We start from the raw sequence: 144,179 nt of genomic DNA on the forward strand, positions 1-144,179 counted from the left end.
AGATCCATAGCAGCAGTATTATCTGGCATTTCCTTGATCTGATTTGGAGTAAGAGTCCCTGAAGGTTCATTGTACTTTGTGATCACATGATTCCAGTAGTGTTCTCCTAGAGATCTTAGATAGAGTTTCATTCTTCCACACCATAAGGTGTAATTATCCTTAGAGAACTTAGGACTCTCCTTTCGCATCATCTTGGATCTTTCTTTAAGCTGATGAAGCTTCTTTTGATTCAAAGGACCTGATGCTCTGATACCAATTGTTCGTCTGAACCGGTGCTGAGAGGGGAGGGGTGAATTAACACTTGATCAAATTTTCACAATTAAAACTTTTAACTCTAATATGCACTTATCTAATATTCATCAATATACTAAATCACTGAAGTAAAATATGCAAGCATGAGAGCTTGACAATGCCACCAAGATTTATCTCGTGGAAACCCAAATGGGAGAAAACCACGGTGTGAGTAGAAACTCGCAAAATTTGTACTCTTCTAGAGTACGCCCTATGAGGAGCCATCCCTATTAGGAGATTACAAAGACATTGTTAGGTGCCACCCGCTTAAGGGATTTTGTTCAAGGTCGGTTAGTGCCTTTACCATGTTAAAGGTAGCCTGATTAAAGGAATTAAGAACATCAATTAATATGTCACCCGGTTAAGGGATTTTACAAAAAGGACCTATCAAAGTCCACCTGGTTAAGGGATTTAAGTTGCAATGGTCAGAAAGCAACAATTGGATGATTTGTTGAATTAGCTAGTGATAGCTTGATCATATCTCAATATGAATCACACACTATTCGCACCGGTTGTGTCTGCTCTGCACAACACTGGTTTTCTTCTTCCACCTTCTGCTCTTCACTCAGCCGGTCCTTTGTCCCTCGACTCTGCACTCTGCCAATCCTTTGACCTTCGAATTTGCACTCTGCCGATCCTCTGACCTTCAGCTTTGCACTTTGTCGATTCTCTGTCTCTCGGCTCTGCACTTTGTCGGTCTACCTCAAACACCCTCTACTTTGCTAAATCCTTTTAGCACTACCTCTCTCTGTGCTCTTCACTTTGGATCGCCTTCAACAAGATCTTCTTATTGCAAATTTCACGATCAAATCTTTCTGAATGAACTCAAAAACACTTTATACATTTTCTACCGACACTTTCAGGCGTTCCCTCAATCAAAGAAATCATGGATTTTGGAAGATTTCAAATTCAAAATTTCCCACTCTTTCTTTGCGCACCTTACAATAATTTCGCCAAGTGTTCAACAAATTCTGCCATTGCATCTCCCAAAGATAGTAACTTCTGGGTCGTGTTCAGTCAATTAAGTGCAAACTAGAAAATCTGCAGGTCATCATGCTTGATTGCACGGTAAGTGAAGTTGACCTCACCAACATGTGATTTGGCGTAGATACAAGCTCACCAACTCATCTTTTGACACCGCAACTGAATAACTGATCACCACTTTGAGATTTATGGTGATCACATGTCTTCCTTTTGTCATACCAGTGTACTGGTATGCCACTGCACTTTTATATTATCAGTGTACCGGTATGCCACTGCACTTCTATATTACTGGTCCATCCTTTGATTGCCGATTTTTCGTGCTAGCATCAAGTCTCTTCCCCTGTTTGCCAATGAGGTTCCGGTTTGCATACAACTTCAAGTTTTCTTGCCTGAGTCACCTTTTGTGATTTCATCATAATCAGAGTGACCGATCTTCCTTAATGACAAACCGGTTGGCTTAGTCTATCTTTCCTTGAGCGAATTGAACTTTTGGTCATTTGTTACAAATATTGTTTCCATGTGTTTGTAAGTCATCACCTTTTCTTACTGAGAAAACATCACTCTACCGATACCACTACACTGATTAGTGTCTTCACCGGTTAGTGTTAGACATCAATGAAAAATCTTAGCGCATATGCCGGTTTTGTCAATGCCAACAATCCAACAGTCTGGTGTCGGAGGAAATTGCTAAGTACATCCTTGAGGATCAGAATTCTCATTACATGCTGGCTGGTGATTTCAACACCCCTCTCTACCCCTCTGAGAAATGTGGGGGACTTGTAGATATTTTTGATAGCATGGGAGATCTTGCTAATCTTATATATGCTACTAGCCTCTTTGATCTCGATCTTTAAGGTTTCCCCTTCACCTGGTCGAATAATAGGAAAGGGAACCATCTAATTCAAGTAAAATTGGATAGATTTCTAGTTTCTGCTAAATGGGATATTGGTCACAACTCCTATCTAAGGACCCTCCCAAGGACCGCTTCTAATCATAGCCCTCTCCTCCTCCACTAGGATGATAGACCCCCCTTGAGTCCTCCCCCTTTCCGATATGAGATCATGTGGGAATCCTACCCGGATTTCAAAGATCTGGTCAGGGGTTGGTGAACCACCCCGGTCCAAGAGACTACGATGTTCAGAATAGCTGAGAAACTGAACCTCATCTGAAGGGAAGTGAAATGACAGAATAAAGCGACCTTTCGTGACATATTCAAAAAGAAGAAGGATTTGTGCTCTAGATTGGAATAGTTCCAAAGCATCATGGCCTCTGGTGACCCCCTTCACTCTCTCCTTAATGAGGAAGAATGTAGAAAAAATTGGAAGGAAATTCTTTCTAAGGAGGAAATCTATTTGAAGCAAAGATCAAGAATTCAGTGGCTGAAGGAGGGTGATAGAAACTCAACTTTCTTTCACTGCTCAGCTAGCATTCACAAAAAGAGAAACTTGATCAAATGCCTAAAAGATGACATTGGTCAAGAGATCACCGATGAAGCCCAAATTGGTCAAACTTCTACCGACTTCTTCATCCGTATGTATACTGAGTCCGGAAGAGGAAATGAGGCCCTACAGGACAGGCTCCTAAGTAAACTTCCTAATACCATTGAGGAGGAGGATAACTGTCAACTTCTTTCTCCCATTTCCTTGGAGGAGGTCTGTTTGGTTGTCTTTGAGATGGGTGCTTACAAGACCCCGAGACCAGATGGCTTCCCCTTGACTTACTTCCAGGAATTATGGGATATTGTCAGTTGTGATGTCACTAAAGCAGTGAAGGACTTCTTTAGGACTGGTAAATTACTGAAAAAGATGAACAACACCGACATTGTTCTCATTCCCAAGTCTTCGGACCCTAATTGTATGAGGAATTTTTGTCCTATAAGCTTCTGCAATTCTATTTACAAGATCATCTCCAAGGTCTTGGTGAATAGAATTAAGCTGCTACTATCTAAGTTTATCAAACCCTCCCAAAAAGGCTTTGTCCCAGGTCATCAAATTTTGGATGCGGCCATTGCCACTCATGAAAATATTCATTCCATGCACAGAAGCAGAACTCTAGGTATGACCTTTAAACTCGACATCTCAAAAGCTTATGATATAGTCAATTGGTGCTTCCTATTCAAAACCCTCTCAAAATTGGGCTTTAATCAAAAAATTGTTGATATGATACGGGAATGTGTTTATATGGTTCAGTTTTCGGTCTTGATCAATGGGATTCCTATGGGCCACTTTAAAGCTAGAAAATGTATATGACAAGGAGATCCCTTGTTCCCTTATATTTTTATTATGATTGCTGGAGTTTTGGGTAGAAATGTTATGGATTTGATGGTCAATGGAAGATTGTAGGGTTTCAAAGCAACTTCTACTATTCCCCCCTCTATGATTCAACAATTTGTGGATGATACCTTTCTTTTTGGTAAATCCTCTATGATTGAGGCTAAATACTGGAAGAATTTTCTTGTTGACTATGCCTCTGCTTTAGGGCAATGTATCAACTACAATAAAAGTAATCTCTTCTTTTTCAACACCCCTTTGGACCTTTAGCCTAAATTCCTTGATATACTTGGGTGTAAGTACTCTATTTTTCCTAGGACTTACCTGGGTCTCCCCCTCACTGTCAAAGAGGTTACCCCTGCATTCTAGAATACTATCCTTGAAAGAATACAAAAGAAACTTGCTGGATGGAAGGGCAAATTCCTTAGTAGTGCAGGGAAGCTTCAACTCCTTGATGCCTCCCTCTAAGGCATCCCTGTTCAAAATATCTGGTGCTATGGGGGACAAGCTTGAGAAGATCCAAAGAACTTTCCTTTGGACGGGCATGGAGGAAAAGAAACGCCTCTCTTTGGTTAACTGGGATATTGTTTGCTTACCCAAGACCATGGATGGTCTTGGTATCAGAAAGATAAATGCCTTGAACAAGGCCTTAATTACCAAAGTGGGTTGGATCCTTGCTAAAGGTGAGGCGGATTGGTGTAACATTATCAGGGATAAGTATTTGGAAAGGGAACAATTTTGCTTTAATTTGAGCTCCGGTGACTTACCTCCTGGGTCAAAATTATGGAACAACATCTTGAAGCTTATACCTGTTATCAGAGAGGGACTGAAGTAGCAAATTGGAAATGGAAGAAAGATTGGGTTCTGGGAGGACTCTTGGTTGGATGATAAACCTCTGGCTGAAACTCAATTCTGCCAACTAATGAACTCCCTAAAGGTTCACTTTGGTGGTTATATTGCTGACTACATTGTGTTGGGAAGAGGAAGGTGGAAGAATATATCCTTGGTCTTTATTGATTGACCTAACATGTTGCCTACTACCCTTGAACTCTAGGATCTCATGCTTGCATGCAAGATACCTCTATCTCCCCATGAGGACAAATTCATTTGGAAAGGGACCTAGTCAGAGGAGTTCTCGGTCAAGTCTGCTTACAGACAGCTCTTGAGACCCATTGATGATGTTGAATGCTGGAAAAAGATATGGAACCCGCAACTTATTCTTAAAATTAATTTCTTTTGGTGGTCCCTTATGCATGAATATTTTTTTTGACTCAGGACAATTTGAGGAGGAGGGGATTCCAACTTCCTAACATATGTGTCTTATGTAAATTTGAGGAGGAATCTATCTGTCATCTTTTTATCCACTGCACTTTTGCTAGGCACATGTGGACCATTACCCTTGAAAAATGTGGTATACAATGGGTTTTCCATGATAATGTTCACCATTTTGTTAATGGATGGTCACCTCCTAACCACCACCCCCTGGTTATTCAACTATGGAGGCAAATCCCTCCTCATATTTGCTGGTGTGTTTGGAAAGAAAGAAATAACAGAATCTTCAAAGATGCTGAAACCTCCCTAGATAATGTTTTTACTAACTATTTCAAAATGCTTATGGACAACCCCCTCCAATCCTCCTAACCCAACTGATCAGAGAATTGTAGAACATTGGAATCTCCCCTCAGAGTTTAAGATCTTCAACAACACTTCAAAGATCAATAGAAAAGGACCAAATGGTTAGCCCCAAGACCCTCTTGGCATAAACTAAATTTTGATGGGTCAGCACAAAATTTTTGGCAAGCGGGAGGTGGAGTTATTCGTGATCATTAGGGGACTACTATTGCTGCCTATGTGGGTAGCCTGAAGAATCATACTATCACTCAAGTTGAGGGAATGGACCTCCTATGGGGTCTGAAGTTAGCCACTGCTATAGGTATTAGAGAACTAGAAATTGAAGATGGTTCAAAAGTTATTGTGGAAGTTGTCAGTGGTAGATCTGTAGTGGGATGGAAAGGAATCTATTTTGAAGGATGCAAGAATGTTTCTGGCTAACCTTGACAGTTTCACTATCTGCCACATTTTTAGAGAAGGGAATGTGACTGCTGACTCTATGGTTGTTGTTGGTAGGCTACAAGATGGCTTATAGTGTTGGAGGAACATTGATATGCTGCCAGTGATCACCAAGGAGTTCTTGGAGAAAGAAAAAAACTAAGTCTTAATGATGAGTCTTACTAATTGTAATCTGATGAAGAGCATTAATTATCAAATTTTGAATTTGGAATGGGAACCCGCCCATTATGGGATGGGTATGCCACGTAGCTTCATATGGCCTTATCATCAGTCTCAAGGGGGTTTAAATAATGATGATACCTATTGGCGAAGTATCGATATCGAGAAAGACATTTTTTTATTAATCATCCAGACGAATGTCATTGGCGGTGATGAAGACAATAGCCGGTCTTGACTATATCTCATTGGGCGGATTAATGACTCACACGAGCGAAATAGATTTTGTGATGGGGAAATCTGTTTAAACATGACTTGCAATAATCGCGGTGATTATTGCATGATTTTATTTTAGAATTTGTTGAGCTTGCTTCTCGACTCTGCTTCTGCTCTTGAACGACTCTATATTCTCTCTGCCCTATTTTTCATTACTACTTCTAAGCTGGAGGAAACGATCATGGGGGGTGACAGATTGAGGCTTGAACCTGATAAAACAGATGAATTTAAAGCTAGATTGACGGTTTGGTTTGTGTGCAGGAAAGGAGTCATCGATAAATTCATGGAGAGCATGAAAGGAAATGACGAGAGACTGTCGAAGCAGTTTGTGGCTTCCTGGGAGGACAAAAGGGTCACTATGGGTGGAATATCGTTCAAAGTTAACGAATATGTGATTGCTCAGTCGACGGGCTTGTCCATGGAGGGTAGAAAATGGAAGAAACAAAGCCGCATATCGAACACCACCAGCCTAAACCAGTTTTTCTGTGACGGGGAGAATCCTGTGAAGCGGGCCGACGATTTCAACTGTGAAGAGCTTCCGTTGCCTTGTGATGAGGTCTGCTACATCATCATGAAGTATTTCACTCTGGATGCACGGTATGGGGTTTTCTATTACTATCACCTCCCTTTTCTTAACCATCTTAGGAATAATGATCTTATTTCCATCCCTTTTTATCTGTTGCATCCTATGGATTCTAATGTGAGAGATATTCTTAAGCCAAGAAGAAAGGCAAGGACTTTATTATTCTCCACCAAGGCCCTATCCTCCGCTTTTACAATTTCCACTTGGCCCTCTGTCCTCCCCTCACAATTTCGGTCCAACATGTGCTTGAAAGCCACTCTCCGGCTATAGCCGCTGTCAACTTTGACATAAGCCCTCCTTGTTTTCTTGAACCTGGCTCCTCCAGTAAGAAAAATAAAAAGTGTGCTTGCCACTTAGAGGATTTAAAACCCCCCAAGAAAGTGAGAATTCAAGAAATTGACTCCGATGTGGAGATTACTAATGAAGCTAACACTCCCCGTCGCTCTGTGGGATTGACGTCTAAACCCCAAGAGAAACCCTTAAATGACTCCTCCTCATCCCATGATTCTAGGAATTCCATCCCCTTTGGTAATATGACCCCGTTTCATTCCACCTCGACCCCTCATTCTGCGAGCTCCACCCATGTGTCTGAGAGCCCTAAAAATTCCATGTGCCCATATGGTGGTCCCAAATCCCGGGAAAACTCTCCGTCCCCTACTCTCAAGTTTGAAAAGATGGTGGTGGTGGAGGAAGCGAGCAACATCAAGGAGGAAGCAAAAGACAAATTGACGAATTTGGAGAAGAAAGTGAACGACATGATCGAGAAATTACAGGAAATTGCCAGCAGAACGGATGCCATTGAGAATAAGCTGCATGATGTCTCCAAGTTTGCGCTGAATGTCATGCACAACTCTGCGACTACTCTCTGTCTCTTGCAGGAAAGCACCCTCAAAGGAAAAGGAAAGGAGGATGAGGACTACAAAGACCTCTTCAAATTCCTCACCAAAGAATGGGTTAGGAAGCTCCTCCCCAAGAGGAGCCATGACAAAAAGAAGTAACTTTGTTTGCTATGGAGTGGTTTTCTAAATGACCCTAATGGACTTACGACTTATAGTTATGGTTGCTGGTTAATCCCGGACTTAACTATCTTTTGCCCTGCGTGACATATTTTAACTAAGATTTTTATATACTTTGTTAATATGCGTAGTATATTTAAAGTTTTTGATAGAGGAAAGTTTAGGAGGTTGTGAATTTGCTATTTCTCTGCTATTGTCTTGACTGTATCCGAGTCAGCCCCCTAGTTTTGGCTGCTTTTAATATAAAAAACATTCAACCTTGGATATTATATTTGAACCTTATAAAATAATAAATTTTAAAAAAATTCAAATAAAAATAAATTACGATCATATCGCATCACTCCATTATATTATAGTTTGATATTAAAATTACAAAAAAAAATATTTTCATTAAAAAATTGTTATTATGGGCATGGGATTGGCATGTTAAAAAGAGAGATGTGGAGTTGAATAAATGATGATGTTGGAACTAAGGGTTGAAGAGGAAAAATAAAGCAAAGCATAGTTGGCGCGCACGCAAGGGAGAAGAAGAAAAGGCGCGATGGCGCATTCGAACATATTAGCCGCTTCTACTCGTTAATTAAAAATACAATAAAAAAGAAGAGTAGCTACTAGTACTAGTAATAATCCACAAATTGTTTGTCTTCCCTACCCCTTCCGCTTTCCCTCCACACGAACTCAATTCTCCCTTCCCTCCTTTTTATGTATTTTCCCTCATCGGATCCCCATTTTTTCTTCTTCCTGGAACTGCTGCAACACCATTCTTTTGCCTTGCCCCAACTTTTGTTCGCACCTTTCTCTTGTCCTTAGCACCGGACAAATTACCGCCAAATCTGTATTGTTTTTACCTGTAAAATTTACAGGAATAAGAAGAATGTCCGGGGGAGGAGGAGAGGCGTTGATTCGACCTTGCTCATCGTCGTCTGTGGGGAAGGAAAGAGGAGGACAAGTGCAAGTGCAAGTGCACAAACCATTCGCATCCAGCAAGCCAGCCTTTGCCCCTTGTCAAGATTACCATCATTTTCTCGACCCCTGTCACTTGACGGACAAAGTCTCCTTTAGTGCCGTGAACGATAACACTGACATGTTTGGCATCACTTTGCCGGTGAGTCCTCCACAAATCCTACTATGAACGGTGTGTTTTATTTACGAGCTCCGTTACTAATTCCATCAAGGGTATTTTTTTTGAATGTATAATTGCCATTTCTGCTTATTTCGATCCGGACTCTACTAGGGAATCCATAATTCTATTCTTAAAATACGCGATTGTGAGAAATTTATAGAGTTTTATGTTGTTGAAATCCGTCTGCCTGATTTTGGTTTTAAATCTGCGAATTTTATGCTCATTAGTACAGGAGGTTTTCACTGTCCATTAGATTGACAGTATTCAAATTTGTTCTTTCCTGTGATGATGGATCGCAGAGTGTTATCCGAAGCTTTGATGTGAACAAATTGTACTCAGTTTTTCTAGAAGCTCTTGCTATCAATTTTATGCTTGTCAGAAAATCTCTACTTGCACAAGATCGGAACTGTTTGTTTGAATGCATTAGCTTAAAAACAATTTAGTCATTGAGTAATAGAAAATCTTCAATTTAGTGTAGCATGCTATTGTGATGATTCATTGAGTAATAGTCATTGAGCGACGAAACATGAATGCCATCAATATTTATGATAAGGCAGTTACGGATAGTTTCGACGTTTAAAACAAACTGGAAATGTGTTTTTGCAGGTAAAATAAAAATTAGGAGACAGAGAAAGGATACATCAGAAGATCTCAAGGGTTATATTTGTATTTAAACAAGATTTGCGTGTGGGAGTCCTCGTTCAGTCCTTTCTATGTATATATGCATAGCCTCACCTTCCTGGAAAGGATATAATTATCCCCAGAATTCCTCAAACAAATCTTTAAGAATTATACTATCCATAAAACAATTGCCACATAACAGTTTCGCTTTTAAAGAAATATTCCTTTTTATGGGATTCTAAATAAAACCTTTGTTAGGTGCCTACGTGCATTCAAGCCGAGGTATTTTATTTTCTGTATTACATTGATTTTTTATGTTAGCTTCATCCAACATTCTAGCCGTAACTGCATATTTATCTAGTTTCTGCTGTATGTGTAAATATGGTCTATACTATTATAAACATATTAAACTAAAACATGATCTGATGTGATACAGTACATATTTTTGAGCAATGCAATGATGATATTATTGTTTCATCAAATTTCTTTTAATATTATTTATGTTTTACTCTTTAGACTTACGATGGACTTCAGAAACACTCACATTTGTTGCAGGTTTGCAGCATCCCTAGACACTAATGGATAAGCTCTACAACTGTTGAAAAATTCAATGAGCCTTTATAATGGTTTGGTGTCTCTTTTGGAATCCTTTTCAGTGTTTGCAATTTCTAGATAAATCATCCTTATGACTGAAGGCATTGCGATTCTTACTTCTCTATTGCCTTTTCATGGATTAAGTCTGACTCAAAAGCTTTCTTGTTGCTCTTTCACGTGTGAGAATAGTATAATTTTTCTCTTCTGCTAAAATAACTTACCTGCTAGAAGCATCAATATCACCAAATCATTTTGCTTTTTTTTTTCGGTTAGCGCTTCTTATTTTAAAATTTCTGTGAATACCTTCTCTGTCTTCTGTTTGCTTCACTCAGTATCTTCTGACTTATTTTGTAAGATTCTCTAGGCTGGGATATCTCTCGAGGAAACTTTTAAACGAAGTGATTCTACACATGCCACACACAACATTTGAACAGGAGACTCTCATATTACAATTGCTGCTATGATCAAATCTTCCCTATCTGACAGGGGTTCTTCCCTTGGAGAGTATTTCTGGTATCATTTTTAACAAATAAATGAACATATGTAGCATACAACCACCGGCTGCTTATAGCAACTGTAGTGGCCCACTTATAGATCTCTTCTTTCCAAATCTACAGAGGTTGCAAGCAAATCCAGATCAATATTGGTAGACATTGAAACTTGTTATTTTCTGGGTTAACCCCTGACTACCAGAATTTATTATATTTGCCTACATTATTAAACGGAAAGGGCCCTTCTTTAAAGATATGCTGTGGTAAAATGGACAATGGATAAAAATTTAGCCTCAACGTTCAAATCTTATTCTACCTAGGGTTGTCAAACCTTATGTTTTCAGTATGCCAATGTCTTAATTGTACGGATCAACAATTGGATCTTCATGGTGACACATAGTCAACGTGATACATCACATCCTCTACTATTTAGCCACATTTTACCACAATGTTTGGATTAAGTGCGGTAACAGGCATATAATCATTGAGGTGGAGTACATTGTAATACAATACATCCTCTGCCATTTAGCCATGTTGCACTGCAATATTTGGATTAAATGCAGTCATGGGTAATGAATCATTGAAGTGGGGAGGAATTTCTTTTTTCCCTGGGTGATTAAAGGAAGAGATAGGAATCCAAAATATTACTCAATGCTAATCTACAAAGGGACAGGAGATCCTATCTAGACGAGCCTTCCTTGTGTATCATCACAAAAGCAATAACTAATGCTAATAAGACGAGATCTAATGCCAACCCTTGCAAATCTTCTTCTCCGTTTTACCATTCTGCAGATAATTTTGAATATTTAAACCTCGCTTGCCAAAAATATTTTAGTACTTTATTATAAAAACTAAAAGCTTTTTCATGCTTAGCTGCATTTTGGTTTTCGACCTTTTGCAAGAATTTGTCATTGTCAATTTATCTACGGTGTTGATTTTGATACTTTATAAATTTGAATTGAAAGTGCTTCTGAGTATAGCTCCGTGTATCATTTTTTGCATCACTATTTTGATCACATTCCATTTTAACATCCTCATCCTGATGATGGATCACATGGTCTGATCTGAAATGTTGATTTAAAAAATCATATACACAATAATACCCAGAAGCACTTTAAATTCACTTTCATGAACTATGGAAATTTAATGCCTCTGAATTTATGGCTTTCTATTTCTTTGTTCTGTATTGGTTTTGAGCCGACCTCTGTTTGTGTCCTTAGAATTTTCAAATGATGGCTCATACCATGCAATATCATCAATCTCTTTCCTGACCTATCCTCCCTGTTTGCCTTCCTTGTGTTTGCTGGTATTTGAACGTGTGTCACACTACACACCATTATATAACAAGAGCCGGATGTCAATGGAGATAAGTCCTTTTAGTTGTTTTTAACATAATACATAACTGCCAAATTATTATATAAATGCCTCATGTTACTCTTTTTATGCGTGGGTTTGATTTAAAAACATTTTAGAAATTGATCTTAACCAAGGTTGCATTTTTCAGCAGAGTAGTGCTTGCTTTTTTAAACTCTACTTGTATCGCCAAAAGGTATGGTTGTCTTATGGGAATAAATGTTTTATCTATTTTTGGATGCCATTGATAATTGGACAGAGTGAAGGAAAAGATTGCATCTGAAAGGTAGTGTATAATATAATTAGTTTGAGTTCTAGATCCTTGGATGAGAGTTGACTACCTAGTTTTATTATGTCTTGGTTTTATTGTGGTTGTAATACCATAGAGGTTTTTAGTTGCTTGTCCTTTGCCTTTATGTTGTAAGCATCTTATGTCTTACAATTAACAAAAGATTGTGGTTATTCTCTGTCATAATTCTCTTATTGTAACTGTAATCTCCATTAAGGTAAATATGTTACCTATACCACGTCTCTTCCATTGGGTGTGGAGGGTCTTGTATTGTTTAAAACTTTAATGATTCATTACTTTTCCTTCCAACTGTTGTCTTTCTTGTAATTATTGCATGGTTTTCTCTGGTTAATCCACGCCCATTAATCTTTAGGGAGCAAGTTTTGCTCCCTCTTTACATAGAATATTTTGCCTAGCTGAGTAGCAAGGAGTTCTACACCCACTTTAGCCACCTTCACTTGAGCACAGGAAGTTTTTGTTTTTTTAATTTCTGGTCAAATGGCAGAAGAATGCATTGATCTTAGAGAATCACAAACTTAGATAACTATCCACATTAAAAGAACGTAGATGTTTGTATTTTGCTTAAGTGGCAAGAAGAAATTGGTTAGCATCACAAACAACTGCAAACATGTTCGTTCATTAGTTTGAGGAGAATGTTTTACATGGAGAGTGTCAAAGAAATGGTGGTAGACAATATTTAATATTGTAAAGTGTGAGAACTCAATTACATGACTAGTCAAGGGAAATCCACTTGCTTGATGTGTTTTGTGATTAACCTCACAATATGTGTCTTTTGCATAGTGTGTTGGTCGATAATGATGTTCTTGTATTCTGTCTTTCCTTCAATTATCTTGTTTTATGCTTGTGTCTTGGCTTCACATATGCTGCTACATGTTCTTTTGCTGGCCTGCAAAATATTTCTTTGTATGATAATATATCGCAAGATAATATGAATAATCAGAATTTGAGTTTCTTGTTGTATAGGGCTTGAATTTGAAAGCAGTTAACTCCGAATTTAGTGAGCTTCCTTATGATTGGATCTTCTGAAACCTCACGCTTTCTTGTCTTTTGGAAATTTAGTGAGCTTCCTTATGATTGGATCTTCTGAAACCTCATGCTTTCTTGTCTTTTGGAAAAAAGTAATCACTGATTTTGGAGGTGATTATGCATTTCAATGTATAGTTATACTTTATTTGCCATTGGCATTAGGTATATAGCTTCATCTCTTAGCTTTTGGCTTCTTAACTAATCAGTGGCCTTGTATATGACTTGTTTTATACTCTATTGTATGTTTGTTATTAAATGTTATTATACTTCACTATGTTTATATTCAGAATTGTTTTTCTTCTAATAATGGTTTTTAGCATAGATGGAATACTCGCAGAGTACTCGACGAGGGCAAGTTTTTTGAGTTTTTCATAAAAACTCGGCGAGTCTTTGGAAAAACTCGGCTGCATAAAAAATAAAGGCCCAAACATGTCAAAAATTATCTAATTTTTTTATCAAGTCACTCTCATTCTCTTCATTAGAATATATACATGAAATATAACATTTAAGTATCACTTATACTTTTAAGTTATATTTCATGTATATATGGCAGGATGTTTGAGAGTGGTTTCAGATCTGTAGGAGTTATAATGCAAATTCTAGGTTTTAGAAGATTTTTTAAATTTCTAGACTTAGTCAAATTTTAGTAACCAGTAGGCTATTATCAACATAAGTCACATTTCAATGTCTTTTTCCTTTCTTATACTTTAAGTTATATTTCATGTATATATTGGCAGGATGTTTGAGAGTGGTTTCAGATCTGTAGGAGTTATAATGCAAATTCTAGGTTTTAGAAGATCTTTTAAATTTTCAGACAGTCAAATTTCAGTTTCTAGTAAGTAGGCTATTACCAACATAAGACACATTTCAATATGTCTTTTTCCTTTCTTATACTTTTAAGTTATATTTCATGTATATATTGGTAGGATGTTTGAGAGTGGTTTCAGATCTATAGGAGTTATAATGGAAATTCTAGGTTTTTGAAGATCTTTTAAATTTCCAAACAGTCAAATTTCAATAACCAGTAGGCTCCTATCAGCATAAGTCACATTTCAATATGTCTTTTTCCTTCCTTATACTTTAAGTTATATTTCATGTATATATTGGTAGGATGTTTGAGAGTGGTTTCAAATCTGTAGGAGTTATAATGCAAATTCTAGGTTTTAGAAGATCTTTTAATTTTCAAACAGTCAAATTTCAGTAATCAGTAGGCTCCTATCAACATTCTCTTGCTCTCTCTACCTCACTCACTTTATCTATCCCGAATTCTAGACCTATCTATCTTCCTATCACTCTTTCTCCATCTCCTCTCTCTACCACTCTCTATCTCACTCTCTCCTCTCTCCCCCAAGATCTAGACCTATCTCTCTACCTCTCTCTCACCCTCAACATTCCTCATGAGGATGCGATTTTGTAGACACTTTGCATTTAAATATGTCTAGAATCAACTTGTTTTTTTAGTGTTCTCATTTATTGACTCATTGGATGCATCTTTTCATTAAATTTTGCAAAAAAAAATGCATTTTTAATTAAATTTAAGCGTGTTTTGAAGTTGCCGAGTTTTTCGCCAAGTTTATGTTGAGTTTTTCCCGAGTTTTTTTTAGGTCTTGGCGAGTTTTGCCGAGTGGCGAGTAGTTCATCTATGGTTTTTAGTCTGTCATAGTTGTTTGGTACTGATGTTATATATATCTTTCTTATATATTGGAATAATGCTTTTGCTTCCACTCTTGACTTCATTGTGCATTGTACTGATGCCATATATCTTTCTTACTTTTGTTGATATAAGCAACACCCTTCGTGGAAATTGGAACAATATTTTTGCTGCCACTCTTGACATCATTGTGCATCGCTTATGTCTTAATCTCGTTAGTGTTTTGTAGTGGTGGGAGGTATTTTTTCTTAAGAATAATTTATTAAAGGCAAGTCGGCCTTTCTATTATAAAAGAAATAATATTTTTTCTAGGTCAGCTCAAGAGGAGAGCTTGTCAAGTTTGGTATATAATGGAGATAGAGTCTCCACATTAGGCAATCAATTAATTCCATTTCTAAATTCGATTTCCTTCAGCAGCAGACTCGCATTCAAGAGGAGCAAATTCGTTTCAAGGAGAAGAGTTGATATTTTGTATATCTAAGGAATTTGCACTATCTTTAAGTGCTGATCTATTGTATGAGATTCGGCTTTTCTAGGGCCTGATTCTGAGTGCTATTTTTGCACTTTTATTTCTGATTTATAAGAGAATAATTTGCTGCTGGGTTTTTCCCTTGTGTAGAAGGGTTATACCAGGATAAATTGCTGTGTTGTCTTCGCTGTAGTATTTTTTTTTACTGTTTAATAACATTTCTGATCTGAAAATTAACATGGTATTGGAGCCAGGTTTAGGAAAGATGTGATTAGATTTGGCTAAGCAGTATAAGACAACTCATTATTTAGGGCAGTCTCTCAAAGAAAAGAAGATGGTGACCGGTGTCAAGGTAGAAGATAGGCTTGATGGAGCATCAAACTTCAACTTTTGGAAATTCAGGGTTCTCATTGCCTTAGAAGAGAATGATCTTCTAGATTTCATAGAAAATGATATGCTCGAGGCATCCGATGACACGTTAAATTCAGTGGTAGAAAAATGGCACGAAGGCTAGAAAGATCATGATAGACTCCGTGAAGGATCACCTTGTATCGATCATCTCCAAGATGAAAACAGCTAAAGAAATGTTTGAGGCTCTAAAAGGATTGTATGAGATCAACAATACCAGCAGAGCCCTTGCTTTGAGACAACTCCATCATGTAAAAATGACTAAGGGAGATTCAGTCATTTCTTTCTTTATGAAGATTTTTGATTTGAGAGATCAGTTATGTACTATTGGAGATATAGTTGTAGACAAAGATCTTGTTATGTAGGCACTAAATGGTCTTCCGCAATCTTGGGAGCCTTTTATTCAGAGCATTAGTGGGAGATCTAAGTTGCCCAATTTTGATCGTCTTCGAGCTGACTGTATTCAAGAAGAAACCAGATTGGCAACTGTTGGCGGCAATATTGTACATGAAAATAAAACTAGTTAATTAAGTTGTAATTGTCTTGGTTAGTTGGCAACCGTGGGGTGGTAGTTGCGGTGTGACAGTTGGCGCTCGCACCCCCTCGGTACCTTTAAATACTTCCGAATGTAACTTGGGAGGAAAACGAATTATGAATGGAATAACATCTCTTATAATTGACCTGATATCTATGGCATTATTATTCTGCATTACGTGCTTTATCTGTGTACTTTAAGTTATTCACCCGAGAGGGTAAACATTTGGCGTCGTTGCCTAGACGTACTCGGGAACGGAAGACGCGGATGGCGCATGGACACGATGGGCCTACCCGTCGGTGAGATGAACCCAGAGGCTGACGACGCTCACACGGAACAATCGGCGAAGGGGAAATTGAACCCTGTAATAATCCCAGCACAATGTTGAGATAAATTGTGGCCGAAAGGAAAAATAATAAAAGTTTTTTTTGTGTACATGGCGTGTGCTTGCTATGTACGGAAGTGATTTATGCCCAATGTATTAAATAAAGATAGAAATAAAAAAGCAAAAACAGACGAGTGGGAGGCCGCGCAAAGGGCCTTGATTCTGGAGCAGCAAGTAGAACGTAGACGGAGGCTGAGGCAACTTGCCGAAGGACGACTTGCCGAAGGGTGGCCCGAGGGGAACCAAGGAGGTGTCATGGAGGGTGCAGAAGTCGACGGAAATTTCTACGCGTCGCCAGAACACCGTAGGGTGCGGAGCCACGAAGAGTTTCTGGAGGAAACAAGATTAAGGAGAGATCTAGTCGAAGAGACCCGGGATCGGTTCAGAAACTTATCCCTTACACCACAACGTTAGGATCACCAAAGGGAGCCAGGAGTGGGCGCGGGTGACAACGAAGGGGAGGATAACTGTACGGTAGGTGCCACACTCAGCAGGCAAAACACCGTACCTCCAGTCACCCACGCAAGACACACCATCGGCACCGGAGGGAGCGGCGTAGGGGCACAGACACAGCCACAACCACCTCCAGGAAGATGACCCCCATCGATGGGGAGTAAACAGAAACTGCCGAAGTTCAATGGCGACGGGAAGGAAGATCCCGTTCGCCATTGTCGAACGTGCGAAACCATATGGTCAGCAAACGGTGTTACCAATCAAGATGAATGGGTAACACAATTCCCAACAACCTTGAGAGGAGTGGCCATAGATTGGTACTCAGATATGGACAAGGCCAAAGTCGCCACATGGCCCGACGTGAAGGAGTTTGGGATAGAGTTCCGCCTCCTGAGAGATGACAACGAAATAGTCGCTGAGATCTATGGAACGAAGCAGAACAAGAACGAGACTGTCCGAGCCTATAGTCGGCGGCTGAAGGAACTATTGAGAAAAATGGAGAGTCAACCAGCAGATGGGTTGAAAAAGCGATGGTTCGTGGAGGGACTAAAGCATTCCCTCCGAAAGAAGATGAAAATAGTTCCACCTACATCGTACGAAGACGCATACAATAGAGCGATGGATCTCGAGAGCGAGACCAAGACATCGAAGAAAAAGAAGGATAGCTCGTTTGAGGAGGATGACTCGTCATAGGAAAGCAACAGCGACAGCGAGGCTGGCAAATGGGTGCAAGCGCTCCAGAAAGACATGGAGCGAATGAGGAGGGAGTTCAAAACAATGAGAAGCACTGGTCGGACTGAAGGGGACATATGGTGCACTGAGTGCAAAGAGGAGAGGCATACAAAGGGTACTTGCCTGAAGAAAGCATTCTGCGAGATTTGCCAAGTGATGGGACACTCCACCAAGGAGTGCCCATACAACATGAAAACCCGAAGTACACAAATGAACTAGGTGCTGTTCACGGAGCAGGCCACGACATCCGCACCAGCGAGTATGGGCCAACAAACTAACACAACGACATCATCTGGAGGATATCGGGATAACAGACGTGACAGCGGAAGAAACAACAACAATAACAACACAAGGAGTTGGATCCAATACGACTCCAAAGGTCGACCGATGGTACAATGCAGAGCGTGCAGCCAGTGGGGGCACTTCGCCAGAGACTGCCCGAAGGGAGAGGCCACACAATATTTGTGCAAATGGTGCGGGCCGAGAGACCACGAAGACGCCACCTACTTGAAGTCCAGCATCAACTTGCTCGTCGAGGAAACCAAAGAAGAGGAAGTGCTGGCCGTAACTCGCGCCCAAGCCAGACACGCAATGTGCCCGAACCCGGAGATGGAGAAGCGAAGGGCACGGGAAGCACGGGAAGAAATTGAGAAAGAGATACGAGAAAGGGCGAAGGCGAAGGGTACGACGAGTACTTCCAGGGCACCGGAGGTGGAGCATGCTATACTAAATCAAAATTTAAAATTAAAACTGGAGGTGCCTATGAAGGTACACGACCTCCTCTAGACGATGCCTCAATTACGAACGGCGTTGCTGAATAGTCTCTCCCAACCACGCACCAATACCAACCACCGCACAGATGTTCCTGGGGGGTCTGCAATAGACCCCATGTTGCTGGCAGTTAACACTGGAAGGAACCCGACCATTGTGGAGATGGGTATCTTTGGCACCATTCTAACCGATACCATCGTCAATGGTGGATCAGGAGTGAATGTTCTTTCAGAAGAAACCTGGCGGAAGCTGGGGAAGCCGACGCTGTGGCCATCTATATTCAATCTGCTCCGAGCAGATCAGCATGGAATCAAACCCATTGGGACAATGATGGGCCAACAAGTTACCATCGGGACGCAACCCTTCATACTAGACTTCGTGGTAATCCCACTAAAGAAAAAAGGGTATGATGCGATCTTAGGGAGAGGGTGGTTGGTGGCAGCCAAGGCCACCCACAACTGGAAGAAGAACACTCTGTCTATGGAGAATGGAGGAAGGAAGTTTATCATAGACCTCGGGACACAGTTGGTTAGTGAGGAACTGGCATCATCTTCGGAATCGGAGGGTGAAGGAGAAGGCAACCTGAGGAACGAAGGACGAGGCTGCAAGGAGCCCAACGACGAAGGGATTCTCAAACTAGGAGAGTGCTCCGAGGATGAGACAGGGTCATTGAACGGTCTCTTCCATTGGTAGATGGAGGATTATGAAATGTTCCAGAGCTACAGGCTCGAAGTAGAGGAACCAGAGCAAGTAATAGAGGAGGTGTACCTGCCAGAATGCATAGAATATTGGAAGGGAGACGCCCCAAACCTCGGTGACGTAGATAATCCGAAGATCAATTGTGTCGGCAACGATTGGAACCCTGTGTGGAAGGCCGCAACTTTTAAAATCTTTATAATTCTTCTTCTTCTTATGTACGGGAAGGAGACTATGGTCCTTGTAGAATTTATGGTTCCAAGTCTTCGGACGGCCATTGAAAATAGACTTGCCACCAACGGATCCAAATTGAAACCCTACCACGCGAAGTGCGCAGGGGACCCGAGAGGCCGGAGGGGGACTCGAGAGGATGGAAGGGGACTTGAGAGGCACGAGACCAACGCAGGAGACTCTTGGGCGAGGAAAATCGAGGATGAAGGGCGATCCCAGAGACAGGGGACTCGAGCCGACGACTCTCTAGACAACTAAATTAAGAAATTGGAAAAAAAAAAAAAACAAAAAAAAATGAACGGGTCCGTACGGAAATATATATATATATATATAAACCGTGCGGTTCGTACGATGACTGTACGAGAAAAAAAAAAGAAGGCGCACGATGGTGAGGGCCACCGTACGGTGGACCATCGAATAGTGGGACCACCGTACGGTGGCAACACCGACGGTGGGCACTGCCGCGGGTTAAAGTCGTGCAAACTAAAAGGAAGAAATAAAAATCCCGCACGAAGAAAGACACGCAGCCCACACCAAACAAAAAACAGACGAAGAGAAAAAAAGGAGAGACGTGCACAACAACGTAGCCATAAAGGCAGCACCGCACAAACAAACACAGCCGTACGGTGGAGGGGTGTTGACTGCACAGGACGGTGGCCGTACGATTGGAGGTGTCAGTGCTGTTGTTGACTGTACGGGGGCAGGTTGTATGGCCGGGGTGCCATCAAGGACATTACAAAGGAAAAAAATTAAAAAAAAAAACGACGACGACGACGACCAGATTGAAAAATCATTTGATGACATCTGGAGCCAGGACGTTGAAAATATTAGAGTGGAGAAGAAGGGTTTTTGCATCTTAAAATATCACATAAATGATGTGCGCCATGGACTTTCGTATGGTTTTGAGGGTTGTAAATTGGTGTTGGTGTTGTTGGCGGCAGGAGCGCACCTGGGGCGTTGCCCCTCGACCCCGCTGGGGTGCTGCCCCATGACCCCCAGTTTATTTTTGAGCTACAGTACACTTGTTGGAGTTGGGCGAAGGGCATTAGAGATGTCACGGTAAGTGTTGTGGTTGTCCGTACTGTGAGAAGGAAGCCTGAAGCTAAGCATTGGGGAGGGAAGACATTGCAGGTCCGCGCAGTTGTATGACACCAAGGAGTTATTCAGTTCAATTATTAGCCTTTGGGGAGTGTGATGGAGGATTTGAGGTGTCTCCTAGTCTTTGTGCTAGCGGGTTGTGGCCACCTCCAGGCAGGAATGGTACGCTTTGAGGAACTTGGAGTAGGTCTCGGCTGGACGTGAGGTTGCCTTGGTGGATGCAGAGAGGGCTCGGGAGGAGCTGACCACCAGGTTGGAGGCAGTACTAGCGTGAGACTTAGCTCGGTGTACCCAAGAGTTGGATGCTGAGAGGGCAGCACGGGTGGCTATCGAGGACAAATTGGCTAGGGAGACAGTATCATTTGAGTAGCAGTTGGTGGAGGTTGAGACTGAAACTAGCGTGAGACTTAGCTCGGTGTACCCAAGAGTTGGATGCTGAGAGGGCAGCACGGGTGGCTATCGAGGACAAATTGGCTAGGGAGACAGTATCATTTGAGTAGCAGTTGGTGGAGGTTGAGACTGAAACACGTGTTTTGCAGACAAGTTTGGTTTAGGCACAGGAGGACTGTGATGTCGAAGGAAGCAATCATGGTGAAATCCACACTTGAGCATTGGATGGTAGCAGAAAAGGGTTCTTAGGTGAGGACGCAACAGGTGTATAAGTTTCGGGCTCGACTGGCGTCAGCAGTTCTGTTAATGTCATCTCTATTTTGTATTAAGTCGTCCGGAGACGACTTCTTTTCTTTTGGGGGGGATGATGTTGGCGGCAATATTGTACATGAAAATAAAACTAGTTAATTAAGTTGTAATTGTCTTGGTTAGTTGGCAACTGCGGGGTGGTAGTTGCGGTGCGACAGTTGGCGCTTGCACCCCCTCGATACCTTTAAATACTTCCGAATGTAACTTGGGAGGAAAACGAATTATGAATGGAATAACATCTCTTATAATCGACCTGATATCTATGGCATTATTATTCTACATTACGTGCTTTATCTGTGTACTTTAAGTTATTCACCCGAGAGGGTAAACAACAACAAGAGGAAATGGGCAAATCTCTCATAATGAAGAAAGTCATGTCCTTGTTGCACATGCTACTAGAGGCAAAGGAAGTGAAGGAAAAAGAGGCATCTTTAAAAGGAATAGAGACAAAAAATCAGATTTTGTTCCAGAACCGAAGAAGAAGGATCTCTCTAACATTCAATGTTACAGGTGTGACAAGTATGGACACTTTGTTCGAGATTGCAAATTAAAGTTAAAGTAGCATGTTTTTATTGTAGACATTGATGAAGGGTCACCTCAGAAGGAATCTAGACATTCAAAAGACAATTCAGAGGGATTTCTATTCATCTTTGCTCTTTCAAGTAATGTTCCAACTAATTGTGACACGTGGTTGATAGATAGCGGTGATTCACGCCACATTACAAGCTATAGAGAGTATCTCACAAACTCTGTAGAGAAAGAGTCTAACTTACAAGTGATACTTGGAGATGATGCTTGTTATGCTGTAAAGGGAGTCGGGGTCTTTCTAGCTAGATTCAGGTATTCCTCTTCATTTGAGTGATGTCTTGTTTGTACCGGGGATCAAAAGGAACCTTGTCTCCATTTCAGCCTTGGAGGACAAAGGGTTCAAGGTTGCTTTTTCTAAAGGAAAAGTCCTTGCATGGCCCAAGAACTCTAGCATAAAATCAACTTGTGTGATTGGCATTCGTCAAGAGAGCCTATCCAAATTATCAATTATTACATGACTATCAGTTTGGGTGAGCTATGGCACAAGAGACTTGCTCACTTACATTTCAGAGCTCTTCCCTCTATGGAGAAGGTGGTTATTGGTCTTCCAAAACTTAGTTTAGAGCACGATGGCATCTGCAGGGGATGTGCACTTGGTAAGAATATCAAGAATCCCTTTCATAGTAGTGATAGTAGATCAAACAATATTTTAGATCTTGTTCATTTTGATTTAAGTGGACCAATGCCTGTGACATCTTTGAGTGGTTTCTAGTACTATGTGACTTTCTTTTATGATTATTCTCGAAAGACTTGGATTTACTTCTTGAAATCCAAGGAGTCTAAGGAAGTCCTTGATAGATTCCGAGAATTCAAGGCTCAAGTTGAAAACATGTCTGGGAAGAGGATTAAAATTCTTAGATCGGATAAAATAGAGGGGAGTACACATCTGGAGGATTTCGTAATTTTTGCATTGAGGCAGGGATCAAGAGGGAGTTTTGTATTCCGTACAACCCTTAGCAAAATGGAGTTGCCGAAAGAAAGAACAGATCCATGATAGAGACAACCAAGGCTATGATTCGTGATCAAAGTTTATAGAGTTTTCTATGGGTAGAAGCTTCCAGAACCGCAGTATATGTTCAGAACAGAAGCCCTCATCGGATATTGGGAAACATGACTCTTGAGGAGGCCTTCACATGTGTGAACCCTGAGGTTAGTCACTTAAGAATATTTGGTTGTCCTTGTGTACATTCATGTGCCCAAGGACAAAAGATCAAAACTAGAACCTTCAGGCAAGAAGGGTATATTTGTGGGATACAACGAGTCTTCAAAGGCTTACAGAGTTTATATTTCAGGGCAAAAACAGATTGAGATCAACAGGGATGTCTCCTTTGAAGAGGAAGTAGCCTTCAAAAGATCTAAAGGGTCTTACATGGAGATAGACAGTGAGGAGCAGGAGACTTCATAAGATATAGATTTATCTTTTGATCATACTCTTGACATTCAGAAGGAGTTGACTGAACTTGTCGAGACTAGTGATCTTGTTGATCCTATAGAACCAACTGATGGGTCTAGAGACATTGCTGTAGGTCAGAAGAGGCCCCAATGTGTTTGACAAACCATGCAAGAGGCAGAAAAATATGCAGCTCCTCGAGGCACTTTTAGGGAAAGCAAGAGACCTTAGAAGTTCCCAGGTTATGTGGCATTGATGAGTCACTTCATTGATTCCGAGCCTTCCAATTTTGAGGAATCATCCTACCAACATGTATGGAGAGATGCAATGACAAAAGAGTGTTAGTCCATCATTAAAAATGATGTATGGCTTGTTGTTTCGAGACTTGAAGGGAAATCAGCAGTGTCTTCCAAATGGCTCTACAAAATCAAGCATGCAACTGATACAACATTGAGAAACACAAGGCTAGATTTGTGGCAAGAGGATTCTCTTAGAAAGAGGGAATAGATTATGAGGAGACATTTGCTCTTGTTGTTCGATACACTTCCATTAGGACAATTATTGCTATTGCCTCTGCAAAAGGCTAGAAGTTACATCAAATGGACGTAAAGATTGCATTTCTTAATGGTGTGATTGAGGAAGAAGTATACATCGAGCAACTAGACGGTTTTGTGATTCTGGGAAGGAGTCTCATGTCTGCAGGTTGAAGGCCTTGTACGGTCTTAAACAAGCACCTCGTGCATGGTATGAAAAGATTGACAAATATTTGATGAGTTAGCCTTCGATTTTGAGATGAAGGACCTTGGTCTTATGCATTACTTCTTGGGACTGGAAGTGTGGCAAAGACTTGATGAGATCTTCCTAAGTCAAGGGAAATACACTATAGATATATTGAGGAGATTTGGGATGATGGACTGTAAGTCCATGTCTACACCTATGGAGACAAATTTGAAGAAGTTAAATGACTCAACATCCGATTCAGAATTGGTAGATCCCACCATGTATAGACAATTGATTGGATCATTGATGTACCTAGTCAACACCAGACCATACATTTGTCATGCAGTGATTGCTCTCCGCCAGTTCATGTGTGAACCAAGACAAATACATCTAGTTGCAGCAAAGCATATACTGAGATACTTGCGTGGTATTGTGGGTTATGGTTTGAGATATACTTCCAGTGGAGATATGAGATTACAAGGCTATTCTGATTCTGATTGGGTCGGGAGTGTAACTGATAGGAAAAGCACCTCTAGATGTTGCTTCAGTTTGGGGTTTACCATGATTTTTTCTAGGTCGGCTCAAGAGGAGAGCTTGCTTAGTTTTGTATATAATGGAGATATAGTCTCCACATTAGGCAATCAATTAATTCCATTTCTAAATTCGATTTCCTTTAGCAGCAGACTCATATTCAAGAGGAGCAGATTCGCTTCAAGGAGAAGAGTTGATATTTTGTATATCTAAGGAATTTGCACTATCTTAAGTGCTGATCTATTGTATGAGATTCGGCTTTTCTAGGGCTTGATTCTGAGTGCTATTTCTGTACATCTATTTCTGATTTATAAGAGAATAATTTGCTGCTGGGTTTTTCCCTTGTGTAGAAGGGTTTTCCCAAGATAAATTGCTGTGTTGTCTTCTTTGTACTGTGTTTTCTGCTTAATAACATTTCTGATCTGAAAATTAACAAATCTCATGCATGTTCTGATAAGAATCACAATTTTAAATAATGATAGGTACTCAGCCAATGAGATTGACATAACCATACACTATTTTTGGTTTTTCCCATATTTTGTACATATAAGTTACAAGGAATGTACAAAGAAGCTTCTAGAGGAAAGAAGCTTACAAGAGAAGCATGTTAATAGAGACATGTACATTATTTAAGAAAATACAATAGTATATTTGGCTATATCTCATTGTTTAATAAATTACATTAGCTACTGTGACTGATGATTGCATTGAAAGACATTGAAAGGCTGAGATTTATTTTTGTCCAAGTTACCGGATTCGGAGCCAATACCCCTTTGGGTTTGGTCAATCAGTCAATCCAGCATTGAAATTTCTCTTGCTCTGCCACAGCTTGGAAAAGCTTATGTTTTTTATAGTTTCCATTTTAACGTTTTTCTTGCATTTTACCGCTGAATGCTTGCTATTTTCTGCTGTTTCATTAGTTGCAAGCTAGGTCAAATCTTGCCAGAATATTTTGTGGGCAAGCTTTTCAATTAATACATCAAGATGATATTACTTATGTGAAGGCTGGAACAAAAGATAACCGGTTGGGTTTGACTAAGGGTTTGAGATTAGGCAGTCAGTCGATTAGAACCAAGTAGGCAGCAACTCGTGCGTCATGAGCTTTCTATTCATTGTAATAGATGCGGGTTTTCAATAATAGAAAGAGAGAGATCTCACTAGCTTTAGACGAGCCAAACGGATGCTTGAACCTACCAACTGTCTTCTCAGTGTGGGATTGATTCATTCTGACTGAGATGATATAAAAAATTCATTCCCTTCATAGCTACATCCACCGCACTCCCAACTCTATAGAGTCCTCCATACCGCTGCTTCCAACCCAAATGAGCCCATCACTTAGCCCCAAAAGGATTGTGTTGGATGGATATCTATCGGAGTCAATGGCTCATGCTTTCCAATCTGGTCACCGTCTGAAGTTAATATTTTTTATATTTCAGATGGTATATGCGAGAATGCCAAACATTTATGAATTAATTTTTTATATTTCATATAGTATATTCATATATTTTATATTAATAACTTTATTTTTTATATATTATATTGAATATTCATATATTTAATTCATATAAATATATATTATAGTATTATGTTATAATATATATTATAACATGATATTGTAATATATATTATTATAATGTAATATATATTTTATTATTATATATTATTTATTAATATAATATTATATATAATATATAATTTTATATATTTTTTTTACTAACGAACCCAAAATGAACTCAAACCCCTTTTCAAAATTTTGTCGAACCAGCTATTCGGGTTCTCAAACCCGAACTGGTGCCCGAACCTAAACCGACAACTTAGACTTTTGTTAATGGTCGATATTATAAAAAACAAGATTCTCTAAATTCCCAAACTATTAATGAAGTAAAGTGAAAAGCAATGCTTGCCTATAGCATGACTATGAATAAAAAATAAAACAGAAGTTTGGTTAACCTCAATTGGAAAAAACTAAGGATGATGGGAGTCCTTAGGAATTTTTTCTGAACAGAAGCTTGATGCTGTGATTGATTGGCTTTCTGCTGCATCTTTACTGGCTTTATGTACAAACTATTGTAGTCACTACACACTGATTTACAATTTTTTGTAGCAAAAAGAACCGTGACTAATAAATTCTATATAATTTAAACAATTGAAACTACTAAAGTTTTTGCTAAAACTTTCTCCATTACTTTTTTCTTCTAGACTATTATTGGCAGAACAGTAGCCAAAAAGGTTAGTTGAAATTGCATATCTTTCATCAAGTATTCCATAAGGTTATGTTACGATCCTCTAGGTGCCTTGTGAATGTATAGTCTGTTTTGAGGAACAAAAAGTCCCCATTGCATCAGCCATCTCTTGACATTTGTATATGACATCCTAGGGATGTTTTGATCCATCGAGCAGCTCATTTATGTATGCTTCCTTAATTATAATTAAGGGATATGTAGGTGTCTTAGGGACACTTACAGAGTGACTTGGATTGTTGTACATCCTAAATATTTGAATATTTCTCACATACATTTTTATTTTGTGTTTAATATTGAAATTTCAAGTACACTAATGTTCCATTTATTATTCAGTTGTTATGTTTCATCGAAATGCACTTCCTCTTGTTTGAATTTTCCTTTTACTACATTTCAGGCAACCTTTGAGTCTCTATGCCATCTGTCTTTGATAGGTAAGGTAGCTTTTGGATCATAATTGATACCTCTAATCGAAGTGTGCTTGTTTGTATTAAATCATATCTCATATGGAACCAATCTTTTGATTTTAAGATCACTTGTGACTAATGCTTATGGATTCTATCTCCTTGTCTCCATTTCCAATTCCAATGTATTGCTGTCTTAAATTTCACTTGTACAAAGTGCCTTCTGCATGAAAAAAAACTCAAATATGGTTTTTTATAGTTTTCCAATCCCACATTTTTTGGCATTCCTACATATTTTTTTGGAGTGAGTATAATGTCTTCCATCCTTCACATATGCTTTTTGTCTTGCATATCACCTAACTAAGCTTGGTGTGGAAATAATGACCAAGGTACTTGCATTATTGCACTACATCTAATAATCTCTCTAAAAAAAGGAGAATTATTTCATTACTTTTTCTTTTAAAGGAAAAGATCATGAGATTATTTTTCTATTATTTCATTTGCATTCCACTTAAAAAAAGAGCTTTAGGGCCTTCAAGTGTTCTCTCAAGTTGTGGCTTGTTTTTGCAATTAAGATAAGGTTATGTGTGTAAATAAGTAATTTTACCACATAACTAGCTAAAATACAAACTTTTACCTCCATGTATTGCTCAAACAATGTGGAAGATATTGGATGCTCTTATTTGATGCCAATGTTTCTTTTAGAGCATTTTGATAGTCCTATACATGTTTTGATTTTGGCTCATATTTGGTCGTAAGGGGTGTGTAATGTCACCATTTTAAGCATCAACTATTCCTAGAGGTTAGCCTATGACTTTGGTCCTTGTAGGCTAACATGGTGATTAAGGGACCCTTCTGAGGTTGTTCTATGGCTCTTTAGTTGACCTTTTGGTGCTTATCTCAATATTCTTCAACACATTGTCCCATTTTATTTGTGGTGTGCCTTTTGAAGATCATTCGGGACACTTTGATTTGCACTTGCTATTTTTAGTAACTCACTTGGACTTTTGGATCATACTTACTATTTATAGTAAGTCATAGGATGGTCAATGGGCATCATGGCTATATTTGAAAAGTTGGCAGGATTAGTCTCATGAATTGTCATTGGCATTTATCAGAGTTTAATAATTTAATTTAATTTATTAAAGTCTTATCAAGTATTGACTTTAATATTATTAATTATATTAAATGACTTTATGAGAAAGGGGCTATAAGGGGTTAAAAGAGTTAAATCTATTAATCTCATAAAGGGATTAATTAAAAGTCATAAAGGGGGTGCCAACTATGGAGTTTTTGTCGGTTGAAAATTTGTACACTTGGGGAAATATACAAAATTGTGGTTTCAACCACAACGTGTGAGTAAAACTCTCCTAATTAAGGGAAGGCTCCCCCTATCTAACTACAACTTTGAAAATAAAATAGGATGAGACAACAATCTTTCTTTTTCTTTCAAGAAAGACAATATCCTTTTCTCTTCACAGAAAAGTGATAGCGATTTGATATAAAACAACACTAACAACTTTCGAAATGAAATGAGAGAAAAGAAATGAAGTTTCCTGAAAGCTCAAAGACTTCCATCACTTCCTTCGGGATAGGACAGCAATATCAAGCTCAAAGACTTGATTATATGAAGTCCTATCTACCTTTTTCTATACTAATTCTATCAAGAACAAATTATAACAGTTCAAAGACTGGAATATCTTATTCTTTTCTACTTAAAACAATGGGAAGTAGTATAAGTTCAAAGACTCTCAGCTATTTCTCACAAAATCTTCCCCTAAATTCTCTTAAGAACAAGTGAAAGCACAAAGACTTATAGCTTCTCTCAACGGAATATTTATTTTAATCTATATTAACCTCAAATACTTGCAGCACAAAGACTTCAAATCAAATGTGATTATGCTCTTTAAGAAACACTTGCAAGAAAGATAATATAGAACACAAACTCAAGTATGTAGCACAAAGACTCAAAACTTGAGCAATTTCCTTCTATTCTTTTCAATTCTTGAATTTACACATGAAAGCTCAAAGACTTTTTTGCTGTAAATTTAGCAGAGTTTTTCCTTCTTTCCAAAAGATAAAGATTACAATAGACCCCTCAAGTATTTATAGGAGAGGAGTTATGTGAAAAAGGTGGAAGGATCCCAACTAACTTGAGAAATTCTCTTAACCACCAAGACTTATTCAATAACTAACTAAGACTTATTCCAACTACAGTCCTAACTGAACACAACTTGTAGTTGTCTTACATGTAATTACAGAAGTGCAAGTAATGACTTTACTTGCATTTTACAAAAAGGCTTTTACATGTAACTAGTCAAAAGAAAAACTACAACTAAAGATTACAAATGTGGAAAAATACAACTAAGTGTTGAAAAACACTTAAGCTGTAGCACGTGAAGACATGAATCCTTCAAACTTCTGGATGATCATTCGTAGTTCATCAAGATCCGGTTCATGGGTGTTCTTGGCAACAACCATGGTCTTCACAATGGTATCATGGCATCGGAGGAGCGTAGAGTTGTCCTTCTCCAAGATGGACTGAATTTCATGCAAAAAGATTTGGTGTTTCATCAATATTTGAATTGAAGCAGCTGAGAATTGATCGCTCCTCCATTCATTATGAATCCTTATTTGTAAATCTGCAAGAACTTCTTCTTCTGGTATTAGCTCTCCAGCCTGACTTATTATGTTGTAAGAGGCCTTTTCACAATGAGACAATATCTTGGAAAACTTCACCCCGTAATCTCATTGCATCACCAATCTTCTCAATGAGGGATTTAAGAACAAGGGCCTTATTTTCCAGAAGCTCTTCAAATTCCAAGTACATGACCCTGGAAGAGATGATGGCATGCTCCTATAGAACACTCAACTGTTGTTGGGGCATGGTATGCCAGATTGTCAAACTATCTTCAACACTTTCCAGATTCTTTTTGAAAGTATCGAAAGTTTGATCCAGTTTCTCTTCAACGGTTTCCAACCTAGACATCATCTGAAAAATGTCTTTCATCACTTGTGCACATAGATCATGAAGCTGATCAACCCAGGAATGCAATGCTTGTACCTTTTGAGCAGCCCTTTCAACTCCACGAATTGATTCTTGGGAACCAGAAGAACTTGTGGGATTACTCCCTTCAGCAACAGGTTTTGTAATTTTATGAACAATTGCTATAAGTTGTCGGTTTTCCTCTTCTAGCTTGTCTTTCTTTGCTAGAAGTTGATCACATCGCTGTACCAGTGAAGCTACAGAAAACTGGGCATCATGTTTAATCACCTCATGCGTTTGCTTACCCAATTCTATCCTTGTAACTTTGTAATCAGCAACTGACATTTCTTCAAGTGGCTTATCTGCAATGGGTTCAACAATTTCAGCTACCTTCATCTTGCTGCTGTCAACAGTTACTCTGGAGATAGTCTTGGCCTTTTTAGCAACCTTGAGTCTAGACTGTTTAAGTTGTTGATAATCAAAGGCATCAGGTGAGATTTCTTGCTTTTTCTTTTTTAGAGTAAAAGAACTAAGCCATGAAGGTAAAGCCATCAACTCTCCTTCAGTAGCAGCTATAGGCAAAGGAGAAGCAATTTCTGTTTGAATAACCGTGGTCATCCTGGGAGGAGTGTCTGTTTGGATGGTGACCATGGTTTGTTTAGTAACCAATGGGCATGAAGATTGCCTCATAAATTCTTCAAAACCAGAAGTGGAGGTATCAATCTTTGATAGCTGGATACATGCAGGAGTATCTTCAGGAACTTCCAGCACACTCTTGTTGATGATTAGGAGGCGACTCGTATGCTGAAATAGGAACGACATTCTGAGGAGATTCTTCCACCATTAAGTCAAGAGGAGAAAGGGGCGTCTCAATGGAAACTGAGGAAGGGATCTCATGAGGCGAATCCGAAGCTGGAGACTTAGGAGCATCATCAGATTTTTGCCCTTCTTCTGGATTGTCAAGATCAATCACTTGAACATGGAAACGTGACTTTTCCTTCCCACGAACTGTCGCCTCCTCAGGAGGAAGCACTACTGCCCGACTAACTCGCAATTTGATCCTCGTGCCCGAAGATGATACACCTTCCTTATTGTCAACCTGAATCTCAGACTTACGTCCAAGAGGCCTAGTAGAATCATCTTCCTTTCCAACCTTGATGAGTCTAACACCATTACTTTTCAGCCAAGCGTTGGTGTTAGCCAAGATAGGTTGAAATCTCTCAAGGATGGATGTGCACTCCTTGTGTGACCATTGGATTAAAGGAAGTGGAGCTTCCTCAACCCTTCGTGAAATGTATTCAGGATCAAGTACATGCCCATCATCAATCATCCGTTGTGGAATATCCACTAAGTTCAAATCAACAACTTGCTCAACAGTGAGCTTGCAGTAATCCATCTTCAGAATTTCGACCTCTGTACGGAGATCTACCCAGATATCCTCAATACGATGCATGTGCACGAAGGATTTTTTGATCTTCTCCTTCATACCCCGGTAATCAAAATCAGCTCTGGACTTAAACCTTTTGAGCTTAATTTCCTGCATCTCAGTCTCCATAGCTTTGGCTTTGATGGATGTGACAAGAGAATACCGGCCAATTTTTAATGGGTTTGTTGTAGAGATCCCCATTCCAACCTTATGTCTGACAGACTGATGAGTGTGGACAGCTATGATTTGTCTTCCCAACTCCATAAGAATGATCTTATCAGTTGGGTATCTAGGGAGCATGTATGGCTGCCCACTATAACATTCGACTCTCATATAATTAAAGGTTGGGAATTGAAGAAACAAGCATCCATACTCATTCACTCTTTTCCATGCCTCATCGGATACTCTTTTGTTCTTCAGATTCGTGTCAAACTCGCACATAAAATAATCGAAGAATGCATCTTGAATCCTTCTGAAATGCAATCTGCTGGGTCTCAAAAGTAGCTGATCATAATATTCCCATACCGGTATAAGCGAGCGATCACCCTTGGTAGAAAGACTAGGGAAATGTTTGAGTGATGCTGCCAAGTACAACGAATACAAGTTCATGTAGAAAGTCATGGTAGAAGGGACTGCTGCAAGCTGTTCACACAAGGCATCACTGATGACTTCTCCCCATAAAATGTGATGAGATTGCCTTATGAACATGATAAACTGGTACATCCATGGCTCAAAAACATTAGAATATTCAAGGCCCATTATCCTGTTGAGGAGAGTTATGATGTCCCCAATCTCCACTTGAAGTCACAACGGTACAACTTGGCCCACCTTGAGAAGGCGGCTCGTGGTTCATGGATCCACCTGTTGATATGACGTTTGCAGTCCTTCTCCCTTTTCACATAGTACTCAGCTGCACTATCTTTGGAGATTTCCATATAAACAGGTGCAAGAGGTATTTTGAAGACTTTCTCAATCGTGTTTGCATCAAGGCGGATTATTGCTTCACCATCATCATTTTTAATAGTTCTTGTTTCCTTGTCAAAGTGATGGGCGCAAGTGAGAACAAATTCAGGTTCTAGGGCAGCCATTGGGAAAGAAGATGCGTGATGGATATGGCTGTCCAACAGTCGCTACATATTGTTATCTTGCGGATCCTCAACCCTCTTGACAAATTCTGACATTTCCACATGCCCTATCTCTGTATCTCTTATGTGATCCAAAGGAGAGGAAACTTGGGAAGGTGCAACTTCGTTTTGGTACTTGTCATATTTATACTTCCTCTTTTTTGGAATTGGAGATGACGACAAATCTGACATTGAAGGACAACTTGGAATACTGTGATGAAGACTTAAAAGTGTTAAGGCAACATCATAATCAGTTGCAACTAACATTTTTCCTTCTTCAAATGGGAAGAACTTCAACTCTTGCGCTTCGCGACTTTTGTGAGAGAAAAATGGGAAATAAATGGGAATGGGGGAATCTTGACTTTGACCAATTTCGGATCTTGGGGAAAATTTTGCAAGTATACAAGTTGGAAAGAGCATACATGCAATCGGATTTTTAAAACCTGAATGCAAATACACTTGTAAATTTTCAAATGGAGAAATGGGTGAAAAATGAGAATTAGAGTTGCGGAAAATGACGAAAATGGAAAGTACGGATATGGGTGACATGAATAGATAAAAATGGGAAGATTTAGGAATGTCATTTTCATGAAAATGGGAAGAACTTTCAACATGTAATCCAGTTCTTAAAACTCGATTTTGAAAGGATGGGTATTTCTCATTTTTGCAACTTGGAATTTTAACAAAAAATGGTTAAATTCTTTTAACCGTAAGGGAAGAACAAAGATTTTCATCCAACTTGTAATCAAGATTTAAAATCCCGAATACAAGTAAAGAGGGAAAATGGGGAAGATCAATGCAATTCAAAAATTGCTCATCAAGGGGGAAAATCTCTCTCACAAAACCAATTTTTGGGGCAAGAACAACATATTTACAAATTTACAACTAGAAAGGAAAATAAGAAAACAAGAAAACAAGAAAATGAAACAAGAAAAGAAAAAAAATCATACCTTGATAAAATCTGAAAATGCCTCACCAAAAGATGATCAGTCTTTGGAAGAAAGAAGAATATCTCTTAAATAGAGATAAACCATAATCCCAAACCCTAGCCACGTTTAGAAAAAAATGTTATTTGCAGCAAGTTGTGGCACCAAATGCAAGTAAAAAGGCTCAAGAAGGGGGCAAATCTACTTTAAACTTCAACGCCTTACCTCAACAAGTAAAAACGACTTAGGAGGTTGGAGATTCGTGGCGACTTAGGAGAGAAAAACGTGGTTTTGGGAAAAACGTGTTTGAATATTTGACACCAAGAAACCAGCAATCCAAAACCCTAGAATGACGTGATATGTGTGGGCAAATGCATGAGAATAGGCGAAGAATCCTAAATGCCTTCCATCTCCAACAAATCTCCACAAAAATTGCTTTGAAATCTTCAACAAATCCGTTTTTCTTGCTGGTCGGGTTTTTGAAAAAGATGAGCAAGTTCGATTTTGCATGTATTGGAGAAAATCGGGTTTTTTGGATGAAATAGCAAGTTTAAAAATGCACTTTTTCATCAATAAAGCAAAATTGGGTTTTAAAAATGAAATTACAAGTTTAAAGTTCACCAAAATGCACTTCAGAGAGAAAATCGCATTTTTTGGGCAATATAACAAGTTTTATATGTCACTTTATTTCAATTCTAGGCAAAATCGGGTTTTAGAGAGAGACGTGCAAGTTACATTTAACTTGTAAAGGGAAAATAAAATCCCTACAACAAGTTTTAATAACTTGCACATATGTAATAGGGGTTTAAAAACCCTATTACATGCAAAAACCATTAAAGTAGGGGTTTTAGAAGAGAATTACAAGTTTATTTGTAACTTAACCAAAAAATCCCTATTTTAACTGAAAAAGCCAAAAAGCATCAAGGGGGAAATAAAAAGCAAATTACAAGTTTTTATTTTTCAATAAAGTGCACTTGTAATTAGTCAAAAATTTCCCTACAAAGGCCAAAACAATGGAAATCATTAAAACTTGCAATTCAAGAGAAATTTCCCACCTGAAGTCAGGGAGAAAAAAACCCGAAATTGAAGGAAAGACATAGCAAACGAATCCAGAATTCGACGAAATTTGAAATGTAGTTTGAGGATAGATTGAGGATTAAGTCAGTCCAATGATTAGTCAAAATTCTGCCTAGGGAAGCGTGCCAGAGTAAAATTTTCATTTTTTCACAAAAATTTCATGTAATGGTCCTTCATTTTTGAAAACAATTATGAGGACAACAGTTTTTAAACATTAAAAAGCAAACAATTTAAAATGATTAAAAAGTAGTGTTTTGAGGGGATGCGTTCCCCCCCGTCCCCGAAACTTAAGCCCTTTGTCCCCCCGTCTCCTATGCCCGTGGAACATTGTTAAAAAGGCAAGTGGGATGTGGGTTTTGGGAGAGATATAAAAAGCTCATTGGAGGGTCTTTTCACATATTTGTTTGTGCAAATTTAATGTGGAGAGCTGAAGCAAGGATTTTAGCTTTATGCAGACGAAATTCCTCAAAGAGAACAGTTTTTACAGGTGTGGAAGATCACCCAAGAGCACTCAATTTGATAATCTCATTCAGAGGTTATAATTGTGCTTCATTGGATTCAATTCATCAATGTTTGATCAGATTTTCGAGAGATTGAAAGAGAGCAGATTGAAAGGTTTAAATTGCAAATTGGAAGTGTTGAAGGTTCACCATTGCTGGCTGTCCATCTCCAAATCAGACTGTACCTTTCCTAGGGCCAATGTAGGCTTTGGGGATGCCATTTTAGATTAGATTCGGACCCTAATCAGGTTGTACCAGTCTTGATCAGTAGTCGTCCATCTTTGATCAACAAATTTATCTTTTCTAGTTGGACATTTGTGTGTGTTGTGTTTCTTGGCAACCCTAGGTGTTTGGATTGATGTATGTTTAGTATTTGAAGTTGATGCAAATAATAAATGTGAGTTTGATGAAGTTATTTAATTTTAGTATTAGGAGTTGTTTAATTTCAATTTCCAGCATTCATTTCCATTATATGCAAAAAGATATAAAAAATCAGAAAGACAATCTCCAAATAAGATATCCAAATTAGGGTGGGATATTTCAATGGTATTAGAGTTTAAGAACCTGCCATCCCCTGGAGTTTAAGGAGTTGCATAACTGAGTTGGAAAGATATTTGTAACTAATAAGTCAACATCTGAGACGATGCAAGAAGGATCTAGACATTAAAGGGTACCTTAAAACAGTTACAAATTCCAAACTTAAGGAAGGGTCTGAAATTAAGATGATAGCACCAAAGACAAATGATGGAGAAGCTGCTTTGCTACAAAAGGACTATGTGGTAGAGCCTCAAGATGATTCATTTGACTTATATGCAGCTACCATGGATAAGGTTGTGTATGATGAAAATGACATAACAACAGCCTTGAATACGCCTTTAGAGCTATGGAACGAAGTTGGTTAAACTATTACAAAGGTTTCCATAGTTAAGTTCCTTAACACATTTTCAGATGATGGGCATCTTGAAGGAAGTAAGGGTGAAGTCTTCAAAATAGCTAACAATGATGATAGTTTATCTCATTATAGTGATTGTGTCACAGATGGATTCTGTCTTGACTACTAGACCAAGCTTATGGAGGATGGTATTGTTGGCATTGATTTAATTCATTAGAACAAATTTGATTTGTTGTCACATGAAGCTGATTTTAAGCATAAAGACTTTCAGATTGGTCCAGTTGAGATTTCAAAAAGAGAGTATGTTGAAATTGAGGAAGATCCACCTACATATTTTTTTATGAAGATAATGGCATTAATCATGAGGAATGTATGGCAGAGTTTCAGAATGATTTATTTGAAGGAAAAACAACAATTAATGGGGAGCTTGATGAGCCTATTTGTTTAAAACAAATCAAGAAATCCATAAGGCCTTGGGATTTGGGTGTTTTGACACCGAAATGCTTAGAGGGACGAGCAATGGAATCTTTTGATGATTCATCAGTTGACTTTGTTGCTGACAAGCCTTTTATTCAGGAGTAAAGCATTGGACGGGTTAGAGAGGAAGCTGATTTTGAAAATTGTGCCACTGAAGACAAATAAAAAAACATTATCTTTAATGAGCACAGTCACCTTGCTGATTTTAATCAAGGACCTAAAGAGCTGCAAGTCTTGAAGGAGACATAGAGACTTCTTTTTCAGCACAAACAAAGGTTAGCTTGTAGTATGCAGCAACATAAAGATTCCCTATCAAGACAATTCACATCTACATCACAAAGCAAGAATGAAAGAGAATCACTTGATACATTTGCAAATGAAGTATCCAAAATCTCTATGATGACTTTGACAGGTATGCTGAATCTGAATTCGATGCTGAGAAGATGGAATCTTGTGATGATCATAATGCTGTCCCACCATGCCTACAAGAAGATTGTAAGTTTTCAAGTGATGAGGTTATCGATGGAGATAATGTTCATTCAAATGAAGAGGAATTAGAAAATTCTTTAGGTGGCAGCTCAAGTCACTTAAATGAATTTGATCATGAACTTATGGCATTGAAAGACATTGAAAATCAATATGTGGTTTCAAATGACAACGTAATACAAGCATTGACAAGGATTGATAACACTCACATAGCCATTGAAGACCTCATAGGTAAGACCCAAATGGAGAAAGACAAAAGGTCTTCAAAGTGGGATCTCTCATGTACAATTGCAACCTATCAAAGAGGCAATTGAAATGATAAAGGCTGATTACTTACACTTGTTCAAGGATAGAGATCAAGCTACCAAGATGGTTGAAAAAAAGGATAGGGAAATTGATGTCTTTATTTACAATTGAGTTTGGCACATGTTTCATCATCCAAGATGGACATCAAAAGTGTAATTTGCCGTCATCTATTACAGCCACTCTTTTGGAAAAAAATAAATAATGCTAGATCGATAGAAATCGCACAAATAGTCAAAGGGATGGATGAGCTCCATAGAGATGAAATCAAAAGTGTAATTTGCAGCCATGAGGTAGAGGACATAACGGAAAATACTCTTAATGATTTAACATTGAATGATAAAGGATTAAAACCTGAAAAAGATGTCATTAAGGAAGAGGGATTGGATAGGCATCATGTGGAAAAGCCATTGGTTATTAATGAGGACTTCACTTGCAGCCATGTGACAACATTCATGATGGATGATATGCTTGAGTTTCAGCTGGAAATATCTCATGAATCAGCACTTGTTGATGGTCAACCTCACATGGAGGGAGAGGTGCTTGAGGTTGTTGACTCTATGCTAAGGTATAAAACATATTCTATTTCTAGTCATAACAGCTGTCACTTGTCTCCTTGCAATCATGAGATGGTGGTCTCAAAATATGGAGATGTAATAAGGGTTATTCAGTCTCTTAATGAGGGCTCTCAAGATTCAAGAGTTAGTCATGATGTTTTTGATGAAGATCCAATCTACACGAGGTCTGATTTTATCTATCATAGCATGGAAGATGTGTTGAAGACCCAAAGTTTATGTGATGGATGGATAAAAAGAGCTAAGGAGGATAAGTTAGTGGCTGCACATGCAACACAGCACTTTCAAAATGACAAAGAACAACCACATGGATCAAGCAAGACAACAAAGGGAAGCTTGCGTTGGATCACTATTTCTTGAAAGGAGAGAATGTGTAATGGTTGAATATCCAACCATGGATAAGCCACTTGAATATTTGAAGGAGTCTATATATGTTTCAACATGACATCATTTGATGGAACAATCTTCACACAAAGAGATGGTTTGCAGCTATGGGGTTGATGAAATTAATTTAGGGATATCAATTCACGATGACATCAATGAAAGAAAACTTGGAAGGCATGAAACAAAGGGTAGTTCTATGATAATGAACAGCAATCTCTTATCCACATTTGATTTCATTTATCTTGTTGTCATGAAGTATGGGCAAATGTATGAGAAACTAAGTATGTCATTGTCTAATATTTGCATAGGATTCATGACAATCTCATCTCTTGATTTTACTTTGGGAATACATATGACATATGGGCATTTTGACATCATCGCCCTCTTGAGGTTACTTTCAAATTCAGATTGTGTATGGTGGAATAAAAACATTGCTAGTTTGAGTTGGTTGAGCCTTGAACAAGTTGATGAAAAAGTATATTGCATGAAGCAGCTAATTGAAAAAGGAATTTCAGACTCGGTACATTGGGTCTCAGTTTATATCTTGATGGTTGATGTCTGTTCTTTTTTGCTGCTCATCTAATTTTCAGATTATACCTTGTTGTTGGCATTTGTTTAGATGAAGTTGGAAGCATGGCCTTGTCACTTCAGCCCATGGTGGGTGAATGGTGAGGAGATTCTACCATGTTATGATAGCAGCAATGTTCCCATAAGCCTGATTTTCAGTTGCTTGAATGCTGACCTGAGCTATACCAGCTGCCTAGAGTGGATGGATTTTATACAAATGATGGACACTTGTCAAGACCATTTGGCATATTCCGTTTTGGATGGTTATCCGACGAGGTTAGCTTGAGGAGGGATACTTGTACACTCAGATTCATGTTGCATGATGCTATATTTTGGTATCCATATGTGATATATCTCATCATGATGTGGGGAATGATATTTCTAACAGAGTGAAGCAGCAGAAGTCAGCAGGAATTGAGAATGTTGGACTTCCAAGTTAGCCGTGGGAACCAGGAATTCATCTGGTTTGTAGATTGCTACATATTTTATTAGTGATTATCAGAGTTGTTGAGTTCAGTCTCATCCAGTTATCATCACTGGATTATCACTGTTATAATCATGATTGAACATTTCTAGCTGACATATACAATGTGTGTGAATTCTTTGGGTGTTACTTTCTTTTCAATAATAACTGAACTGCATGTGTGCATGTGGAATGGAAGCATTTAATATGAAATGCCACGCTTTAACCACTGTTATAATCATGATCGAACATTTCTGGCTTACATATAGAATGTGTGTGAGTTCTTTGGGTGTTACTTTCTTTTCAATAATAAATGGAGTAAGGGTTACTGGCATTTTAAAAACAGATTGTGCAATTTTCATGTCTTTTAGATGGTCTCTTTTTCAAGTTGAAGGAATATGCCTTAGAAGATTTATTTGAGCCATAGAATCTTTCTTATCGGGCTCCAAAACTTTAATCAAGTAAGAAGGGCTGACCATATAAATGGTGCTCTTTTTTTGAACCGTAAAAAATAATTCATTTTAATAGATGTAGTAAGATTGAAAACTGGTCAGTGCTACAATTTATGTTCCATAAAAAGCATGTCAATTTATTATACATCATCTCAAGCCTTTCAAGCGGGTAGGAGTTTTGATTTTATTTTTCCAGACATGTAATGTACAATTTTTTTGTAAAGATATTTGTGAATATTTGATTTCTTATCCAAGAATCACTCTGCAGGCAAAGAGAAGGGCTGAAACAGAAGAGGAGCATGAAATAGATTCCAATGAATGGGCAAGAAGCCCCGGATATGCAGAGGCAGTAAATAGTCCCATACTTACACCTGTTTCAGGCACAGGTGGCAGACGATATAGCCGGTCAAAGCTTGCTAAGAGTATGAAAACTGGTCCTCAGACACCTAGGTCAAACATTGGTAATACTCTAATTTTGAAATCTCACTTCTTGCAATGATTCACTTGATGTTAGGGGTTCCAATTGTTGAGAATCAAATGCCCAATTGTCCGCCATGTTATACTGCTTCCTTTAGATCTGAAATGATGTGCTCAATATTAGTATTCCTGATGCTATTATTTTTTGTTTCCTTAGGTTCTCCTTCTAGCAATGTGCACACTCCGGTCAGTACCTGTCGCTATGACAGTTCTCTTGGTAAAGTATTTTATGAGATAAGCAGTTTGAAAGTGTCAGTTGCTTATTGAACTTAAAGCTCTATTTGAGACCCTGCTTATTCAGTTATTTGATTTTGAGAGAACGATGATTGTTGCATACAACCAGGATTATTGACAAAGAAATTCATTAGTTTGATCAAGAAGGCAGATGATGGTGTGCTTGATCTCAACAAAGCTGCAGATACTTTGGATGTAAGGATTTTTATATTGAATTAATTTATCTTTGTTTGCAAGATCTACTGTTTGTTATAATTTTATTCTTAGATCATCTAGTGCTTTACACACCCAATTTTTGATATCAAACTGTGATGCTGAATGTTGTGATTATTATTTCTGTTTTCAGGTTCAAAAAAGAAGAATATATGACATAACAAATGTTCTTGAGGGAATTGGACTTATTGAGAAAAAGCTGAAGAATAGAATACGATGGAAGTAAGTCTGGTCTCTTCCTTCTTAATGGTATACTATTAGTTAAAACTCCGCAGCTAGTGTCCAACTAAGATGTCTTTAAATGCTTATGTCAGGGGCCTTGGTGTTTCAAGACCTGGAGATATTAATGACGAAGTGACATCCCTTAAGGTATTTTATTGTTTTATAATAGCTTTGATTTAATTCAAATATAATTTCTGTTTTTCTTCTGATTAATATCATAGAATCCTAGACTGTACCGGCTTGATATGAAAACTCAACATCTAGTTCAGCTTTCTGTTTCTTTAGTGTGATTTTATTGATTGATCTATGATCTCTCTTACAAAAGCTTATAGTTTGTAGAACAAATCTTCCTTTGTTGAATGTTCTTTCATGAGAATTCATATTTGCTAATCTTTTTATTTAAATTGTCTGGCCCAGAAGAACAGTCCAATTTGTGGCTTCTGTCATATCAGTGTAAGGACTATAAGAAAACATTGACCAATCTTTGTGGGATTCAGCAAGAGCAGTCTGAGCTGGATGGTCCACTGCTAATCTTTCTAACCTTTCATTACTTGATGTTGATGAGCATTTTCACGCATACATCTAGTTGTAATGACTACGAAGATGATGTAGACTTTGCCTCTCTAGAGTGTGTGACAACCTCATATTTTGGGTTGTATATCGAACCTGTAAGCTATGATTGATTTCAAAACCCTTAAAAACAATTCTTTAAAACACCTCATTTGATATGTGTCTAACAATAGTCCTTTCATGCAAAAAATAAAGAGACAATATTTTACCTGTTTAATGTTCATTATGTATTTTAAAGATTCTAAACTTCCACGGTGTTGGTTTCCTTTCCAACTGCTTCCCTGAGGTTGTCTAAAGTAAGCTACTTCTTATAGTCAAGAAGGTCAAGTTAGTGGCCAACTTAACGGAAAATTTTCTACAAATTCTCTCTGCGCTTTAGGCTTTGCAAAACCAGGGTGGGTTTCTCTTTACATGACATCATTTTTAGATACTTTAAATTACAAATGATGCAAGAGCAGATAACAATTTCACACAATAAGGTGAGGATTGATAATATATAGCTTGATTTCCTCACAACCCTCTAAGATCCTTTTTAAATCTTGGTGTGAAATGCAAAAGAAACTAAACAGTTAACAATAAAATAATTTTTGGATTTTTAATTTGTTGATTCTTTTCCGAGTTTGAACAGAAAACACAATTAGACCGGTGTCATATCCATTACAGGGTGATGAATTTCACAACCCCGTTTGGTAACTATCTAAATACTAATTCAAAGGTTAAATTAAGCATTGTTACATTACAATAATGTAACCTACTATTAGCCAACAATGTCATTCTACTTACACTTCCTTGAAATAAGTATATTATCAAAAACATTTAATTGAAAGCAAATTTATCCCATTAATTGAACAAAGGCTATTAATTACACATCCATCACAACAAATGTGCAATGAAGACCTCAATAGTTCTTGATTATATTTAAAAAAAAATCCTCCAATACATAAAAGGAGACTACAACACTGTGACATGCTGTTCATGCCACAATTCAATTGTATGTTATTATTCTAGATAAGATTACAACATTCTGTTTTTGAACTTAAGCACTACCAAAACAACTGACCTGATTGTCCAAAATTACAATTCGGATTCAGAACCCTAAAAAAGGAAACAAAAGTACCTTACATAGAAAGTGAGCACACAGGCTCCAAACAGCTTGTTTACGTTTACATTTACATTTAACTTCTCACTTTCAGTTAAAAAACAAGTGGGACTGAGCCTGTTACAAAATATGATTTTATTTTCAGAATAGACTTGCTGAGGCTGTTAAAACCATGGGAGTTGGCTGAAGTTGATGTTGACTGTGTCACAAAAGCCAAAAACAGGCTAAAAATTGTTATACTGTTGGAATTCTACTGGAAATTCCAAAATCCTGTCATCTGTTGAATAGGATGCTGATTGTCGAAGCTTCATGACCAATTGAAATGCAAATACACATTTTTCATGATATTTTTTTTTTCCATGTTTCATACATTTTCTCTGAAGGCCATTGGAAAGAGAGTAATTGGGCTGCTCTATCATTGTGCATAGTGTATTTTGCATCCAAAATTGGCTTTGTTTGCCAGGACCTGTTTCTAGTTAGAATACTTCATCCAATGTGTTATTTAGTAGATTTGTGTCAAGTTCTTCATTGGCACGTATGAATGAAGAGAAAGTGGGCGCCACTGAATTGAATTCACCCTTCCATTGGTCTAGTGGCCTGGTTATCCCACCATCGTCCAGAATACCAGGCATAACTCTCTTCTCAATCTTCTCCAACATTTGTAATTTGTCTTTTATCTGTTTGTCCAACTTAGATAGGTATGCAATGACCTCCCCCAGCACAATCACCTTTTCATTAGTTGTGGCAAGGTCATCAGGGATACAAAGATCAAGTTTTGCGTATTTGTAAGTTTGCTTCATACGGACAACTCTAGGAGCCTATTTATCAATTATCCATTTTAGATTTTCACAATCTTGCTTGTGTTTTATATATGAAGACCTTTAAGTCAGAGTAAGCTTTCTATGTGCCCCTCGTGATCTTGGACAATTTGTAACCTATAAGGTCATCAACTATGTTACTAAGTCCCTTCATCCTCTGCTCCTTAGCCCGTTGCACTTGTTCTTCCAATTCTTAAACTTTTGAAGACAAGGCTTCCTTATTATGTATTGACAATTCAACTTGCAAGTGGTGGCAAAAGTTACTTTACTTGATTCATCTCAACCAAAGTTTAAAAACTCGGACTCGCCACGGACTCGGCAAACCAAAAATTTGGACTCGGACTCGGACTCGTGAAAGACTCGGCAAAAAAAAAAAAACTGTAGTTTTACAAAAAAACATAAAGAAACTAATGCATTTAGAGAACATAAGAGCCATAGTTGAAACATTACACATGTCACATACTCATAGTTTCGAAATTTCAACTCTAAAATGTATAATACCAAGATTTCTTCAATGCTAATTATGCTGTTATATGGAGCCTAATCAGACTCGGAGGTTAAATTTTCCCTACTTCCATCGGTGCAGTTTCCCCCTGTAGTTTTCGACTGGGGTTTGGGGGCAGCGCCCCCAAGTTGGGGTCAAGGGGCAGCGCCTTTATTATTTTATAAAGGCGTCGGGTGTTATTTTTCTTTTATTTTTCACTCCCTCAGCTATGCCAAATGAAGGCAATTTTTTTTTAAAAAAACTCAATTTTAAAGCTTGCATGACTTTTTTTCTGGGTCGCGCGAGTCCATCTGAAAGACTTGCGAGTCTTTCAGATGGACTCGCTAGGACTCGCCTCGTGAGTCCTTGGCGAGTCGACTCGTGGCTCCCCTGGACTCGCGAGCCTGTGGCGAGTCCACGAGTTTTAAAACTATGATCTCAACTATTACCTTCATAATATACTCTTGCAGTTTTTTAGTAGCTGCCTCATTGAACAATGCCGTATTCACTGCAAGAGATGCTGTTTGTAGGGTGGTGGTGTCTGCTAATCTCTCGACTATGTGATATCCTGTCACATCTTGTATTCTGTCTACAACCTTAGGCCTGTTAGTATTTGGGGCCATTGCTCAGATTTGTAGGGTCTCAAATTTAGTACTTGTTCTTTTGAAGAAAAAACTTCTTCATCTTGCTTTCTTATTGTGTCCAATGCAATCGCAGAAGCAATATCCCAATCTCAGAGTAACAATAACCCATTGCTTTGCACCAATTTCCTCTCTATCTTTAGAGGAATTGTGCCAATGTTAAAGTTCACTTCTCTCATCACTTGTTGGGTTATTTCCCCATGCTTAGAGGGGTCTGATTCTCCTTTGGCTGTATTAAGCCTCTGTTGCAATTCTTTATTTTAACCCTCAAAACAAAATCCGAATTCTTGGGTTTTAATGAAATCATCATCTAAGATGAGCTGTGAACAAGTCAAAGCCTTGTTATCATTTTTGTCTTTTTCTTTGTTTTCTCCCCTCATTGTAACAACCCACTTGGCTCTTTCAACAGACACTCATTGTCTGTTAAACAATTTCCGATTACATCCTTTGCATGCACAATTTCATGGAGGAAAACATACCTTTTTGTGCTCAATCTGATTTGGTTTGTAAATCCTTCTGGATCAAAGATCCTTGTGGGTTCTAACACTATTATAAGATTGTAGAATAAGGTAGGCCTATTCTAACCCTTTCTTGTTTGTAGCAGTGAAATCATAAAATTTAGTAGACAGAAAGAATAATCTGTTCTTTTTATTCCTTAAATGAACTTTATCCGATTCACTCAATGGCCAAATGATTTCCAAATATGCTAATCTTTTGGGAACATGTCTTGACAATAAATGAGGGTTCACCCTACAACCATATATTTTGATTGCGTAGTACTGGCATGGAGATATCAATCTCCCCAAATATGTCAGATCCCCTTCTCAGGTACTCTATCTTTTGATCTTAGGATATCCATTATTTCCTATGCAATCGGACCTCTTCCTCTCCCAAGAAATATAGGATTTTCTTGACAAAGCACTCTTCAAAGATTACATAGTTAGCATTGCCACAACGTCTATCTCAAATATATGTCCGACATTGGACAGGAAGAGGAGGAGCTGACTTGTCAATATCCTTATTCCAAGGCCTCATCCCAAACCTTTCTTCCTCCATACAGAAACATATGGCAAAGCACAAAATATCATTTGAAGTTAACCACCTTACTATTTGCCTTAATAACTACCAACTATTTATGCATATTATCTGTTATGAATGTGGTATAATCAAATTCACTACTAACCATAGGATCTTGTTCATTTGCTGCTATGTGTTGAGACATGGACCAGCAAGGACTCGAACCTAGGACCTTCCATACGCTGCTGGAGTGCTCTACCACCGAGCTACTGGCCCCTCTTGGACCAATCCATCGTCGGCCCGGGTGTGGCTTATTTCCAACACCAACACCCCCCTTAAGCCACACCTCTCGTGTGCTTGGGGCTCCTAGCTTGGACCTGGCTCTGATACCATGTTGAGACATGGACCAGCTAGGACTCGAACCTAGGACCTTCCATACGCTGTTGGAGTGCTCTACCACTGAGCTACTAGCCCCTCTTGGACCAGTCCATCGTCGGCCCGGGTGTGGCTTATTTCCAACACCAACACTATGTACATGAGGGGAATTTGCATCTTTGTTCTAACATCTACACCCAATACCTGACATAGTGTATGGTAGGTTTTAATAAAATAGTCCTTAAATGGTTTGATGTTCAAGGGCTCAACTTTATTTTGGGGAATTTTGATAGGCTTCCTATCAGGGCCTCTTAACCTATGCTTTGGAAGCAACAAGGCTCTATAACTACTTTTGTTCTATTTATAGTTTTCTTTGAAGAACTTAAAATCAACAACCTTATTAGCAGCCATGGTTAAACCAAATACCTCAAAAATACACTCCTTGGTAACGCTTCTCACCACCGTTTTGGGTTCAGATTGCCCTACTTTGTTCATAATGAATTGTTCAAATAAAATCCACATTGATGAACACATTGAGCATCAACTATCTTTTCCAAGTTTAGAGTCCATGTATTTGAAATAGGATTATGCGATTGCCTCTTTTTATACCAATGCTCAAAAAGCGATCAACTAGGGGCAAAAATGTTCACATTTCTACATTCTCCAGCGTTGTCAATCAACTTATTAGTCGCACTTCCTGGGCTATTAACATGCGTCACTCTCTTGAAAGTTAGTTGTACTAAGAGGTCTTCATCTAGTGGTCTCTTAAAAAAGACGGTTGACTCATTTTATAGATTTCGAAACTAGGTTTTATAAAATATGCTAGAGTTTGATAATTTTGAGCTTTGTCACATTTTTCCATTCTTATAATTATTACTATAGAAACCCTAGAAGTACAAGGAAGCAAAAATTCATAATAAAATTATGAACCAGAGGATGAAAGACACACTTGCTTGCACACAAACCCTAAGTCTCCAAATAACACACTAGGAAGCTTGAATTTTGCTCAAATTTGTCATGCAATGCTAGATAGATGTTATGGCAATAGCGTAGCATTATTTATTTGATTTAATCAATGAAACTTCAAACATATAGCAATCAATTCCACCATTATTGCTCGTTCATAGCTTATTGTTCTTGTCTTTGAATATCGATTGTTGATTTGAATTGGGGTGGGCTAGGTCAACTTGTCATCACAAGATTTGACTTGATTTGAATATCTTTGGTTTGGAGGATGTGATGCATTAAGAGCTATCGACCAATCACAAGTCATCGGGCAACATACCACTTTACAAGTCATCATTATGGGGCCACCCAATAGGCAAATTCTTGTGAGCATGAGGGACACATGTCATCTTATCGTGCCATTGTTGTCATAGCTGGGCCCATCTTTTTTATATCTTGCGATAAGCCTAGAGTTAGATAAATCACCACGTGGACCACACTATTGGAAGCTTTTGTTAGAACACGCTTAAGCATATTGGTGGGCCCAAGACATGTGTCCAAATTTTGCATCATCATAGCTTTGGAATGGATATTTTGGTTGGTAATGCTAAAAAATTGGGCCCACATTGACAAATAGACACGTAGCAACATTTGGTAGCTTTGTAAGCATTTCCCTTTAGCGTGGATTGAGAACTTGTGATAAGCCTATAGTGCACGATGCAATCAAAATTCAACACGTGGAGCCAACTCAACATAAAGTGGAGACCTCCTTTTGGATGCTATCAACATGACCTAAAGTACTTGAAACGCATGTGCAAATGTCGGTAAACAGATATGATTGGAAAAAGGGGGCTCGTGACAAGGACATAACATGCCTTAGGTCATAACTTAAATGACCAGGAACAAGTGACAGCAAGTCAACTTTTAATCAAAACACAAAGCAATCAGAGCACAAATAACTTAGGGTTTTTGGACTAAGTTAAGAAAAGACCTTATCAGGTATGCATGATAATCCCTGATTTTGCAAGAGTTCTACCACACGGTTCATAATGTTTATAAAAGAGGTTTTGGAGTCAGCCATGGAATGAGAGAAACAGTCTTTTGGCCTTTTGGATCTCCTTTGAGATGCATCACTAAGAGGGAAGTGGTGGAAGACTAAAGATCCATTGCTCTTTATATCTCCAACTCTGTTACAAGTGATTTTTGTCTGAGTTCTTGGTATCCAAAATTTGTTGGGATTTTGGGATGGCAGGAGGATGGGGCAGGGAACATAAATTTCCATGCACATGTATAGTAAAAAAATAAAAATAAATACAAATTTCACAGCCTTTCATTTGCATAATTAAGCATCATAAACATGCAAAGAGCTGCATTTAAAATATAAGCATAACATCCTCGAAATTGGACATTAATGATCAGACTGCAAATAGATTTCGAAAAATACAAATAGGTATATATGGTTGTAAATTTATCACAAAAATATTCATAATACAATTCTTTGCTGAACTAGCAGCCTTGCTGAAACCAGAATGATAAAATATATCCTGAAACTATATCAGCAAGGAACTAGTGAGAAAAATCACTGGGGACAGATCCTACATTGTATCTGGCAATGACCCACTGAGGAAACATAAGCAGATTTGTATTACTCTAGGATATTGATCATGATTACTTCTGACAACTTATCTTGGCTGTCATTAATGGGATAATTGATGGCCATTCATCTTCTAAACCTTTTAAAATTCTTCAAGGATTTATATGCACCTATGTCAATGAAATTAGCATGGGGATACCTAATTCTCAAGTCAATTCAGCACAAGTCATTAAACTCAAACATCTTCAAGACCCTGTGGTTCATCTAAAGCAATAAAATATTAAGTGCAGCTATCTGGAGTAGTCAAGCATGATTAAAAATGTATGGAAAAAAAATTGTCCACTTTATAATTAGGAAAATTTGAATAGTAATGAACATACTTTTTTTAGAAGAAAGTTGGAACTTAAATCCTCCCGTTGTTTGCTCTGAGGGCCACCCTCTTCAACATAATCTACAAACATTAAAATTGCTGTCTACGTAGCCAAAGACTAGGACAGAAAATGATATAATCTCTAACTATACCAGCATCAATTGAAATGCCTACAAGGGCATGCCCGAACCAGAAAAATCTCTGCTGGAAATGAAAATACAAGTCTCCAATATGTAGGATATCTCAGTTTGGAAATCAGCAATAGGTGGAGAATGCTTGCCATTTTGTCATATCAAGAGATAACAATGGTTAACCAAAACCAACTTACAAAAAACAAAACTGGCTTTGGTTAGCATGCTATTGAAAAATCCTCACCATGGACTGTGATGAGCCTTAAGCATGCTTTTTTGTATCACAAAAACTTTCCTTATAAACCCGTTCCCACCAATCTTACACATTTATACATATGAAGTGATTTTTGTTTTTCATTATGATTAATATGGATGAATTGATTTCTTTTTAAGTATAATAGGATGGATTGACTAAGAATCTGAAATTTGTTTGCTTAAGCTGTTTTGTATAATTGCTTTTGTGTGCTTCTAAATGTTTTATAAGGGATGAAAGCTACTGCACAAGTCATGGATATCCTGTTACAACAAGTCATGGATATCCTGTTACATCAGTTTTTATTGCTGCATAAGATGTTGGCTTTGCTATGCAAGATGTCAACCTTGCTGCATAAGGTAGCTGCTGAGCTGTCCAACACAACCAATCTGCTGCACAAGAGTGATCATGCTATCTATAGCAACAACCGTCCAAAATGGTTTGCACTCCAAAACAAGATGGCAAAGAGGTTAAATTTGTTGCACAACATGCCAACGATAATTAGTATAGTTGTTGGGTAGCAAAGAGGAAAACCGCGTAGCTAAAGAGAAACGACAAATTTGTTTCTACAAGTTGCTATGAAGTTGTATAGGTGGCATTCAGTTTTAGACTATTGTTACAACAAGATGTGTTTGTATTGTTTCCAGAAGTAGTTATAGCAAAGAGGAAAACTGTATAGCTAAAGACAAAGGATCCATTTGCTTCTACAAGTTGTTATGAAGTTGTATAGGTGGCATTCTGTTTCAGATTATTGCTACAGCAAGATGTGATTGCATCATTTTTAGAAAACTTATAGTAGCAATCTTTATTTGCTGCTGATTTATATATGATTCATTGATGACTATGAGACTTTTATCTGTGTGAGGAGTAAGATTTGGTTTCTGTGCATCAGTCTGATCCGGAAAAGGGCCTTCTTGACAGGATTGGTGATTGGTGAAGGTTTTTTTTTTCTATTTGTGTGTTATATAATTTAGTTTGAATAATTAATGATCAGACTGTTGTGAGCATTATTGATCAAATTATTTATGTTACAATTCTGTGTTCCAATTGTAATCTGAAGTAATTTCCTTTCCTGTTTGTAAAATAGACTTAGCATTTCTCTTAATCTTTCTTAGTTTCTTTCAAAGAAGCGAAAAATGTGAAAACTTCGTGAATGAACACTATTAATTCGGAGTCAAACCCAACCTCGATTTTTTCCCCAAAAATCGGATTAAAGTTGTTTACAAATTGTAATCATTTATATCATGTTTAAATTGCGATTAAATCGTGAAAAAATCAGCATAAAATTGTGTTTTATTACTGAAAACCCTACAAATTTTAATCATTTATATCGTGTTTAAATTGCGATTAAATCATGAAAAAATCAGCATAAAATTGTGTTTTATTACTGAAAACCCTAAATTGTGTGCAAAAATGCGAAAGAAAGCCTCGAATATGCTATAAATCGTGTCTCATGACAGTAGTACCTTCATCCGACATGACCAGCAGCCAGACGCAGCTCATTGCAGAGGAAAACGATTAGTGTGACAGCAAAGCAGTAGCCAGACACCAGCATGAGTGGCAGAGCAGAAATCATTTTTTGTTCACGCAATTGAAGGGCGTGAGTGAAACCATCGTAAACAGTACACCATGCCATTTCTAATGTTGGCAAGAGACACTGTTCCAGTGAAGATTGATGCATGAGTAATGCTTAGGAGTTGTCATTGATGGCAACTCAGTTCAGAAATCATATCTAGTGCATGAAGATTTGGTTTACCGGAAGTTGCATAGTTCATAAGGTAGAAGTCTGGAAGGTGGAATACAGTAACCGGTAGAGCATGAGTACAATGTGCATATCTTGATTTTGGTTGTGGTGATAGAGGCAGATTATTCAAGGTTCAAGGCAGATTATTCCGTAATCCTGATATCCGGTGTTGATTCATGAGCGAGATTGAAGGTCCGATATCCAGTAATTCAGGTAGAACAGAGCTATTTTGATGTAACGTGTGGTGCAGAATCTTTGGGTTGAATTTGGTGATTTGTTATGTGTTCAAGGAGATTGGGCCGACATATTTGAATCTTATTATCATCTTGTGTAGGTCCGCATATGGTTTTGTGGACGAATTGAGCCGACTTGTTGGTGCACGTTTCATGTTGCGTGTTATGTGGTTTTTGGGAAGCTGACATGGTAATTGATCTATTTTGGCGGTGCAGATATATAAGATCGATTTGGTTGAGTATTTTGGTGAATGTTACGAGTGTAAGAAGTTTGTATGAGCGAATTTGCAAAGTTTGGTGAATGTGATTGAAGGTTTTGGTGCTCTGGTGTATGACAATGCAACAGAACAGAGCAGACAAGTAGAATAATGGTAAAAGTCAAATTGAGCTTAATCGGAACTGCTATTTGGCATATGCAGATGCTATTCTTCAGTTCATTCATTATTGTAATCAATTGTAATCGTTTGTAGGGCAGTGAGCCTTCCTCTGGGTTGTAGCCCTCTTCTAATTGAGCAGTGAGGTCCAGGCAGTGTGCCTGAATGCAAGTGCATTCCCCTTCATGTAATATTATCATACTCCTGATCAATGTATAGTAATATTGTGGGTTCAAATCCCATCGTGGTTTTTCCCTTTCCGGGTTTCCATGTAAAAATTATGGTGTTATGGTATTGTGGTTGATTGGTTTATGTTTCTGCACTTTACTTTCATTCTTATGCATCCGGTGGTTGAAGAATTAGTTTAATAAATTTGCTCATTGCAGAACATTGATTCACCCGCCCCCCTCTCAGTGTTCATTGATTCCAACAATGAAAATTATGGAATTGCATTTGTGATTTTACTAAGGTTCACGTTTATGTTTTACAATTGCTCAACATCTGATGTGCCCAACAATAGTTGAAAAATATAGTTAACACGAGTCTATATTCAACATCACAGTTTGAAATAAGGTGACAAAATAAGGTCAATGTATTATCACATATAGATTCATAGAAACATGAGCATAAAATATCAACATTTAATGACATGACATTTCGACATATGAATTGATTGTAATTATATATTATTTTTCATTGTTATATATGTTTTTTTGGAGCAAGAAAATCTTTCACCATTACAACCAGAAACATTTATTCATATATAGAGGAATTTGATAGATATTAAGCTTAGGGTAATGAGATTGGTCTATTTCAAGCGTCAAATGAAAATGAAAGATCACAATCACACATGCATTGATAATCGAAATGATGATACAACCCACTTTGTGTAGAATTAGAGGAGTGTGCCATGGCATTTGCATTAGATAACAATTTAGTTCACAACCTTCCACATTGTACACTTTCTTTCTTTTTCTCTACCTTTGATTGCAAATTCCAACTCCTCTGCTCCTCCATTTTGGACTGATGTTGTTTGAAACACCTTGCCAAGGAACCCTCGAGGTTAAGAGTTAATTACACATGAAATGCATGGAAATATATATTTTTTGAAGCAATAAAGTGTCATCATGCATAACATAAGCAAGTATAATGCTCTAACTTCAAGAAAGGACCAAGCTATTGATAACCAACAACCAAGCGGAAGACTAAACATATGAAGCTGCAAATAAACAAGGGGGAAGCTATACCAATCCTTAGAACAAGGTCTGAGAGGTGTTTAGAATCATTCATGACCCTCCTCAAATTTGCTATGTCCTAGGTGTGACGGATGGGCTTTGACAAAACCCTAACAGCAATCAGATGCCCATGACACCATCCAAACTCACTCAAAGCCTACTCAAGAACTCTTTGAGGGTTCCTTGATGTCCCTACCTTTACAATGCATTCGAAATTGGGTCAAACTTGTTAGTTTTTAGTGATCAGACTGAATGCAAATAATTGAAACTGAAAATGCAACACATAACAATACAAAACAACACAAGAACAACACATCAGTACCTTGGGAAAACCTCCCTCTTGGAGGAAAACCCAGCAACAAGATTCAGATCAGATTATATTTATGTCAAGGGATAGCCAAGTACAAATTCGCCCACTTAGGGCATGAACAAACTGACTTATCTGAATCTTGAATTCAGATCCAAATTTGACTTGTCCTTCAATCCGATGATAATCTCCACCCTTGATTGGATTCACACAACTAGAATGAATTCGCTATTCTCCAAGGTGAGTTTGTCGACCCCAGAGTATAATGGCAGGCCCTCAATGTATATTCCCTGTGTCTTGAATTGCTTGTAGATCAGTTCGCTAGATTGAATGAAATGCATAAGTGTGTTTAGAATGGATTACATCGCTTTGTTTATATAGGAGATACAAGTAACTTATTTGCCTTAGTCGGCTATAATAAAGTTGGCGCCAAAATACAATAAATTCAAATTCTGTTTACAAGTTACATGAATAGGTCTTGACCTATCATGTCATCACAAGTTACATGATGCCTTAGCACGTTACACCCAAATAGGACCAGTCTCATATTGTAATCGCTTTAAGTTATTAAAATTTAATTGGCACTAGGCAACATGAAAATTTAATCAAGTATAATCCGAATTGGCTATTTATTTTCAACACTCCCTCTTAGCTAGAGAGGATTATCATATTGTAATAACACAGTATCCATCTTGCATTGCCCGCAGAGGATGGGTCCACCTTGCATTGCCCGCAGAGAGTGGAGGAGGTCTTTCACCTCAACCTTCTCTTGAGAAGTATTCAATGTCACCTTGCATTGCCCGCAGAGGGTGGGAGATGCAACTTAGTGCATCACTGGGACGAGACTCTCTCTCAACCAAAGTTGTGTTCTCAACAACTCCAAGTCTCTCTTTGAAGTATTCAAACTTCACACGAGCTAGAGGCTTGGTGAGAACATTTGCAATCGGCTCATCAGTTCTGACATATTTCAGCTGAATGGCATCTCTTTGTACCATATCACGAATATCGTGATAATGAGTTTCTACATGTTTTGACCTGTCATGAAACACGGGATTAGCAGACATCTTAATAGAACTCTGATTGTCACAATGAATGACAGTGGGTTCCCAAGGTTATCTGAACAATCCAGCAAGAAGCTTGCGAAGCCACACTGCTTCTCTTGACGCCACACTTGACACAATGTACTCAGCTTCTGCAGTACTTAATGCAACTGAGGACTGTTTCCTGTTGGCCCAAGAGATAACAACAGATCCCAGACTGAAACAAATTCCTGAAGTGCTCGTCCTATCGGTTACACTTCCTGCCAAATCAGAATCAGAGTAGCCTTCCAAGGTGATGACAGTGTTGATTGGATACTTCAACCCGTAGCCAACTGTGCCTCGCAAATATCTCAGAATATGCTTGGCTGCAACAAGATGAACATGCTTCGGTTTGTTCATGAACTGGTTGAAGGCACTCACTGCATAACGAATATCCGGTCTAGTGTTAACTAGATACATTAAGGATCCAATCAACTGTCTGTACTTCGATGGATCTACAAAATCAGGGTTAGCTGCAGATAAACTTAATTTCTTCAAATTAGTTTCCATAGGAGTAGACACAGGTTTGTAGTCCATCATTCCAAACCTTTTCAATATATCAATAGTATATTTTCCTTGACTAAAGATGATTTCATTAGATCTTTGCCATACTTCTAAACCTAGAAAGTAATGCATTAGGCCTAGATCCTTCATTTCAAATTCTGTAGCTAATTCTTTCTTACATCTAATGATGAGACTATCTTCCCCGGTTAGAAATAAGTCATCCACCTACAAAACCAGAATTAGCATTTTACCATCAAATAATTTAAAGTAAAGGTTAGAATCAACATCATTCTTACAAAATCCTAGACTACCAAATACTTATCAATTCTTTCATACCAAGCTCGAGGAGCTTGCTTGAGGCCGTAAAGAGCTTTCTTCAATCTACATACATGAGATTCTCTATTAGGAATCTCATATCCTTCTGGTTGCTGAATATATACTTCTTCCTCAATGACACCATTAAGGAAAACAGTCTTTACATCCATTTGATGTAACTTCTTGCCCTTAGCTGCAATAATAGCTATAATAGTTCTAATAGAAGTAAATCGAGCAACAGGTGCAAATGTTTCCTCATAATCTATGCCTTCCTTTTGAGAGAAACCACGAGCTACAAATCTAGCTTTATATTTCTCAATACTTCCATCAGCAGTATGTTTAATTTTAAACAACCATTAGAGGATACAACAAACTTACCTTTAGGTCTAGGCACAATATCTTAGACATCATTCTTGATGATGGATTGGTATTCTTCGTCCATGGCCAACTTTCGCGTTTGTTGGTTCATGGCTTCTTCTACATTTGATGGTTTGGTCTCAATAATGTTGCACATCATTTCAACATAGTTGGAGAGCTTTTGAGGTCTCTTGCTTTCTCTGAATGTTCCTTGGGGAGCAGCAAACTTTTCGGCTTCTTGGATGGTGTTCCTAACCCAAAGTGGTCTCTTCTTACTAACTGCAATGTCTCTGGGTCAATCAGTTGGATGCAGAGGCTCAGAAGGATCACAAGGCTCAATATATTCAGAGGGCTCAATGGACTCCCTCTGAATCTCAGGGTTAGTATGAACATCCATATTTTGATTTCCATTAAGTTCTTTATCATCATCAACCAAAGAATCTTTAGATTTCTTAAGAGCAATATTTTCTTCAAAAGTTACATCTCTACTTACCTCAATGTACCTTTGTCCTGGGATGTAGACTCAGAATGCTTTGGAGGATTCAGTGTATCCAACAAGGATGCCCTTCTTCTCGAATGGCTATAGCTTAGTTCTCTTCTCCTTTGGTATATGAACATAGACAAGGCTTTCGAAGATCCTTAGGTGGCTGATATCAGGTTTGACTCCAGTGAAAGCTTCTTCAGGAGTCATGTTCTTCAACACACGATGAGGGCATCTATTCTGAATATATACTGCAGTCTTAGATGCCTCAGCCCACAAGAAGGTTTGTAGATCCTGATCATGAATCATTCCTTTAGTTGCTTCAACAATGGATCTATTCTTTCTTTCAGCCTCCCCATTTTGCTGAGGATTGTAGGGGACACAAAACTCCCTCTTAATTCTTGTTTTTACACAAAAGTCATGAAAGCTACTTGAGGTGTATTCACCTCCATTATCAGATCTTAACACTTCAATTATTTTTCCAGATAGATTTTCAACTAAAGCCTTAAATTCTTTGAACCTACTTAATACTTCATCAGATTCTTTAGTTTTCAGAAAGTAAATCCAAGTCTTTCTAGAGAAATCATCTATGAATATAGCATAGTATAGGCATCCACTAGGTGAAGCAACAAACATAGGTCCACATAAATCAGAATGAACAAGTGCTTATTTTTCTTTAGCTCTACTTTCACTTTTATAAAATGGACTTTTAGTGTTCTTACTTAAAGCACATCCTTTGCAAGTATCATCATGAAATTGACTAAGTTTAGGCATACCTTTGACCATCTTCTCAAGTGAGGTAAGTGCTTGGAAGTGTAAATGACCAAGCCTCTTGTGCCATAGTTCGTTGATTTCAGGATCCTCATGAATGAGAGCTTGAACAGGTTTGGCTGAAAGCTTGTATAAGCTATCATATCTATTACCAATGACACGAGTAGATTTAAAACTAGATTTCTTAGGCCACACAAGTACTCTACCCTCAGAAAATGCTAATTGATAACCCTTATCTTCTAGTGTAGAAATGGGGATAAGATTCTTTTTAATTCCATGCACAAATAAAATATCATTGAGATGTAGAGAGATACCAGAATCTAAATTTAATGAAGTAGTATCGAAACCTCTTATTGAATATCGAGCATCATCACCAATTACCACATGAAGATTGGATTCTTTCTCTATCAAGTTTGAAAGATGCTCTCGGTAGCCTGTGATGTGTCTAGATGCACCACTGTCGATCAACCATGTGTTGCAGTCGGTAGGTACATTGCTTGACAAGGCAGAGATGAAGATGAAGTCTTCATTGTTCTTCTGTTTTGCAACCTCATTGAGATTCACTTCTCCTTGCTTGAGCTGATTTTGACATTCCTTCGCATAGTGACCAAACTTGTCACACCTGAAGCGACAAATGCGTGAGAGATCTCTTGGCTTCTTCCTTGAATCATGACTTGCTGAAGGTCTGAAATCTCTATCTTTTTTGAAGTTGCCCTTCTTCCAATTTCCACCTTTCTTCTTGACTGATTGGGCTGCAAGCATGTGATGATCTCCTCCATGAGAGTTCCTAATTGCCCACTTGGCAGCCAACTGAGATTCTTCTTGGATGCAATCTCCTCTCAACCGTTCAAACTTGGGAAGCTCAATCCTCGCACTGATTCCTTGAATGAATGGTTCCCAAGTTGGAGGAAGACCATTGAGGGCAGTCAAGGTAAGATCACTGTCTTCAACTTCCTTCCCTACTGCTGAAAGTTGATCCTTAAATCAATCATTCTCATGAAGTAGGAAGTGATTGGTTCCCCTTTCTCCAATCGGATGTGGGAGAGCTGATTCCTTGAGGCAAGAATGCAACTAGTGTTGTTGACTTCATACATCTTCTCCAATGTGCTGAACATTTCTCTAGCAGACTTCATCTTGGAGATAGATGACACATGATGATGTGTTTTTCAGCTCAATGGTGGGATTTTTTGGTCACACAAGCAAAAATCTTAGGTAGATGGTGATACACATTTTGACTCAGCCATGCAACTCATACACTCGTGAGCGTAATTGGAGTGTTTTTGAAAATATACATTTTAGGAAACACAACCGCTAAACACAATGACAGATGAATGACTTGGTGTTTGTTTACCACAACCTTCGCTTGAAGCCAAAGAAAGATAAAGGTGAGATTTTTATTATAATTTCAGTCAGTCGAAATTGTATTCATTGTGTTTTTCACTTGTAAGGCAAAGACTAATTTCTACATGGGTAAAAACAAGAACTATTGAGGAAGACGAGTCAATTGATCTTGACGAGATTGATCCAAAGTTTGATTGGATTGTTATTGTTCATGATGATGTTCTTGGATGGTGATATGCATTTTGACCCAGCCATGCAACTCATCCGCTTGTGAGCATAATTGGAGTGTTTTTGAATATATACATTTCAAGAAATGCAGTTGCCTAACACAACAACGGATGAATGACTTGGTGTTTGTTCACCACAACCTTTGCTTGAAGCTTTTGAAAGATCAAGGTAAGATTTTAAATATACTTTTAGTTAGTTGAAATTGTATTGATTGTGTTTTTCACTTGCAAGGCAAAGACTAATTTTTAAATGGGTAAAAATAGGAACTATTGAGGAAGACGAGTCAATTGACCTTGACGAGATTGATCCAAAGTCTAAGTGGATTGCTACTGTTGGTGAAGATGTTCTTGGGCTTCATGATTTTGATATCATGGTGGAGGTCAACTTGGATCCTCATATTGTTGAATGAGCTAGGATAGGCTTTCACCCCGTTAACTTCATCATTAGGGCCTCTTGCCCTGTAGCACGTCATTGGCTTCATTTGATTTTTTAAAACTTTGTTCTTAGTTTATAGGTTGACTTATACAAAGTCACGAACTATATTGTAATTGATATTTTGACAAGTGTCACCATCTCGTTATTATTTATGCTGTTGTGGTACGTTTTGTGCAATGTAATTAACAATATGAATATAAACAATGAAAATCTATTTTCTACATTTCATGGGTTGAACTATCTATTTATTTGCTCTCAATATCTCTATGCTATGGAAATGCCCCTAAATATTAAAAAGGGTAATTTTAGACTGTTTTTCTTCAAATTTTTACGTTTTTTCATAAATCCGGTTTTTTTGTTGGGTTTTTCCCGATTTTTTCAAAAGTTTTATACTTTTGGTTTGCTGATTTTTTCCCCAAGAGATTAATGCTTCTTTGGTTTCTTCAACCCATCAAAAATATCTTACTAAATTAGATTTGTATTCTATATAGAAACATAGTTTTCAGTGGAAGTTATGGTCTTGCCTATAATTTTTTGACATCTAGGAAAAACGAATTTTTTTGGAACAAAATAATATCGAGTGTGCTATGCAGTTTTTGGTGCCGTTGTAGAGGATAGTTTTTTGAAGAAAACAATAGTTTTCTTTGAATTGATTAATGACTCAAGCATTACAAGGGTTACAAAGGAAGGTTAGCATCCATATTGCCTTTGCCATCATGGGATGCTTTGTTGAGTCGTATGATATTCATGAATCATAAGAGAGATAGTATGGGACTATTTAATATAAAATGAGCTAACATAGATGCAGATCAGAACTATTTGTAGTTGTAGAAAGGGGGAGAATGACAATGCAAGAAGATGGGTACAAATACCAAAATTTTGACACCCTTGTCAAATACATTTTCCATTTTTTACTTAGTGAAGGCGGACCTCTATTTGTTTTGCAATTAGTGGGGAAACACGAGTTAGATACTCCTAGCTTGTTTGGGATAATAGGACACATGTAAGTTATTTTTGTTTTATCCTTACATTGAGCTATATTCTTTATATTATAATTATTGAACTTGTATGTTTACTTACAAGATGATCATACTATTGCCTTGACTTTTTTTTTTTTTAATACATTTTAATCTGTCCCCCCCTCTCCTTTTTTAGGCCATGTGTTAATTCAACCTTTTTTAGCCATGTTCCTTCTTGTTCCACGTGCTTCTTCCCCTTCTCTCCCATCCCTTTAAATACCACCTTATGTCAGTCTAAGTCTGTAACTCATTATTCTACATCTCCTTGCACTCTATTACATCTGGATGATGGATCACAGAGTGTGATCCGAAGCGTTGATGCAAAATATTAGATACTTAAAATTGTTCATTGTAGAGGAATTTCAAACAATGGATCTAGAAATTCATGTGTATGATACTAGAAAAAAGATACAGAGAAAAATAAAACTAAGCTTGATAGATGCTGCTCCCAACATTAGCTCTGTTCTATTTAAAAAGAGGTAGTATCATTGTTTTAGACTACTTTGTGTGAGCTTTTAGCTTCATTCTTTTAGTCATCGATTCTTTTGGTGGAAGTGTAAGTTGTAAATCACAAATCCGAGGTCATTCAACTTTTGCATTGACATCTTGTTTCATTTTTCGAAGGGTTTGTATTCACACATACTTCAATTGCACTCACAACTTGAAGTGTTACATGGCTTAAAAGTCAAATGGCAGGTTTTTGAAGATTTAGCACCTTGGAATCAAAATTGCCCCACAATGCATTTATAAGGACAATAAAAATGTTTAAGATGTACAAATACTAGAACTTTGATACTTAACAGCAAAGAAGGAAAATCATTAGATTTTAAATCAATGTTTCAAATTTTAATAAATGGAAATTTTATTTGGGTTACCACTAGTTCTTTTTAACATGCACGTGTCTTAAGAAAATAGATTTCCATGAGCTTGGTTGTAAATCTCAATCTAGGACATGGTTTTCATCCTCATTTGTGGACATTCCTGCATAGATTCTATGATAGTGTAATGGCTTGACATAATTTTTTCGTTAACCTTGAAGCTATCAAGAAATTTTGAAGGCTAGGTTGAGGAGATGCATGCACAAGTATGAAGTGGTCTTTTCCATAGTTATTAGACTATATCTTGGCTTGGGCTTGACAATTTGATTTTTGACTTGGCACTTGGATTCGGTCAAGTCATGACAAATTGAAAAACCCATGAGATATAGAGATTTTGAAAGGATTTAAATTTATAATTACGCACCCTTTAATATATAAACTTTAAACACAATAAACTAATCAAATAAAAAGCTACTTTGATAACACCCACAAAGAAAAATTAGACAGCTGAGTAAGAAGGTAGATTTTGACTAAAGGAAAACATTGTTTTTAAATATATAAAAATTGTCAAGTGCATATAAAACTCTGGATTTTGAAATTCAGGATATCGAAACAAAATATCAAAACTAAAAGGATAACTACGACTTAGAAGACTACATCATTTTTAACATCTATATGTATATGGCAAGTCTTGCATGTGTATTTATGATAGGTCCTCAATGATGTCGCAACCATGATATTTGTCTGTGTTAGTGACAGTAGCACTTGAGGGGCCTGCATGCCCTTTATTGTCCTCCTCTACCATGGTACAACCTTTGCCTCTAGATCTATCTGATCAATCCATGCAATGCCTTGCTTGTTAAAAACGAGATCCTCAACATTGGTGATTCAATTTGATTGTGGATCAAACATCCTCTAGGGTGATGGGAGATAAATTGATGCCTAAGATTTACTTTTGAGAGAGGTGAAGGTTGTAATGAACATAAACAAGATCATTCAACCTTTTGAACCAACAATCTGTCATGTATTTTGAAGTGTAATGTGTTCAAACTTCAAACATACTGCAATGGCACTTGCATCCTAAAGCATTGCATTTGTAGCTCAAGACATGAATTGCAGTCCTAAAATTTGTAATTGTAGCACCAAACTTATCACGCCATGCATCTGAAATAAGGAAAAGGAACTTAATTTCATTGTTCAACTTAAATTTTCCACTTTAATATAAAAAGGAGATACAATTTTAAATTTGAAGTGAACCCTTAAGAGATTTTACTTGGCTACAATATTATCCAATCTGCCCTATAGGTATCTTGTGCAAAGAGGGCCATTTGCACAAATTTGTAGATTTCAATTTCAGAGATGTTCTTCCTTCCAAGCTAAAGGATCATTTTCCATCCACTCCATGATTATGCAGAGTCTGCTCAAAATCTTTTCATCTGTCATGAAATTGAAGTGGATTTGGAACACTAGATATAAAAATTAGGTAGTTCCAAACTTCCATGTAAGGGTTTGTGAAGTTGATGGTTTGTTGTCAATTAACGCTGTCTCATCTAGGATGACAATTACTCAGTAGGAATGTTATGGCTCATTCCCCTTCAAATTAAACTACAAAAATTAATCAAATCTGCCCTCAATCTTTTGGTTTAGTCACATGGGCGTATAATGTGTTTGGATACTTAATGTAAGGTGAGCTGTTAGTCTGATTTTTTGTTACTTCAATATTAATTAAATTAGGTTTTTTTTTTTTCAAAAAAAACAAAACTTTCTTAAAGCAATTTAGGATACTTATCTATTTATATACATTTTTTCACATTTTTTTTTACCTAGAATTCTAAAATGGTAAAACAAATTTCTATTGTTTGAATCATAGCAGCACAAATTGTTTGGGGAAAAAATTGGCAAACCAAAAGTATAAGATTTTTTGAAAAAATTGGGAAAAATCGAGAAAAAATTGGATTTGTAAAAAAAATGTAGAAAAATAGACAAAAGCTACTTTTTTAAAAAAAAACTTAAGGGCATTTCCATAGAATAGCGATATAGAGAGCAAATAATATAGAGTTTAACCTATGAATTGTAGAAAATAGATTTTTGTTGTTTATATTCATATTGCTGATTACATAGGCAAATATTCAGTTAACTTTATAAAATGACAGTCACCAAGTACAGCAAATAGTTGTCCAAGTTTGAGATCAAATATTAGCTAAGTCTATGAAAGTGATCCAAGACTTTCGTTGTGATTGAAGCAAGGAGTTTTCTAGAGGTAGTTCAATGAGAAAGCTTATCAAATCATATTCCACAATTGCAATGCTTTATATTCCCTAATGGCAGAAACACTTATTGGGTATAATCACGTTTTTTTGCAGATTATTGCTTCTTTGGTTTGAATTTGACCTCTTTTTTTTTCAAAATTTATCTGCTGACAATTGATTTTTTCCTTGAATATAATCTTGTTGAACACTAACAAATTTTTTTTGATAAATTTTGAAGTGTAACTTTTTTAGTTCTCCCATTTTATCTCCCATAAAAATAGCCTTAACTTATTAGCTATGAGATGCTCCCTCATCGGAAAACTCTGCTACAATATCTTTGTTATCCTATCTTTAAACCAGATTGAGATGGACAAGGGATAGTAAGAAGTTGTTGAGTAATTCCTCCAATCTTAAGCTAATTCTTTCAATTTGTTACTGGGATATGCTGTAAACAATTGTATAGCAAATATATGGAATTTTTTATAGCCATTGTGAGTCAGCAAAATTTATAGTGTATTAAAGTTTCTTTTCATTATTTTATGGAGCATTAAATATGACATGCTGTGGAGCTGGTTTTCTTCTAAATTGAATTTATCTTCCTTCGCTTTGCAGGCTGATGTTGATAATCTATATTCTGAAGAGAACAAATTAGATGAACGGATAAGGTGCATTGAGAATGAAGCAAGTCTTTGGCAGCTTTCTTTGGGAAAAGCACAAAACATTTAGTGTTATTGCATTCTTAGGGGTTTCCAGGATTTTAAGCAATTTAATTCAGTTTCATATTGTACTCATGATCATATGTCCTTAGTTATAACTAACATATCAGAAAATGCTTATATCAGAGAAATGCGGGAGAAGTTAAGAATACTCAGTGAGAATGAGAATAATCAAAAGTATATTTTATAGAACTTATCCTCTAGCAATGTGTTATTCAATTTTAAATCATTCTTTTATTGTTCTTTGCTATGCTTAAATAGAAAAATGCTAAATTCCAAGCTTGTTTTTTGCTATGTTGAAATGGGTTTGACCGTCAAATACTTTAAATAATATAATTTGGCTCATTTTGTCAATGCCTGTCAATTTGGATTTGATTCAGGTGGCTCTATGTTACAGAGGAAGATATTAAGAGCCTACCCTGCTTTCAGGTTTGGCGAATTTATCTCAATTGTTTGGGCATGTTTAACATGTAAAGGTTTAAACACCCTCTTTGCTTGGGCAAACTAATATTATTCTTATTATTAACAGAATGAAACTCTTATAGCAATTAAGGCTCCTCATGGAACAACCCTTGAAGTTCCTGACCCTGATGAGGTTAGTCTTGTCTGCAAATACTTCACTTTGCTTAAGTTAGACAGGAAAGTAGCTGAAATTTGCAATTTTTTGGTAACTCTTGCAGGATGTTGACTATCCACGAAGGCATTATCAGATAATATTGCAAAGCACGATGGGGCCAATTGATGTTTATTTAGTGAGGTATAAGGATGTTCTAGTTAAACAGCTTTTGGCTTTTGCAATTTGGTTCTGTATGTTTTTTAAACTCTTGATAATCTCTACTTCTAGGAAACAAATTGTAAGGTTCAGTGATAATGTTTTTTTGTTCTATGGTTGCTAGCATTTTAGTTCTGTATTTTTTTCAAACTCTTGATAATCTCTACTTCTAGGAAACAAATTGTAAGGTTCAGTGATAACGTTTTTCTGTTCTATGGTTGCTAGCATTTTATACCTAAAAGTATAGGCATCTGTGTCATGTTAAGAGGAGTTTGCAGCTTTTTAGAATGTGATGGAAAATGATCTAGAAAAATAGCATAGAAATAGAATACTGAGCTGTAAAAATGATGGTATCTACGCACCTGATATGGATTTGTACTTCTATATCTGGTTGAAGACACAAAAGATATAACAAATAGAGGTTCTCTGTATTGTATTGATATCAAAATGTAAAATGACAGTACAGTTCTCTCTCAATATATGCTCAAGTGTCAAGTGAACTCTAATTGCATTGATATAATATCGACATATTGCAATATAAATATATTTATATGTTGTGCACAACATGGCCATACCTAAGAGTTTTTTCCCCAAAGCTAATAAGATCTCTAGATCTTAGTGTGCTTAATCTAGAGTATTAGTAGGATGGGCGATCTTCCAAGAAGTGAGGTAAATTTTTTTTATCTAGGTTGCCGGTTCGGGTTCGAAGAACCGGTATGCCGGTATGGCAAAATTTTGAAAAGGGGTTTGGGTTCGTTAGTACAAAAACATGTAAACTATATATATATGCAGCCTATAAGCATGAATTAAGATTAGCATGTCACATAGCATCATATAAACAACAAAACCAACATAAACTTGTAATCATAGCATCATGATCATACCATAACAGCATCATATACATCAAGTTTAATATCAAAATGATAAAATATTCAAGTATCATTGTTTCAACTTTCAACAATTTAAAGTTTGATCATCAAATGGATTCTCTAATTCGTCATCCTCATTCTCCTCCTCATCATTGACATTGACATTAGATGAATCAATGCCAATGCCAATGACACTTGCACTTTAAGTTTGCTCACTATCTGAGTCATCAAATGCAACAAGTTGAGAAGTGAATTTATCCAAATCAGTATGTTTTGGCGCCATATCCCACATCTTCATTTCCCCTTGCTTGTAGTCATGTTGCTTGTGTGAAATGAGCCAAGTTAATGTTTTTAAACTCACTTTTAGGGTCATTTTAATTTTTTATGTGGTGGAATTAAAAAAAATCAAATTTTGCAAAAATAAATTCCATTTTTGGGCTGTCAGACCCCTGGGTTCGACTTGGGTCCTCTTGGGTTCGACCCTAGGTCCTCTTGGGGGTCCTCTTGGGTTCACCCTAGTTCGAACCAGGCTTGTGAACCACGAACCCCGTCCGAACCACAAGCGAACCGGACCCGAACCCCGAACCCTGAACCCGGACCGTACCGGACCAGTACCAGGGGTCTAGGGGGCCGAACCCGGTAACTCAGTTTTTTATCTATGCATCTACATAGGTTAAAAACATTGACTACTAAGTCAGATGACAAAGCTGTTCTTGGCACTCTAGATACTACAACTAAACAATATAAGTGAATGAGAATGGGAGTTTTTTAAGTCCCGTGCCCCCTTAAACTTTTAATTTTGCTGAAGTGGAGCAGACATCCTCTAGACACGCCAAAATAGTTTAAGGCATCTTTTGGACACTTTTGGTTCTAACTTTTTGCATACATTGTCCATTTTTCGTACCATTTCAAGTACTAGAAAGCTTATTTTGTAGGCCTTTTGATGACATAGTATTGATGTATTGAATATTTCGTTGCACTTGAATATTTTTAATAATCTCTGTTTAATAAAAGTATTTGAATCTCATAGCATGTTGTTTGTTGCACCCCTACAAATCTAAATATTTCTATTTGCCTCGTTCTGTTTGTTGCCAAAATTGCTTGTCATTGGGTGTACCAAATTCAAATTGTGGTCTTTGGGATCATTTACAAAGTTGTCATGCTTAGTCTTTGTTTTTCGTCTAACAACTTTTGCAGGTTCATGTAGGCTCTAGCTGTTTTAGATAAAATAATGGAGAGGTTCAAAGGTTGTTGATGGCATCGACGAAGAAGGAAAAGTACAAATGGCTAAGTGATGGAAACACATCATTTTCTATTCTTTGCTTGGCAAAGACACTCAATGCACACACTTAAGCAGGTTCAACCAAATAATAACCAGTGTTCCACAGGGACGCGTTGCCCCCAAAAAAACTTGTTTCCCCTATAGGGGAACGTTTTTGAAACTTGGGGACTTGGGGGAAACGTCCCCCCCACAACACCACCACTTTCACCACCTTGGTCAGGGATGTCATCTGGTCGCTTGCTATATGGCACATGCCATTTAATATTGATTGCAACCTTTAACTTCGTGAAAACTAATTGGCCTTTCATGGGGCACTCATAGAGATGTATAATGCAGATTTTGCCTTGAAGATTTCAATTCACCTCTATTTTTATCAGCGCCTTCCACCCACTTCTGCTCGTCATTGTCCCCTCGTTGTCCCCTCACTGTCCCCAAATTTAGGCCCTTGGCACCCTAGTCCCTGAAACTTGATCTCGTGTTCCCCGTAAGAAACTATGTGGAACAATGATAATAACTGTGTATGGTGAGTGGCATGGAAGTTGTGTCTTGGCTTGAGTGTCTAATTTTTATGCCTTGGAGTAACTAAAGGGAGTCTCCTCTTCATGATCCATGTTGCACATTGGAAGTGGTCAAGCACTAAATATTTCTGCTTAGACTTATAAAAGTGGCTCAAATGGTGTAAATCTTTGCCTAAGTAATAAGATGGGTACAATTTTGCAATGATCTAACCATGTTAAAACTTCGCTTAGCATTAAAAAGGTTGGCTAATGTTTATGCTAGATTTGGATACTCTAATATTGTAAAACCTAACAAGATTCAACCACAAAAACCCTAGATCTACAATGAAATCCAACACAACATCAATGAAGAACCATAAAATATGCAAAATCATGAAATCAATCAAATGATACCATACATACATTCAATTGGTTTGATCTTCATTATTTTCATCTCCATTGATCTTGCTTTTGATATGTTGTCCCTAGATTTGTATGCTTGCGCAAGAGCTCAATGGTGAATGGATGTGGTTGTGATTATGATGATGCATGCTTGATTGCAATGTAGTCTATGATTTTGACAAAATGTATGTATGCTTGAATACTTGATATGGAAATGAAGAGAGGAAGCTTCTTTTTATAAAGAACATCCTAAAAATCGAGGGATACAATTAAGAGGTGAAAAGACAAATGGCTGGCGAGGATTGAAGGGTAGGTAGAGGAAATATTAAAATAAAGGGAGTGGCTAAGATAAATGAGGGAAAAAGCTAACTGAGTAAATTAAATAAATTAAAGAACTTATTTAATTAATAGAGGGGGCCCACATAAATTAAATAAATAAAATATTTATTTAATTTGGGAAAAGGTATTGTGAAATATGGATCGAAGAATAATGACAGCGATTCTGGAAGACTGATTGCCGTGATTTATTGATCGTCTCCATCATTGAATCCGGTTTAAATACAAGAGGAAAGGTTGCCTACGTAGGGACATGTCCATACGTGGCAGTTGCCACGTATGGACATGTCCCTACGGAGGCAACCGTTCATAACAATTAGTTTGTTTATTTTTAATTTCCAAACTGTATGCTCTGTTAATATATCACTCTCCAGATAATAACCGATTTACCATCAGTTAGATTCACGAGGGCTATATCTTAACACTCCCTCTTAGCAGGAGTGGATCTAAGTAATTTTCTTGGGAGCATATTTTGTCATGACTTCCGACACAATTCGGGACAACATTTAATATAGTTTTGTCATGACAATAAACTCAATATCATGATATCCGGTTCAGTCCGGGACAATCACTTAAGAAGTCAATCATGAGATGATCACATACTTTAGGATCAAGATATCCGGCACAGTCCGGGACAACAACTTAGTGTAGTCAATCTTGACACTTGGTCAACTATTGTCAAGATCGTCACCTTGAAATAGTAACCTTAAACATAAGAAGATCGTCATCTTCTTGAACACAGTTAGAATATTGCAATATACATTTTATTTATTTATTCATGAACAAATTACACATGGTAGGAATTTCATCCTAATAATCTCAATTATAATCTAGTCATACCAAGTTTACTTCTGAAGTATTCTATCTTCAATCTTGCAAGTGGCTTGGTGAAGATATCAGCATTTTGTTCTTCAGTACTGATGTACACTAGTTATTATGACGTTTCGATCTACCATATCTCTTATGTAGTGATAAGGGATCTCAATATGTTTGGATCGATTGTGAAAAACTGGATTTACTGAGAGCTTGATACAACTCTGATTATCACAGTGAATTATTGTTGAATTCAGAGTTTTTCCAAATAATCCAAATAATAACTTTCTTAGCCATATCGCTTCACGAGCTCCCATGGAGGCTGCCATATATTCTGCTTCGGTGGAGCTTTGTGCAACTGTTGACTGTTTTCTGCTGAACCAAGATATCATAGCAGAACCAAGACTGAAGCAACACCCTGTAGTACTTTTACGGTCAGTGGTACTTCCGGCCCAATCAGAATCAGAATATCCTTCAAGTTGAATCTCAACATTTTCATACTTTAAGCCAAGTTCGATTGTGCCTCGTAAATATCTTAGAATGTGTTTAGCAGCCATTAGATGTATCTTCTTAGGTTCACACATGAAGTGACTTAATACATTTGTAGCATAGCAGATATCAGGACGAGTATTTACCAAATACATGAGTGAACCGACAATTTGTCTGTAGAGTGTGGGATCTGTAGGTTCTGAATCTTCTGCCTCAATTTTCAGCTTGTGCAAATTAGTTTCCATTGGTGTAGCTAATGGCTTACACTCCATCATCCCAAATCTAGTTAGAATATCTGTGGTGTACTTTCCTTGATTTAGGAAGATGTAGTTTTTCTTTTGCCATACTTCTAATCCCAGAAAATAATGTAGAAGCCCTAGATCCTTCATATCGAATTCTGCTGCCAGATCTTGCTTGCATTTCTCAATGAGATTATCCTCTCCTGTTATCAAAAAATCATCCACGTAAAGGACCAATATAATCATATTGCCATTTGAAGCCTTGAAGTAGATGTTGGGATCTGCTGGGTTCTTGGAGTACCCTAGTTTGGAGATATAGTTGTCTATGCTTGCATACCAGGCCCTAGGTGCTTGTTTTAACCCATAGAGAGCTTTCTTTAGTTTACAAACATAGCAATTTTTATCACGTATGGTGAATCCTTCTGGTTGTTCTATATATACTTTTTCTTCAATTGAACCATTTAGGAAGGCAATCTTTACGTCCATTTGGTGAATTTTCCATCCTTTGGATGCTGCAATTGCAATGATTGTTCTTACTGACGTATACCGGGCAACTGGGGCAAATGTCTCTTCATAATCAATTCCTGCTTTCTGAGAGAATCCCCTGGCCACAAAGCGAGCTTTATGTTTTTCAATGCTGCCATCAGATGCATATTTGATCTTGAATAACCACTTGGATGAGACAATTGATTTGTCTTTTGGTCTAGGCACTATATCCCAAACATCATTCTTTAGTATAGATTGATATTCTTTAACCATAGCATCTTTCCAAGCCTGTTTTGATAAGGCTTCTCTGACATTTGTTGGTTCAGAATTTGTGAGTTCGGTTAGAAGTGCAACATAACATTTTAGAGTTCTTGTTCTCTTATTTTCTTTGGAAATTTCATTTGGTTCTACATTATTCTTTTCAATCATTTTCCTTGCCCATAGAGGTCTTTTCTTGTTATTGAGTGTTTCAATATTTTCATCAACAAGAGGTTCAAAAGCTCTTATGATGTCCTCCCTCTTAGTGTCTGAAGGTTTGGAATTTTCTATGATATTCTCCCTCTCAATCTCAGTTATGTGATCTTCTTTTTCTTTAGTAATGTTATCATCCTCAGGTTCTTTGAGTGTAGTGTTTTCTTCAAACTTTACATCTCTACTTATCTCAACAGATTTTTTCCCTAGAATGTAAATGCGATATCCTTTAGTATTTTCACTATAGCCAATGAAGATACCTCTTTTTCTTGATGGTTCTAGTTTTGTCCTCTTTTCTTTAGGAACATGTATATATACGGGACAGCCAAATATCCTTAAATGACTTAAGTCTGGTTTGTTTCCTGTAAAAGCTTCTTCAGGAGTTTTGTTTTCTAGAACTAAGTGCGGACATCTGTTTTGAATGTAGACTGCTGTATTTGAAGCTTCTACCCAGAATGAAGTGTGTAAGTTTTGGTCATGCATCGTGGCTTTTGCTGCTTCAATTATGGTTCTGTTCTTTCTTTCTGCTACTCCATTCTGTTGTGGATTATATGGTACAGTATACTCCCTCTTAATCCCAACAGAATTACAAAAGTCTTTGAAGTTGTTAGATGTATATTCTCCCCCATTGTTGGATCTTAACACCTTAATTTTCTTCCCTGACTGGTTTTCTACTAGTGCCTTGAATTCTTTGAACTTAGATAGTACTTCATTTGAGTCTTTGCACTTTAGAAAATATATCCATGTTTTTCGAGAGTAGTCGTCAACAAAGATTATGTAGTATAAGGATCCAGTTAGGGATGGTGTTGACATGGGACTGCATAGGTCTGAGTGAATTAGTTCTAAAATAACTTTTGATTTGTGCTCGCTTGAGGGAAAAGAAACTTTCACATTCTTTCCCAAGGCACATCCTTTGCAAATGCCTGTGTGTTCAGATTTTAGTTGGGGCAGTCCTGAAGTAATCTTCTTTATGTTGGATAGAGCACTATATCTTAGGTGTCCTAATCTTTTGTGCCATAATTCATTATTATTTGAAACTTCAAGATTTAGTGCTTCCTTTTGGTCACTGCATAGTTTGTATAGGCTACCATCTCTTGAACCTACTGTTATGGCATTTTTGATATTTGTATTTTTAGGCCAGAGTAGAACTTTATCTTCATTGAAAGTAACTCGATATCCTTGATCAGCTAGGCCTGAGATTGAGACTAGATTTCTTTTTATTCCAGGTACAAACAAAACATCCTTTAATTGTAGAGATACTCCATTTCTTAGTTTGATAGTACAGGTCCCAATTCCTTTCACAGGATATGTGGAGTTATCTCCAATAGTAACCTCTTCACTTGAGTGCCCGTTAAGTGTTTCAAACTGATTTCTGAATCCAGTTATATGCCTTGATGCTCCACTGTCTACGATCCAAGTGTTTTTATTTGTATTTATTTCACTTGATAGGGCTAAGAAGAAAAGTGAGTTTTCTCCTTTGACTTCGGCTAGAGTAGCTTGTGTTTTCTTTCTTTCTGGACAATTCCTGTGAGTGTGCCCATATTTGTCGCATTTGTAACATTGAATTTTAGACATATCTCTTTTTTGATGGTTTTTATTTCCTCTCTTCCGTTTGGAGAACCTTTTCTTTTTGTTGAAGGTATTTGTATTAAGTGCTTGGATTTCTTCTTCTTTATTTGTCCCTAATCCTCTTGAGATTAGTCAAGATTCCTTTTGAATGCACTCATTCTTAAGTTGTTCAAATTTGGGTAAGGGGGGTGTTCTGCTAATACATTGAATGTAGGATTCCCATGAAATTGGTAATCCTCTTAGGGCTATGAGAGAGATTTCTTGATCATCTACCTCATTTCCAATAGTTTGTAATTGGTCTTTTACTTCAGATATCCTTGAAAAGTATGTAGATATTGTATCATCTTTATTCATCTTTATGTTTAAAAGTTGTTGTTTCAAGGTTAACATTCTGCTCGCATTGTTAACTTCATATGTATTTTTAATGGTTTTAAATACTTCATATGCTTTAGGCAGTCTGGCTATAGATGGAAGAATATGATCTTTGATTGAGTCAATAATTATTTTCTTTGCTTTATTATTACGCCTTTTCCAGGTAGATTTCTTTGGTTCATCATTTGGCATGTTTAGATTTTCTTCTATGTAAGACTCTAATTCTAGTTCTTCAAGAATGGCAATGATTCGTATCTTCCAGGAAACGAAGTTGGAGGCTCCTTCGAGTCTATCTTCCACTCTCATATTACTTGACATTTTGAATATTTTCTTAGTTGGATATATCCTCTGCGTTGATTTGTTATTTACTTCCGATAAATGCTTATGAGTAATATGGCTGTCTAATTTATTCTCTTAATATGCTGGCTCTGATACCATGTTGTGAAATATGGATCGAAGAATAATGACAGCGATTCTGGAAGACTGATTGCCGTGAGTTATTGATCATCTCCATCATTGAATCCGGTTTAAATACAAGAGGAAAGGTTGCCTACGTAGGGACATGTCCATATGTGGCAGTTGCCACGTATGGTCATGTCCCTACAGAGGCAACCGCTCATAACAATTAGTTTGTTTATGTTTAATTTCCAAACTGTATGCTCTGTTAATAAATCACTCTCCAGATAATAAGTGATTTACCATCAGTTAGATTCACGAGGGCTATATCTTAACAAAAGGGGATTTAAATAAATAAAAATATTTATTTAATTAGGATAGAAAAAGGCTTAAAAGAGGATTAGTGAATTAATTGAACAAATAAAAATTCATTTAATTAATAGAAGAAAAGGGGATAATTAAATAAATAATAAATATTTAATTAATAGGTGTCTACAACTAATGTGGCTATTTATTCTGATCTGGCATTTGTGGGGCAAAGTTTTGCAAAGATTATAAAAAGTAGGCATAAGTGATATTAAGTTCTGCATATGTTCAAAACAGTGGTAATAGTGGACAAGCAATTCACCCATAGGGAAAAAGTGGTTGAAGTGATTAAAATATCTGCTGAACCAGGAAAAATAGTGGATGGTATCCCCACTTAACATGTTAAAAGATGACATTTAATTGAGGTGCAATTTTGTGATGGTCCAACCATCTAAAAATGCCACCAATGTTTCAAAAAGATGGCACATATGTCTATGACACATGCCTAAAGTGATTGAGCAGCCTAACATCTCCGCTGACACATAATTGAAGTGCTCTAAGCATTACAAGCCTTTGCCCAAGTTGACGAAGCCATCTAAATTCTTTGCTTATGTTTTGTTGTCTGTGTAAACTTAGGTGGAGATCAACATCACTTGAACCACTATTATAATAGGCAGAAATTTTTAGTGGCACACAACATGCAACGATTTAAGAGTGGCACACAAAGATATTGTTGTGCTACTTTTTATTGAAACGTTGGTTGGAGGCACACCATGATGGTTCCACCATCTTGCTGCAAGATCAATCTTAAGTTGGGAAATTTTGTGTGAAATGTTCATGTCATGTTTGAATCTAGCAATTCTCAAATATATGGAAGGAAAATAATGAACCCATGAGGAAATTTGTTGCACAATTCAATTGCCTTGCCAATATAATTAATTTAACTTTGAAACCATCATAATTTGGTAAATTGTATGTGAAACGTTCATGTAATGTTTGAATCTATCAACTCTCAAATACATGGAAGGAAAATAATGAACCCATGAGGGAATTTGTTGCACACTTCAATTGCTGTGTTAATATAATTAATTTAACTTTGAAGCCATCTTTGTAAATCTTCTTGAGCTTTGTTTGCTCATTGGATTATTTGAAGCAGATTGTCTCAATGAGGCCAAAGAGGACAAGTTCAATCAAGCTTCACCGTCACTATATGAAGATGTTTTGTGTAGAGATTCATGTTTATTTCAACATGTTTGTTTTAGTGATGATCCCATAACTAAAGGAGATATAAATCTTCATTTTTGGTTAGGACAAGTTTCAATAAGTGCAAATGGAAGAATTGAAGAAGTGTTGCCTATACAAGGTTATAGCCAATGCCCGTTGTAGACTAGGAAAGTCAAATGTAGGTGATGTGAATCTTTCTTCAATGACTTTAGCCTCTTTTGAACAACTTTTTTTTTCAGTTTATGGTTGAGTATGTCGAAGTGACATGTCTAGAAGACTAGATAGGATATGTGGTGGCCACTTGTGTTGAGGATATGCTACAATAAGAAGGCATTGCAAGATAATTTGAAAGGAAGCAACATGCCCATAATATGAAGATAAATTTCAATGAAGAAGAAGACTTGCCTAAATTATAGAACATGGACGAGTTTTTGCTCGAGTTTCTTTGTGGAATAAATCTTCTCAGCTTTGACCATAGATCTCAATGAACATTTTTCAAGGATTCAAGAATTTGAGCTACCAAGGTTGGATTTCAAATTCAAATTGAGGGGTTGCTATTTTTGTCGGCATGTAAATGATTTTATTGAGCTATTTTGTTACTACATAATTGTTTGTAGTTAGTTGATACGTTCTTAGGAGTTTGTGATGTCATGATGTGGTTCCCCTTTCGCAGTTATGTATTTGTTTCCGTTGTTCATTGTTTTTTTTAGGTTCGTCATATTTAGGTATTTAGAAATAGGATTGATTCTATTGCCTAATATATAAGGCATTGTTCAAGATTCTTAGAAAAGATTTTAAAGTTATTATATGAGCCAAGTATGCCCCATGGCCCTGAGAGACAGTTATTGCATCCCTATGAAAAAGTGGTTTAAGTGATAAAATGTTCTTGTTCTTCCCCCTCTAGTTCTGTCAAAGGTCTTTGTGAGGTGGTTCTAGTTGATGGTGATGGGGCTTCTTTAGCGCATGTTACTCATGGTGGGGTTGCCTTGATTGGTTTCCTAGAAGGTAAGCTTTGCAATGTTTTGATCCTCTTCGTTGGAACTAGTATTGGACAACAAGGGCTTTCTTCTTAAGGTTCTTGATGCAATTGTAGAAAGGTTGTACCGGTTGTACCTTAGGCTAGAAAATTCTCATATTGGGGACTTTTTTAGGTGTTAGGCTAAACAATGATGTTGGTCATTGCTATTGTCTCTTGGTTGTTTGTTGGGCTTCAATGTCATAATTGATCCAGCCTTTTTCAAAAGGGCTTGGGCCCTCTCGAAAACCCAATTTCACTCATTCATAAAAAAATTCTTATAGGGAACTCCTTAGAAAGATCCATCTCCCCAGAAATATGGATTTAGTTTGTATAGTGATATTTGTCAATATTTGTGACCTTCAACACAAATTAAATCTATACACATAAAATAAACAATTGCAATCAATTTCTATGTATTGATTTAATTAAATCGCAAATGGAATCAATTTGATTTACACAACCAAACACTGCCTTTTCACCATTACATACATAAAAACAAATCTGCAACAAATACTTAACATAAGACCTTCATATTCTCTCCTTTATTTTGCAGTTAACCTTCCTCTTATTCTATTTTTAATGCCTTTCCTCTGCTTTCCATTTCCCATGCAGCAGTATCGATTTCTTTTCTTTCTTTTCCTGTTTGTAACAACCCAGAATAGGTGACTGTCCTCTTCTCCATATCTTTTCCTGTCCTTTCTTCTTTTCACCTATTCACCTCCCATTCTTCATCTTCTACACAGCATTCTTAATGGCCTTTTTTGCTTCCTTAGCATTTTTTATACGGGACAAAGGCAAATTCTCTAGGATGCCTTGTCCACATATCTATGTAAGTAAAAATATCTACAACCTGCCCATATTTTCAACATATCCTTTGCTTTTGTGAAGGAGGTTAGATTGCAAATAAGCAAAGAGAAGCACTCTTTACTTTTTGCCACTGTGAATTAAGTTCACAAAATTAAATATGGAACATAGCTGCCAAGTCATTCTTCAATGCCAACTGCCAAATGTTAAAGCTAAATCAAAATGGAGTATATTTGTGCAATTGCACATAGAAAATTGTTACAAATCATTACACTGCTTTTTTATCAAGAGCTGAATGCCATTACCTGGTTTATTGGAACTACAAGCAGTGTTGGTGCCACTCCCATTGGCTGCATCAATCAAGTCTTGCATGGTAGTCTCATGCGTTCATCCTTGATGGAGACCAAGGAAAGCTGTTGGTTAGGTTTTTAATTATTTTTTTGCCTTTTTATGTAAAAAATGGCTTTTCTTGGTCTATGCAGCTTCTCCTTGGGATTGCCCCAGGTTTGCCTTGGTCCTGTGGATTTGGCTTAGCTATGTTCAGGCCTGGCAGGGGGTCTGGTTTGACCAAAGTTCTTGCAGAACTCGGCAACTAAATTTTGAGTGGTTCAGTTGTCTTCTCAGGTATGGGGCTGCCCCATTAAGGTATTGCAAATCAACATTTAGCTTATGCAAAGCCATGTTTGTACCATTACTCTCCTAAAATGATGCCACAGTATCTTCATTTTAAGATGGTGGGTTTGGAAGGGCATGATTTTGATCATCCTCATCTAAATCATTTTTTTTTCTTGTGGATCAAGGATGTTGGATCTGAATGATTTTATTTCTTTTTCAAAGTCTTTTATCTTCTATTTTTGTGGAATATTTGCAAATAACCCATTTTAGTTTTTGTTCACAAATTCAGATTTGTTTCAAGGATAAACAACCTGTGGCGTTTATGTAGTGTTATTAAAGAAAATGGAAAAGGAATACACAAAAATGTCTTGGAAATAAAGTGTTGATTTGTAGAGGATGGGAGTGTCTGTGCTGCAATATGGATTAGCATTTGTGAGTCTGGCTGAAAACACATAAGTTACAAATGTGGGTCTCTATATTTAGATTGGCTTAGGGTTTTCCTTCAATCTATACTCAAGCGAGAAGAAAACTCTAATTATGCTACATGATTCTTTACTAATCTAAACATAACATAATATTGCCCCCACTGAACTTATCACAAACAAGGCAATAACATGCTCTTCTAATTATATGTTGTGCCTAGGTGCACCAAGAGTTAATAATAATGCTGGCATATATTTGAGCGGAGTATAGGAAATGCTGCAATCAACATTGTATATCCAATTGTACTCCAACATTTAAGAAATATAATGAAGAAATTTAAGAAACAAGATGAAAATACTTACCAGGCATTCCATTTTAGATTGATGGACAATTGAATCATCAAGAGACAAATGACTTGAAACCTGAGTGCCGATGCTTTTCAGAGATAGCTCAATCAGCAATAAATGTAGCAGTGTTCTCAGCGTTTCTTTAAAGATATTATTTTTATTGTTTAGGATTTGATGTTGCTTTATCACATTCTATATGTCAGGTTTTAAGTTATATAACTTTTGGCAAATGCTTACAAGGAAAGCAGTCATTTACGTATTTAGCTCGCCTTTTAGGATTTTTGTGTGCTACACTAACACAAGTCTAGCATAATATAGTTATTTATTTTTAATGGCTATAGAAAGGTCTGATAAGGTTTCCTTACATTTATCTGGCATTGTAGTCGATTTCAAGGGAAGTTTGAAGAGATGAATCCAGGTGACATGCCAATTGTACCTTCCTCAGCAATTCGTTGTCCTGTGGGAAATACATCGATGTCAGTGCTCCATGAAGCTGAGGTAGAGCAGCGAGGTCAGGATATGCAGTGTTCAGAGCTAAGTAGTGCTCAAGACAATGGTGGAATCACAAGGATAATTCCATCAGATGTCAACGTAAGTACCTTTTGGGTGTCATATTAATTGCATTCTTTCTATAACAATTGGTTGTGGGTCAATGATTTTTGTAGCTGATACTACTTTTTTGGCATAGCAGACGGACACTGATTATTGGCTTCTGTCAGACCCTGGAGTTGGTCTAACAGACATTTGGAGAACTGAATGTATCCTAAAAGCTCTAACAATTTTTTCTCAATGTTGTTTTATGCTCACCTTTTATTTCGTAGCCTTAACTTTTCAAAGCAAATATATGGGAAGAGGTCGGGAAGTACAATACCTCAGAGTTTGGTTTTGGTGAGGATGGTTCTACACGGCCGCATACTCCTCCAACCAGTAGTACAGAGGTTGCATCAATGACTAGGTCTTAGCATAATATTTGTCAGATAAAGGTGAGCAGAGTGGAGCTTGGCTAATCCATGTATTTTGGCTGGGCCACCTGCAATTTGTAAATTAATTCAAAGCTGTTGTTACATTAGTTTTCTTACCATTTCCAAGCTCATCATCTGAATATAAGTGTCGTAGGTGTCCAACCAATTATGGAAAGCCTTTAGCTGTTTCCTGAGTTTATGTGGAGCAGCTATGCATCTTAACAGGTCGTTAACAGCAATTGTTGAGGCTTTGGGAAATAAAAATGAAGTTGATAAATGAAGACTGCCACACCTACAACTTTTAAGCCTGTGGTCAGTTAATGTTTTTCTTTTTTCTTGGCAGTCCTTTAAGTGAGATTATGGGTTTCCTTCAATGCAGTGTGGGGAAGCTTAGGCCATATTATATTATTTTTGAGTTTAATTTAAATTTTGGTCTCCCATTTCTTGATTATTTTTCTGGTTAGTTGTACAGTCAATGCAAAGGAGAGATACTGTCTTTAAGGCTCATATATTCCATGAGCTTGTTTAGGAGCATCTATATACACTCAATGGCAGACGAATTTGAGAATCTGATTATTGGCAATCACAATAGCTTATGCCTGATGTAGGTCTTTTTTGATTGATTAATAGCCCTATATCAATAATATGATTTTTCAGGGCTTTCTGTGCCCACAACTGCAAAAGACAACTCTTGAATCCTCAGTATTTATGGCTGTTTCTGATTGGATTCATTTTTACTGTCTGTCTGGTTAATAATATGCCTTACCTGGTAATGTGGGTTTCTTTCAATTCTTTTGATTCAAAATGTGGCCATTTTGGCACTTGTTGCAAGGTATTACTTTGGCTTTCAGAACCATTTTGTAGGGCAAAGGTGGTTAAGGTAAAAAAATTAAACAAAAATGTAATAAAATAAAAGAAAGCAAATGAGAATTTGTTAGTAGGTGGACTGAACTTCTATGGTTGTACTTGTCAATCCAAATTGACATATGAGAAGCTTAAACACAGTTCTCTTAAGTTTGAGCAATATTTTGGCCAAACTCTTTTATTTTCACTGCACAATTAATTTGGAGGAAAGACTACTCCAATACATGGAAGATGGGTACATGTGCCAAGATAGTTGATGAATAGGCTTTATGATAGAAGGGGAAGCACAAAATATTAACCTTACTTTGAATTACATGTAATGAAAACAAATAATCCATTGCAAATGTTGAGAAATTAATCTTGTAGGTAACAAATTAGTCATCTACAAGTCTAGACAAAAGGTAGGACTCCTAAGAGTGCTCTCCAGATTTAAAACTTTCAAGGCCTAGAGATCTTCAATCGATTAAAGTTATTTACATATATGTATTAAAATAAGTGATAGAAGTATGTGTAATGCAGTAAAGAAAATTTCACATGTTAAGCTCAAAAGAAACTTGTTTGCCTTAGAATATTGTACTGGACTGGGAAAGAGTAATAGGGGGAAGAGGTGTGAGCATTAAACTTGTCAAAGTGTATATATTACCCTTGTTGTTCATTGAGTTATTTGTATGATTTGTGAAGATGTTCAATCCATTGTTAGTGTTGCATTCACAAATGCTTTGAAAACTTGGTCTTGTAGGTGATTTTTAGATCTTCATGGGTAGGTATGCTCTTGAAATAATTGTCAGAATTATGTGGGGTTCAACAACTATAATTGTAATGTTTTAAGTGGCACAAGTTAAATTTTTGGTAAGCCTTGGCCCAAATCTAAACAGATGATGGACAAAGCTTCAAGTGGAGTTGTGCTCAAAAGAGGATCTTAAAAGATTGCAAATTCCTTTAGAAGCCACAAGGAAGAGATCAGATGGTAATGTCCTTTGTGGTGGGCTTGGTGGTTGAAATTAATGTTTTGTTTTGTCAACCATATGCTATTGTTGTTATCACCACTTTGTTTTATCTTGGAAAGGGGTAGGGCCCAATTTTTTTAATCGCTGGGCATAAATAGCTTTTATGGTTATTTTTTTATATTTTTATGTCATTTGATTGCAATTAGGGAGTTTAAATGATGCGTCAATTTTAGTTTCAAAGAGTTACAAGGCTAATTGTAACGAGTATGCTTTGCTTTATTGCGGAGGTTCAAGGCACAATTGCCTAAGGGAGTTGGTGAGTTGATGAATGAAAATGATTCTACATTAAGTGTTCTTTGAAAGCTTTTGTTGTATCCAAATATGGTTGAGTATTGATTTATAATTTCAATGGGTGCATTAAAATTTTGGATGAGAATTTGAGTAAAGAGTGAAGGAATGATGAGAGATCCGACAAAAGGAAAAAAATAATCAAGATCTAAATGGTGTGCTTTTTGGGGGATTGTTTTCATTCTATTTCACTTGACTATAATGCCTATCCAAATTAGTGCACAAATTCTTTCTTTAATAAAGATGTATGAATTGTATTTAACTTGACATTTGTGAATGATGATGATGATGATGCACATAAGTTGTCTAGTAACCAATGGAATTGATAGGGGTTTTGCTTGTATAGACCCATGTCCTTGTATTAGCCATTTAGGAGTTATATTACAACAAACTAGTTCACACTAGGCATGAGGGTGGGTTAGCCCTTGTAATTTGTTTTGCCACATGATTATTAGTGTGAAGGTTTTTTTTTGGTTGGGTTGTGATGGCAATAATGAATGTGATGCTAGGGTGGGCTGGTTTAGGGATGGCCATATTTGATTTTTTTTGGAAAGACAATGAAAGTGAAATTCAAAAAATGCTAGGAATGAATTTGTAAGGTGAAAGATTGTAATATTATGGTTAATAGCATGTATAATTGTTAGTTTTTGTTGCTTGGTCTGATGGTTGGGGGTTGTTGGCCAAAATCTCTTTGGCTATAGTATTTGGTGGTAAGAGTACTGGGTAACAAGATTGTATCAATATCTTTATTATTAGCTCTTTTTTACATGACTTGTAGGCCTTAACTAGGTTAACTATCTATCCATCCATCTATCTATCTATCTATCTATCTATCTATGAGCATGCATGCATGGATATACAGGCCCATCCATGTATCTATATGAATGTATGCACAAGCAGCCCGCTCATGTATGTATATCTATGTATTCATGCTTGCACATGCAAACACACAATGTGTATAAATGCATATGTTTATATGCATCCATACATACATATTCATGCATCAATGTGCCTATGTGTATGCACACACACAAACACACATCTATGTGTCTATATGTTTGTATGCATGCACATGCACAATTTATGTGTACATAGACATAATATATATGTATATGCATACATACACATAAATATATTGTGTACACATACATACACATTATATATACGTTTATAAGAATATATATATGTGTGTGTGTGTGTGTGTGCGCGCGCGCGCGCTTACATATACACATAAATATACTCATATATACGTATTTATGTATGTATGTATGTATGGAATACTCAACAATGTTGATGGGTATTAATAAGGTTTTAAGATATGTACAAAGGTTTATGCAATCTATCTGTAAATATGGAAAAAAAACAAAAGTATTTATATGTTTTAATGTTTTATACATATGACATAGATGTATGTGCATATACATGTATGTATCTACACAATACTCAACAACATTGATGTGGATTAAATATGGGTTGTATTAATAATGTGCAAGGGTATATGTAATTTATAATTACATATGCAAATAAGATAACAAAGTGAGTTAACAAACTATGTTACTTAAATATATTGTTAATTTGAAATTGGTCTCTAGTTACAAAGGGTGTCCCCCTTGCTCAACAAGGTGGTTAAGTTTATGGTGTTTGGCGTGAGAGATGTGTAGGGGTGACCTTATCCTCTTATCTAATAAAAAAATTGTAATAATGAATCAATAATATTTAACATCTGTACAAGGAATTCATTTGGTAGATGACATTCCATAAAAGAATGCATTTCAACATAACATCAATGTAATTCATTTCTCTTTTCAAATCATAAAATTATTGTGATACAATATTCAAATCTTATAATCAAGAAAAAATACATGATTTCAAATGCATGCATATCACTTAATCTTCAAAAGTTGAAAGTTTCACAACTCAACTATAGAGGTTGAGCAATTTTCCATGAGGATTGGTTAGTGACTTTATTATGTTGGCATAATGTGTCAATTTTGGTTGGCAAAACCCAACTAGCCTAAGAGGCTCATTTGGTTTCCACCTCCACTGCCATGCCACTACACATGATCTCCTTGAGTCATGATACAAGTGGACTAATAGAGCCTACCTAAACCATATTCCTAATTTAGCAATGTGAAAACCATGCAATTAGATCAATTCCTCTTCTTATTATATCCATTCCACATGCACAAACAATATGCACCATACACATCACGATAATAACAAAGCAATTAATTCTTAATATTATTTAATTGATTCTTTTGATCGCAATAATAAATTTAATATTGCCTAAACATATGGTAGGTTGTGGAACTCCCTTGAGTTTCTATAAAATTTAGCCAAGTTGCATGACTAAGTGCCTTCCAAAACCAAATATCATTGTTGCAATTTTTTGAAGTTCACTCAAACCTATTAGGGGCCTTTTTCTCATGCTAAACAATATATTATTCCTAACACCAAACAATTTTAAATAGAGTAGAGTACAAGTACCATATCTAACAATGAAAAACCAATAAACTAGACTTACATATATTATTAAATCCATTAAATTTTTATTGACATTTACATTTAAAACATTAAACACAAGTGTTTAGCTAATGGAGTTTGAGCCACCTACCTTTTGACTTTCCAAGTGGTTGAAAGTGCTATGTCTCACTTTTATTTCCATTTCTTTCCTTTTGGACTAAAAGTAAAAGTCACCATTAAGGAAAAATTTCTTTCCTGTATTGGAAACTTGGGTTGTCAAGCTTCCATTTGGCCTACAATCTTAGAAATCCATCATATCATGACCTATGAGTGAATTGTCTTTGAATCATAAAAACATTTAATTTGTGCTTCTATAACTTCTTAACTAGGCTCATAACTCCTAACTTGAATTTTAGGATTACAAAGGATTTCATTCCCCAATAAGGTGATCTTATAGCTATAGGAATCTTAAGTTGGTTTGGAATAATCATACTCGTCACCGGGGTATCAAATATTGCATTATAAGGAGGTCAATCTATCAATACCTCAATGTATCCAAAAACATATGTATACATACGAAAAAAATGCAAATGCTAAATTAAAATATAGTTAAGTCCATTGGAATGATCAAACACAAAGCCTCATAAGTCTCTTAAACCTCAAGGTGATTACTTGATATAAAAACACACAACATTCATTCATAGGATTATGTTGTGAAAGATAAGTTGCAATATAAAAGACAAACAATTTTTAAGATAATGCAATTTTAGAATGATTATATTATATAAGGAATCTCTTTAAATGGTTTGACTCACCAATGCCCAAGAGATACATCACAATTGATAAAACCACACACTAAATGTTAATACATATAATTGTTATTGCATCATATAATACATATGGGATAAATCCACATAATGAATATTTATATGTTTAAAGATCTTGCATTGATATACAATTCATGGATTTACAAAATCAGATACATTTGATAAGGAAGAGAACAATAATAAATATCCTTTATCATGACAAGATCTTAGATATGCAACTATTGTTAAAACTTAAGGAACTTATTCTTTGTCAATGGATTGACAAAGATATCAACTACTTGGTCCTTTGCACTAACATAACCAATCAAAATCTTTTGAAGTTCTTAACAATTGATAAAACTTGCGATATTTGATTTTGATATGCTAATTCATCGCATTAAATAACAAGATTCTTGGAATTCTGAAGAGTAGTTGTTCTAACAATCACAATGCAAGTGATATCGAGACACCCAAATAATCACCTAGCCTAATTCATTATTACATATTTCATCACTTAGTCTAATCCACCTTCACCTAGAGTTCACACTTTATTAAATAATTCTTATTATTTAATTAAATACCATTTCCATCTCCACACAATAATAAAATAAATAAATTTTCTTTTCCACTTATTATCCCCTTCACTCATGCGGCTAAAATAGTTAAATATTATTATTTAATTAGGTGTATATTCCCTCACCTCAGTCTATGAAAAAAGGGGACACAAGAACACTGCCCTTGCGGTTCCACTATTCCCTTCAACAAGCCCATGAATATAACCTCACTAGATGCACGTGTTCCTTTTTTCTCACATGGTCAAACCAACTTGCTAAAATTAGTAAGTCAATCCTTGCCACTCACTTTCTAACTACTTCCATTTCCTCCTTGATCCTAGGAAAGTCCTCTCAAGAATTTTCTATTGTTAATCTTATCTTTAAATATTAGCCATCTATTCATTCTTCAAAAAATCTATAAATTCAGGCAATCTTCTTCATTTATCATCCATTATCTTTTGTTGTTAAAACAAGTAATTTTGAGCAAAGGAGCATCCTTATATCACCATATCATTTGAACAAATCATTCAACAATAAAGGTTTTGGTAAAATTTGTGTTTTTTTGTTTGTTTGATGTTTTCGGGGAATTAGAAATAAAATCAGATTAGCTCAAAGAGAATACAAGTTGGAAACTGCATTATGTTATTGTTTGAAATGTGCAGGTAAGGGAAACAACAAAGAGGTAAGCTACTTAGTTGAAAAATTCACATATGTTACAACGGTATTTAAAACTTTGGCTAAAGACAGAAGCAGTTGAAACACTAAAATTGACAATCTTTTGCGAACACGTGTGTAAAAATTTATACGTAGGATTACTTTTGTTCTTGCTTTTCTTTTATAAAGTTTTAATTTTTTATTTTCTTAGTTTTATTTTTAAAGGATAAAATTCAGTTTTTTTGTTTGTTTATTTTGTTTTAAAAATATAAAAAATGAAAGGTTCAAAATTTTTAATAGAAAACCATTAAAAAAATGAAAGGTTCAAATTTTTTAATAGAAAACCATTAAAAATATTTAAAAATACAAAAATTAAAAAGTTAAAATTCTTCAAAAACACGAAGACTTTATTCTTCACAAGCTTTTTAGTCCATTACCCTTCCATGGCACTTCTCCACATGGGGCCTCAATCTTGTTGGCAAGATTAATCTTGCTTCTTCCAATAGGCACAAGTTCAATATCACCATTGTTGAATATTTCACCAAGCATTCCATCCACCATCTTCACTGATAATGGAAAATCCTTCAAAATCCATGAAGTGCATTCTTTATGTAAGAAATTCCATATTAAGCACAAGTGGTCCACCCCATATTACCCCAAGGCAACAGTAAAGCTGAAGCATCTAATAAAACCATCATTAATATCCTTAAGAAAATGTCAATGATGCTAGCCATGATTTGCATCTTCAGCGTAATCCCACCCTTTGGGCCCACTTCACCTCTATCTGCACTCTCACTGGTACCAATCCATATTAAGTTGTCTTTGTTTTTGAAGTAATTTTGCCAATAGAGGTACAATTACTCTCCTTTCATGTTTCTTTGCGTCATTTCATATCCGAGGAGGATTATTAAAAATCACATTTAGATGAGCTAGAACTCCTTGTGGAACATCGTCTTAGCACTCTCAATCACCTTAAAGCATAGGGAAATAGGCTGCATCATGATTATAACAAGAACATCTACACTGGAGAGTTTATAGATAAAGAGAGGGAAATTTGGTTTGGTCCCCATGTCATTATTACCAAGTTTGGATCTAGAGCCTGCAAACTAGCCACTCTTGAAGGTCACAAGATAGATGAGCCTACGAATATTGTCCATCTTAAGGATTTCTAAGATTAATCCATTTAGCACCAATCTTCCAAATATTAGAAAAAAATACAAAAAAAAATAAAAAATGTGAAAAATATTAAACAAAAATAAATTTGTCCAATGGTGAAAACCACTCCTTATGGCACCTTGGGCAACTACCATAATGAAAACCTAGGAAATAGATGTCGTGTGTAGCAGACAACCATTCTAGTCTATGAGCACGTACCATTATTCTACCATCATGTCTTATTCATCCCATTGTTTAACTTACCACAGTTTGTTCGCTCAAGTCCCTCACCCATCCACAAATTCCTCTCATTTTCAATATTCCTTTACCACACATTATCTATTCGCTATACACTCCCTTATCAGTTGCTCAAAACAACCAACACATTACCTCCGTACCCCCCATTCTCCCATCCACTTAACTCCATACTTTCATTCCATTTTTTTCGCTCCATCCCATTTCTTTGTTGTGTGCTTAATTCTGAGAATCCCCTTGCTAGAATTTCTTAGAGTCTGGTTGTCACATATATACCCACTAAGGCATGACCTTTTTTTATAACCATTGTCACCTTTCCTTGTAAATACACACTTGTTTGGAATATATTCCCATAGAGGAGGGGATTTTCTACCCTTGAAGTGATAAACATCAAGGAGCAACCTAACCTTCGCTACTCACTAAATCGGCACTCTGGTGAGCTAGGAAGATACAACAATAATAAAAGAGGGCTACACTAATGTGGAAATAATAGACGTACATGCACTAATGGAAATTACTCTAATCATATAGAAATGAATGCTCAATAAATATAGTTTACCAACAGTCTATTTGGGTGTCAAACTTAGGACGCTAGTGCGCCACATGGACGTTTGCGCACCGTACTGTCGTCTGTATGGATAGAGAACCAAAAAACTACCAGATAGTGTCTAAAATCCGCTTTGCATCTTTGAATTTGTTCGTTAGCTACACACATTCAATCATGGGGAAATTGTTGGGGTTGTATAGTGTCTTGCCTCAGTCAAAACCCTATAAGAATGATAAATGATACAATAGAAACAAACCTTGCTAAATTGAGGAAATACCCTATGATAAGATAAAAGATGCAATAGAAACAAACCTCACTTAATGGAGGAAAGCCACTATGATAAAAGATATATGATGCAAATGCACTTAGATACATTCAAAAGATTGAATAAGATGATCGCATAGAAATGTAATAGATAAGAAAGAGTAAGAAGCCTCACATAGCCAAGACTCCCTCTCTTGAGATGATCACATAGTTGTATTGAGATAGAAGACCAAGTTGTTGCAATGTTGAGTGTGTATTTCGATAGAGATTCGCTTAGAGTTTCAATGCAAGAGAGCCAATAATGATTTCCCTTCAAAATGAGGAAGAATGAAGAGGTTTGTTGTTCTGTGTGGGCCCGAGTGACAAATTTGGATGTGCACAAGTCAAGGGACATTTATCGGCAAGGGTTTGATGCGAAATTTGCCCATTTGAATTTGAGATATTCTTGGGACGTTAGCGTGCCACACAGAGGTCTGCGCGTTGCGATGTCATCCAACCAAGATAGCCTTAAATTGAGCTTGGGGGTGGCTAGCACTGTTTGATCTTTAAGATCCATGATGTTAGAATGGTTAAAACTTGATCACAAATCATTGTCACAAATGCACCGGGTGCAATGCAAAAGTGCAATAAATTCACTAGGTGCAATTTGTGACACTACATTTTGCCCCCACTTTTGCGACTTGATCGACTCGAGGGGTCAAATGCACTAAAGTAGTTTAGAAAGATAAACTCATTAAATTCGCACTGTGTATTAAATACAGTAGTTACCTTAAGAAAAAATATTGTAGACATCACATAAATTAGCTAGGCAAACACAAATGATGCCCCCAACGAGTAATGGACATTTCAACATTCATCGTGAAAATCCAGATACTGCAAAGATCTAAATTTGTTAGCACAAAAAATGGAAGAATCTACTTCGGTGAGAAGAATGCTTAAGAAATGCTAGTATTAGTTGGAAATGAAGAATCAGATAAAGGACGAGTATATTCCCCCTTGTGTTTTCCCCCAACAAGATGGGGAAAAACAAGAAGGGAGATGATCTACAACCACCCCAAAAATTTTCCCAAATTTTGGACGAGAAATCAGCTATATACTCCGAAGGTGGGCCCCTAGAAGGGTCATTGTCACTATTCATTGCGAGTGTTTTCACTTAGATTTCTATAGAGCTCTAATGAAAATGCCATGCAAATGGGAGCATTGGGTGACTAGGATCGAGGAGCTGCGCACTGGATGAGGTAAGCCTTGAATCATGTTTTTAGTTGAGTTTTTAGCATTTTATAATAATTTCACTTTTTTCGAGTAGTGGAGGCATCAAGATTCTACATGTGGGTCCAGTATTGGCATCTCGGGACAAAAATTCACACTGGTGTCTCTCGGACGTTCTACTATCTAGGGACATCAGTAGCATGGGCATGCAAATGTCCTATGTGATTTGATAAAATAATAAATAGAGAATTTTGTGTTTGTTTATTTTAAATAGAGAACTGATGTGGATTTCTTACCGATGTAGGGTTTTCCCGAGGTATGTGCGCATATATCTGACCATTTACTGAGCTTGCTACACGATCGTGTGAGTGAGCTGCCAAGTGTAGATCATACATGGCTAGGTAGGGTAGGACTTTGGTGGACTTACTAGATGTTGAAGTTCAAATTTTACGCTCCTGTGTTCTAGGAACTCATAGAGAGGTGGGACGTAGATACGATGTCATTCCACTTGCCCATGAGAGAGATGACTGTGACATTGGTGGATGTGTAATGGATCATGCGTCTTCATATATAGGGGAGGCGTGTCTCACCAATGGTATCCTTTGCTCGCGAGCTACATGAGGGACAGGAGTGGGGCCTGAGAGATAGGAGTGGGTCCTTAGTCAAGTTACTGATGCAACCGACCATATATACCTGTGCGTACTCGAGCAAGGTCGGTAACTGATCCCTCTCATTCGTCGCATCATGATTGCAACACTAGCCTTGAGAGTGATTATAGATGCTCACAACTCGAAGCTCTCAACCTGATTCATTCTCCTAGTCTGAAAGATGGAGGTGCGATGGATAGTGTATGTGTGGGGGCACAACATGCTTGCTCATCTATACCATGACCTGGGCAGATATGTGCATCATGAGTTTCAAAGCCTTACCACATGCACGTCGCTCTAGGTTTGAGAAGTTGAGCATATCACTGTTGGTATTATGGATGTGTTGCATTGGTTTTGTCATTGATGTCAAAACTTATCAACACTTATCCATCTGGAGATCTTTGGTTATGTTGAACCGACACATTATGTTCAACGACAAGTTCAGTGACTTATGCATAGTCACCGGTATTTGGTTCACCGACGGGTTATATTATTCAACGACACTAAGGATGACTTGTTATCATTTGGAGATCACTTGGTTATATCGAAGACATGGTTTGGACACTTGGTTTTGGTATTTTGGTTATTGGTCTAATCGGGTTGACATATTTGCTGTTATCGGCAAACTGGTATAGGTTATGGACCGACATGCATTATCTATTCCAGATCAACACGACACGTTATGGAGATGATTTAATCAATTAGTATTGTTGTAATTATATTGAGCTGACATGATGCATCGCATCTTGACTTACTTGTAAATGATTCAATTGTAATATTCTTAATGAGCCGACCTACACATTTGGTCTTAGGTTTTGGTATATATGCAAGATCTCATTTGTGAGATAAATGTAACAAGTAGAGGAACATGTACTAGGCATATGGTATTGTAATATGGTATGTGCGAATATTCAAGATCATATGAGTAGACCATAGAGAAGGTTCAAGGAAGGTTTGAAGGTGATTATCAGAGCTTAACCGGTACTAAATCCAACATTGGAGATGCTACTTTGAGCAATACATTATCATTGGATTTAATCATCCAATTGTAGTTAGCGTGACTCCCATCTTGTGATTGAGCAGTGAGCTCTAGACAGTTGGCCTTTCTGCATGTGCAGACCCCATTTTGTGTACACATACTATCTGCAGTAGTATCATCTGATTGTGGGTAAGGTTTCCCACTGTGGTTTTTCCCCTTATAGGGTTTCCACGTACAAATATCTGTGTTATGTGTTGTGGATGTTGTTTCTCTTTCTGTTATAAGCATTAAGTTTCATCGGTATTAATATTAACTGTTAATCTATTAATCGACATTTAGTTTGGTTTATTGGTATTATGTATCAAGTTTGATTAAGTTATATTTGGCTTGAAATTGATAGACAACTAATTCACCCCCCTCTTAGTTGCCTCTGAGTCCTAACAATTGGTATCAGAGAAAAGTCCTTTTTTTGCAGAAGTTTAACAACTTGAGGAGATTCTATGACAACTAACTTTTTCAGGAAGGATAGTTCGAAACTTGATGGAACTAACTATGGTATATGGAATATCAAAATGGAGACACATCTGGATTGCATTAGAAGAGACATATGGGATGTTATATATAATGGATATGTTGGTCTTACATCGGGTCAACCTAATCCACCTACATTGGGTAAGGATCAAGAGAACTATTGCAAAGCAAGAGAAGCACTCTTGAGCGCCTTGTCAGATCAGCAAATCATGGGATTATAAGACCGATCTACTGCTAAAGATATTTGGGATAAATTGGAGACATTGAATAAAGGAGATACAATTGTCAAAATTGCAAAATTGGAATGCTTCTGGGTTAGGTACGAAAATCTGAAAACTTGAAGAAGATGAAAGAATTTTTTGCTTTTATGGGAAGGGTTAATGAAATTGTTTTGGGAATACAATGTTGTTGAGGTTCCTTAAGTGAAGATGAAATTGTTTCTAAAGTTTTAAGTGCATTGCCACCAACATAACTACTATTAATGAGTTGAGAACTATGCCTAATACATCAGTATCTAGAGACACCTTGGTTGGAAAAATTTCAACATTTGAGCTTGAGGAATTTGGTCCTGTTGCTACAATTAAAACCGATTTAGCCTTCAAAGCATCATCATATGCATCATCATCATCATCATCATTTGATAAATCTGATTGGAAAACACTTTATGCAAGAAATCTTGAAGATATCAGGAGGGAAAATGAAGAACTGGAAGAACTTGAAGCACTATTTGCAAGGAAAATGCCTAAAGGTCCTATTGGAAGTAAGTATGAAGGTAAAACACCATTTAAATGTTTTAACTGCAATAAAGTTGGTCATATGGCATCTAGATGTCCTAATAGACATGCAAGATTGAGAGAAGAAGCTAAAAGAACATATAAGCCTAACCTTGAATATCAGAGATACAGATTTAAGAAGAATAGAGACAAATCATGTTACTATGCTGATGAAGGAGTTACTGATGATTCTGATGAAGAACTGTCAGACAATGGATGGGATTCTGTTGCAATAACAGAAGATTAACCGACACCTACTGTTCCACCGGTAGAGCAGGCCCTGACAGCTAAAATTGAAGAAAAGGACGAATGGATTATAGATTTCGGATGTTCACATCATATGACTGGTGATAAAAGTAAATTCTTATATTTTTAGGAATACAATGGAGGTCTAGTAATATTTGGAGATGGCAAAGCTTGTTTGATCAGAGGAAAAGGCACTATATCTTTTGATGGTAAGCACAACACTGAAAACGTTTATGATGTTGAAGGTTTGAAGAATAATCTTTTGAGTGTTGGTCAATTAGTTGAAAAGGGATTTTAGTTACAATTCAAGAATGGTAAATGCAAAATCATGAATAGAACTAGTTTGGAAATTGCAACCGGTAATCATACTAGAGGTAATATCTTTCATTTGAATAACAATGAAAAGACATGCTTGATTGCACATATGAAATTTGGTTATGGCATAAAAGACTCTGTCATGTGAATTTTTATTGCATTGTAAAGATTAGTTCATCTAGGGCAGTAAGGGATTTACCTAAGATTGTAAAACCTCATAATCCGGTATGTAATGAATGCCAAATGGGAACACAAGTTAGAACAACTTTTAAGAGTATTTTTGAGAAAACTAATGATGTTCTTGATTTAATTCATACTGACTTGTGTGGTCCAACAAGACCAAGAATTCTACAAGGAGATAAATATTTCATGTTAATTATTGATGATTATTCTAGAATGTGTTGGGTTACTTTTCTCAGGGAGAAATCAGAAGCTTTTGGGAAATTCAAATTGTTCAAGGCACTTGTAGAGAATGAAACTGGTAAGAAAATCAAATGTTTAAGATCAGATCAAGGAGGTGAATTTACATCTAAGGAGTTCAATACATTTTGTGAAGTGAATGGAATTAGAAGATAGCTATCAGCACCCTAGACACCTCATTAAAATGAAGTTGTGGAAAGGAAGAACATAACTATTCTGGACGCAGCTAGAAGCATGATATTAGAAGCAAATCCAACTCATTTGTATTGGAGAGAAGTAGTGAATACAACGATTTACACTTTTAACAGAGTTCACATCAAAGGTGAAACCAGTAAGACACCCTATGAATTATGGTTTGGTAATATTCCTACTCTTAAGTACTTTAGAATATTTGGAAGCAAATGTTACATTAGGAGAGATGAGTATATTGGTAAATTTGATCCTAGAAGTGATGAAGGTATATTTCTTGGTTATTCATCTAAGAGAAAAGCATATAGATGTTCTAATAAAAGATTGCAGAAAATCATTGAGAGTACAAATGTGAAAATAGATGAACACTTTAGAGGAAATTCAAGGTCTATGGATTTTGAACTGACAGTTGAGATGATCATAAATGAACCTATATAGAATGCACCGGCACATAATGTTGATCCAGTCACACCGGCATCATCAGAGAATTCCACAGTGACTGAAGAACAACATCAAGTGAACACACCTAGGTATGTTAGATTGAATCACTTTGAAAGTAAGATAATTGGGAATAAGTATCAAGAAGTTATGATAAGAGGAAGAATGGAAAATGAAGAGGTATGTTTAATTTCTCAAATTGAACCAACATCTGTTATTGAGGCATGTGAAGATAAACATTGAATTAAAGCTATGGAAGATAAATTAGAATAAATTGAAAAGAACAATACATGGACATTGGTTCCCCGACCTAAAGATAAAAATGTAATTGGAACTAAATGGGTATTCAGAAATAAACTTAATGAAGATGGTAAGGTAATCACAAACAAAGCAAGATTAGTGTGTAAAGGATATTCATAGAAAGAGGGAATTGACTATAATGAAACCTTTGCACCGGTAGCTAGAATTGAGGCAGTCAGATTATTTCTTGCATTTGTAGCACATAAGAACTATAAAGTATATCAAATGGATGTTAAATGTGCATTTATGAATGGTGATCTTGTAGAGGAAGTTTGCATTGAACAACCTAATGGATTTTCATTGACAAATAATAAAGATATGGTTTGCAGATTAAGGAAAGCTTTATATGGATTGAAGCAAGCTCCTAGAGCTTGGTATGCTAGATTGGACAAATATCTTTTGAAGCTTGGTTACACTAAAGGTAATGCTAACGACAAATTATATTTCAAAGTGACTAATGAAGACATCTTGGTTATTGAAGTCTTTGTTTATGACATCATTTTTGGAGGAGAAGATGGATTGTGTAAATACTTTTCTAATAAGATGCAAGAAGAATTTGAAATGTCTATGATTGGGGAGATAAAATTATTTTTAGGATTACAGATTTCATAGAACGATAAAGGCATATTAATATGTCAAACAAAGTACTTGAAGGAACTACTGAAGAAATTTGGTATGGAAAACTCTAAATCGGTAAGTACTCCTATGACTACAACTGATAAACTATCATTGAAGGATGATTCAGCTCCTGTTAATCTGACAAGATACAAATCTATGATTGGAGGTTTACTGTATTTGACATAAACAAGACCTGATATAATGAATGCAGTGTGTATTGTTTCAAGATTTCAGAGTAATCCTAGAGAAAATCATGAATCAACAGTGAAAAGGATTTTTCGGTATTTACAAGGCACAACAAATCTTGGTTTATGGTATCCTAAAGATGAAATTTTTTATTTATTACACCGATGCTAATTGGGCAGGAGATGTAGATGACAAAAAGAGAACCGCCGACGGGGTATTCTTTCTTGGTAGCAAATTGATTTCATGGTTGAGCAAGAAACATAGTTGTACATCATTATCAACAACAAAATCAGAATATGTTGCAGCAAGAACTAATTGTACTATGGTATTATGGATTAAGCAAATGTTGAAAGACATAAAGGTAAAATGAAAAGCAACAATTAATATATCTAAGAATCTAGTATTTCACTCTAAAACTAAACATGTTTGTATCAAATATAATTTTCTGAAAGAGAACGTTGAAGCAAAATAAGTGAGATTGGTTTATGTGAATACTAAAGAGCAGATTGCAGATATCTTTACTAAACCTTTGCCTAAGGAAACTTTTGAATATCTCAGAGAGCAACTTGGGGTTATACCCTCACCGGTAGAAACTTAGATAGTTGATAATTGGCATCAAACCGATATAATTTTCATAGAAACCTTTTTCCGGCTTTGATGGAGGAGAGCTACTTCTCAGGGGGAGTAGTTGGTTATTGTAATTGGTTCTATGAACTGGTTGTATCTGGTATTTGTATTGCTTTGACATTTGATGTCAAAGGAGGAGATATATCTATGGAAAAACATTATCCTTTGGGGAGAGTTATTCATTGGGGGAGAGATTTTTACTCTCTGCAATTGTATTTTGATTTTCTGGTATTGATCTATTCGGGAGATTGTTGGTTTTTGGTTTTTGGCACTTAGATGGTTTTTCGATCTTGTGTTTCCATCAATGCCAAAGGGGGAGATTGTTGGTATTATGTATGTGTTGTATTGGTTTTGTCATTGATGTCAACACTTATCAACACTTATCCATCTGGAGATCGTTGGTTATGTTGAACCGACACATTATGTTCACCGACAAGTTCAGTGACTTATGCACAGTCGACAGGTTATATTGTTCACCGACACTAAGGATGACTTGTTATCATCTGGAGATCACTTGGTTATGTCGAAGACATGGTTTGGACACTTGGTTTTGGTATTTTGGTTATTGGTCTAATTGGGTTGACATATTTGCTGTTACCGACAAATTGGTCTAGGTTATGGACCAGCATGCATTATCTATTCCAGATCAGCACAACACATTATTGAGATGATTTAATCAATTGGTATTGTTGTAATTACATTGAGCTAACATGATGCATCGCATCTTGACTTACTTGTAAATGATTCAATTGTAATATTCTTAATGAGCTGACCTGCACATTTGGTCTTAGGTTTTGGTATATATGCAAGATCTCATTTGTGAGATAAATGTAACAAGTAGAGGAACATGTACTAGGTATATGGTATTGTAATATGGTATGTGCGAATATTCAAGATCATATGAGAAGACCATAGAGAAGGTTCAAGGAAGGTTTGAAGGTGATTATCAGAGCTTAACCGGTACTAAATCCAACATTGGAGATGCTACTTTGAGCAGTACATTATCATTGGATTTAATCATCCAATTGTAGTTAGTGTGACTCCCATCTTGTGATTGAGCAGTGAGCTCTAGGCAGTTGGCCTTTCTGCATGTGCAGACCCCATTTTGTACACACATACTATCTATAGTAGCATCATCTGATTGTGGGTAAGGTTTCCTACCGTGATTTTTTCCCCTTACAGGGTTTCCACGTACAAATCTCTATGTTATGTGTTGTGGATGTTGTTTCTCTTTTCGTTATAAGCATTAAGTTTCTTCGGTATTAATATTAGCTGTTAATCAGTTAACTGACATTTAGTTTGGTTTAGCGGTATTATGTATCAAGTTTGATTAAGTTATATTTGGGTTGAAATTGATCGACAACTGATTCACCCCCCCTCTCAGTTGCTTCCGGGTCCTAACAATCACTTGTACTAGGCCAGTCAAATTTCCTTGTCTAATGCCCTTAGACATGCCTTGGACCCATGCACAACCATTGTGATGAGGTGAGTTGAGGATAGAAGACCTGAGATATTAGAGGGTCATCTTAGACTAGCTCGATATTGGTGACATTGTTTGGCAACCATACTCTGACATGGTGGTGTGGATCATTGATCGGACCTAGCTTCCATGCATGCAACGTGATAAATTCCTCCTCGATCAATAGGACCACATTGTCATGTTGTACTACTGGCGTCGATTCATGCGCTCATTTGGACATGTGCAAATCGTGTCCCTTGTTGTGCCTGTTGGCAATATAATGTAATTGATTATGTGTTGCATTGATTTTTGTCATTGATGTCAACATTAGCTGTTATGGTTGTTTACCGACTTCTGATAGAAGGATTGGATTGGGAAGATTATCAGTTGATTGTCACCGGTATGATCTGGATGATGGAATAAGTTTGTATGAATGGTTTATATGCTTCTGAAGTATGTTTCAGTTAGTTGGTATTGACTTGATGATCAGATGCTATCTTATTTTCTAGTAAGCCTGCTTTATAGGTCCGGTAAAGGTTTCATTGATAGAGCTTTATTGAAGATCTTTGATGTGATGCGTAAGAGGTGTTGGTGCAGCTTCTAGAAGGGATTCAGGATGTTGATGGTGATTGTGTTCGTGCCTCGACTGATTGGTGTCATTTCTTTGGTGCATGTGGATCTATTTGAGGTCTAGTGCTATCTAGGTTATGGACCAATTTTCATGTAACGTGTTGGTGGATCCTCCGATGTGCTTCTGGGATGTTTTATTGATTGGATAATATTTGTTTGGCCTTAGGCCGACATGTTTTATGATTTTATTTCAGGATTATGTAATGGATCTATTGAATTATCATTTGGGTGGCCGACCTAATTGGTTAGGTCCCGAGTTGGTATAAATATATGTAAGATCTCATTGTAGATCATGGGCAAGGAGCGAATAATGTAATAATTATTTGTGTAGAGGATTTGGTCAATCATAGGTGATCAAGTTGGGTTTATGTAAGAGGTTTTAGACCTCCGGTATTGAGCTTAACCGAAACTATAATCTGGCATGTTTGATGCTATCACAAGCAGTTTTTCTTTCTGGATTGTTGTCCAAATATTTTGAGGTGGTTGACCTTTTCTATAGTCAGTGAGACTCCATTGTGATGAGAAGTGCGCTCTAGGCAATGTACCTTCCTGCATGTGTAGGCCCTTATTGTAATCATATACTTTTTGCAGAAGTATCATCTAACTATGGGTAGGGTTTCCCACCGTGGTTTTTCCCGTTACTGAGTTTTCCACGTATAAATAATGGTGTTATGTGTTATGATTACATGGATTGCTTGTCTGGTTTTCAATTATGCTTTAATGCTTTATCAGTTATTCCGACAAAAGGTTTTAAGTGCTTTAATTCACATAATTTGTTAACAACTGATTCAACCCCCCCTCTCAGTTGTTCACCGATTATCCTAACAGTGCCCACATATATTCTATTGGCGAGGAGTGCTGGTCAGGCTTAGGATATCCCTCGATTGATGATCGGGGATGTCAGGGACAACTCAGAGGGGAGTGACAATGATGATACCCCTCCACAACTTGATAAAGATGACGTTGGCATCATAGAGGGTTTCATCGACTGGTAGAGCATTGAGGGTCTAGATCCCATCTTCGTCGCAGATTCACAAGAGGGAGATGCTGAGGCCTTGAGAGGGGACAAGGAACAAGAGGAGCAAGAGGAGAGACTACAACAGAGGCAGTTGGTGGCCAACCTCAGCTTGACGAGAGCACCTGTAGGTCCACAAGCTCCTTCTCCACCATCGGGGCCACTAGTGATCACACCACCATGAAGAGTACCAACGATGACATTGGGAGCTGTGAGAGGATCGTCTACCAGGGTGCCTCCCCAATACCCTGATTGGCAGAGGGGTGATTTAGGTATATATGTGATTTTGATATATGATGTAGATAGATGCTTTTGATATAGATGATATATGTATATATATGTGCTTATCATACAAATAATGATATTGATATGTTTTGTGATTGCAGAGGGCATTGTCAAGTGGTCGAGGTTCATCTATCAGTCAGTCGCTGAGATCATTCCCAATGTCCAAATCTAGGGACTAGTTCCGGACGCCTACTGGGCTCTGCAGTCAATAGGGAGACATTTCTAGCTGTTCGAACTTGTAGCATGGCTTAGAATATCCTATGAGGAGGGTCGTGTAGAGCGGGTGTATCTGGTGGCTCAACTGGCCACTATGATGGGGCAGATAGACTAGGCCCAGCTGGAGCTTCAAACTATCCTTGGGAAGAGAGACCAAGTAGTGACATAGGTTGAGAGTGTCGAGAGGGCTTGGGATGCCTCACAGAGTTGGGTCGCTAACCTCCAAAGGCAGGTGAACATTTCCCAAGAGGGCTCAACTGGTGATCTTGACCACCCTAGAGTGTGCTAGCTGATTACGGATCTTGATGTGGCGAGGAGGCAGGAGAACACCCTTAGAGAGGAGCTTATTGTAGACATCTAAAATTAATTAAATTAAATATTTAAATAATTTAACCCCTTCTACATAATTAATTAATTAAATTATGTTTATCATTATTCCTCTTAATTGTCAGGGATGTAGATGCCAACACAGTAGGCAACACTGTCATGGAACTGGAAGAGGAGTGGGCAAGCATATTGGGCCCTTTCTTCAACCCTCTGTGCTTCCTCTCTGAGGTGGAGGTTCCAGACTCAGATGATGAGGCACACATTGGTGCAAGAGAATTGTTGGTGAAGAAGGAAAATTTCACTGGCAATGTTTGGGATGTATTTCGTGCAGGGGTCTCCTTTGGCAAATTGGGCCCATTTCGAAGGATGATGAATGAGGATCTGGGCTGGCTGTTAGATAACAATATTGAAAAGGTGGCAACTTTGGGTGATCACATTGCAACTATTCTGACGCTTGTGTAGTGGTTTCGGCTGTGCCTAGATGTTGATTGTTTTTTGTTTTTATAGTTTGGGCCATATCCTTTTGGGTTGCGGTGCATATGTAATTCTGATTATTATCAATATATGGTGCTATCCCCATATTAGATAGCACTTATCAAAAACAAAACAAAACATTATTCCCCTTAAAATTAATTAATAAAACTCAATTAATTTAATCACTAGAGTCCTATAATTAATTCATCAAAATTAATTATTCCCCATTCTTCTAAAGTCTTCTCAATCATTAATTCTTCTAAATTCCTCTTAGTTAATTAATTCTAATTAATTAACTTAAGTCATGTGATTCCTACAAATCAGTTCTCCTAATCCTCACTTAATTAATTCTTCTAGAAGCATGATTATCATTATTCCTCAATTTTATATTCCTCCACTCTTTCTCTCTCCTCATGTCACATCCTCCTAACTTTCTCACTTGCACTCTAATCACTCAGTAAGCCACCTAATCAATCCCCTTAATCATTTGCACATCCCTAATCACCTTGATCCTTCAAACAAATTCAAATTCTTTGAATCTCCCCATGCATCCTCTTCCCAAGGAATTTTTAATTCCTTTACCCATTTAGTCTTCCCACACATCTCTTATTTTAGAATTTTAAAATTCCTCTCCCCTTTCTCCAAGGAATTTTTAATTCCTTTTTCTCTTCCCAATGTACTTGGGATCTCTTCCCCATGTACCTTGAGAGGTGTGGAGATAATGAATGCCTTTATGGCATATCTCTTGAATCCCACACCTTGTTCTCTCAATCCATGCGCTCCCTCTCAAATCGATCTCAACCCTTCATTCCAAAATCACTCTTGGCCCTTCATTTTGGCCTCCTCCAATCTATAAATTAGAGTCTCCTCTCCTCACAAGTCATCCACTTTTCATCTAATCTTATGCTATCCATTTGAGAATCAAAATCCTTCATCATGTCATCATAATGCCCAAATATTCCCCCACCTAAGCCAAATCCCTCTCATCTATCATCATCATTGAAATCCAATCAAAATCCAATCCAAATCCATATTTTTGTGTAGTGGAGAGCAATCCATAATCCACCATCAAAGGAGCAACTCAAGTAGAGCAACAAGGGCGCCTCTACTTCATCAAACTCAATCCGAGGAGCAAGAGATCACATTGTGAAGGTATAAAGGTTTGTTGTGCATTTGATTGAATTTCATGCTTTATTTTGGTTTAATCTACCTTTTTATCATCACATTGTTTTCCCTCGGTTCATTTTGGCACACCCGGTGGGACCCACGTCTCGATTTCTAATGTTTATGTGAGTTTTTAAGTGTTTTTAGCTCGCAGTTTTTTGCTTTAGCGCGTCTTCTTCACTGGTTCATTGTGTCAGTCGTAAAACAATGCAAGCGATTTGAAATTAAAAATTTTGATCACTATTTTGCAGGTTTTTGGTCAATCAACGTGTTCGACTTGCTTCAGTATGTGCGCCACAGTGTCTTTTAACACTTGTTTTTAGAGCTAGATTTCAATTTTTTTGCTTTCTACTAATAAAAAAATTCACAAAAAAACTAAAAAGGATCTAAAATGAACCTAAAAACAATTGTAGGTTAGGTTTTTAGTCTATTTTTCATGAAATTTAGGCTATTAGTTAAGTTCTCAGATTTACAGGCGAATCAGGGCCTGTGCTTTGCTTCAGTGCCTCCGTTGAGCCAACAAGCCTGCCATATTTTTAAATTTTGAAATTTCAAATTCGGTTAACTATTGATACTAATTCTCTGTTGAGCAGCGCTTACGCATGCACATCAGCTCCTACGATATAGTTCAGCATGTGTGAGTTAGGTAAATTTTGAATTTAAGTTCTACAAATTTTCAAATTTTAAAATTTTCCCACTTTCTATTTTGTTAGGTGCGTGGATCTGCTCTAATGCATACGCAAGCACTTCAACGCTTCTGCACTTGGATTAGCACCTGTGCTATATCCTTAGGGATTTCGGGTTACTAATCAAAATTTTGAGTTTTGCAGACTTATTTTGTTTGTCCAAGGCACTATCTTAAGACTACTAACTGTTTTGCTACAACACGCTTGACCAAGACATCTTTTTCCGACTAAAGTAGATTGTTTTGTTGCATTTCTAGTTAGAAAATCATATATATATTGGACTAAAATGAACAAGTTTTTTGTCCATATTGTGCTTGCACGTTTAATGTTGAATGGACCCACCATTGCACTCTAGTATCCCCTCCCCTCACCTTCATGGATATTGGGTGTAAGAGAACGAGTGATCAACAACACTCTCTTTTTCATTTTAGTAGTTAAGGGGTATTTCTTGATTGGGGATTTCATCACCCCACAAGAGTACCTCAAATTGGGACGTCGGGGATATCGATTCTCCCAGTATGATCTCGAGAGGGTTTTTTCGAGCCGCTATATATATATATGCTGGTAAGACACTTGAGGTGCTGAGTGAATTTGACGTATGTGGGGGCCTTCCCTGCATTGATAAGCTCAGTTAGAGCTTTAAGTGGCTTGCTTCGAGAATCCATTGTTGGATTGGTGATCCATTATAATTACACTAAGAACCTTGTTTAGTAGCCCAAAATCCCACATTCATAGTGCAGGGGATGCAAATCGTACCTTGAAGTTACCTCGCATGTACCCACTCAAGATGAGATAGGAAATCCCCATATAATAGATCCTCAGATATTTGGGGTAAGAGAATCTGGTATGCTTGAGAATTGAGTGCACTGTAAGGGGGAGCTAGTTCTACTAAAATTTCTATCTATCCGCTTGTTTGAGGTATCACTTGTGTGAGAGGCCTATTGAATGGTTTCCACCTTCCAACCTAAGTCGTGTTGTCTTCAAGTGTCTTCAATTGTGCTACACCTGTAAAATCAATTTGGGCTAATCTAGGCCCCCCCATCACTTGCACACTCATCATTGAATGGTATACTTGGCCAATGTGCTTGTCATTGTTTGATTTCTCTTGCCAAAAATAGATAACATCCAAAACATTCCCAAATTTGACCAAACCCTTCAATCTCCACTTTGTCACTGTCAAGCCTCTATTTCATCTGCGTTTGAGCTAAACACCCGATCAATTTTCATCCGTCCAAATGACTATCAATCCCAAACCAATATCTTTATCCCATCGTCACTCCATTCCCGGGTAGCCTTCCCCTTCTTCTTCCTTCCATCAATCCATAAACATTTTCTTCTCACCTTCGAGGACTTAGCACATCAAACTAATCAAATCTCCATAATCCCAATTAATCAATCAATATTCCTTTAATCCCATCATCAATTGTCAATCGTAATCCAAATTCAACACTTTGTGAAATTTTGACTTAGATATTTATCTTTAATCAATCATCAATTGGCTTTTTGTGCTTGGGAAAGAATCTCCCCCAAGTACCTTTGCTTAATCATTTGGGTTGATCAAAACCCTAAATCCTTTGCCCTATTTTGCTTAGGCACGTAAGTCCACCCTAAGTAGAAGAAAGATGAATCATTTGGATTCTTTTGCCCTATTTTTCTTAGGCACGTAAGTCCACCCTAGGTAAAAGAAGGTTTAATCATTTTTAAATGCATGCAAACCAATGCAATGAAATCTCTCACAAAGCGGGGAAAGAGAGAAAAACCCAATGGGAAAAAACCCTCCCCCAAAAGAGAGAAGAAATCTATACAAGAGAACTCTCATAGAAGTATGTGAGGAACAAAACCCCATGTGATGAAAAAGTCCCCCCCATATGAGAGAAGAAGAGAAGCTAGGTAGCCCCCCCTCAATGTAGAATTTGCATCAATGAGAGAAGCTCGATGATGAATGATGAAACTGCTCCATGAACGCCGAACAACATTCCTCCCCTTAGGAAGAAACAAAACCAAAGGTGTATCCATGAAGTCTCCCTAATCATGAAGGGAAGATATATGAAAAAAACTCATGATGAACGAAGTCTCTGAAAACTACTCAAGTTTCCCCATGTCAATGCTAAAAGATACCCCTTCCAAAGGTGGTAAACTACTCCACACTGTTGAAAAAGGTACTCCAAGATCTAGTGGAGATGAATGTAGGACATTGTCTCAAAGACTCACATGCCTCCTCAAAGGATAAAGAGACCCCCTCCAACTGCTGTGCATAAGTATCCACAATCATATCAACCTCAAAAGAAGGATCATGTAGAGAATGAACAAGAGGGTTAGAGTGTTCCCTCACAACAATCAAAGAAGGATCATCTTCAACAAAGAGAAGATGAATATCATCAATGATGTCTCCCAAATCTGCAATGTAGGATTCCACAAACAAACCTGCAATATCTGTCAGGTACTCATCCCATGAAACTGAAGCTGGAAGACAAGGTATATCCTACTGCACTGAATCACATGAAGGCAAAACTGTCGCACTATCCACATCATCAAGTGCAATAGGTGATGTGATATCAATAGGAGGAGATGAAACACAAGGCTCAAGAATGGGGTCACATGTGAGAATCCCCAAGTTCAAGTACCCAAAGTTCTCCTGAAAATATGAACCATCACAAGAAGTGTGATCATCATGTGAAGAATCATCATATGTGAAATCATTATCATCAACAAAATCTGAAAAGGAGTATAACCGAGATGTATGATCAACCACCCTAGTCGCGATGATAGCTCTAGTCTCCAAGTCTGTAATGAAAACTGACTCAGGTGTGAAATCCACAATTCTCTTAGTTGCGCCATGTGTGATTTGATAGATAGAAAGGAGATTGTTTGTCAAATGGGGTACACACAACACATCATTGAAGGAGTTATCCCCAATGGCAATAGATCCTTTCCCAATAACATCCATGTATGTATGATTTCCCATCAAAATCTGCGGTATGGTGCAAGGCTCAAATGAAGAGAACATAGACTGCGAAGATGCCATATGATGAGAAGCCCCTGAATCTAGAAGCCATCTCCCTGAATCATGACTTGTAGTAGCACAAATAGCTTTTCCTTTTCTTGTCCCAAAAGAGTGAGTCTTCCCACTTGTAGAAGCCATGAATGCTTGCCCTTTTCCTTTTGAATGTGTGGAAGTGGAAGTGGAAATTGATGAATCATCCTTCTTGTAGACAATAGGCAAATCAATGTTGTGCTTTTTGAGGATGTGTGTGAGCTCATCAATCTTCTTAGAATGGCAACACCGCTCCTCATGACCAAACTTTTTACAATAGGCACAAGTAGGTCTCTCCCTCTTTGGTGAATTGTTTCTCTTGGAAGAGGATGAATCTCCTTGTTGTGGAGAAGATGATGCTTTGTCCTTAGGCTTTGATTGCCATTTCTTCTTGTTTGAGTTGTCCTTTCCTTGATTTCCTTTGTTCTCTTGATTTGCCACTAATATTTGAGACTTAAGAATGCCCATGCTTATCAACTTAGTTTGTTCCATCATCAACAATTTGGTGAAAATATCAAATGTAGGCATTGTGTAGCTTGAACCCATTGTCATCCTATGGGTTTGGAAACTAGAAACAAATGCTGCATATTCTTGTGAAAGTTTGCCCATCAAATTGAAGATCAATTGAGTATCCTTCTTATCAATTCCACAATCCTTGAGTTGTGCCCTCAACTCTTTTACCTTAGTGACATAATCTTGTATAGTATTAAAGTTCTCAGGATCTAACATGGTGAGATCACTATCAATCTGATATCCTCTAATCTCATCAACTTGACCATACAAGTCTTGAAAGTTTTGCCAAGCACCCTTGATTAGAGTACATTTCTCAATATGAAAAATGAGATCCTTTGATACATACTTTCTTAAGGTACCAATCACCATGATATTTTTAGTGAGCCAATCCAAGTGACTAACAAGATTAGCCTTAGGATCAATAGGAGCAACAATAGTTCCATCACTGTAATGAGTTAGTCCTTTTTTCATAAGTTTACTCCATGCATCAATTTTCCAAGTAGCATAATTATGAGGACTTAAGAGAGGAAAATTAAAAGAACCCATAGCAGCAAAAATGAAGGAAAACAAGAGCACAAAAGAACAAGAGACATCCCCCCCAAATTCAATCAATCAAAGTACCCCCCCCCCCCAAAAAAAAAAAAAAATGATGATTTTGGCTTTTTATATGTAGTGCGTGTACAATTGGCCACTTGCAAACAATGGCAAGGTGGACTTCTGATTTTGTTTTAAAATTGCCCCAATAGGTTGAGAACTACAATGCCAACAAGATAGATCTATGCAATACAAGTGCCAAATTGGCCAAAAAAGACCATATGCTGAAAGTACAATTTCTACCCAAAATTGTTGCAAATTGATAGCATATTATAAGAGTAGACAAAAAATTATGCACTTAAAAAAAAAACGGCCTCTAAAAAGGAGTTCGTATGAGCCCAAACAGAATCTCAGAAGTTGCAGAAATGGGGATTGGACAAGTACAGTCACCAAAAATTGAGATTTCTGAAAAAGATGTCCATCAAAATCAAAAAATAATGCCACCACAAGTAAGTACATGAAATTCTAGCCCATTTAAAAATATTGCACTAAAAAAGGAGAAAAAATGAGCAACATATGGCCATATGAAGTTGAACTACAAAATCAAAAAGCTCAATGGAGGGGGCCTGCTATTTTTTTTTTAAAATGATGATGTTAGCAAGTCATGAGCCTAAATTTGACAACCGTCTAACCGTCACAAAATCTTCGCCTCCCCTTCTCATTGGATGTCTGTACCGTACAGATTGACACGTGACAAAAAATGATAGGTCCGTACGGATGATGTGTCAGTACGAAATCCGATGTGGATGTTGACGTGGCATGTACGAATATGTCTGCTGATGTGGCAAATGGGTGGCGGAGACCAGGTGAGTTGGCTGCCACGTGGCAGGGTCGACGCGACACAATCGGCATGGAAGGGTCGCCGGGGTCAGAGCGCGGGAAGGAGATCGGTAGGGTTGATGTCGAGGGGAGGACGAGGCCGACGAGTAGCGGCCGCGACGGGAGATCACGAAAGTCGACAGGGAAACAACGACGGCTCTGCTGAAAAGCGGGGGTCGCGCAGGCTGTGCAACGGACCGACTAGCGGAGGGTGGTTGCCGGAGCTACGGCAAGCGGATGACGCCGGTAGCCGGAGTTGTTGGGGAGGTACGAACCACTGGGATGCCTGTCGAAATACGAAGTACGATGGGGGAGTGATCACAAGACCCCTAATACAAAATTTTCGATTTGATTTTTATTTTTTTATATTTTTTTAATTACGCCTTTTTGAATTTTTTTAAATTTTTTCAACAATTTTTTTTTGCGGATAAATGATTTTTTTTTTTTTGGTAGAATTTTTTTTTTTGAAAAAATTTCGAAATCCGTACTGTACCGCTCAAATTGGGCAATTTTTTTTCTCCAAGCCCGAAATTTTATTTTCACTAAAATAGGCCAAATTTATATTCAAAATTCATGGAAACAGCCACCCGGACACAATGGCGAGGTCAAATTTGGTCTAGGACGCCTCCAAAAGATGCTTCTCCTTAGATCTACCTCTTGACATCGCAATAATGCCTCTCAAAAGATGAATCAATGATGCTCTAATGGTTTTGATACCATGTGAGATTTTGCCAAGATCAAAAGCTCAATGAAATGTACAAATAGAGACAAAATATAGGACAAGAATAACTGTATTCTCATCAATAGATAGATGATCAAAAGATCAATAGTTGATTAATAGTTACATACAATGAATATGAGCTTGCATAAATAGGCAAGGCTATATGGATATGTGGGCACACAAACATGACATGTGGCTCAATAAGAAACAAGGGTAGGTAGTGTTTGTGTGAAAAAGTGGTTTGTAGCTGCAAGCACAACACTTCAATTAAGTCATTATATGCATGGTTAGTAATCAATAATCAATAAGTAATAAACCATAACAAAGCGACTAATTGCCTTCTAAAAGATGCGAGTATAAGATTGCTCTCAGATTGTTATAAGCAATACCAGTGACTAGACTACACCAAGACGAAGGATTTAATCTATATGATATTAACTATATGGATGCAAGATGGATGAATAATTCAAGCAAATAATCAATTCAAACAATAATGGATTCAAGCAATAATGGATGCAAATAATCTAAAAAGCACAATAATCTTCAATGACTCCAGAGCGAAATTAGTGTGATAATAATCTCCAAGCGCGTTCTCAAAAATCTCTGGGGTAAATTGAAATGAGAGTTGAAGACTGAATATATAGAGAATTACCAAGAGAAAAGCTCAATTTAGGATTAATTGAAAATAATTGAGAAATTAGGTTTAGTTAACCTTGAGATAGATTCCAATTATAGTTTAATTGAAATGCATTCAAATCAGAAGTCCAAGTTGCATTGGAAATAATAATAAATTAATTCCATGCATTTGTGATAAAAATAGATAATTCTTTTATTTATTCAAGAAAAGAGTCTTTTCAATGCAACTGAACTTCTTTTTCTGAAAAGCTTTGAGTTCCAAATTTAGAGAATAATTCAATAATTCAATTAATTGCTTTTCTGATTTCAAGTTCTAAATTTAGAAAAAGAAATAATATCTCAAGTTTGATTTCTCTCTCAATTCAATTCTTTTATTTTAATTTCAATTCAACTCTTGTTTTGTAATTAATTCCTCTTTTGTAATAAATTAATTCCTTTTGCATGATTAAATGGCAATTTTATTAATTAATTAAATATGCAAGGATATTTAATAAATTAAAATGGGATAATTGATCAAAATGATATTCTTGGAAATGATTCAATTAATTAAATGAATATTTAATTAATATTGAGTAATTGATTTGCCATGTGATATTTGATGATTAAAAAATTAATAATATGCTCAAGATTGATTTAATTGCCTTTGGTTAGGACCTTGGTGATGTTGTTGAGATTAGGGGCCCATGGTTTAGATGACCATTTTTAGGGTATTACATTTACCCCTCTTTGAATTAATGTGCGAGCAGTGCATTGGTTCAAAGAATGTGTGATGTCTAGGAGATGCCAGTTCTGAACTTGAATGATCACGAACTAGATGAAGAGCAAGGTGTTTATCTTGATTCAAAGCGACAAAGCTGAATGAAGTCTGATTAAAGCGATACCGTTCCCAAAATTGATTGAACTGAGGAACGATAGAAAATAAAAGATACCAAACTTGAACTTGATTGATCAAGAAGCGGATCTTATTGACCTAGAACTTGATTGAACTTAGATGCAGTGAGTGATGATAAAAATCGATCTTGAACTTGATTGATCAAGACATGATGAAGATAAACTGTCCAACTTGATCAAGAAATGAATATTGAACACCTACTTAGATTGAGTGTGATCAAAGATACTCTTTAAACTTTTGATTGAGTTTAAATGAATAATCAGCTTGATTTGAAGTGATGAAACTGATTAACGTTAAGAGATTGATTCAGATGAAAGACAAATATCAACTTGATTTGAAGTGATGAAACTGATATGCCCCTAGCGATTGATTCGATTCAAATGACCAAGAGATCTCAACTTGATGTGAAGCGATGAAGTTGAGATGCCCCTTAGCAATAAAAAATGATTTTCTTTAGTTAAAAAGAATTTGCTCGACTTTTGATGAAGATTTGAAAAAAAATGTTCTCGACATTGAAGATGTGAGGTCATAAGGTCATGAGTATGCCCCCTCAGAAACGAAATTGAAAAATAAATAGCGAGGGTATTTGATCATAGGCAATTGTGTGGCAAAAATAAATTATTTGAGTGCAAATTGATTCTGAGGAATATTTGAAAAATTTACGTTGATTGGTGAGTTAATTGAGCGTAGAGTTGATCATGAAGTTGATGTGTAGAATTGAAATTGATATTCAACATTGAAATTGAGCGCAATTTGAAGAAAGAATGAGCATTTGATGAAAAGAGCGCTAAATGATCCAAATTGTAAAATTGACTAGCAAAATGATCTCGAATTTTGATTTTGATCCTGAAAATGGAATCAGAACGGTCAAATTAGCTAAGGGTACAATTTTCATGTCCATCAGAGCAAGTTGAAAAATTAGGTTTTTGGCTATATATGGGACAAAAGTGTCATTTGCAAATCATTTTAACCCTCCAAGTTTGAAAATTCAAAAAGCCTTTTGCGAAGGAAATGGTGGTCCCTACTCGTCAGCATCGATTCGAGTGCCAGAGACGTCATAATCGACCCCGAAACTATGAGCCAACGGTAAGTGATCGATCTTAAGCCTCTTTATGTTTTCAATTTTGAATTTTTTTGCTCATTTTTCAAGTTTTTCACATGTTTGGGGTCAGGTTTCACGTTTTATCGTGCAAGACAGGATTCTGTCTCGTATGAGTAATTGGTAAATTATCTTTTATCATTTGAAGTTATTTGAATTGTCGTTCGAGATACACCCTTGTATCGTATGACAGGTCTGTAAAAAGACCGTTTTGTCATGCGAGACCCAATAGTTTGTTGTTTGGGGTTGTTTTGTCGTACGAGAGCTATTCCTGACTTGTACGAGATTCTGTCCCTCTGTGTTTTGTTGTTCAAGAGACAATGAGCATTTTTGAAGGTCTAAACGTGAAAATTTGATTTTGCATTTGACTTAGTTGGATTTGCTTGGTGTTTTACTTCTCGTGTAGGCTCATTTGGAATGTTTTCTAATGCTTCGTTGTTGGATTTTTTGCAGGTTCAATTACCTCCTGTGCTCTTTAGATGCGTTTATCCTCCCACTATGGCATTAGTTCGACATTTATCTGAGGTTGAGCATGTGCATATTGATGTATGTGGTTTGACTCATCTTCTTAGTCTGCCAGATATCCGTGTGAATCATGAAATGCTCACGACATTGGTAGAGCGTTTCCATTCAAAGCATAACACTTTTCATCTGCTGGTGGGGGAGTTGACTATCACTCCCTAGGATGTATATAGGATCCTCCGTATCCCTTTTGCTGGGGAAAGGTTGATTACGATTCAGGGCACCTTCCAGGATTGCATGCAGTGAGGCATGTCTTCATAGATCCTGACATCTTGACTTGTTCCATTAGTTGGGACATATTGATGAGCAGATACAACGAGGAGTTTCCTCTGGTGTCTATTCTAGCAGGCTTCATTGGTTGTTTTCTGATGCCAGATAGAGGGCAACAGGGTTTCCAGTGTGGTTGGGGCAAGATGTTGATGAGATTGATGGAGACCCCTCAGAGGCTTGGCTGGGGTTCTTGCTTGCTGGCTCACATGTATCGCGAGATGCATGAGATCATGTATAGAGATGGTCGAAGCATGACTGCAGGTGTATATATTTTACAGGTTTGGGCTTGGGAACATCTTCCCGTTTGTCGGCCGGTGGTAGATGATAGTAGAGAGCTCGGGCAACTGATTATATACAGGTATGCCGGATATATTACGCAACCCCATTTGGGCAAGATAGATTTTTGGCGGCGACAGTTAGATGATTTGATAGCCGTAGTGTGGAGACCTTATAGAGGTTTGGAGCCTTGGGATGACTGGTGGCTAGTCTGCAGGGACCTTTTTGTCACGTACCCACTTATTGGGAGATCACAGACTATTGTGGAGCGGTTCGTTGTATCACGGGTGATGAGGCAGTATGGTTGGCCTTATGGGATCTTGCAGGAGTATACAATGTATGCACGTTACACGGATGAGGAGAGACAGGGATGGTCTCCATGATTATCTTATGCCTTGGCCATGCAGGAGCTGATTGGTATATAGCACCTCAGATGGGATTATATTGACGATGGACGATGTTGCAGATGCGGGGGTATTGCCCCAGTACAGAGAGTGGTTCCAGTATCATCCTTTTCCTACGTTTACTGATCCGGGTGAGCAGGTGGTGCGCATTGAGGATATTGAAGATGATGCTCCCGCACAGGTACAAGGACAGGGTCCGAGACAGGGCTAGAGACAGGGACATGGATAGAGAGCTGAGGCTCTGAGGTGGATAGGTGGTGATCCTGGTGCTAGTAGCAGTAGGGTTCCAGCTGAGGGTGGACAACAGAGGGGTGAGGGTGGATCCCTTGGGAGAGTAGGAGCGAGATTGGGTGGAGTTGAGGAGGAGCAAGCAACTCTGAGACAGGTCCGACAGCGGAGGGAGGAGCAGGTTGGTACTGGAGGTGGAGAGACAATGATAGAGCAAGGGACAGACACAGGATGGTCGATGAGAGAATGTCTTGCAGAGCTGCAGTCATAGTTGATAGTGGCTCAGACTCAGCTAGCAGAGTGAGACCGATAACTTGAAGAGGTGAGGACCGAGCGTGATCGACAGCTGGTTGAGCTGAGAGTAGAGCGTGATCATCAGCTTGCGGCGATGAGAGATGAGCGAGACACCCTCCTGCTGGAGGTTTTGCATCAGAACAATAGGGCAACCTACTATGTCGCAGCATATAGCGTGGCAGTTCCAGTAGCGTAGCAAGTGATTCCTTATTCTCAGTATATGGCACGTTCTGAGGGAGCTCGGGCACTTCGACAAGATCCCGGTCATCAGACTCCTCCTCCTCCACCTGGCAATGAGGGAGAGGCTTAGAGCTAGATATTCTTCTTGTAGCTCAGATATATTTTTTTGTAGACACACCCATTTTTTTGTAGCCTATACGATTCTTGCTCCGATGGGAGTTTGTATATGTCATTCCACATTATTTTGTACCTTTAGACTTGACATGATATATATATATATATATATATATATATATATACATATATATATATATATATACGAGATCCGATTTGACTTCATCGTACTTGTGTTGATTCGTTTATGAGATGTCTTTTATATGCTTTATTCTGTATGTATGCATTTCTTTTCAATATGAATGTATGTAATGCAAATGATTATGGATGTCTATTTTTGTTTCTTTTCATATGCAAATGAATGAATGAGCAATGAGTAATATGAGTAATGCAATGTTTTCATTTTTCTATGCAATAAGATGAACGCAGATGAGTGAATAATGAAATGTATGAATCTATATTAAATGTTATGTATGGAACTAACATCTCAAAACACAAGTTTTCGGTCAAAGAAATGATGATGAATAGACCACTTAGTGTAAGAAATGATGATGCTTTCAGCTCTCATTCAGAAGATAAAGAGATTATTATCATACCGAAATCACTCTAAATTCACAAAAATGCAGAATGATATGCAAAATGATATGCGAAATGATATAAAAAATGCATCCTAAACCTAGTCATTGGATTTAAAATACTTAAGATTCATCACTGAGCATAACGAACACAACAGACAGGTTAAAGTTCCTTTCTTTTTCAGTGTGCAATATTAATTATCTTGTCCGCAATGACCCTTTTTTCGTTCATATCCTTGGACATATTTCGTAGGGACCCGAATTGCATCATAAAGAAATTCCCTCAAAATAGACAAAGAAATGATATGGACCTCCCTGTAGCATACAAATAAGAGGAGTCGAGGTATGTGAGACAATTTCACCTTGTTGTGAAGGCTCTTATCATAGACACCCAGCTAATTTATATGTTTCCAGATCATTGGGATCATTCTTACAAGCAGAAAACAAAGAAAATATTATGCCCCCAATCCTTGCTCCTCTTAGTCACAATAGACTTCCTCGAGTTACTCAAAGGGATAATAATCGAAAACCAATATAAAAGATAGCACACAAAGAAAATTTTCATTCATAGCTCAAACTGTTTAGTGATTGTTTTCCGTTATGTTGTTTTGCTTGTTTACTCAGTGATAAAAAAAATCTTTGGTAGTTAGGAGACAAGTGATTGACTCGGAGTGGACGACCATGTTTCACTGACAGAAAGATGACTTGGTTGACATTGCTTAGGATATGTAATATGCTTTGTCAATTAACCTAAGACTAGGACGTTGATCAGTTTCAAGTCATGAGGGTTCCAACGAACCAGGATATCATGAAAGTGACTGAAAAATATGTACAAGTGAAAGCAAAGATGCATGAAAGCGGGAAATGCCAACGTTGCGTTGATAGATGAAGCGCTTGAGTACAAGAGGCGCCTGTTTGCCAGGTTTTCACCTGCTTGGCAGAGATTCAATTTTTTTTTTTTTTTTTTTACCAAGGTGCCTGTTTACCAGGTTTTCACCACGACATTTTCTTTCTTTTCATTTTTTTTTCTTTTGATGATTTTTTTTTTTTTTTTTTTTTGTATTTTATGATTTTTCTAATTAAATTTTTTTTTTTCAGGACTTTTTCCAGCTGTACAAGTTGGTGGCACAGAGAATGCTAAGCAAAAAATTTCTTCAAGTGGATGGTGTTAATTGGTTCACGGAGCTATTCTCCTTCCAAGTTTGAGAGTTGATAGGCACCAGAGCCGAATACTGCAGTAACAATGTAGGGACCCAGCCATTTGGGTTCAAACTTCCCTTTATTATCGCGAAACTGTTGATTTTTTGGATTTTCTCTCAGAATTAGGTCACCAACCTGAAATTCTCTTTGTCAAAATTTCTTGTTATATCCTCTGGACATTCTCTTCTGATACACTCTGAGATGATCAAACACCACTTGCCGACACCCATCCAACAATTCGAGTTCTTGCAATCTAGAAATTCTATGATCTTCATCAGTAACAAGACCTTGCAAAGAAACTCTTAGAGATGGTATTTCTACTTCAATAGGAAGTACTATTTTGGACCCATACACCAAAGAGAAAGGTGTAGCCCCAATAGGTGTTTTGATACTTGTTCTGTAACCCCATAGTGTAGGATTGAGCTGCAGATGCCAATCCTTCCCGGATTTGTTCACTGTTCTATGCAAGATAGTCAGTAGGTTTTTGTTAGACGCCTCAGCTTGTCCATTACCTTGAGGGTAATATACCGATGACCAGTGTTGCTTTATTTTGAATTTCTCACAAAGCTCGTCCAGATCTTTATTCTTAAACTATCCTCCATTATCAGTCACGATGGACGAAGGTATCCCATACCTACAGATGATATAGTTTAGAATGAACAAGGCGACTTGTTTACCGATTACTTTAATGAGTGGAACTTCTTCTACCCACTTGGTGAAATACTCAGTGGTAGTTATGATGAATTTATGTCCATTGGATGAAGCAGGATATATCTGACCAATGAGATCAAAGGCCCATTGCTGAAAAGGCCAGTGTGTTATAAATGGTATGAGGTCCCTTGCTGGGGCATGTATGAGATTTCCATGAAGTTGACATTTCTCACAAGTCTTAGCGAATTGGATGGCGTCTTTTTCCATGTCTGGCTAGTAGTAGCCAACCTGTAGTAGTTTTTGAGCTAAAGTAAGGCCATTCGAATGAGATCCACAAATACCTTCATGGACTTCCGATAATGCACGTTTAGATTCTTCAGTTTCTAGACATCTAAGCAATGTACTGTCCAAACCTCGATTAAATAAATCGTTAGCTATGATAACATACTGTGAAGCGTTTCGAGTTAGGTTTCTTTTCTCATTTCGGGTAAGATTTCCAGGGATAATTTGGTCGCATAGATAGGAATAGATGTGACTGTATCAGGATGAGTCATGTGCAATAATAGAACATACTATTTGGGTCTCAGGAGAATCATAAGCAGGGTAATATAACTCTTCCACTAGGAAATCAAAGCGAAAATTGGACTCTTGTAACTCAGGTATAGATACCAAGGTAGCCATAGCATCTGCTGCTTTGTTTGCGGACCTAGGAATCTGCTGGAATGATACAAAAGAAAAATACTTCTTAAGATCATCAACCATCCTCTTGTAAGGCATCCATTTCTCATCTCGAGTCTGATATGTATCGTTGATTTGATTAACCACCAGCTGAGAATCTCCATAGATATACAATTCTGCAACCTTCCATCCAATAGCTAGTTTTATCCCATTCACCAAAGCTTCATATTCTGCAATGTTGTTTGTGCAAGGGAATAGAATCTTATAAGACTTTGGGATTGAATACTTTTGAGGAGTAATGAATAATATGCCAGCACCTGAACCATTTTGAGTAAAGGACCCACCAAAGAACTTTTTCCAAGGTTGTTGAGTAAGGTGCATTATTTATTCATCTGGAAACTCTATGTGTAGCGATTGAGTGTCCTCAAGTGGAGCTTTAGCAAGTTGATCAACAATTACCTATCCTTTTATGGCTTTGCGTTCCACATTTTCAATGTCAAACTCTGTAAGGATCATGACCCATTTAGCTAATCTTCCTGTAAGTGTTGCCTTATTGAGAAGATACTTGAGTGGATCAATTTTGGCCACTAGCTTGCCTGAATGTGCTAGCATGTAGTGTCTCAGTTTTTGTGATGCAAAGACTAATGCCAAGTATTCTTTTTCTATTATAGTGTAGTTCATTTCATAAGACACCAATGTCCTGTCGATGTAATAAATAGCTCGTTCCTTTTTATTGTCGTCCTGTTGCGCCAGAAGTGCCCCCAGTGGTGAATCAGTTGCTGATATATATAAGATTAGTGGTTTACCCTGAATCAGTGGCATCAATATTGGTGGATTTGACAAATACTCTTTTATTTGCTGAAGATGTTGTTCGCACTGCTGATCCTAGTTGTATATTACTCCTTTTCTCAATACCTTTGTGAAAGGTTGAGCTTTGTCTGCTAGCTGAGAAATGAATCGTCTGATGGATTGGAGACGTCCCTGTAGACTTCTCATTTGACTGATGTTCTTCAGAGGTGACATTTCCATTATAGCTTGGACCTTCTCAGGATCAACCTCGATTCCCTTCTTTGAAATGATATAGCCAAGTAGTTTACCAGATGTCAGTCCAAATGCACACTTCTTTGGATTTAACCGAAGTTTGAACTTTTCCATTCTGTTGAGTATAGGAGCTAACTCTTGAATATGCGTTGATCTTTTCATAGTCTTCACTAAGGTGTCATCAACATAATCTTCCATATTCTTATGCATCATGTCATGAAAAATAGTTGTAACTGCTCTTTGATAGGTTGCTCCTGCGTTCTTTAGCCCAAATGGCATGACGTTCCAGCAAAAGGTTCTCCATGCACAGGCAAAAGCTGTCTTTTCTTGATCTCCAGGAGCTATTTTGATTTGATTGTATCTAGAGAATCCATCCATTAGTGAGTACATCTTATATCTGATAGTCATGTCGACTATCATATCAATATTTGGTAATGGAAAGTCATCCTTCGATGGGCGCCAGATATGTGTGTGTGAAAAAGTGGTCTGTCGTTGCAAGCACAACACTTCAATTAAGTCATTATATGCATGGTTAGTAATCAATAATCAATAAGTAATAAACCATAACAAAGCGACTAATTGCCTTCTAAAAGATGCGAGTATAAGATTGCTCTCAGATTGTTATAAGCAATACCAGTGACTAGACTACACCAAGACGAAGGATTTAATCTATATGATATTAACTATATGGATGCAAGATGGATGAATAATTCAAGCAAATAATCAATTCAAGCAATAATGGATTCAAGCAATAATGGATGCAAATAATCTAAAAAGCATAATAATCTTCAATGACTCCAGAGCGAAATTAGTGTGATAATAATCTCCAAGTGTGTTCTCAAAAATATCTGGGGTAAATTGAAATGATAGTTGAAGACTGAATTTATAGAGAATTACCAAGAGAAAAGCTCAATTTAGGATTAATTGAAAATAATTGAGAAATCAGGTTTAGTTAACCTTGAGATAGATTTCAATTATAGTTTAATTCAAATGCATTCAAATTAGAAGTCCAAGTTGCATTAGAAATAATAATAAATTAATTCCATGCATTTGTGATAAAAATAGATAATTCTTTTATTTATTCAAGAAAAGAGTCTTTTCAATGCAACTGAACTTCTTTTTCTGAAAAGCTTTGAGTTCCAATTTTAGAGAATAATTCAATAATTCAATAAATTGCTTTTCTGATTTCAAGTTCTAAATTTAGAAAAAGAAATAATATCTCAAGTTTGATTTCTCTCTCAATTCAATTCTTTAATTTTAATTTTAATTCAACTCTTGTTTTGTAATTAATTCCTCTTTTGTAATAAATTAATTCCTTTTGCATGATTAAATGACAATTTTATTAATTAATTAAATTAGCAAGGATATTTAATAAATTAAAATGGGATAATTGATCAAAATGACATTCTTGGAAATGATTCAATTAATTAAATGAATATTTAATTAATATTGAGTAATTGATTTGCCATGTGATATTTGATGATTAAAGAATTAATAATGTGCTCAAGATTGATTTAATTGCCTTTGGTTAGGACCTTGGTGATGTTGTCGAGATTAGGGGCCCATGGTTTAGATGACCATTTTTAGGGTATTACAGGTAGGAAGTAGGTGTGGTAGGTAGGAGAAATAATAAAATATTCCACTTGAGGTGGATCACCCATCGAAGGTGGAATTATCAGTCCACAATAAGTGGATATGATAAAGTAGTAACACGATCAACACCATAAAAGGTGGAAATTCTCCTACACACACTATCCCAATGTGGCACAAACACCAAAGTGTCTCATATCCAAACTACTATGAAATGCATTATCCTATGTAAACTTAAGTAAGGTGTAATAATATTCAAGATGAATAATTATTTACACCAACAAATCATTTGGATCCTTTTGCCCTATTTTGCTTAGGCATGCAAGTCCACCCTAAGTAGAAGAAGGCTTAATCATTTGGATCCTTTTGCCCTATTTTTCTTAGGCACATAAGTCCACCCTAAGTAGAAGAAGGGTTAAACATTTGGATCTTTTTTTCCTATTTTTCTTAGGCACATAAGTCCACCCTAAGTAGAAGACGGTTTAATCATTTAGATCCTTTTGCGCTATTTTTCTTAGGCACACAAGTCCGCCCTAAGTAGAAGAAGGCTTAATCCAAAAGTCTAAGTTTTACCTAGCTTGGTTGTCACCTTGCTTTGTGGCTTGCATCATCAATTTCATGCCTCACTTAAGTCCTAATCCATGGGCTAAGGTTTCATTTTAATCCAAATCAATCTTGTCCTACCCCAAGGACCAATCCAATCTAGTCAAATTCAACCCGATCCAAGCAAATGAAATCAAATCAAATCAATCCATCAATCCAGTCTAAAGTAGCTAAGTCCTAGTCCTCATATTCATAAAACATCATCTCATTACTTTTTTTTCGATGAATTCTATCTAATCCCAACTTATCCCCCATTATCAATATTTTTAGGTTACATGGCTACCCAAAATCCACATCCAAAATTTAAAGCTTGGTATGAGAAAATGCTCATGGAAGTTCATAGATCACCTTATCAACCATCCACATCTAGCTCATACATTCCTCAAAATTATCCAACTTCCACCTATCCATTTCCCCCCTCCCAACCCATTTACCAATTCAATCCCAATTCATCTCACATCTCTTATCCTTCTCAATCTATTATATCATATATAGCATCCACAAAACTAGATGCCTGAAATAAGTGTCATGTGTAGTCCCCCCATATTCTTGCACTCTACACTTGTGGGCAAGCTTCATCCATGTTGTCTTACCATCTGCATTATCCATATTCATTATCCTTTATCCACATCCTATCTAAGTCCATCCTCCTTTCCTATCTTTGGTCTTGAATATCCTATCCATATCCTCCATCTCATATCTCTCATCTTATGTAAATTCATCTCTCATTCCTACTTTTGGTCTTGATCATGCTAGAGAAAAATAATGCGTACACATTCTTTGGGAAATGCAAGCCCAAATGCCTCCTCCATTCATATCCACCACACATTATCTCACACATCTTTATTCACCATCCTTCTAGCCTTAATTGAGGCATTTACCTCCTTTGCAACATAGTTCTTGGATCTCCATTCTACCTATCCTTAATCCTTTAGTCCTCCATATCCTATCACCATCCATCTACTTAATCTCTTCACCCCCTATCCAAGCAATCTCCTCATCCATCCATCCTCTTACCAAGCCTTGGTTCTCCCTTGTCATTGGCCCCCCTCTATTTATTCTATATCCACAAACTAATCCCATCATATCATATCATATTCCCCATCCCATCCAGTCCTATTCAATCATTTATCTCCCTCCCATTTTATCCAATCTATTTATGACCCCCATCACACTGAGATTTTCCCATCTATCTAAGCTTAGATTGACTCACATGCAATCCAAACACCCATCCATACCGTGTCAATCAAATCCAAGTGGAAATCCTCTCACCTAGGGATCCCACATGCCACATTGTCTCTTGTATCTATCAATCTATCGATACCTTGCCCATCGAGATGCATCATTCCCATGTTTGGCAGTTTATCCAAATCCATCTTCCTGGCCATCGAGATGTATCCTTCCCATGTTTGGAAGCCTAACCAAATACATGTCCCACTCTTGGCAAGAGATGTCAGTTGGCCATGTGCAAGTTGTTTGGTTTAGTTGCTCTGATTTTTTTATCTTGTGTTCCATGACAAGTGTACCTGTTCAGGGCAGCCCTGATCATCCTATATCTCGACATGTCTTCATTGGTGTATAATGGGACATTGTTTTTGTACGATCCTACAGTCTCACATTTACATCATCATTGATGTTTACAAACCTGTGTACATAGAGATACCTATTGTTTGAGAGTATAGTCCACGCTTAAGATATTCACAACATCCTGATTCCTATAATCAGCGGTGTGGATAATCTGTGGCAATATCAAAACTAGGGTTTCTCTCCATATCTACACAAAAAGAAATCTCATCCACTCCATTTCATTCATTCATCCCATTTCACCCATTTATCTTGGAGACTCCAAATTTTTCATTCACTCCCCCTTCATTATCTTCATCTTTTTATTATCTAGTCCTCCTATCCATTTCGAGAGCACACCCATGTTCTTATAACCCACATTTACTCTCGAGGGGGCATACCACTACTTCCTCATCATCCTTCCTCATCTCACCTATGACTGAGGCATCATGTTATTAGTCCTTATCCTTTCCATCCACTATGTTTTATTCTTCTTTGATATAACATCACTTTATGATGCTTTATCAAAGAGGGGCAAAATGTAGATGTCTAAAATTAATTAAATTAAATATTTAATTAATTTAATCCCTTCTACATAATTTATTTATTTAGTTATGTTTATCATTATTCCTCTTAAAATTAATTAAATCAAATTCAATTAATTTTATCTCTATAGTCCTATAATTTATTTATCAAAATTAATTATTCCCCATTCTTCTAAAGTCTTCTCAATCATTAATTCTTCTAAATTCCTCTTAGTTAATTGATTCTAATTAATTAACTTAAGTCATGTGGTTACTACAAATCACTTCTCCTAATCCTCACTTAACTTAATTAATTCTTCTAGAAGCATGATTATCATTATTCCTCAATTTTGTATTCCTCCACTCATTCTCTCTCCTCATGTAACATCCTCCTAACTTTCCCACTTGCACTCTTATCACTCATTAAGCCACCTAATAAATCCGCTTAATAATTTGCACATCCCTAATCTCCTTGATCCTTTCAAATAAATTCAAATTCTTTGAATCTCCCCATGCATCCTCTTCCCAAGGAATTTTTAATTCCTTTATCCATTTAGTCTTCCCACACATCTCTTATTTTGGAATTTTTAAATTCTTCTCCCCATTCTTCAAGGAGATTTTAATTCCTTTTTCTCTTCCCAATGTACTTGGGAGCTCTTCCCCATGTACCTTAAGAGGTGTGGAGATAAGAAATGTCTTTATGGCATATCTCTTGAATCCCACACCTTGTCCTCTCAATCCATGAGCTCCCTCTCAAATCGATCTAAACCCTTCATTCCAAAATCAATCTTGGCCCTTCATTTGGCCTCCTCCAATCTATAAATTAGAGTCTCCTCTCCTCACAAATCATCCACTTTTCATCCAATCTTATGCCATCCATTTGAGAATCAAAATCCTTCATCATGTCATCATAATGTCCAAATATTCCCTCACCTAAGCCAAATCCCTCTCATCTATCATCATCATTAAAATCCAATCCAAATCCAATCCAAATCCATCTTGTTGTGTAGTGGAGAGAAATCTACAATCCACCATCAAAGGAGAAAATCAAGTAGAGCAACAAGGGCACCTCTACTTCATCAATCTCAATTCGAGGAGCAAGAGATCACATTGTGAAGGTATAAAGGTTTTTTGTGCATTTGATTGAGTTTCATGCTTTATTTTGGTTTAATCTAACCTTTTTATCATCACATTGTTTTCCCTTGGTTCACTTATGACAGAGGGGAAGACCATAGCGGAGATGTGAGGAGAGTTGAGAGGTCTTCAGACATGAAGCAACTCTATAACTAGATCAAAATCCACTTTTATTAGTCAGCCACCATGCAAAGATCAAGACCCATTAGGTCCAAAAGGTTCAGGGACTCATGCCCCAGGAGGATCCCGAGTCACATTTTTTTATTGTATAGATATGTTCTTGATAGAAATGTATAACATTATTTTGAGATTTATATTTATACACATATATGTAGTCATCACGTGTTTTTATAATGATGCCACACATTATACATTGATATACATTACCAAATACACATTGATATATACATACATACATATATGTATATATGCATGTACATATATATGTATATATGTGTATATATGTATATATGTGTATATATGTATATATGCATACATACATACATACATACATACATACATACATACATACATACATATGTGTGTGTCTATATACATATGTATATATATGTATGTATGTATGTTTATACACACATACATATATATGTGTATATATAAAACACACACACACACATATATGTATGTATGTATGTATGTATATATGTATGTATATACACATACATATATACATACATACATACATACATACATACATACATACATACATACATATATACACACACACACACACATATATATATATATATGTGTGTGTGTGTGTATACATATATGTATATATACATACATATGTATATGTATGTATATATACATATATATGTATACCTATACACATATATGTACATGAGATCTTGGTTCGATTCTCACATGTTTGTCTTTCTATGCATATATATCTACACACACAGAGATACATACATAAATATACATATACATATACATATACATATACATATACATATATACATACATACATACATACATACATACATACATACATACATACATACATATATATATATATATATATATATATATATATATATATATATATATATATATATATATATATATATATATATATATATATATATATATATATATATATATATATATATATGAGATCTTGATTTGATGCCCACATTAGATATGTACTTGTATGTATGTATGCATGCATGGATGTGTGTGTGTGTGTGTGTGTGTGTGTGTGTGTGTGTGTGTGTGTGTGTGTGTGTGTGTATGCGATCTTGATTTGATGCCCACATTAGATATGCACTTTTTTATTTTGTGTATACTATGCACATTCTTATGTGATGTATGATTGTATTAGATAGCTTCATGATTTAATTTTCACACAAGATATATGTATGCTTAATAATATGACATGATGACCTAACATAATTTGATGATATAGATAGATGCGTAGAATGAAAATTCAGTTATATATTTAACACCTAATATAAGGAGTCAAATATAAGGATGTATATATCATATCACACATATAATGGAAGTGTGTTGATGCAGGAATGCGATAGAAAGAAGGTCTTAGGAAGAAATAAGCATCGTGCTCGTGACACATGGATACTTATATGCATAGTATCATCGTAGATGCATATCATTCACAGGATCTTTGAGTGTTGTACTATCCATTTTAGAAAAACCATAAACACTAGAACCATAAATAGAGGTGACAATGTAAGGACCTAACCAATTAGGTTGATCTACCGCTTTTGGTTGGGTGGTGCATTCACATTTCTTTGATTTCTATACAGAACAAAGTCACCCACTTTGAAAGTTTGAGAAAGGACATTTTGATTATACTATTTTGATAAATATTTTTGATAGGCTTGAAGATGCTAAAGGGCTTTTAGGCGACACTCATCAAGCAGTTCCAACTGATTGAGATGATGAGTACGATAAGTTTCATCATCAACTAATCCTTTAAGGGAAACCCACAAAGAAGGAATTTCCAACTCTCAAGGAATATTAACATCAACACCATACACAAGGTTATAAGGCACTACCCTAGTAGCTGTACAAACACTTGTGCAATAGACCCATAATGCATAAACTAGTTGTATGTGCCAATATTTTCCATGTTTATTAACCATCTTTCACAAGATTTGTTCTATGGTCTTGTTTGAGGCTTCAACTTGACCATTATATTGAGGATAATAAGGTGTAGAGAATCGATGTTGAATGTAGAAATTTTCAAGGAATTGTTTCACCTCATTTTAAAAGGATGTATCATTATTCGAGATAATAGTAGAAGGAATTTCGAAGTGGGAGATGATATTAGTAAGAAGAAAATTACAAATTGACTTTGTCGTAGTGGACCTTATTTGTATAGCGTCAACCCATTTTGTGAAGTAATTGGTGGCTTTAATGATAAAGGTATGTCCTTTAGAATAAGGGGGAGATATTTTGCCAATAATATCCAATCCCCAAGTTTGAAAAGGCCAAGGAGAAGCTTGAGCTCGGAGTTCCTGTGCATGAGCCTAAATGAGATTACTGTGTTGCTAACATTGAGAGAATTTCTTGACAAAATTAAAGGAATCTTGTTCTATTGTTTTCCAGTAATATATCATATGTATCAATTTATGAAGTAAATATTTATAGCCAATATGTCCACCACCTGAGCTTGAATGATATTCTTGGAGGGAAAGGGGTATCTTTTCTTTAGTCAAACATCTAAGAGGAAGACCATTGTAAGATCGAAGATATAAAATATTAGATAAAATGATGTAACAAGCCAAAAGCTTCCAACTTCTAACACGAGTATTCTTATTAGTGTCATCAAGAAAACTTCCAAATTTTAGATAATTGTAGATATGGGAGAAGGTCCATTCACTTGAGTCTAGGTGAACACACATGAGACTATTAAGCTTAGGTTGATTAGAAACAACAAGAGAGCAAAGGAATTGTACCACAAAGTGATACTTGTTTGTGGTATAGTTAGGGTGTACAAGGGAGGTTATGCTCATCGTTGCATCTGCATGACGATTCTCTCTCCTAGAAATACTGTCTATGGTATAGGAAGTAAAACACTTAAGAATATCTAGAGCAAGATCTCTATACTGGAATAATTTGGATTGTTTAGCTCGATATGATCTTGTAATTTGATTCACAATAAGCTCAAAATCTCCATGAATATGGATGTGCATAACATTTGAAGCAATCACATCACACAAGCCAATAATAAGGGCTTCATACTCAACGATGTTATTTGTATAGTGAAATTCAAGGTGAAAAGAGAGAGGAACAAGGTTTCCTTCAGGTGAGATTAAAACTACACCTTCTCTTGAACATGTCTGACGTCTCGATCCATTGAAATACATTTCCCAAATAGGTTCATGCTCAATAGTGAGAATATCTTCATTAGGGAACAAATCAAGAGTAGGAAATAAATTAGGTGAAGGAGCATATGCCAATTGATTGGGGATAGCTTGAAACTTAACGGATTTTTGAGTCAAGAAGTTAAGATCAAATTCCTAAAGTAACATAACCTATTTCGCTAATCTCCTAAAGAGATCGAATCTAGTGAAAAGATGCTGAAGGAGGTAAGTTCTTAACAACCACTCGAGTCTCTGCATGAATTGAATAGTGTCTCAACTTTTGGGTTGAAAAAGAAATAGTCAAACATAGTTTTTCTATGACATAATACTGAGTATCATAGTCCACAAGAATGCAACTAATTTAATAGACAACTCTTTCGTTTCCATCATCGTCATGTTGGGCCAATAAGGCCATTGAAGCATGAGAAGACATTGATATATACAAAAGAAATGGTCTATCTTACATAGCTGACATTAAAATAGGGGGGTTAGCCAAATAGTTCTTGATAGAATCAAAAGCATTTTGGCATTCACCATCCCATTTGAACTACATATTTTTCTTCAACAAACATACAAACAGAAGGGTACAATTGACCAGTTGAGAAATCTGTGAATCGACTAAATCTTCCCTTGTAAGTTACATAGTTGTGAAATGTTTCTAGGTAGAGGCATGTTTGATGAAATCAAAAGTATTTTGGCATTCACAATCCCATTTGAATTGCATATTTTTCTTCAACAAATGTACAAACAAAAGCGATAACAAATGTACAAACAAAAGCGTACAATTGACCAATTGAGAGACAAATCTGTGAATCGGCTAAATATTCCCTTGTAAGCTATGTAGTTGTGAAAATTTTCTAGGTACATTGTTAACATGATCTTGGGGGGTTAAGGATTTTGGCAGAATATAATCATCATAATCTTCTAGCATCTTGTGAATGAAATCATGAAAGATGAGAGTCATTGCTCGTTGATAGATTGCTCCTACGTTCTTCAACCCAAATGACATGACTACATAACAAAAATTACCCAAGGTGTAGTAAAAGTAGTTTTATATTGATCTTTTGGATTGATAAGAATTTGATTGTAACCCAAGAAGCCATCCATGAAAGAGAGCAAGGAATGGCCTACAATTGAATCAACTATCATATCAGTGTTCAGAAGAGAGAAGTCATCCTTAAGAGAAGCCTTATTGGGATCACGAAAATTAATGCAAATATGAATATGCCCATCAAGCTTACTAACTAGGACAATATTCAAGATCTAGGGGGAATAGTCAATGGGACGGATAAAGCCAACTTTTAAAAGCTTCTCTGTCTTAGTATTAACTAGCAAGACAACCCTAGGATTCATCTTGCAGATTTTCTATTTAACAGGCTTAGCATCCAAGTTAAGACAGTGTTATGGATCACTACAAACTCATCAATGCCTGACATGTCTTCATATGACAAGGAAAATACATTGACATACTGACCTAGAATATTTGAGTGAGACTTAGTTTCTTCCAGAGAAAGACATTTACCGATCATAATCACCTTCTCAAAAGATTTAGGATCTATCAAGGCACTAGCAATTTCTCCTTTAAGGAATGTACTACAATCTTTTGGATGAGGAATGGAAGTATTTTCTCCATCATGAAACAAATATCCTTCTTTATTCTCACTAAGGAAGGATCCCCCAAAGTATGATTGACTATTCAAGCAATATGGAAATTGACGTTTATGATGGTAAGAAGGTAAATCAAAATATACACCCAAGAGTTCCTCTAAGGATTCTTTTGAAGAAAAAATATGTAAGGGAACTTCATTGGAATTATCATCAAAATCAATATATTCAGGATGAATGAGCTTAAGAGAAAGAGGCTCAACAAAAATCATCTTGACAGTCAATTTGTTGGACATTGCTGCCACTAGGATATGTTGTTGTCATTGATGTTGACCAACATATTCCTGTGATTAATTGCTCCAGTGACTGCACATTGGTTTATTGGGATCATGGTTTGGTGTATGGAGTATTTCTAATTTTGTTACATCTTTTTGTATTGGTTTTTGTGATCTGGGAAGCTTAATTGATCATATCATTTGATCCGGTTTGCAGTTTGGTTTTTCTAATCAGTGCTTTGTAGAGTTCAGTATTTCCTCTGGTATATTCCGATGTGATCAAATCTTGAGCTGAGTTTTTGGGAGATTGTTTGGGATGGTATTGTGTATCTTTATTTTAGATGTTTCATGATTTGGTGGTCCACAAGTTATCTTTCTTCATGACAATTGTTGTTGTTTGAGTACTCTTGAGTTTCAGATGTTGATCGATGAAGATTTGATAAGTGGTGTTGGTGTAGCTATTACAAATGAGTCTAACATGCTTGCTGGTGTTTTCTAATTGTTTCCTATTTGTTTTGATGATCCACATTGATTGTTGTGCAAGTTCTTGGTGATTTTTCTGAATCGGTGTTGTTCTTCATGTTATGCAGTATTCCTGGTGGTGTAGCGTGTTGCGGTTGATCTTGGCGTGATTTTTGGTGGTGTTGCGTATTTGAGCATTTGATTTAGGTCCAAGTTATATCATGTATATCATTATTGGTCTGGTAGTCAACCTTTATATCATGTGATATAATTTTGTAATTGGGTGTTGAGGGTTTAGCCGACCTTGTTGTCAAGGTTGATGAATTGTATAAATAGGTGGCATAGTCATGTAATTTAGGTATCAAGGTTGTGTCTACATTATAAGAGAGTGGTGTATGTGTGAACAAGGGATTCAATATCTTTTGGTGTGGTGTATTGAGTAGAGATTTGTGTAGAGCAGACAAATGTGCTTAACCAGAATTGTCATCATGCATTTGCAAATGCTATTATTGTAGTTTATTCCTTCTAGATTGTAGTCCAAATCTTGTTGTAAGTTAGTGAGACTTCCCTGAGGCTTGTAGCCTTCCGGGTTATTATATTTTGAACTATAAGCTCTAGGTAGTGTGTCTGAATATTGGTGCATTCCCCATTGTAATTATTTTCACATACTATTGTAGAGTATCATCTTATTGTGGGTAGGTTCGCACCATGGTTTTTCCCTTAACCGGGTTTTCCACGTCAGAATCTTGGTGTTGTGTTGTGCTATAAATTTGCTTATCTTTGTTGTTGCTGTAGTTTATCAGATTTGTATTTTTGGTTGAGTTTGTAGATTCGGTGAAAACTGATTCACCCCCCCTCTCAATTTTCTTTCATTGTTGTTTCCAACAATTGGTATTAGAGCTAGATCCTCTAGAAAAAGATTAACTGCTTGAGGAGATCCGAGATGGCACTTGGAGGTGTTATCTTTAAGAAGGAGAGTCCAAGATTTTATGGAAGTAATTATGCTATATGGAAGAACCGGATGGAGGTGCACTTGAGATGTCTTGAAGAAGATTAGTGGAATATTACAAAGAATGCCTATTGTGTTCCTTAGAATGGACAATTATTGCTGATGAGATCAAGGAAGCTGAAAATAACATTAGAGCTAAGGAAGCATTGCTGAGTGCCCTGACTGATTAAAAAATGATGAATGTTATGGGACTTTAGACTGTACATGAGATCTGGGAGAATCTTGAGACCTTGTATGAAGGAGATAAACAAGTCAAAGTTGCTAAGTTGCAGAGTTTGAAAGGGAAGTATGGGATGCTAAAAATGGGAGAAGATGAGAACATAAATTCCTTTATGACTAAGGTGAATGAACTTGTCCTAGGTATCAGATGTGCTGGTGGAACCCTTGAAGAAGATGGAATTGTTGCTAAGATGCTGAGATCATTGCCTCCTGCTTACAAACATAAGGTAGCTGCTACTTGAATTGAGCGAGTTTGGTGAATCACATGGAAAGTCAGAGACAACATTTAGAGCATTTGTATCCGCAAAGAAGAAGTATGATCGTGATGAATGTAAAATATCCAGATATGAAAGAGAGAGAAGAGAGATGGAAGAACAAGACACAAAATTGGATGAGATTGAAGAATTGATTACTCGAAGATTACCTAGGGGAGATGGTAAGTATGATGGAAAATTGCCTTTGGAGTGTTTCTCTTGCAATAAGATAAGATATTTTACTCTAGATGCCCAGAGAGAATGTCTAAATATGATAGACATGATAAATTTGATAAGCATGGTAGGAATGATATATATGAGAAGCATGAGAAGTATGACAAGTCTTACAAGCCTAACCAAAAGTGTAAGCATCAGAAGAAATATTATTATGCAACTGATGAAGGTGTTACATATGCAAAATTAGAAGGAGATGAATTTGTGTTTATTTCCATCAAAGAAGATGGACCAGTACCTGTTGATTCTACAAGCTACACTATTAAGGAGAAAGCCTTAGCTACTAAAGTTGAAGAGATAGATGAATGGGTGATTGACAATGGTTGTTCACATCATATGATCGGTGATAAAAGCAAACTTGTGAGTATGGAAAGATATGACAGTGGAATAGTAAGATTTAGAGATGTCAATGCCTGTGTGATCCATGGTAGAGGTTCTATTTCCTTTGATGGTAAGCATAACACTGACAATGTCTTTTATGTTGAGGGTTTGAAGCATAATGTTTTAAGTGTTGGACATATGGTTGACAAAGGTTATGATTTGCAATTCAAGAATGAAAAATGCAAGATCCTAAATGCCCGCGGTATAGAGATTGCATATGGAACTAAGACTGGAGGTAATATCTTTCATTTGAATGTTGATGAGAAAAGTAGGTTGATTGCTCAGATTGATGAAAGTTGGTTTTGGCATAGGAGAATGTGTCATGTTAATTTTGATTCAATGATTAAGATTAGTTCTATACAATCTGTTAGAGATTTTCCTAAAATTGTTAAGCCAGCTAATCCAGTATGTAAGGAATGTCAAATGGGTAAGCAGGCAATAATTTCTTTCAAGAGTAAGCAATATACATCTGGTGCATTGTTGGATCTTGTGCATACTGACCTATGTGGACCTACAAAAATTAGAAGCATGTAGGATGACAAATAATTTATGTTACTAATTGATGATTATCCTAGAATGATGTGGGTTGTCTTTTTGAAGGAAAAATTAGAAGCATTGAGAAAATTCAAGATATTCAAAGCAAAGGTTGAGACTGAGATAGGACTGAAGGTGAAATGTCTAAGATCTGATAGAGGAGTAGAATTTTGTTCTGGTGAGTTTGATTTGTTAGGTGAGAAGTATGGAATTAGAAGATAATTATTTGCTCCTAGAACTCCACAACAGAATGGAGTTGTTGAAAGGAAGAACAAAATTGTCTTGGGTGCTGCAAGGAATACGCTAATTGAAGGGAATGTTCCGAAGATCTATTGAGAGAAGTTGCTAGCACTACTGTTTACACATTCAACTGAGTGCATATAAAAGGTGATACCGGTAAGACTCCTTATGAGCTATGGTTTGGTCATGTTCCTATTGTGAAATATTTCAGAATTTTTGGCAGCAAGTGTTATATTAAGAGATATGAGGATATAGGAAAGTTTGATGCAAGAAGTGATGTAGGAGTTTTCTTGGGATATTCAACACAGAACAAAGCCTACCAGTGGCACAATAAGAGACTGAGGAAAATAGTGGAAAGTGCAAATATGAAAGTTGATGAGAACTGTGGAAAAGAGATCAGAGCATGCAGACATGATGATGGTCAACATAATGTTATAATACCTATTCAAACTGAAGAGTTGAAGTAGAATGATCCAGTAGAGATAGTTAATCCAGATATTGCTACTGCCATTGGAGAGGTGCAGGAACGTGAAAGTCAAAATAAAAATAAGAGTCCGAGGTATGTAAGATTGAATCATTCTAAAAATCAGATTATTGGAGATTAAAATAAAGGTATGATGACTAGAAGAAGGCTAGCTGCCGAAGAGGTATGTTTTATTTCTAAAATTAAACCTAAAGATGTTGTTGAGGCTTGCAAAGATGACAATTGGATAAGGTCTATGGAAGAAGAATTGGATTAGATTGAAAAGAATAACACATAGGAACTTGTGCCTAGACCTAAGGATAAGAATATGATTGGTACTAAATGGGTATTCATGAATAAATTGAATGAAGCCGATGAAGTTGTCAGAAATAAAGCCAGATTGGTATGCAAAGGATATTCATAAAAGGAAGGGATTGATTATGAGGAGACTTTTGCTTCGGTAGCTAGACTTTAGTCCGTTGGTTGCATATGTTGTGTATAAGGATTTCAAGTAATAGCAGATGGATGTCAAGTTAGCTTTTCTGAATGGTGATCTTGAGGAAGAAGTTCATATTTAGAAACCTGATGGGTTTTCATTATCAGATGATGGAAACATGGTGTGCAAACTAAAGAAAGCTCTTTATGGATTGAAACAAGCCCCTAGAGCCTAGTATGCTAGATTGGATAAATTAGGATTTAATAAAGGTACTACTGATAGTAAGATGTATTTCAAGATTGATAATGATAACATCTTGATTGTTGAAGTTTTTGTTGATGATATTATCTTTGGAGGAGATGATAACTTGAGTATGAAGTTTGTCGGTGATATGCAGAAATAATTTGAGATGTCTATGATAGGAGAGATGAATTTTTTCTTAGGTTTGCAGATTTCATAGTCTGGAAAAGGTATTTTTATATCTCAAACTAAATATGTGAATGAATTACTAAAGAAATTTGGCTTAGAAGATTCTAAACCAGTTGGAACTCCTATGGTGACTGGTGGCAAATTATCTAAAAATGATGAATCACTGAAAGATAATCAGACTTTGTACAGATCTATGGCTGGTGAATTGGTATATCTGACTCATACTAGACCAGACATTATGCATGTTGTGTGCATGGCTGCTAGATATCAAGCTGATCCGAAAGAGAGTCATGTCAAGGCTGTAAAGAGGATATTTAGATACTTGAAAGGAGCTCTGGATTATGATTTGTGGTATCTGAGGAATGATTCTTTCATGTTATGTGTTTACAATGATGCTGATAGGGCTTGTGATGTTGATGACATGAAGAGTACCTTCAGTGGTGCATTCTTCTTGGGTAAGTGTAATGGTAGAAAAATGGTGAATGATAGATCAAGAGGAAAACTACCCTTTCCCTAAAACAGAGATGAGAGTTTCACTATTGATTATCCTTCAAACACTTTTCACCATGTTACATAAGAAAGAGGAGAGGATAATTCACTAGATTCAATATTTCTACATAAAGATGGTAGATTGAATTCTAAATGAATTGGGAATGTTAAGTTGATCCCCTCTTTCTTGTTTGAAATGGAAAGGAATTGATTGAGCTATGTAGTGCAAAAGTGATAAAGAATTGATAATAAATTAAGATCAGAATATGGGATGAAGTTGTGCACCTAGATCTACCAGTAACATGTCGAGATGAAGTCACCCTGCGAATTTGAGAAAAATTTGCCAAGACCGTGGAGGGAATGTACACGGTCCTTCGAAAAATCCGCGAAATGAAAAGGGTTTTTTTGCCTCTGCAAATGAAGCCCAAATCGAAAAGTACAATTGCGCACTTACAACCTACACATATAAAAGAGAGGAAAATGGGTTGGGATTAGGGGTTTTCCTTTAGGTCAAACCCCAGTTTTTGAATTAACCAAGTAATGAAACAAAGTACTTGCAAGTAGATGTAAATGAAAGATTGAATTGTAAATCACCTCAAGGGAGGTTATGGTAGCAATGTTGATAGAAATGTTTGTGTGGAATTGAATGTTGTAATCAATCTCCTCTTCAATGGTTGAATCCTTGACTTGAATGAAACACCTAGCCTTGAAGGGAGACTTGAGAATGATCAATGTTGGAAAAGAATTCTTGAATTCTTGATCGCTTGTGAATTTATCACTCATCCAACTTATTGAACTTCAACTTATACAGCTTGTGCAAATGAGAGGACAAATGCCCCTTAAATACATGTTAGTGGATTTAATTTTCATCATGGGCCGACATCGGGGGAGTTTCCCACTCGATGCACAACCAACAATGCAACCCTAGGAAGGGTATTGCCCTAAAATAGGGGAGGGACAGGGGTGCCACGCCACTGTCCAAGGGGGGATAGTGGCACCATGCCCCTATCTTGTTCCTTTTGCCAGGGCAGAGTGCGGACGAGGTGATGCAGAGGCCAATGAAGAAGCTATTTCTGAAGGTTGAGAAATCTCTGGTCTCTGATCAAGCTAGAGGATTTGAACTCACATGCGTGAGGACCCTAATGCAGTCAAAAATTGCTAAGGTCACAATTTTATGACACTACATTTAGCCTCCACTTTAGTAGAAGTATAAGCGTACGCCTATATTATCAGTAAAGTACAAGGAAACAAGATTGAAATACTTTTACCACATCAAGGAGGCAAGATGCACCAAGCCCCCAATGGACTTAGGATCTTACATCTTCGATTGAAAAAGTAAAAGGGAAGATCGAGAACAGGAGAACCATGACTGCAAGTAGCAAAGTTCCATTCACTATGAGTCATGAAAGCAAGGATACAAAAGATTACAAATAAAAACAAAGTTAACTAAATAATTCTAAGTATTAGAAGAAGGAAAGTATGAGCATAGTGTATGCCCCCATGTTAAAGAGATCACACATGCCTTATCAGGAGAGATTGTTTTAAGGTAGGATACATCCAAGAGAGAGAAGGAAAGACCATGTTATCACAAGGATTTACCCCCAATCGAGGAATAAACCCAAAGATAATGACACAAAAATACGAGTTAGTGTCACTTTCCTCGGGCTCAATATGATGTATGATAACTTATGTATATCATGTATGTATATGCATATAATAATCATCATTCCCTAAAGAAGGACAATACCTTAGAAGAAAGGGAAGAGAGTGTGTCTTTTGAGTCAACATGAAAGAGACCAATAAAATATCTCAATGCTTTGCATCATCCCCAAGTAGACATTAAGGGATTAATAGAAGAACATGGATACACATAGAATAATAGTCACAAAAGAGAAAGAAAGGAGAGAGAAAGATCTACAGTGCTAATATTGCTAATCTAGCACAACATCCACCTCCTGATCTTGCTGATCACTGTTTCAGAAAGGCAAGAAACACACCAGAGGAGCGATATCGAGCATAGAAGATGGAGCTATCAAAAGATCAAAACAAGGACTATGCTCATGTTGTAAGTCACTTTGTTCGATTCTAGGAGCTAGGATTAGGGTTTGTGAAAATGCATATGATAAATTCTTGTCTATGTCAACATATTCATACTCACTATCACAAGCATTAGGATTTGTATTACCATTATGAATAATATTTTCACCCATTTCTTCATCAAAGTTTAGAGAAAGAGGAGCAAGAACACGAATAGGAGTAAAACCATCACATATTTTATGCAGCTTATGATTTGGAGATGTAGGTTGAACATCCTGCTTAGGAGAAAAGGGAATCATGTCAATTGTTAGACTCTGAGGAGATTGAATATTTTGAGGGATAGCTTCACGAGCTCGAACACGGATTCTTCATCGGTGTTCTCTCGCACAATGATTTCGTCGAGTCTTAGTGGAAGGCTGAGAAGAAGGAGGAACATTTGAAAAAGTAGGAACGTTTATCTTCTTGATAGTGGAAGGTTTAGGTTGAGGTCTTTTTGGTTGAACAATAGGAGAAACAAGCCTCTTCTCTTGATAAGAGGAAGGAGGTGGAACTATGCCATAGAAAGGAGGGATATTAGGTGTAGGAAGAAGACCAAGTCCATCATGAGGAGGAGGTATTGGTCTAACCTTAGGAAGAATATTGGTGTTCTCCTTAAGAGGAGGTAAAGTCACATCCATAGGGGTAGGTGGAAGATCTTCCTTAGGAGGGAGATTAGTTCTATCTATGAGGGGAAGAACCTTATCTTGAAGAATAATAGGAATGTCAAGTGTTGGGGATCTAGGTTGACTTAAGGATAAAATCATATCGTTCTTCCATATTTGATAAGATTGAAAAAGAGCATTGCTCCTTGATGGAAGAGATTGAAATTGTTTAGGCCAAAAAAGATCAATAGGAACACCGGGGCTTCTTTTAGATGGACAAAATAAGCTATGGTTCATGGTTATGATTTCTCCATTGTTAGGAAATTTCTAACACTTGTGGATTGGAGAAGAAATAGCCTTCATGGAAGATAGCCAAGGATAGCCCAACTTCACACGGAATTGCTCAGAAGAAGGTATGATAAAAAAAGTCAGCATTCAAGGATTTAGTATGAAATTCAATAGGAAGAGTGATAGAGCCAATGGTAGGACAAGAGAAGCCATAAAATAGATTCACAACCACATTAGAAGCATCATAAATTGGTTTATGCAATCATAAAGTGAAAAGATACTCTTCAGCTATGATATTAACCATACGAGAGGGATCAATCAGGGCACCACGCCAAGGGATATCCTTAACCTTCACATCTATGTATAAAGGGCCATCAGATGCTCTAATGGTCCCACTAGGGTCAAATGTAATACAAGGATCCTTAGGCAAATCCTGTGTTTCTACCATATTAACCAAGTTTGGAGCCATAGAAGTGAATTCTTCAAAAGAGAGAGAATTAGGCACAATCTCAATAACGTTAGAGGTATTAGAAGGCAAGGGATCAGTGAAAATATTAAGATTTTGATTAGGAGGAGCTATTGATTTATTCCCTTTATCATTCACACCTGCCACATATATATTATTATTATCAATCAAGTCTTTAATCTTATTCTTCAATGTGAAACACTTCTCAGTATCATGACTAGGTTGACGATGGAATTGACAAAAGGAATTGCTATCAAAATAAGGGGATGCAAGTTTGGAAGGATCAATTTATTTTTTAGGAGGAAGTTTGATAACATTTATGTGCAACAACTGAGACATAACACTATGTAAAGATTCATTCAAAGGAGTAAATTGCCTTTCCCTTTGGAAAAAATAGAAATAGAAGGCACTCCTGTTGTAGCATTCACATGGTTGTTGTTGATTGGATTGTTAAACTTGATGAAGCTTTTTGTTGGTTTGAACTTCAAAAATGGTTGTTGAACACTCTCCCGCTTATCACTTGGAGCCATAGGAATGGATTGCTCCATTTGACTCACAACCAGTTGATAATTGTGGACTGTTGTGCACAACTACAGAAAGGAAGTAAACTCAGACAAAAGAAGCTTTTCCCTGATATCTTTTTGCAAATTAGAAATGAAAATTCTTTGAATATCATTATCAAGTACATGAAAAGAAATTTGAGTGCACAAATGCTTATATCTACCAATACAATCAGTCACTTTTTTTTAATACCTTGTTTACAATGCATTAAATTAGTCAAATTGATTTTAGGACCAATGTTGTTTTGAAATTATTGGATGAAAGAATTTGCTAGTTGTTGAAAAGAAGTGACGAACTAAGAAGACAAAGAGCAATACCATTGTAAAGACTTATCTCTTAGTGTTCTTGTAAATAGTTTTGCAAGCAATCTTTGATCATAAGCAAAATTAGTACACAAGGTTTGAAATGTTTTGACATGCGTAAGAGGATCACCTTTTCCATTATAGAGTTCCAATCGAGGGATCTCCACATGATTAGGTGGCACAACTTTAACAATATCAAGAGAAAGTGGGCTCACAATATCAAAGGTGGGAACACTAACCTTGGATTGACTCATGGAAGCAATTTGTTGTTGTAAGGAAGACACAATTTGAGCAAGATTGTTAATTATCGCTTTGGTAGAATAATTGATGTTAGACATAGGTGATTGAGAAGGTGGTGTGATGTTATTGAAAGAAGGGATGGACTGAGAATAAGGTGGTGAGACATTATGATAAGTAGGCATGGATGATGATTGGGTAGGAAAAGGGACACTTAAAGGAGGAATAAAGTTGTTGAAAGAATTTCCCCCTTGTGTTACATTGATTGGTTGAGGAATAGTAGGAATATTCATGGAAGACATAGGTAATGATGAAGGATTAAATGAAGAAGAAGGATTTCCCCCATGACCTATGGTTGTAGGAATGGCATTTTGAGTTGAAGTGACCATGATACTAGATGTGAAAATAGGAATAATAGTCATATGAGTAGTCAAAGGAATAGAAGAATTGACTTGTGTTGAAGGTTGTGAGTAACCTAGGGTTTCGGCACAACTCTTGATAGGCTTGACATTAGAATCAACAATATATGCAATGCCACACAATATATCAATTCCATCCTTATCACTTTGAAGCATGCGTTTAAGACCTTCACTTAATGGAAGAGCTTCACTATTAGGGTATTCTTGGGACATCCATTGTTGAAAGCTATCAAATTGACTATCCAAAGTAGAAAGTTGATCTAAAGAAACCCTAGTTAAAGCTTCTTCTTCATCATGGGATCCATCAATGGGGTGAATAGGCACATGATTAGCATGGGAATCACGATCCTCATTAAAGAAGTAAACCAAATTAGGCTCCATCTCCTCGGTAATTAAACCTTGGGAAGCATTAATTCTAATGCTTCGTCTAACAGGGGTATGATATGTAGGACTAGTAGTGGTAAAAATCATGCACTAGAGGGAAAATTTGAATTTTGAATTGTGGAACAAAGCTTACAAAATTGAGTAATGCAAAATTTAAGAAAATAATGATTACACAATTTGAACTTTGTTGGAGGAAGGGAATGACACAATTTCCAAAAATGAATTGAAATTTCAAAATTAGGGCCAAGGGAATACCACTTAATTTTAAAATTAAAATTTTTAAAATCAAAGCAGACTATAATTAACCTCTTAATTTTAAAAAAAATCTTGAAATTTGAAATGTTGAATTTGGTTGTATTTCTGATTCTAGAGGGATAAAAAATTGATAAAATCAATCAATCTTCTGGATTTAGGCTATTAAATACAATCATAACAATCTCCTGAAATTTTAGGAAAAAAGCCAAGTACTGTGGCGGGAACGCACATGGTCCGACCAACTTTTTTTGAAATTTTCAGGGATGGATATTACGATGATTTTAAAGATAACCCCAAAAAATTAGTGAATTTTACGATCTCTAGATGGGCAAAATGAAGGTGCAAATGTGAAAATAGGACCCTATTAGGGTTTTGAAGAAAAAGAGGAATTAAATTGCAATTTTGAAAAGGGTCAAACCTAATGGATAGGGACACCTTGGAAAATGTTTAGAAATCTGAATTGGAATGAAATTGATTTGAAATTCGCACAAAATCTAATTAATTTTAAAAATTAGGGTTTGATGACCTAACCACTTAATTTTGAAATTTGAATTTTGGGAAGAAGGGGGGAAATTGAAAATTTGAATTGTAGGATTGAAGACAAATCTGAGAACAATCGGAAATCAGAACATTAAATTGAAATCTAATTTTTGCACAAGTTCAATATGATTTTTGAAAATTAGGGTTTTAACAAGTAACCTCTTAATTTTGTAAATTTTATTTACAAATTGAACAAGACAAGGAGCAAATTGAATTTGACAAACAAAACAATTTTCAGATCTAAGATAACCACAAGCAATTTTTACAAATCACAAGCTCAATTTTAATAAAAAACTAGAGTTTTAAATGATTTAACCACTAAGTTTGCAGAAATTTGAAACTTGTAAATGAAAAATATGCAATTTTTTTCAAAGGAAAGCATGCAAGGTGTTGAGTTCACCAAAATGTAGTGGTGGTAAAGTGGTGAATGATAGATCAAGAGGAAAACTACCCTTTCCCTCAAAGAGAGATGAGAGTTTCACTATTGATTATCCTTCAAACACTTTTCACTATGTTACATTAGAAAGAGGAGAGGGTAATTCACTAGATTCATTCTTTCACATAAAGATGGTAGATTGAATTCTGAATGAATTGGGAATGTTAAGTTGATCCCCTCTTTCTTGTTTGAAATGAAAAAGAATTGATTGAACTATGTATGTAGTGCAAAAGTGACAAAGAATTGATTATAACTTGAGATCAAAATATGGGATGAAGCTGTGCACCTGGATCTGGCAGTAATCTGTCGAGATGAAGTTGCCCTATGAATTTGAGGAAAAGTTGCTCGGACTGTGGCGGGAATGTACACGGTCTTTTGAAAAAATCCGTGAAACGAAAAGGTTTTTTTCGCCTCTGCAAATGAAGCCCGAATCAAAAATTACAGTTGCACACCTACAACCTACACACATAAAAGAGAGGAAAATGGGTTGGGATTGGGGGTTTGCCTTTAGGTCAAACCCCAGTTTTGGAATTAACCAAGTAATGAAAGAAAGTACTTGCAAGTAGATGTAAATGAAAGACTAAATAGTAAATCACCTCAAGGGAGGTTGAGGTAGCAATGTTGATAGAAATGCTTGTGTGAAATTAAATGTTGTAATCAATCTCCTCTTCAATGGTTGAGTCCTTGAATTGAATGCAACACCTAGCCTTGAAGGGAGACTTGAGAATGCTTAATGCTAGAAAAGAATGCTTGAATGCTCTTGAATGCTTGATCACTTGTGAATTTCTCATTCATCCAACTTATTGAACTTCAACTTATCCAACTTATGCAAATGAGAGGACGCATGCTCCTTAAATACATGTTAGTGGATTTGATTATCATCACGGGATGACATTGGGGGAGTTTCCTGCCCGATGCACAACCAACAATGCAACCCTAGGAAGGGTCTTGCCCCAAAATAGGGTAGGGATAGGAGCACCCCATCCCTGTCCTGGGAGGAAAAGTGCACCACACCCCTGTCCAAGAGGGGAAAGTGGCCTCATGCCCATGTCCTATCCCTTTCTCCAGGGCAGAATGTGGACGGGGTGATGCAAAGGCCAAGGAAGAAGCTGTTTCTGAAGGTTGAGCAATCTTCGGTCTTCGTTCAGGCTAGAGGATTCGAACTCGCATGCGTGAGGACCCTAATGTAGTAAAAAATTGCTAGGGTCACAATTTTATGACACTATAGTAAGAAATTGGTTTCATGGGCTAGTAAGAAACATGATTTAGTGTCCCTATCTATTGCTGAAGCTGAGTATATTGTTGCTACTAGTAACTGCACTCAGGTAGTTTGGATGAAGAAAATATTGAAAGATATCAGAGTTATCTATGATGATCCTACTATCATATATTGTGATGATTCTAGTGCTATTAATATATCAAAGAACCTGGTGCAACATTCAAAGACTAAACATGTATCAATCAAATATCATTTATTGAGAGAAAAAGTTAGTGAAGAGGAAGTGAAGCTAGAGTATGTGTCTAAAAAGGAACAAATTGCTTGATATTTTCTCTAAGGCTTTTCCTGCAGATACATTTGTCTATTTGAGAGACAAGCTAGGGGTGTTTACCCCTCCTGATGAGAACTAGATGCATTGAGTTGCATCAATCCGGTGGACTTCATAGTCTTATCTTCTTGTTTGGATTGATGAGTTTATGTTACTCCTCTAGTGGAGTAGTCTGCTTACGGTTAGTTATTTGTCTAAGGGAGAGAATCATGATTTTCTTATCTAAGGGGGAGAGTAAGTTTGGTTTTCTGTTTTGAGAATCTTTGGCATTGTTGTCAAAGGGGGAGAGAAGCATGTGAAAAACTATTTTATCTGCTTGATATTAGGGGGAGCCTATTGAGATGTTTTCTTTATTTGCATTGATTGTTTTTCACATTCATATGTTTCCATCAATGCCAAAGGGGGAGATTGTTGGACATTGCTATTGCTAGGATATGTTGTTGTCATTGATGTCAACATATTCCTGTGATTTATTGCTCCGGTGACTGCAAATTGGTTTATTGGGATCATGGCTTGGTGTATGGAGTATTTATAGTGTTATTATATATTTTTGTATTGGTTTTTGTGATCAGGGAAGCTTAATTTATCATATCATATGATTCAGTTTGCAGTTTGGTTTTTTTAATCAGTGCTTTGTAGAGTTCGATATTTCCTCCAGTATATTCCGATGTGATAAGATATCGAGATGTGTTTTTGGGATATTGTTTGGGATGGTCTTGTGTATCTTCATTTTAGATGGTTCATGATTTTGTGCTCTGCAAGTTTTCTTTCTTCATGACAGTTGCCGTTGTTTGAGTACTCTTGAGTTTCAGATGTTGATCGATGAAGATTTGATAAGTGGTGTTGGTGCAACTGTTAGAGATGATTCTAATATGCTTGCTGGTGTTTCCTAATTGCATCCTATTTGTTTTGATGATCCACATTAATTGTTGTGCAAGTTCTTGGTGATTTTGCTAAAACGGTGATGTTCTTCGTGTTATGCAGTATTCCTGGCGGTGTAGCATGTTGCGGTTGATGTTGGCATGATTTTAGGTGGTGTTGCGTATTTGAGCATTTGATTTAGGTCTATGTAATATCATGTATATCATTATATTGGTCCAATGGTTGACCTTTGTATCATGTGATGTAATTTTGTAATTGGGTATTGAGGGTTTAGCCAACCTTGTTGTCAAGGTTGATGAATTGTATAAATAGGTGGCATAGTCATGTAATTTAGGTATCGAGGTTGTGTCTACATTATTAGAGAGTGGTGTATGTGCGAACATGGGATTCATCTTTCAGTGTGGTGTATTGAGAAGAGATTGGTGTAGAGTACATAAATGTGCTTAACTGGAACTATCATCATGCATTTAGAGATGCTATTATTGCAGTTCATTACTTCCAGATTGTAGTTTGAATCTTGTTGTAAGTTAGTGAGACTTCCCTGAGGGTTGTAGACTTCCGGGTTATTATATTTTGAGCTGTAAGCTCTAGGTAGTGTGCCTGAATACTGGTGTATTCACCATTGTAATTATTTTCACATACTACTGTAGAGTATCATCTTATTATCGATAGGTTCCCACCATGGTTTTTCCCTTAACCGAGTTTTCTACGTTAAAATATTGGTGTTGTGTGTTGTACTATCAATTTTCTTATCTTTGTTCTTGCTGTAGTTTATCAGATTTGTATTTGTGGTTGAGTTTGTAGATCCGATGAAAACTGATTCACCCCCCCTGTCAGTTTTCCTTCATTGTTGTTGCAAACACAACCATGGTTTCTCTTTTCAGGAAGTATGTTGGTTTTGAATTCTAACATTCTGATGACGGGGTTTAAGCTCCAAGAGAACCCAAATACCCTTCTCATTAGGTTTACATCCTCTACCACCATAATCATATTTCAAAACTAGACTAAAACTTAAACCATAGATATCTTATAAATCATTAGAGGTCGAGAGGTTAGTGTAGAAAAGGTGGCCCACATGATAGTATCACCCGACTTGATGGATGCATAGTCATCCTTAGTAGCTAGAGCAAACAAGATTCTATGAACTTTCAAGTGGATAAGGTTAATTTTGTATTGACCAGCATGGGTGTCGATGAAATCCAAAGATCTCCAATCATCACTTAGACATGCATTCACCTTAGATAGAGAAGAAGATTGAATGAGGGTGGATTCAAGGCTTTTGCTTTAATTATTTACAACAAATTTAACAAACCATGAAGAGCCTAAAGAATGTAGCCATGGTCTACCTAGAAGGAGACTGTAAGGAAGTGATCCAATCATAACATACACTACGGTAGGAATAGTAATTGGACCAATCTTCAAGGGCATAATAACAATGCCCAAAGTAGTTTTACTAGTTTTATCAAATCCTTGAATAAAGAGAGAAGATACTGCAAGAGAATTAGGATCCACTCTAATTTTCGATAATAAACTTTAAAGAATACAAACGTTGAGCACTAAACCAGTGTTAATGAGAGTTCTCCTAATATCTACACCATTAACATACACAATTATCATCAAAGGATTTGCAAGATTCCTCACTTTTGGGGGTGGAAGTTCATGTAGATAGAAAACAATATTCAATGTATCTACACAAATATGATCCATCAATGCATTGACGTCCACTATTTTAGTAGAAGAAGATAATAAGAACTTTTGAAGAGCTTCCTGAAGCATACCTTGATACAACTGATATGTCTAGAGAAAATCCCACAATGAGATCTTAGTAGGACTAACATGAAGTTGCTCTACTAGATCATAATCTATGGGTTGCTTAGCTACAAGTTTAGGTACTTGAGGAAGATCAAGTTGAGATTGGGAAAAGAGGTAGTTCCTTGAGCTATATTTTTCTTATTCCTTCTTGTATTATAGGTGTGTGCAATAGAATTATAGGAAGCATTTTGAGACTAAGTAAACCTTGTAAATAAATTAGGATAATTTATCTCAAAAGATTTATCATATATAGATTTAACCTTCTTCGGTTAAAGGCTAGCGACCATCACATAAATAGTCAGTCTCTTAAGATTTTGGGCAGTAGAGACTATGATAACATTTATGGACTTTTCACCACCCAAGGAAGAAGAACCTACACATGGGTTGATATTAGAAGACTTTCGATCGAAAGGGGATGCCTATAGGAAAGCATTCAAGGTATCATCCAATATATCAAAATCATGTTTAAAGAATGCCTTATCAAATGTTTTAAATTCCAAAAGAAAAATATCTGACATGAGGAATTCATGTCGGGTTCACCAAAATGTAGAGGATGGGATTTCTACCCTCAAAGTGATAAACCTCAAGGATTACTGACCTTTGCTACCTCACTAAATTGATGCTCTGGTTAGCTAGGGTGATATGACAATAATAAAAAAGGACCACACTAATGTGGACATAACATACATGCATGCAATAATAGAAATTACTCTAATTATATAGAAATAAATTCTCAATAAAATATAGAGTTTACCAACAGTCTATTCGGATTTCAGGCTTAGGATGTCAATGCATCGCATGGACGTTTGCACACTGGCTATTGTCTGTATGGACAAAGAAGCAAAAAAATCCTAGAGAGTGTCTAAAATCTGCTCTACATCTTTGAATTTTTTCATCAGCTACACACATTCAAATACGGGAAAATTATTGGGGTTGTATAGGGTGTTGCCTCAGTCAAACCCCCGTTTTGGTGTTTCCACCTCCACAAAAAAGAAAAAAGATAGATTTGGATAAAACATAAATAACAATGCAATATAAAGAAACCCCACTAATGAAGGAAACCCCTATTACAAAGATAAATGATACAATAGAGACAAACCTTGGTAAATGGAGAAAATCCCCTATGATAAGATGAAAGATGCAATAGAAAAAAACAATTCTTAATGGAGGAAATCCCTTATGATAAAAGATATATGATACAAATTCACTTAGATACATTCAAAAGATTGAACAAGTTGATCACATATGAATGCAATATATAAGAAAGACGAAGAAGTGTTACATAGCCAAGACCCCTCTCTTGAGATGATAACGTAGTTGTATTGCAAGAGAAAACCAAGCTATTGCAATGCTGAGTGTGTATTTTGGTAGAGATTTGCTTAGAGTTTTAGAGAAAGAGAGCCAAGAATGAATTCCCCTCAAAATGAGGAATAATGATGGGTTTTGTTGTTCTGCATGGACATGAGTGATCATTTTAGACGTGCACAAGCCAAGGGACATACGTCGACAAGGGTCTGATGTGGAATACACCAATTCAAATTTGATATATTCTTGGGACTTGAGTGCACCACACAAATTTCTACGTATCTCACTATCATCCAACCAAGATAACTTTAAATTGAGCTTGGGGTGGCTAGTGTTGTTCCATCTTTAAGATCCATGATGTTAGAATGGTTAAATCCTGATCACAAATCATTGTAATAAATGCACCGGGCACAATGCAAAAGTGTAATAAATGCACATGGTGCAATTTGTGATACTATAACTCCTTACAACCATCACCCTTTCATTCCACCCTCCTTGTCATTCCCTCACCCATGGATTCAACATTTTCTTGGATGCCACATTTGTGTTCTATGCTTGCTTTTGATTGTTTGTTTGCTTATTTTTGTCTGTTTGTGTCAGTCCTTTTGGATAGATTTTTTTTTTCTCTTTTCTTTTTCATTTCCTTCTTGTTTTTTTATTTTTTGTATTAGTCCTAGTGGTCCATAGGTCACATCATTGTGGTTTCCTTCATCATCAATATGATGGTGTGCCTATGACACTATGTTTTTGGCTCACTATGCTATTTGTAACTTCTTTGATTTGTCTTTGTCTTTGTT

At 36.8% G+C, this 144,179-nt stretch overlaps 1 protein-coding gene across 1 annotated transcript; it reads left to right on the plus strand.

Moving 5' to 3' along the window:
• The first annotated feature begins 8,245 nt into the window (after positions 1–8,245).
• LOC131029685 (transcription factor E2FA) lies at positions 8,246–78,595 on the plus strand. Its single transcript, XM_057960274.2, has 14 exons — positions 8,246–8,751; positions 40,072–40,264; positions 40,438–40,497; positions 40,624–40,709; positions 40,861–40,949; positions 41,042–41,096; positions 63,349–63,401; positions 63,579–63,629; positions 63,833–63,881; positions 63,982–64,047; positions 64,133–64,209; positions 77,566–77,773; positions 77,874–77,940; positions 78,020–78,595. Exons 1-14 carry the CDS (start codon positions 8,521–8,523, stop codon positions 78,142–78,144), a joined length of 1,410 nt encoding a protein of 469 aa, XP_057816257.1. The 5' UTR covers positions 8,246–8,520; the 3' UTR covers positions 78,145–78,595.
• Positions 78,596–144,179: the final 65,584 nt, after the last annotated feature.

Source organism: Cryptomeria japonica, chromosome 9 (genome assembly GCF_030272615.1).
Source record: "Cryptomeria japonica chromosome 9, Sugi_1.0, whole genome shotgun sequence".
In the NCBI taxonomy this organism is placed as follows: domain Eukaryota; kingdom Viridiplantae; phylum Streptophyta; class Pinopsida; order Cupressales; family Cupressaceae; genus Cryptomeria; species Cryptomeria japonica.

What these genes read in the sequence shown, in the direction of transcription:
- LOC131029685 (XM_057960274.2), top strand. Translation starts at nt 8,521, where the DNA reads ATGTCCGGGGGAGGAGGAGAGGCGTTGATTCGACCTTGCTCATCGTCG. An exon ending in AAGCTGCAGATACTTTGGAT is followed by an intron (nt 40,710 to 40,860) that starts GTAAGGATTTTT and finishes TTCTGTTTTCAG; the next exon opens with GTTCAAAAAAGAAGAATATA. An exon ending in AAATTAGATGAACGGATAAG is followed by an intron (nt 63,402 to 63,578) that starts GTGCATTGAGAA and finishes TGCTTATATCAG; the next exon opens with AGAAATGCGGGAGAAGTTAA.